The sequence below is a fragment of the Nyctibius grandis genome, chromosome 4 (genome assembly GCF_013368605.1).
Source record: "Nyctibius grandis isolate bNycGra1 chromosome 4, bNycGra1.pri, whole genome shotgun sequence".
In the NCBI taxonomy this organism is placed as follows: Eukaryota; Metazoa; Chordata; class Aves; order Nyctibiiformes; family Nyctibiidae; genus Nyctibius; species Nyctibius grandis.
In genome coordinates, this window is record NC_090661.1 from 61,097,219 (window position 1) to 61,208,501 (window position 111,283).

The 111,283-nt window shown below is 37.3% G+C and overlaps 1 protein-coding gene across 4 annotated transcripts; it reads left to right on the forward strand.

Moving 5' to 3' along the window:
* The first annotated feature begins 19,970 nt into the window (after positions 1 to 19,970).
* On the forward strand, positions 19,971 to 108,023 carry PPP2R5C (protein phosphatase 2 regulatory subunit B'gamma). 4 transcript variants are annotated; one of them, XM_068398566.1, is made up of 16 exons: positions 19,971 to 20,090; positions 21,782 to 21,847; positions 38,864 to 39,023; positions 75,709 to 75,908; positions 83,284 to 83,394; positions 84,011 to 84,103; positions 84,201 to 84,331; positions 86,833 to 86,892; positions 89,668 to 89,776; positions 91,935 to 91,988; positions 94,730 to 94,900; positions 95,473 to 95,600; positions 97,137 to 97,238; positions 99,403 to 99,475; positions 101,826 to 101,942; positions 105,105 to 108,023. In XM_068398566.1, the coding sequence occupies exons 1-16, from the start codon at positions 20,055 to 20,057 to the stop codon at positions 105,234 to 105,236; spliced, it is 1,743 nt and encodes a 580-aa protein (XP_068254667.1). In that variant the 5' UTR covers positions 19,971 to 20,054; the 3' UTR covers positions 105,237 to 108,023. The 4 variants fall into 4 exon arrangements, with proteins under 4 accessions (XP_068254667.1, XP_068254668.1, XP_068254669.1 ...); XM_068398567.1 differs by having other exon boundaries at positions 19,971 to 20,081; XM_068398568.1 differs by lacking the exons at positions 19,971 to 20,090; positions 21,782 to 21,847; positions 38,864 to 39,023 and adding an exon at positions 52,956 to 53,049.
* The last annotated feature ends 3,260 nt before the right edge of the window (positions 108,024 to 111,283 follow it).

Below are 111,283 nucleotides of genomic sequence, written 5' to 3' on the forward strand. Positions count from 1 at the left end.
AATGTTTTCAAATGTCTCAGAATAATTCTTAAATTCCTATATTTGTATTTAAGACAACATTCTGACAATTATGAACATGTGACACTGCAAATTATAATTAATATTTATTTTATTGTACTGCTTACTACATAAGCACAGTATTTTTCCGAAGAAAATTTAAAAAGGTTCCCTTTTCAAGGCAAAATATGTACAAAGAAAACATAACATATTCCAAAAAACACTGATAGAGTCATCAAGTGAGTATGCGTTTTTCAGTAACATAATATCAAATTAATTTGTTTTTAGTCAACGGGAACACTAAAACACATAATAACCCATATAACAGTAAACTCAATTTTCTTATGCACTTAAATTGTTAGTTCTAGATACACAGAATCTAGAAACAAAGATTTCAAGAGAATCAGGCAAGTGGAAGTAGAAACAGGAGACAGATTCACCTGGTGGTACTGACCTATTGAAGAGAACGTGGAGCTAAGATCAAAATTTTTTCACTCTTTCTACATCACAGGCTTATTTTAACATCGCTTAAGAGATAAAGAGCACTATTTTGATCACCTATGATGTAGGGCCTCTCCTCACACAACCAGTTTGCAGCCTGTCACTAACATACCATTCCTTTTCACAGATCCTCACAAGCATTTCCCTCAGGACATCTTGGTATTATTTTTCCCTGACATTATTTTTCATTTCTTTATTTATCTGCAGAACACACATAGCAGAGGCAGAAATTCTGAGCCTTCTTGTATTTCCCATTCTCTTTCAGAGAACAACTAGAGGGAAAAGGACAACTCAATCTTCATTCATTGGCCATTCAAACATTGGTAACAAACATTGCCAACAAAATTACCAGTTGATGTTTTCCATAGGTAGCCAATCTGCGATGTAAACTTCTAGCTATACTTTTGGGGGACTGGACACATACAGTTAATTCATGAAACACAGTGCTGTGATCTGCCATTATATAATATTTTGTCACTAGCAATGTGAACTGGAATTAGACTGATGAATCAGAAGCAAAAGGCTCCATAACCTACCACAAACCCCTGAATAACATCTTCCAAGTGTAACAATGTCCGAACTCTTCACATGACATTTTTAAAATAACACTGTTCATTGGACAGTTACATCTGACCCTTAGTAGGGCACTACTCATACTACTAATAGTTTTTATTGACACTTTAAAAATAGTTGTTGTCTCATTCAAGAGAATTATTTCTTGACTAATTATTGTTCTGTGCCTATAATTATGTTGTCGCAAATTTTATGTTTTCACACTGCAGTTTATCACTGCAGTTTATACCATTATAGCAAACACTGCTCGAGGGGACTGTGGAACAAAGATGACAAGACAATGACTTCTCTGCACACAAACTGTCCAGATCAAGTATCTCCTTTGGTCCAAGCGCAGACCTCAGAGAAAAAAAAATGTAATGCAAATATTTTTCAATATAAATTGAATGCTAGGAAAAAGAATACTGTATTTTTATGCTTTTACTTTGCTTTTTGTTTTCAAGGACAATTCACATGAAAATTAAGAAAATATTTACCTTGAATTCTTTGTACAGATATCAGAAAAACAACTTGGCACAATAGGAACACAAACACTTGTGAATTAAAGTCAGTTTATAAAGTACAAGTAACTTTTATGAACTCTATAATATGTATTGATGTCAGTATAACCTCTTTGGTATCCACTGGTTATATTTTATGGCGCACTAAGTGGTAACATTTAAAAGGTACAATCCCATCTCCTAAAACGCGTTTGCTAACAGTCTGGGTATGGAGAAGGGAAATGAAAGCACTGTTAAGCTAGCTACATGGTCCTCTAACTGGACCTGATACACAAGTGAGTTGGCTGTAGGTCAAATGGTCTTCAAAAGTAAAATTAGAACAATAAAAACATCAACATGTTCATTCCCATCTGTTCTGCTTGTCACTTGCAGAAATCACTCCATATGAAAAGCTAGAGACGTGTCTTTAACTGGGTCTTCTCTGTTTCCTGCTTCCACCTGGCTTTGGATTTATATGGGGCATGCATGAATGGGAAGCACCATAATTTCTTTATTCCCAAAATACATTATGAAATATTTAGATTAAATTTCTCCAAAATGTGTCAGAATATTTTAAAAAAACCCACAAACACCAAATAAAAAAACCTCCAAAAAAGATGAATCTCATAGGATTTTTTACATAGATAAATAAATTTCCAAACTTCCAGAGCAGGTACATGTTCAGAGGATGAGTGGGAAATCATTTAATTTTTTGTAACATCTATTTTCACAGTAAGCAAATACACCTTCAGTCTAGACCAGCCCTCTCAGTGGGTAAATTGAAATCCTGGAGTTTATTCCCTTACACAAAATTTTGCATTTCCTTATTTTCCCTTAAGCTATACACTGGATTTCTGAAATTTCAAACTGAAAAAAGAAATTAAGGATATTTTATGCGCTTGTGGATACCAGTGTCTAGAGACACTCTCACCATGAGAGTTCGATTTTAATGCCAGAGTTCAAGAGTAGACTAAAAACCAAATAGTGATTCTACCATGTTAAACGACATACCTATGAAAAAGCTACCATAGCAGAATACAGCTACATAAGTTTGATAGTCTGGAAAATCATATATATACTCTGTTTTACAGTCACAAAAAAAATATATGCAGTGCAGCTGATGATGGTGGTTGAAGCATACATTCTCATCCCATTGTATGCAGCATTTGGTTAATTATTCCTTGTCATGTTATGTAAAACAAACCTCTGAATTTATAAACTATAATGTGGCCAGCATACCGTCTTTTCAACACCGATAAACCAAGTCACACTCGTAGATTTAGACTTGTGTTAACACATAGTGCCACTAGAGGATAGTGTTGTCATATTACTATGCACCCACATTAAGTACCTTAAGTACATGAAATTACTGTAAAGTTCAAATTGCTTATTTTCTAAAGCCAGCAAAAAAAAAAAAAAAGAACATTTATATTTCAATTAAGGAATTTTTTTGCCTGACAAACCCTGAAGCCTTTTTTTAATAAAAATTAGAGAGAAAAATCACATGGCATAATTGCTTATTAGTTTGCATTTAGTAACAATATTTAATATGCTATTTGTTTTCAAGTAAGTGAAATTAATTTACCTCTGACTGAGTGTGCTACCTGGGAATCTCTTGGAAGGAGACAGCCCTTGTGCAGTGGTCTGACATAGGGCAGATAACTGAATTTTATTGTAGTAGTGCTGGAAATACATGATCTATTTCTGAGATGTCTGTGAAATGTGATGCAGATCATGGCAACCTAAGCTGGTCTAACTACTTGCTCCCACATCTCTGCTCTCTTGTCCTGCATTCTCCCTTGCTCTGTACTGATCCTTTCAGCACATGCTTTAGTAAGTTTTCTGCCATTTTAGCTCTCTAAACTGACTCACTATTATCAAGTGGGTAGTGCTCAGCACAGACAAAGTGCAGGAATACACTGCCCCAGCAATGTGTGGCACCAAAGCTGCTTCAAATTAAACTTAATTGTAATCAGAGTCTAGAAAAAGTGCTTCTGTAGCTAATATGGTAATCAAACAGAAATAATTCATTTTTTTATTGAGTTTAAAAATTAATTACAGAAATATTGACTCCAAAAGCAGATATAGATCCTTTTGACAGGTGTCATATACAATAAAAAAGTGCTCATGAAGAAGCCTACATCCCCAAAAGGTTCAACATACATCTGGATGAAAAGCCTGTGGGATTCTCTGCTATTCAAAGTGTCTTTGTTTTGATCATTTTAGAATGTTCCCACTTCATTGTAGTATTAAAATAATTTAATTTGCTTGATGAAAAGTGAGGCTAATGATGAGAGTTACAGGTATCAGACTTGAAAACTGACTGACACACTACTGAGGACTAGGAACCAGATCAGGCCAAGCTCAGGTATACTCACTTATGGCAATAACAGGGAATAAGCAACTTACTCCTGTAATACATTGCTTACACCTTCACTTGGGCAAAGCAGAGATAAATCAGCTGCAGACTTCAATTAAAACATGCGGACAGAACTTTGAAAAAAAAAACTTGCACCGGTTTGATGAGTGTGCTGTATCAAATAAAAAGCCATAGTAAATTGCTGTCACCAGGAATAAGAAAGGAAAGAAGGAGAAACTCCCAGTCATCCCCTGCAGCTCTACCTGATGCAGTACAGCTGTAAGTTTCTCCATGTTCAGAATAAGAACTCTAATTTCTGGAAAAAAAAACAAAACCTAAATTTAGTCTGGTGATGATGAGGACATTCTTCTTCAATAGAAGGCCAGAACACACTTTACACACTTGTTTTCAGCAACGGAAATCTACAGTGGAACACAGTCAACTCATTTAGACCTATGCTTGACACACTGGACATTATACTGTTCAGAACTAGAAAGTACTTTTCCTTAATGTCTATTATGTGTTCACAATATATATTTATGTTATTAACATGACAATACTTAAATTAATGTTTCTTCACTTGGTTATTTTGTAGTGCTTTAATTTAAAAAGTCAATAGGTTTAGCAATTATTAGTATTTATAGAAGAGCTCCATCCAGAGAAGAAAACTGACAGTGAAAGTGGCTTAGAAAACGAGACCTATGAGAGAGGTGAAGAACCTGAAAGAGTGCAGGACTTTTGATAATTCTCTTGATACATGAAAGGTAGTTATAAAAAGATGTTCATCTACTGCTTAATGTATCCACTAGAAGGAGGACTGGAAGAGCACAGGAAATATTAATTAAATCTTACATTGAGAAGAATTAGAACATATATTATGGTAATTCTGCAGTGCATGGGAAGCCAAGCAACAGATCCACTAAGGTGGCTGTAAAACCTTCTTTACCAGAGGTTTTTCAGTGAATTTAAATGTGCTTGTAATAGATTATTTAGGAAAAAAAAAACCTGACAAGAGCAATAGGTTATCCCAGGTTATCTGTTCATGTGTATTCCACCTTTCCTACATATTTATAACTCTTTTATGATCCTGAACTGTTGCGAGACAAAAGTCTCTGCTCATTCACAACCTTACTAAAATCAATACAAGCTGGGAAAATGGTATTGCACTAGACTGGCCCACTCATGTTATTAGTAATAGCAGTATGACATTTCTAGGAACAGGGATCTGAACTAGGTATATACAAAAGCTATTAATAATTAAGAAAAAAATATCTGTCACCTTTCTTGGATTTTTTTTTTAGTTATAAACACATACACTTAGCACACTTCCTCTGTGCTCTTTTGCAAAAATCACCATGTAAATGATTCTCTTATCTCTTCTTAGCTATCAGTTCATCAGCAACGTGAGGCAACACTGAATATTGCGAACTCTCCTACCAATTTCTGAAAGTTTGTGCACAGTACTGAAAGCAGTCACTAGAAAAAGTAACAAGTAGTTACCAAAAAAAAGAAAAACAAATTCTTCAGCTTTGCCATTCTACAACTGAAGCGTTATATGAGTCTTCCAAATAGAGTGATTTAAATTCAGTTAGGATTATAACTTTATTACATTTCATTAGGTCATCTTAATTTAAAATGAAGTGAATCTGAGTAATTTTGAATCCAGCAAACTCCATAACATTTTACAGTAATTTTTCCTTGTGAACTGCTTCTTCATGCCTGACGTTTGTAGAGACAAAATCACCTTACTGTAGTTGTTTTTGTCCATGTATTGTACTCCTATTTTAGTAATTTTTGTAGCAACGTATGTTAATAATCATGCATTACAGTTTACTGTTTGCAGATCATATTTAAGCAACAAAATTCTGTGTGATCTCCACACTCTAAAGAAATCCATAAAATCTATCAGATCTTCTATACTATGAAGTGCTTCTTTCAGATAAGTTTATTTTTCCTATAACCACTGAAACTGGTTTTAATTTGTAGTTCTCATTTTCTTACAAATGAATTGCATTTTCTCTGAAACCTTTAGATGCAATTAAATAGCTGTTGTAATGTCAGAACATGTGTCCTGGATTGCTCAATTAAGTCATTGTTATTATTATTACATAATATTATTATATCTGCACTAACAAGATACTTGGCTGAAGGCATAAGTGCCCAGCCACCTTCAGTTTTGTTTTTAAATGTACATTATTAAGCAACTGTGAATAGATAACTGCTGGCAGATGATCTTTACAGAAATGGCCAACAGCTTTCATAAAAAGAAGTCCAAATACATTGTCAAAAGAGGTATTAAACACTGACCTATGAAATATTTTTAACCAGCATTAAGTCTTTTTTTTTTTTTTGGCTTTTGTATGGGTAAGGAGACCTGAAACTGAATTTCAGGTGATGGAGCATGACCACTCACACATTAACCAGGGGCATGAGTTGAATTTTTCTTAAAATTTAATCAGCAAGTTGCAGAGGTATTAAGAAAAGCAAGAACCGGCATTATTTTCTCCTACATTTCACCTTTCAATCTCTTGGCTTTTGTGATACTGCTATGAAACATATACTCCAATTGCCAGCAACTATGGAGGACCTGGATTTTTAATGTCACGGTTGCAACTGGCTTTCCTAATTCAGACACTCTCTGCATAACCTAAAGAATAAAAACAAGAACATTTCATATCCCACCTTATTCTCCACCTCATCTTTAACATAGAGGCTATATCTGAGGTTGCGTTTGACTTCAGGATTTACTTACACCACTAAGTCGGTCAGGGTTGTGAAAAATACCTTTCTGAATGAGCCAGTTGTGTTGGAGAAAGTGCTACAGCAGACGTAACAATACTGATACTGGCAAAAATGAGACACAGTTTGTCTTACTTCAAGAATTACAATAAGTATGACTGCAAAAAAATCCCCTCCTAAACCAGTTTAAGATCCATCTGTATCTGTTTATCTATACAAACTCTTTAGAGTTTCTTACAGAAGGATGAATACTAGAACAGAAAAGGCCTTGATGCTGGTCCTGAAGGTCAAAAAAAAAAAAAAAAAAAAAAAAGAGCAGTCAGCCCAGCAGGGAGACCAGTCTGCAGCAAATCCTGAGAGACTCTGTAATTCATGATGTCAGTTACCTATCAGACATTGGTTGCCATAGCTATAGCTTCTCTGTCCCTGTGTACTGCAGTAATACAATCTTGAAGCCATAAAGGCATGAAAACTGCAGAGATCTGTATCAGAGATAAACAGCGAAGCCTTTGGGTGTTTTGGCCAGTGATACTACCTGATATTAAAAAAAGAAACAAACACACATAGATTAAAAAGAAATTTTATTTTGAAAATGTCTTGGATCAAGGACTAGACCTGCATGCCATTTTCTCCCAGGCACATAATTACTTTCCCAATGTATACAAACTGCTCTTTCTAAGGAAAAAAAAAGATCCATAATTCAAAGGAGCAAGATTTTCAGAGACATTAAGAACTTAACAGCTAATACCATCTTGTTTTGGCCACAGGCTTTAATTCTGACAACTTTTCAGATCCTATTGCTCAGCAATTTAAAAATAAAACAACTCTCCCAAATGATAAGACTATAAATTATGGGTTTGAATGGCTTAGGTTCTAATGCAATAATTTTATTGTGCCTGGTGGAACTGTTAATTGAAAATGTCAAAGCACTGTCCAAACCAAACAAAATTCTCTAGATATTTTTGGCCATTTTTCTGGCATTGACATTTCCACTGACTTTGATAGAGCTGCACCACTTTATATCAGCATTCATCTCCCTAAGTCCAAAACATTACCTTACTCATTTCATAGTACTGTGATTTATATTATCAAGTACTAGATTAGTGTAGTTGTGCTCGTTGTAATAAACTATAATACCAATTACTCTTTTTTGCTCAGACTTCCTCTTTTGCAAAAGTATTTTGAAGAAGTAATAAAACATATTAATGTAGTATAGAGTCTTATGCAAAAACCTCATACTCATGGATGAATTTTAATATCACATCATATGTTTTAATTCCTTTTATCCCCTAAACCAGCAAATACCAAGCAACTTGCCATGGCTACTAAGGAGATGTTAGAGCTCAGAAGCTAAATAATGCCGAGACAGCTTATGCTGGAAGAACTAATAGCAACATAAAAGCTAGAGCACAGTCCATGAATACATTATTAATGATGTTTTCTTCTCAAATCAGCAGATGGACACTGAACAGCTCAAGTGACTGGTAACAGGATACACAGCTTTTCATCTCAAAGTAACTGCTTCAGATCTGCCTCATGTTGATGGTAACTCAAAGTTACTATTTGACAGGTATTCAACAGCCAATATGTAATAATCGGTCTTAGTCTAGCTTTTCCTGTACTATCTGATTAACAAAGCTGGCATGCTGTTTTCAAACTCAGGGCTGAGTAGGCCAGAAGACTTGACTAGCCTTTTATGTCTAAAGGTTCAGCCCTTCAAAACAAGTTTGAAACCCAGGTGCAAGTGGGACAATGGACTTAGCACATATTACACTTGTTCAGTGGTCAGTTTCCATTAGTGTCTACCAGGTATTTTTTTCAATGACTAAATTACTTTTAAACAAAAAAATGAAGAGAAGAAAATCAACCTGAGATGAACAGAAAAAAATAATGTAATGAGACAGACTATCGCTTTCACAAAGCTCGGCATGGAAGACATGGTGTGTTCTTCTTTTGTATGCTCAAGGCACAAGAATTTTCAGTAGTGATATAAACATACGGTATGGATGCAAAATATCTACATTGTCAAAAAAGCATTAATAAATAGATAAAAATCAAGTGACTGTAACTCCCTTTTGCAGGAAGCCTAGAGAACACTGGCAGTTACTGTTCTCAATAAAACTTACCATGTTCAGTGGTCTCCATGAGCTTTTAATTCATTATAGGGTTTTTTTCATGTTTACTGAACAGAACCACACTTATGTTTTTATGGAACCCAACCGAAATTAGTAGGGTTTCAAACCAGACCCAAAGGCTGCCAATATCACCTGGAATCTGACAGGAAAATGGGTCATAACATAGAAGCACTTCTCCTTTGAAAAGAAAAATACTGTCAGGGTATATTTGGAGTAAGACTAACAATAGCCATGTGAGAAATAATTAATCACTCATTTTCAAACATAAGGTCAGTATCAAATGAAAGTGTTTTTAATGAGAATGTTTTCTGAAAATGTATCAGGTATGAAAGGGAATTATACGTGTTAAAGAGCTGCACACATTTAGCTGTAGGTCATAGAGCTGTTGAGTCAGAATTGTTACAAATACAACTATATTACCTCCTTGACATCCATGTACATTATCTTCAAGTCTAACTTCTCTCAGCTCAGTACAGAACATGAAGTCAGATGCTAAAGACAACCCTCTGACAAGATTCAACCCTTTCACTTAAAGATGTCTGAACACGTAACTTAAAACTGTATCACTGCATACCTATACAAACCCATTACAATCATACTTCAATAGAACGATTGAAACCTACTTTGTATTTAATATTATTTGTTATCACTGTTATTAGAATATCAGTCAAGACTGCCTCCCTCCTTATTCTAGGCACTGTACAGACAAGTTGCAGCAAAGATGGACAAGAGAGATAAAAGATGTGATAAAGAAACACAGAGATTAACTTGTCAAAATCACACTGCAAATCAATGGTCAAATTAAGAATAGAATCCAGATCTTCCAAACCCCAGTCCTTTGCTGAGCTCACCGAGTATTCCCCCAGGCTTTTTCTAAGACATTTTTGTTAGACATCAGTGTTTACCAGTAGCAATTAATGATAGACCATAAAAAGACCTCTAAAACACAAAGCAACTGAACTTACCACCTCTCAAAAAACCACTTCCTCTGTAACATTTACAGAATAATCAAAAAGTTGGCTAAGAGGCTCTTGAATATACCTGCTGTACCATATATATTCAAGGTTCACTCAAGCCTATAACAGCCTGTTAGGCCAGCTGGATACAGTATACTGGCTTCTGCAGCCAACAGCATGCACAGGAAAGCAATGGTCAACATCATAAATGATCAACTTTATCTCTTCAGACCAAATGGCAGAGGACCTATATACAGCTGAGCAGCCTGGAAATGCACAGTCAAAGCTTGAACACACTGATCTGAGTGACTACTGAGCCTTTGCACCTCATATGTAATGTATAGATAGTAAATTGTCTTTTTAGTTGTACAGCTTTTGATCATTTTCCTCTTATTCTGGCTTCAAGCCCACAACTTACGCATATAGCTAATTTAGCATTTAATTGAATACCATTTACGAAGCATACCATTAGGGAAGTACATAGCAAAACCACAGCTTTCTGTGAAAAGGACATTTCCTTACTAGCATTTCCTATACAGACCATGATACTTCAGTCTTGAGTTAAAACCTCTGGTTGGTTCCATAATATCAGCAAATTAAAAAAAAAACCTTAATAGATTAGCTATTAGTTCATCTAGTTTCTAACATTTTAGATAAATATTAAAATGCTTTAACATATTTAGCAGAACTAAAATTCCAATCCAGCTTAGTAAAGCAAGTTGCAAAAATCCAATTAACTTGGGGTGAGGAGTAGGATTACTACATAAATGTATGTAAAGGATCCTTTATTTATATATCTTACATATCTTATCTAATTTATTTATTTATTTATTACCATTATCCTCTTTACATATATGAAAGAAGCTTTAAATTTAAAGTGCCATGGGAATTATGGACAGGCAGTTACCAATCTGCTGCTTTTATATGCTAATAATGGGGATTTTCCATGTCAATTTATATCAAAAAGCAGTTAACCTTAGTTCAAATGCCTGCTAATTCTTTCTCTGAAACAAAAATAAAGGAGTCCATGAAGTAATCTGGGCATTTATTCTATAAATTAAATTAAAAAACACAAGATAGGCTAAGGGCTGCCCATAAAACTATCTTGGCAGCCCCTGTTAAAGTAAGGGAAAAACAGCTCTCACGATTGATTCCTGAATCAATGTTACACGTATACGGAACACTTCTTTAAACAGCCAAGAAACGTATGAACAAAGAGTCTTCTGATAAAGTTGGAAAGAAACATGTAGGTTAGCAATAAAAGCAAAAGCAGAGATATACAGCATGCTGGAGACATGAGCTGTTTTGTGGAAATTAAAATCTGTAAGAATGGCTGTGATTAATCATCTCTGCTCACACCAATAAATGCCATTTTCATGGACAGGAAAAAAACATGGACAGCAAAAAAAAGCATAAAGTTAAAACAAACCCTGAACCTCTTTGCAAAGGGAATGCATCAAGTATAAGGATTACGTGTCATGCTTCTGTGGAAGGCATGCAGGCAAAAAAATCTGTCAAAGGCCTTGTTCTTTGACTTCTTAGTAATTGTCTTCCCATGTTATTGTCTCTCAGTACTTTTCTTCACCTGCCTGGTGTTCAAAAGAAATCCTAACATGCCTAAGAAACGATGATATAAATGTAAATACAACTCATACCTATGCAGAATTTTTAAAATAAATACTGAACACAAGACGCAGACAAAGTTAACTTTGGGGCAAAGTCCGTATAGGCATACCAGACAGTCAGTACACAGCATGATATAAATACAGATGGAAGAGAAATCTGTAGTTAAGTTTGCCTAACACCTCCTATTATAAGGTACTAGTTTGAAATGCTTATAAACTTTGCCAATGTTTAATTGCTTAGTCTATATTCTTTCAGAGTATCTGACTTTTTTTAAACCTTCACTAAAAATGGAGCTGACACCTTCTAAAATGTGACTAAGCAAAAATATTCTGGTTTGCTGAAGTTGACAAATTCTTATGACTCTTATGCTGAAAAACTGAATCTAGAATGATGTACTCGGGAGTTTTGCCATCCAGTAGAATCTATAGCTGAATTACAGACCAAGGCTGTCAACATAACACATAAGGAGATTTTGAGTGCACCTATACTATCAGTTTGAACCATCACCTGTTTTGCTCCAAGTCCTCTTCGTTAGCATTCACTCTGTGCACATGCTTGATTATTCCTGGAATACCCTTTGAAGCAAAATAACAAGGCTTCCTCTCAGACAAAACCTAGAAGCCACTCAGTAGCTAGATAGCTCTAGGAAATGGTTTGTGTACAAAGTCTCCCTCCAGTTGGTCCAATACTCCATCATCATCCTTGCAAGCCTTTTGCCTGGCATGCCTTCTTAACATGCCTCTCTGGTAACATGCTATAGTAGCAGGTAAGTGGTATGCTGCAAGCATTTCTCTTTTTATCTTGGACAAACAAAAAAGGGTATTCATTATCAAAGAACCTTTCAAAATTGTTCAGATGTCTCATATGCAAAGATAGACTTCAAGGTGCCAAGAGGAAGTCAGTGGGGCAGAGGACTCTAGACTGTCACAGTTCCTGAAGAAAGGGGAACCTTGACTGCAGGAATCACCCTGACGACCAAGAGATGTAGTAGGCCAGCTTGATGCTGAGGGATTTCAGTGTAGCCCAGGCAACAATACTTAAAACCAAACTTTATCCATCTTAAAGTACACAGTATGAACCGGCATGATCACAGGTTGTGAGCGCAGCAGTCGAGTGATACTTGTGCTGTGTATATAAAAAGACTGTGGAAAGGCCTGCGGAAGACTCCAAGATCTCTCCAAGCACTGCACAGTGTAGATGCAGGCAGCCTGCCCTAGGGGGAGCAAGCTAAAAGCTGTGTTAATGGAAGCTACTCCTTACATTCTGACCAGGAAGCACGGATTGCTCCTGAAGCAGATCAGAAACCCAGCATATGCAACATCTAAGAAGGTGGACACTTCTTAGCATACTCAGAAGTAGACCCTCACGCATCTACAAACTTATGGTACTTGCAGGGTTAAGTCCTGAGTATGCCTTCTGAGTATGTCTTTCAACTCTTCCCACACTGAGATAAAAATACATAGCTATATTAGCTATGACAAATCCTAAAAAAGGCAGAAAAAAGTATGAAGTGTTGAAAGAGAAAATCTTGTATGGCAGGAGGTACAATTAATTGGATCTCTTCATTCATTCTATAAATACCAACCTAAATGTGATAAAAATGAAAATGTAGGAGTCTTAGCTGCAGTCACCTTTATGTTACTAGTCTCACTCATCTGATACAAAATTAATCTTTCCTTTTATATCATGTGGGAAGAGGGAATGGTAGGATGTGAATAGGAACATTGCACTTAACGCAGCAAAAACCTGGAATCAACAAAGACTGCTAAAAATTGCACCAAAACTCACCACAATAATACTCAATTTGGAGAAGAAAAAGAGATGAACTATCAAAAATAAACTTGTCCCTTATACCCTCTGAATGCTAGGCACATCCAATAAATTTAAAACAGATAATTATATCTTATTTTAAAGTATCTCTCAACTGATTATAAATACAAAAAATAAACCCCCTAAAAATAGTGGAAACATGAAAGCAGACATACCTAATTTCATCTATGTTACCAGGAGAGCTGCACCTCTTTGAGTTTATTTTCCAGAAAGATTCAGCTACATGACATGCAGCAAAGTCTTGCTATTATGATCTTTTTATTTGTTTCACTGAGGCAGAAGAACATCAAGTGATTTGTACAAACTGTTTTAATGTTACTATTTCGGTAATTCCCATCTCTATAGGATTTGGGTACCAGCACACAAGTGCAGGCACTTTTCACAGGAACTGGCATTCTGGATAAGACAAATGGTTCATTTGGCTTAGTAGCCTCTCTATTACTTTGACCATCATCCGAATTCTCCCACATGTAGGTCAGTTTAATACTTAATAACCACTGCGCAAACTGTGGCCACAAACAGATAAAAGGTTTTAACTATCGTTAGATATTATTAGATATTTTTGTTATATATTATTAGTCCAGAATATTATTGAATCTCAGTAATTATGCCTGTCATGGTTTAACCACAGTAGGCAGCTAAGCACCACACAGCTGCTCGCTCACTTACCCCCAGCGGGATGGGGGAGAGAATTGAAAGGGGTAAAGTGGGAAATTTCATAGGTTGAGATAAAGACAGTTTAATAATAAATAAAAATAAATTAAAAAAAACAACAGAGGAAAAAAAAAAGAAAAACAAGTGATGAAAAAAAACCCCAGACAATTGCTCACCACCAGCCAAGCGATGCCAAGCCAGTCCCCAAGCAATGGCAGCCCTGGCCGACCTTCCCACCCCTCCATCCAGTTTTATTTCTGAGCACGACGTCACACGGTCTGGGACATCCCTTTGATCAGTTGGGCTCAGCTGTCCCAGCTCTGTACCCTCCCGACTTCTTGCGCATCCCCGCCCTACTCACTGGTGGGGCAGTGTAAGGAGCAGAAAAGACACTGAGGTTGTGTAAGCACTGCTCAGCAGTAACAAAAACATCCTTATGTTATTAACACTGTTTTCATCACAAATCCAGAACATAGCTAGGCCCATCATGGTGGTTTAACCCCAGCTGGCAACTAAGCCCCACAAAGCTGCTCACTCACTCCCCCCGGCAGGATGGGAGAGAGAATCAGAAGACTAAAAGTGAGAAAACTCATGGGTTGAGATAAAGACAGTTTAATAGGTAAAGCAAAAGCAGCACACACAAGCAAAGCAAAAGAAGGAATTCATTCACTGCTTCCCATGGGCAGGCAGGTGTTCAGCCATCCCCAGGACAGCAGGGCTCCATCACACCTAACGGTTACTTGGGGAGACAAACACCATCACTCCAAACATCCCACCCTTCCTTCTTCTTCCCCCAGCTGTGTATGCTGAGCATGAAGTCATATGGTGTGGAACATCCCTTTGGTCAGTTGGGGTCAGCTGTCCCAGCTGTGTCCCCTCCCAGCTTCTTGTGCACCCCCAGCCTACTCGCTGGTACGGTGGTGTGAGAAGCAGAAAAGGCCTTGACTTTGTGTGAGCACTGCTCAGCAGTAACGAAAACATCTCTGCATTATCAACACTGTTTCCATCACAAATCCAAAATATTGCCCCATACCAGGTACTCTGAAGAAAATTAACTCTATCCCAGCCAAAACCAGTACGGTGCCTCGGTAACATTCTGCTTGAGTTCTGCCTGCTCCTTATTTATGTTTTTCACGTTCATTTTAAAATTAAGTTGGCCCAAACAGAAATCCAGAATCAATGTGTTAATAAGTATGGACAACAGCTACTGACAACATCTAATACCAGGCCAGTTACCAGCCACATGTGACAATCTTTCCAACTCATCCAGGAGCTCCATTTAAGCTCTGGCCTGGGCACACAAACCTGGCCTGCTTTCTCAGAGTTGTATCTGTATCCAGCCCTGTCTCCTTCCAGCATGACTTATTACTGAGCTTCCTAGATGGACCTCAGGCGTAGATTGTAGGTAGTCTTGTCTCTGGCCCCAGTCTCCTGGATGAACCTTAGACCTATGTTATAAGTAGTCCTCTCTCTGGGCTTGTCTCCTCTAAGCTTGGACTTTCATTATAGGTACTCTTGTCTCCATTCTGGTCTTTGGCCCCGTCTCCTGTTGTTCCTGAGTGGACTTCTTGGATGGACCTCTGACTTGTTACCTTGCCTTGTCTCAGACTGGTGACTTTCACCATCCTGACCCCACTGGGATGGTACCCTGGTCAGAGAGGTCCTGCCTTTGCTGTAGCCACGCTCTGCTCCGAGCTCTTTCTCTCTCGTGGAGCAGCCCCACGCTTGCTGCTCCCCGACAGAAGAGTCATAAGCAAGCTGACTTCTGGTGTTGCCAACAAGCCTCTGGGAGCTTAGTGAAAAGGGGGCTTCACATGAGCTTTCACTACTTACCTGAAGGAAAGAGAGTCCTGAATTTTTAATAAAAGCGAAAAAACTCCTAGCAAACATTTTCTGCAATGCTATAATTGCCTAAATAACTGATAATGTTATTCACTACATTCAAAATGAAATCTTACCATTTTTTTTAAACTTAAGAGGCAAGAAAGAGAATGAAAAGGTTTAAGAACAGACAAAACTCAAAAGAAATCTGTATTTCAATGCAATACTTCCACATAGCCACTGAAAAATCTTAAAGCTGAGATTTAGATAGTATAATTAATCATACATGAGCATTTTTTCATTTTTACCAGTCCAAATTTTACAAAAATATGGAGTAATATTACAGCTAGAAGGTATCCAACACTGACACTACTACACGTACATATAATTAATTATGGTTCTCAATGTGCACCTCTGGTTCTGTGTTAAGTGATGCCAATAATTGCCACTTGTAACTATGTGGTCACACAGATGGCTGAAATATCATATTGTTTACATGCATGAAGTTCTAAAATTTGTCCTGTTATTAATTACCTCAAAAGAGTCTGACTTTTATACAGCTTCGAATAAACTATTTTGTAACCTTTACAACACAGCAGACTGTGACAAAAGGGCACCCAACACTAATGGATATTAAAAGAATTAAGGAGAATTAAAGCCTTACAATTTAGACTGAGAACAGCCCAAGAATTATTTAATGTAATTCAAGGTAGGCAGAATAAATCCATGCTAATGGAGAAGGTTTCTGAAAGATGTTTAAGCTTTTTTGTGAAGTTGAATATACTGGCTTTGCAGCTTTTGATGATAGGTTGCGTAGAAGAAGAGTCTCTTGCAGGTGCTGATGAAGTAGTTTATTCCCCCAGTTAGTTCCTTCAGACATAACCTGGCAGTTTCACTACTCCTGACAGGAAAGTTACCTTAACTAGTAGTTTGGCCTGCACAAGCGTGGAAAAATCATTTAAATTTCAATCCATCTATTTCAGCCTCTTTACTGCCAGTGGTGCTTCATTTCTCTGTTCTTTCTTTACATCTAACACAGAGCACCAGAAAACAGAAGAGATGTGCTTCAGTCAGTAAAGAAGTGTTTTGAGAAACTGCCTGCCAATGTTTGACAATTACGTATAATGATGACTGCTCACTGCCTTCTCAAACCTTGTCCACAAGGGCAGTTGCATAGTTTCAGTTGAGCCAAATTAACAGCTTGCTAGCAAAAGGTCTCATTGTCTCCTGTCTTCCCTCAGTTAGTTTTCTCCCATTTTAGCAAGTTGAACTGGCATATCACCCAATTAAACTGGAGAGAGTGCATGGAAAGCAGTAAAATCAAACAACTGGGGATGGAAGATGTTATCCCTATCACTGTAACAGTGATCTGTTCAATAAGCTCAGGCCACAGCATGACTGCTCAACCACTGTAAAGGGACTAAAACAAACAAACAAACAAAAGAATATCCAATACAGTTGAAAAGGACTAACTGTGTAAATATTCCCCTTTCACTGGCACACTGGACACTTGGCCCAGTTTCAAGCTATTAAATATTATCCAGGTGTTTTAAACAAGACTTGAAATTATTTGGTGATTTAACTTTTGCAAGTTTAGACAATTTAATCAATACAGTAAAAAAATCCAAATGCTACATGCATTAGTTTTTGCTATTTTAATTACAGAGATAGCCTAATCAATCTGAATCTGTTCTGGTTTTTGAAAACATCTAGTTCGCATGAAACATGTTCAGAAGTTAAGGCAAACATTAATATAGTAATATTCACACTCATATTACACCATCTTATTTACACAGTTAATCCTACTCTGTAGCAGAATAATTAGGCCCACAGTGACGTACCACTGTAGTAAAAATAACATTTCATCTTAGCGCCACATGAAAATGTAAGTCGTTTGTCTTGTTCTCATATTTTATGAAGACACTAGAGCATACAGATGGAACTATTTTTCTTGTAAACCACCTCCACCCACTGATTATTTCATATAATACAGCAGGCCTTGAAAAACACAATTGCTTTCTGTTACTGGTGAATAAGACTTTTTCCCCAGCAAGTGAAGTGAGGGGGAGTCAAGTTTTCACAAGAGTTTCTACATCTGTGGTCACAAAGAAAACCTCCTAAATGTCAACTGAGTCAGTGTCATCTTTTGAACCTGTGTTCAGTCTGACATTGATTCAAGGTTTCCCAACTAACAGCAAAATAAGGACAGACAATTTTTGCTCCTGCTATTCAGAAGTAATTGGGTAACAACGATACTGACAGAGTTTTTTCCATTATTTGGAAAAACTATGAGCACTAGCGAGCACAAAGGAGGCCAAGAGCCAATGAGAAACTCATTAAGCTGCTTAAACTGATCTAAATCTAGGCTGTTGAGGTCACATCCCACCCCCGCCACATATTTCCACCCCCTTTCTTTCGCCAATGCTAGTGTTTACAGAAGCAGGTGGTGGTGTGCCAGGTCAAGGCAAAAAAAAACCCAAACAACACATCACTTTGGCGGGGGAGTTTTCAACCTGATCAATTCTATGAACTGGTTAGGAGCTGCACAGTACCAACAGCAGTGCAGAGGAGGGAGATAGGAACACAACAGCTGGGAATTAAGAGTAGTTTAAGCTTCCATGAAACTGAAACCTGACAAAGAACAGGAAGCTCTCGAGTTTATCCTCAGCTGTACAAACCCTTTTGTACACTGATGAAACTCCAAACTACAGATGGAGGTAGATTTCTTTCCCTTACTGTCTCTTAGTACATTTGAAATCCATGTTCTGTTGGTCAGAAGTCTCATTTATTAGTAGTAACTCATTCATGACTGGCTCTTAACAGAAGCACAGTAGTGATAACTGCACCTCATTTCTAAATCCTCAAACCAGAGAAGATTAGGGAAAGGATAAGAGGCAGACATAATTTGTTTTCTAACACTTAAGAAGCAGGAAAGGAAGGGGACTGAAGCAAGAGGAAGTAGCTCTCCATAGCCAGTAGACTTCTTTGCAGTGCCTGGAAAAGGGAAAGGTTCTCTGTCCTTTCACCACAGCAAAAGGAAAGTGTTCAAATATAATGGATGCAAGCTGGTGATAGATACAATCACATCAGACACAAGTGGTTATTAGAAATGCTAGTTCCTAAAAATGAGAGCACAGATGCTTGCTCATGCTGGCTTTGATACTCACAAGTTGGGTAAGGAAAGAGATCAATTTCACTTTTATACTGGTGTTTATTAGGCTGTAATTTTTCTATCCTTTAGTAGCACAGCACAATTAGAATTTAATAAGCACGTCCAAGCTACATTTTAAATGCTTTATGTCTTGGCATTATTATGAGTGTTAATATTCCCTGTGCTTTTTCCTCAGCTAACAGTAACTTGGGGCTTAATCTGGCCATGTGAGAAACAGAGTTTGTAAATTTTCCAGATGAAGGATATGCACCTTTCTTCTTTTATCTAAGAAGATTGTTCTGACTTTTGCATTCTTACTTTGAGAGATTAAAAAGCGATTTGTTCGAAAAAAATTATCTCTGGTACAGGTGGGACCATGAAAACAAACACATCTGCACCCAGGATTTTAAAAACAAACAAGGGATAAAGATACAAAATCAGGCTGCAACTATGCAAAGCTCACCTTTTCCTTATCCACATACTGCAAGCATATATTGAAGTCCTCAAACTGATGATGACCACACTGGATTTGCATGAGAGGGCCAGCATGCTTCAGATATGCCCTATATTGTTTTATTTTTTCCTTCCTTAAACATTGCCGCTCTCCAGCGCCAGGCTCCCGGACCCCGCACGGCGGTCCCACCTTTCCCTGCATCCACAGCGGCGGAGCCCATACCCCTCACTCAAGAACGGGCTCCGTTAGGTAACTCAGGATCGGGGGGCGGACGCAGGGACCTCCCACTTCCCACGGAGTGCCACCGGCTGAGGGAGATCCTGCCAGAGTCCCGGGGCGCTAAGGACACCTCAGCCCGCCCCGCTGCTTCCCCTCAGAGAGGCGGCGGGATAGGGGCGCGGAACAGCTCAGCCTACGGGGCCCACCCTAAGGCGTGGCTGAAGCCGCGGGGCCCGCCGCGCAGCCCGGGTGGAGCAGGGCGAGTCCCGGGCCCGGCCCCGCCGGCAGCCGCCGCCGCTCGGGAGCGTGACAGGAGGGGTGAAGGGCGGGAAGCCGCCGCCAGCCCCGCCTGCGGGTGACGCTCCGGGAGCCGCGGCTCACGTGACGCGGGCAGCCAATGGGGAGACAGCGGCCCGCTCACGGCGGGAGGGGGGCGGAGGAGGAAGGGGGTGGGGGAGCGCCGAGGCCGCCGCCGAGGACAGGGGGAGCGGCAGCGCGGGGCGGGCGCAGCGCGGAGCGGGGCCGCCGGGGGTTGCGCCTCTGCGGCGCGTGGGGCGGCCATGCCGAATAAAAACAAGAAGGAGAAAGTGAGTCAGGTGGGGTTGTGGGGGGGGGGCACCGGCCCCGCGGGGAGGCTGTGGGGGCGCAGGCCCCGTGGGGAGGAGGGGCCTGGGGCAGAGCGCGGCGGGGGGGCGGCAGCGGCGAGAGGAGCCCGGCGCCGAGGGGGCCGGCGGGGCGCCTTCCGCCGGTGGGGAGGGCCGGGCGTGGGGCAGCCCCCTCCCGTCAGCGCTGTGTGCCGGCCCTTTGCTTTCCCGCAGGAGCCGTGTACTGGGGAGGGGGCAGTCCCGGTGGGGCCTAGGCCGGGGGGTGCAGTGGTGACCGGGGGGGGGTCCTGGTATCATCCCGCCGGGCCCCGGGGGTCCGTCCCGCCGAAGCGGGGGTGCGGAGCCCGCGGTGGGCGGGCGCGGAGTTGGGGGCAGCCGGAGGGAGGGAGTGAGTCGGTGGAGGGAGGCTGTGGTTTGGCGTGCGGGGGAGTGCTGGAGGGAGGGGATGGGAAGCGTGTCCTCAGCCGTGCCTGGCGGAAGGGTGCGCGGGGAGGGGGTGTCTCTTACTTCGGGGCCGGCCCGGGTCTGTGGGGGGGGAGGAAGGGGTGTTTGTCATGGCGGCAGGGCTGGGGGTGGGCCCGTCCCCACAGCTGCTTGCCCGGTCCCCGTCCCGGGAAGTTTCACTGCTGCGTGGGTCTGGCTGCAGCTGAAGTTGTGCTGGGGGGAATCACCATAAGCACCCAAGTAGCACTGATCGCCACTCGAAATCTTTGCATCTCCTTTTCCTGACAATGGGAGAGGATCTGGCTTTGGCCTCGCTTTGCCTCAGTTTCCCCCGTCGCGCTCGGGAGTGATTAGTCTGGCAGCCATGAAAGGGGCTTACGCAAGTAATGGTCGCAGAAAACTTCTAAATCCAACAGAAAGTTAACTGGATTTCACTTTATTTTATGTGATAGGCAATTAGCCGTTTGAGTGGAAGTCAGAAACAGTGAAGTATACGGTCTGCCTCATCCAGCTGCTATCCCTCTAGATCTTTTCTGTTTCTCTGAGTTCTGCTTGTCTTTAAGTTTTTCGACCTTGTTTTAAAATCAGATGTATGGAGGTTGGGTGTTGTGGTTTGTGGGGGTTTGTTTGTTTTAACTTTTACTCAATATCCTTCCCGCCTTTAATATTAAATACATTCAAACTTTACTTTCCTGAGAATAACAAATCTTAAAAATATGCTGTGGGTGAAGGATGCAGGTACAAAGCTGGGAGGGAGAAATTTGAGCTGTGGGCCTGCTTCCAATGCTAGACTTTCTAGACCCTAGAAGAGACAAAATAACAAAATGAAAAATGTTTTCTGCACTGATGCTAATTTCAAAGTGAAACTAAATATAAATATTCCTGAAGGTAAAAACCAAACACAGCAAGGATAAGCTCTTAGACATGGTTCACATCCCTCGCATTCTTTGTCCCTGCCTGCTTACCTATATGAAAGCTTATCTTTACATACTTTATGGGTGAATTTTGAGGCATAAATAAAATTCCAAAAACTTTCTGCAGATGAAAAATGTTTAAAGTAGCTTTGTAGACACTTATAGTTCAGTATTAAGATCTTCCAATAAAACAGTATCGTTTTTGTCACGTCAGGTTTAATATTCTTAGTGAGTGTTTAAAAAAACCCTAATTTCTTGACTTGAAAATTTATCTAGATCTCCTTTTCAGAGTAACTGAGACTGCAAACTTTTTTTTTTTTTAAGGAACCTCCAAAATCAGTCAAGAGTGGAAAAAGTGGCAAAGAAGGGCAAGATAACCAAGAACATGAGGTAAATATTACTAAAATATGTAGATTTTTTTCCTGGCAAATTTGTCATGACTTCTGAAGACTGTTTTAAGTTTTCTAGATGGCTATAATTTTGACATGACAGGTGGCTGTGAGGAAAGTGGTTGTGGAGCTACTGCCCTGGTATTTGACAAAAAGTGTTTTTAAGACTTAAGATGCTTTTGAGGAAGTTAATTTTATTTGGCGTAAATAAATGCTTGCTTGCTACAGTCTTAAATATTAATCTCTTTCCTTTTTGGTTATGAGATTTACATCTATGTAATTTTCTAGTCTTATCATGAGGTTTTGCTCTTATCTTCCAGTTGGTCATTGCAGTTTTATCATTCTCTGTAATTCCCAGAGCTCTCTTCTCTCAAACTGTTGATGTTGGCATGTCAGTTAAGTGTCAGTAGCTTGTTACATTGTCAGGAGACCTTAGGCTTAATCAAAGGCTGCCAGTTGTTTTGTTGTGTGATTTCTTTTTATAGGTATATAATGGAGCGTTCCATTTTTGACTGATTATTCTGTTGTTGATGCTGATTTTTTTTTTTTTTTTTTTTCCCCCTTCTGCACTGCTCTCTGTTTTGCTCACTAGCAAGGTGCAGTGACTTGAAGGGGGTCAGTTAAACCATTACTCACTCCCTTTCTCACATTAATCCTGAAATTCAGAATTAATGTATTTGCTTCATTTGGAAATCCAGTGTTTCGGTGGATTCTGAAATTTCCTTTAAAATGTTCATACCAGCCTGAATGTAAAATGCTACACTGAAAAGCTTATGTATTTCAGCCTCTAAACTGCATGTATTGGTACTGAAAGTTAATATTTGAGAACAAAATACTTACCCAGCTTTACCATTTTTCCCTGCCTGAAATGACTGTTGGGGGTAGGTGGGTGGGAATATTTATTATACTCTTTCTGATGCACTTCAATGAGTTTGTTGTGCAGAAAGATGCATGCTACTGTCATAAGTTAATAAGATCGTTAAAACTTGTAAACTACTTGTAAAAGTAGTTTGGCAAATTCAGATAAAAGAGTGAGTTTTGGTGGAGGGAACCTAGCTGCTAGGAGGGATCTTAGCTACTAGGAAAGCTCATAGAATGAAATAAGAAATTGTCAGTGTAGATGTTTATAATAGTGTAAATAGACGTACACTATTGTGATATGTTCTGTCTCTACAGTATATTGCTGTGGCATTAAAAAGAGTATTACTTTTTGTTGGTAATTTTAGTTCCTATGCAATTGTAAGGCTTGTCATTATCAGCATCTTTGCTGTACGTTTGTTGACTGCTTATTTTCTCAAGCTTCTGAATGACAAGCTGCTGAGACCAAAACTAGTTTTCTTATTCCTTCTTGGTACTTCAGGACAGAGTGTAGAGCTCCCATAGTTAATTAGTGGAGAGCTTTAAATGTTAACTGAAAATGTCTACGCAGTTTTGTTTGGAATTTCTTTCAGATCTAGCTTGTTTTAAATTTATACTTAAAATGTGAGAGAGATGAATCTCAATAGGAGAATATGTTGTTGTGTCCATGCATTTTTCTTTTTCAGTTGTCCTTCCAGGTAGAGTTGCCATTGAAAAGTAGTTTACTTATGTTACATGAGATACTTATTCCTAGGTGAGTAGGGGCAGAATGGGAAAGGGACTGGGAATATGACTGGCACATACAGTATGATTGCCATTCCCACTGGGCATTATTTAGTCTCCATACAATTTTGAACACCTCAGTGCTTGACTCATTAACTTAATTAATAGAGTAATTGCACACAAATAGTAATGTAGACTTTGCATTCTAATGTGGCTGGGCTGTAATCATGATGTATGTTAACTGGTACTTATATGAGCAGAAAGGAGGCTCTTTGTTAACATAGTGAAGATTGGTAAATATAGAAATATTCTGGAACACACTGTTAATACATTTTTAGTTTGTTTTTTTTTTTTCTTTAAAGAAGGTTGTCTTCATGTTTCCTTGTACATGTGTGTTAACAGGGCTTTTTAAAAATCCTCTTCCATACTAGGAGTAGATTTGGAAATATGCTTGTTCATTTCACTTTTTTCTCAAAATACATTTAATGTATATGCATTTAATGCAAATGAATTTAATGCAAATGGCAGATTGTAAAGACTAGAAACTGTCTGCTATTCCAAGAACAGGGACAACACAAGCAGCAGCATCCCACAAGTACTTTATTTATAGACACTTTTATAGCACTTAACTAAATTCATGATGCCTTGGACTTCTATAGATAAAAAGGTAAAACAGAACTTAATGTTTACAAAAATGAACAAGTGTTTTTCCTGTCTTGTAGTCAGGGAAATGAGACTTCAGTTGAATGAACCTGTACAGCAAGTTTGAAAAGGGATTGAAATGATTCCCAGTATGCCAGGTCAGGATACCCATGCCGAAAGGGGATGAAAATGACTTAAGCTGATGTTTGTCTCGGTTTGAAAATTACAGCAGTAGCCCATTAGTATGTGCAGAAGTACCGAATAGTAGCTGCAGCACACAACTGACTTACTGAAGTAAATGCCTCTTCATTTAAATCTCAAAAAATGCCATTGTAGTTGTGTTTGAAAGCAAGGTCCATCTTGCCTATTTTCCTGTCTCCAGCATTCCCACCAAGCAGATGTTCAGGGGAAAGAATACAAGATGATTCTTCTTGCATTACCTGTGCCTTGGTTACTTGATGTAATACCAAAAGAGCCATGCTACATATGAAGCAACATGGACCTCTTTTCTTATTTGCTGTGTGGTCAGTAGCTGATACTCAAGAAGAGAGATTCAAAACAGAGTAGATGTATGGTCTTCCATCCTGGTATGCTTTTCTTTAAGCCAGTATGTGGCTTAGAAGGTTGCTTAGCTGAGGCGTTGTGTAAAATTGTCTTCATATCATTAATGATTTAATTGAATTTTTTTATATTATCATTGTTGGATTATTTTTTTATCCCAAGCCCTGCTTAATCTCCCCTAGGTGGGAGGACTTCCATTACTTTGTTTGTCCTTCTCTGTCTCCATGTTCTGTTCTCCTTTTTGTGACAGAGGTACCAGAAATGCACAGTATGTATGAGGTGAGGGCTCCTTGTTGTTCTGTACCCTAATGCAATTATTCCAGTTTTCAGTTGCACATATTGTTCACTTTATGAACACTTAAGAGCTAATATGATTAAGCTCCTATCTAACTTTAGTTTGTAACCTGTTACTAAACATTAATGAGTTAGACTAAATAGTTGCCAGAACAGTTTACTCTATTCCTTTAAGTATAACCTTTTGCTTCAGTAATTAGTCCAGGATATTAGTGTCTTCAGGTTGTGAACAAAGACTTAATCTGTTGTGTATTGTTTTTCATTTGTGTGGGAGTAGTGTCTCTGGTCTGGTAAAATATTTGAGGGGTTTGCTTACCAGTGCCCAAAACCTATACTCAGAACACAAATAACAACAACAAAAAATGCTCAGTTATGGGGCTTAGCTATGCCACCACTTGGTAGCTTGTGGACGTATTCCCTGTGACCTCACTGGCCTTGGCAGAATTTACTTGCCTCATGGATAAGGTTTGTTGTAGAGTTCTGTTTTGTCACAGGGATGTGGAGGTCTCCTTTTGAGTTAAGGCAGTAGTAACTTATGGTCAGTCTAATTTCTTCAGAAAGAGGTGGATTGGTAATAGTTAATGATTGTTGAGAAACATAACCTTTTTCTATCTCTAGCAAAAACCTAACACTTTTGAAAATTCAAGTGTTTCTTACTGTGCTTTAACGGTAGTTTTCAAATACAACCACAGGGGAAGGAAGTTAAAATTTTAACCCTTTAGACTCTTAGTTGTCTATTTTGCCTATGGGGATGCATATGCTAAAACTTACACTTTTCACCAATCATTGAAGTGGTCTAGGAGCACTTGGACAATTCACTGTTGTGGTTTACCTGGGGGATGGAAGGGTCAGAAGTAGCTGGTAACCTTTCATCCAAGGCAGGAGTAGATGACTGGGAGTGATAGCATCCTCTAGGTCTACCTGGACTGGTTTAAGAAGGTGTGAAACTTCTAAATTTGATATTGTATTCACTTTGAATCTAGGTGCTGAGTAGTCTGTAGAAGGAAAGGCTACTTTTGTTGTTTAAGAAAGTATTGAATTGGTGACTTTGAACAAACAAGAACAGAAATCATAACTCTTTTCTTCAAGTTCTGCCATGCAGAGCAGCAAGCAGAAGACTAATGTGGTTGAAGGAGTGTGTGTGTGTATTATCTCATTATTTCCATGTGCTGCAGTGGTTGGTTCTTTCTACTTTAAAGGTGCTTTTTTTTTTTTGAATACAGACAAATTAAAATGTAATAAAATACAAACTGCATTGGCCAGTTTTCTTGCCATGCAAGAAATTGCTTGATTTTTTGACAGCATGTGTTGCCATTGTCGGACTATAATCACTGTTGATACCAATTAAAAAAAAAAATTTAAAAGCTTTGTTAAGTACTGATCCATGCCTCTGTCCTGCCACTGTCTCACAGCCATCACTTTTCAGTAAGTTTATTAAATGCTGGTAATAGCTTCCAGTGCAGCAGTTTTGTCAGGCTTTGTTTTCAGAGGTTTTTCTTCTCAGGTTTGTGGAGCCTTTTTTATTTAAAAGTTAATTTCTTAAGCTGTTCAACATAGTGGTAATATCTTTTGGGAATGGTAATGAAATTACAGAAATCTCTCTTTAATGGGCCATCTTTAAAATACTCCAGCAAAAGTAAGGATTTTCATCTCTGAAAGAACCTTGAGAAGTGGCGATTCAGTTTTCTGTGGTCACCTTTCCTATATTAGCCAGCACACAGTGGGGAAAGACTGTCGGTATTCTCATTACTTCTTTTACTGATTCCTGATTACATGTGCACATATGATTGCCCATTTCCTTAAAATAAAAAAGGCATAGGTAGTAGAAGTGGCATTGATGGTTTTGTGTGGGTTTCTTAACAGAGAACATATGTAGCAATATCCTAATGTTAAAAGGAAAATTAGAAATAGACAAAAAGCAATAAATTCAGCATTTTTGTGTTAACAAGTTCATGTGATCAGTAGCAGCAAGCTATTAGAGAGTTGACTCCATATTTTCTATATACTGTTGCTTATTTTCCTCATGTTTCCTGTTTGTGATTTTCATTGCAATGCTATTTAAGGTACCATACCAGTTATTAGTAACCCTGAGAAACAAACATACCTGATCTGATTTTGAACATGGTACATGGAGACTTTCACACAGTGTCTAGCTTGTGACTAGATTTTTCTACTTCAGAATATCTACGGTTATACTTGAAAGTCTTAGCACAGCTAAGTACTTACTAGGCAACTCGGCAGGGACCACAGCAGAGGAGCTTGAGGTTTGGGGGTCAGGGAGGGGAGAATACCTTTCCAAAAGTTGTGGGGTTGTTTTCCACTCCTTGTTCACACATATTAGGACTAGGACTGCTCCTAAATAATTTCTGGAAATATCTTCTTGCCACAGAACATTCTTTTAATCAGCTGAGATTATCCTGTTTTAATTGTTTAGTATGCTAATTTGTATTTGCTTGTTATTCGGTGTATATATATTTATTGTTACTTGTATAAAGCAGCTGTCATTTAAGCTCTTTTTCTTTGCTGTTGTTAGATGGGCAATCTCTGTCACTCAGTGGCACAGCATTTTTGCATGCATTGAGTTCAGCATCTTTGAGGTATAAGATTCTTCTGTATTCGTTGTTCTTCATAGAAGCAGATATGTTTTACAAAGAGATATATTTAGCACAGATTGAATTTATCACTTTTAATTAATGCCTGAAGTTAAGTAATAATTTATTTATAACATAAACCGGTGTTTAAAGGGTTTTGGTAGTGCTCCCTACCATACTGTTAGTTTGATGCCAGTTATAGAGCCATCTAGATCAGGTATGGCTGGTAGCCGGTAATAAAGCATCCCCAAACCCCGAAGTTTTCAGTGGGCCAAACCAATAAGCTGTGTTTGTCTGGTGTACACGGCACGTAACAAACCTAGCTGTACCCTGGCTGTTCCTTCGGTATACATTCAGTACTATGTCCCTGCTGGACTGATAGGCAGAATAGCCAGTGTTTTCATGAGGCAGTTCCATGCAGTAGATAAAATTGATTTGGAAATTGGTCTCCTTTCATTTGGAAGAAGACAGATACTCATATTATGAAACAAATTTGAAATGTTGAACGACTAGTTCTCTCAAGTTTGAATTGCAGAATGACTATAAGTGGACAGTGCCAGACCTTCTGTTTTCTGAAGCTTTCTGGGGCTATTTGTTTGGGATTTTACTTCTAACATTAGCAAAACAGGACTTTAAACCAAAACTGCGTATAAAATCAGGATGGATTTTCTCTTGTATCAGCCATGTAAATAAAGTCTGTGGGCTTTGGGGTGGTTTTTTGTTTGATTTTAACCCGGTGTGCCAACTTCTTTAAAAAAAATAATTTGAAAACTAATTTTTGTTCATGGCTTGCAGTTCTGATTTTGTTTCCTAGACAGAATTTTTTAATGGATTGATCGGAAAAATACTTAAGTGTAGCAAGTGCATACACCCTTAGTACTAGATGAGGTGCTATTTGCTGACTAGAAAGATGCATTATGTGGTTACTCTTAAAGCAGCTATGAAATTTTTTTGTTTTTTAACTTTTGTAATTCCTATTTCCAGTTCTTATTGACATCTTGCCTTTTTGTTTTTGAGAACTGGAGTTTCCTTCTGCATCCAAAGCAAATATACCTTAATACTGAATAGTGAAAGAGGTTACTTTAACAGTGCTTGTTATGTAACTTTGATAGTATGCTTTTAAACCTAATTGAATTGATTAAAGATATGTGCTAAACACTACTGTATACATGTATTTTGTTACCTAAAATGAGATGCTTCTGAAAACAGGATCCTATGCCCTTCTACTTCTTGCACAAGACTGACGACTACTTGTGTAACATACGATGTGTGAGGTCTTTGGTTTGTGGTTTTAGTACTTGCTATCCTCTACTTCCTAATCATGCTTTTAAACTGCCTGAATCCTTCCTGAATGGAAACACAGCAATGAAGGCAAAGGCTATTCTCATCAAAAGGAGCAAAGTGGTCTTCAAAAATGGATATCAGCAATTTGTAAACTGAAAACATCCTTTTCACTCTTTGTTTCAAATCAGTTCTCTTAAGTTTTTTCAGAAGAGTGAAGGCCTACTTCTCCTTAAAGTTTGAGAGGACTCAGGTGTTCATTAATGTATATGTGTAATATGGAATTATTAATATAGTTATCCCATAGAGAATACAAGTAGTAAGGAAAACCAGGTAGATGTTGAATCCACCTGTATGTTCACAGACTTTAGTAACGTTAAATCCTATTTGAATATTTTTTTTCCCCCCCTCAATTTCATTTGAAGACAGAATAAATTTGTAATTCTACAAGTGGGATTGTAGGCTTTTGTTTTTTGTGTTATTCCCCCCTGCCCCTACAGGCTTTGGGGGTCAATTTAAAAAAGAAAAATATAGGAAAAAGTCCTGCCCCAATCCTGAATATACTTCTTAAAAGATCACTGCCAAATATTATCATTTGCTACACCTTTATAGTGACTATAATTTAATACATTTCCTCATCACTGCTCAGTTTAGCAGTCTCAAGTACTGAAAAGTAAACTTTTCTAGTGATATGTAAAATAAAAGCATGATGAGAGCCAAAGATGAAATGATTTTGTGTAACAGTTCTTTAGAAGGGTCAAGGTTATTATCATACTACTAAAATGCCCAGGAACTTTGTCATGGACTGTAACTCTTATATAGCATCTAATACAGATATCAAATTGGTGGGCAGAGCACGAAGCAAAAAAGATTTCAATGTGAGTATGTGAAGTGAGAAACTATTATGAATGGATCAGGGAGCACAATACAGACATCATTGGTAAAGCCACATATACAGTAGCCTTAGCTTATCAGTTGCTTTGTATAATTAAATTTTACAGTAGAGTATAGGAGTTGGGGCTTAAAGCAAATGAGATGAGTTTGTGTATGTTTCCCTTCAAATGTGGGAACCTTACATATATATGTGTGCGTATATGTGTGTGTGTGTGTATATATAAAGAAGCACAAAGATAGTTTTGTTGGTTTTTTTTGAAAATAAAGGGGTGGTTCAGGCTGATCAGAGAGAAATTACAAACAGAAATCAAGAACTAAAGTAATTTAAGCCAGGCGATCATTTATTCAGATTCTTCATCTTTGTATTTGTATAAATATTTTGAAATAGTATTTAGGACATTATCTGGTTTTAATCATATTTAATTAGCTAACTGATGGTTGCAGGTAACAAATTTTACTTTTCTGGGGACATTTGTTTCTTTGAAGTTTCGTTATAGAAGATGCATCAAGAAACAAATGATGCTTTGCTACCTGTGTTTGTGAAGTACCAGGTGCTCACTGCTGGTGGTGTTTCAGCAGACACACAACAGCATGAATCCGCTTACAGTCTGAGCCTGGGCACCCTGTCGGCTTTGCCGATACTCTACAACCTCAGGCTGCAGATCTGATCTCTGACTGAAAGGAATCAAATGTCAGTTTGTTCCTGGAGTAAACTAATTAAAACAAAATTAAGTTTACAAGGAGCAAATGGAAGCCAAGCCTTATGCTACTGATATTTAACTATGTATGTAAAATTACAGTGCAAGAATGTCAGGATGCAGTACACTGAGCTGAGACATCTTTGGCAATTGTCAGGGTTAGTTTGATGTGTTGCAAGTCAAGTGTGTTGCACAAAGCTGTGATGATACAAATCTTTAGAAGATAAAATTTGAGCCCTGTGTGTAAGCAGCTAACAGGAAATACAAGCAATGCTTTGTGTCGTGAAAAATAAACGCCAGCAAGAAAGGCGGAAGAGCTTCAGAAAGTTGTAGATCAGTCTTCTAAAACCGTCTGTGACTGTAAAACTTGCCCTAGGCACCCCTCCACAGTGAAGAAGGCCAGATGACCTTCACTGCTCCTAGGGAACTTCCCAGTCACTGATGCAGTTCAACAAACGCCATGTTGTCTCTGACAAAACACTAATGGAACTCCATAGTTCGATATAAAGAATAGCCAGCAGTAGCATTGCTTTATGTAAATGCAAAATCACAGTTGCTAAACAAGTACCACAACGTAAATCAGTGAGTGCTGATTACAGTGTGATAAAATATATAAACTTTGTCATCACCACCCTGTTGAAAAGTTAATCTTTTTGTTTATCATTATAATAACATGGATCCTCAAAGCTTTAGTATGCAGCTCTTGCTATCTTACCAAATAAAAGCATAGTAAGTTATGCTGAGACTACCACTGTACTATCCAGTGTGTCTCAATCACTGAGAGAATCTTTAATGACAGTAAACATACTTGCTAGAAAGGCAGCTGCAAAGATCATTCTAGCAGGCCGATACGGGTATCACTCTGGCAAATGATTTTGTTGAGATAAAACAATAGAAATCTAAATTTCAATCTGTGTGAAACCAACCAAAGCCTTCAGCACCATAAGCTGCATCTCCAGAGCTCCTCCATAAGTTGCCTGTCCAATCTTGTGGTGGTGAAACTACTGAACAATAATGGCATAGTAGCAAGAATCTTCAACAAAGTGAGAACCTCAGAACTGTTTGCCATCCAAAATGGTTCCCAACAAGCATGATGTTTCCCTGCTGTTTTTAATTGCATTGTTTATGGATCAATGCCCCTTTTTATGTGTCTAGATGATTAAGAACCCGTATCAAGCTTTGTATCGTCTATACTGAGCCTCTGTAGATTGAAAATACTGATGTTAAAGATAGTAGCTAGTTGCTCCATGACAAACTCCTTAGCAGTGATTGGGAAGTACTTGCATGAACTAGAATTACTGCAGACTCGCTGGATAGCTCTGTCAAGCCATATCTTTTATACCATAATAAGAGTTTATTCTAGAGGCAATGTAGGCCCACTGATGAATGAGGTGGGGGCCCTGGAGACAGAGGATAAAAAGAAGGCAGAGTTACTGAATGCCTTCTTTGCCTCTATCTATACTGCTGGAGGCTGTCCTGAGGAGCCCCGGACCCCTGAGGCCTCAGAAGAAGTCAGGATAGAGGAGGAATCTGTCTTGGTTGATGAGGGCTCGGTCAGGGACCAGTTAAGCAACCTGGATGTCCATAAATCCATGGGCCCTGATGGGATGCACCCGCGGGTGCTGAGGGAGCTGGCAGAAGTCATTGCTAGGCCACTCTCCATCATCTTTGCTAAGTCGTGGGCAACGGGAGAGGTGCCTGAGGACTGGAGGAAAGCGAATGTCACTCCAGTCTTCAAAAAGGGCAAGAAGGAGGACCCGGGTAACTATAGACCGGTCAGCCTCACCTCCATCCCCGGAAAGGTGATGGAACAACTTGTTCTTGGTGCTGTCTCTAGGCACATCAAGGATAGGGGGATCATTAGGGGCACTCAGCATGGCTCCACCAAGGGGAAGTCATGCTTAACCAACTTGATAGCCTTTTATGAGGACGTAACCCGGTGGATAGATGATGGTAAAGCTGTGGATGTGGTCTATCTCGATTTCAGTAAAGCGTTTGACACGGTCTCCCACAGCATCCTCGCAGCTAAACTGAGGAAGTGTGGTCTGGATGATCGGGTAGTGAGGTGGATTGTGAACTGGCTGAAGGAAAGAAGCCAGAGAGTGGTGGTCAATGGGACAGAGTCCAGTTGGAGGCCTGTGTCTAGCGGAGTCCCTCAAGGGTCGGTACTGGGACCAGTACTATTCAATATATTCATTAATGACTTGGATGAGGGAATAGAGTGCGCTGTCAGCAAGTTCGCTGATGACACAAAACTGGGAGGAGTGGCTGACACATGGGAAGGCTGCGCAGCCATTCAGAGGGACCTGGACAGGCTGGAGAGTTGGGCGGGGAGAAACTTAATGAAATATAACAAGGGCAAGTGTAGAGTCCTGCATCTGGGCAAGAACAACCCCATGTACCAGTACAAGTTGGGGACAGAGCTGTTGGAGACCAGCGTAGGGGAAAGGGACCTGGGGGTCCTAGTGGACAGCAGGATGACCATGAGCCAGCAGTGTGCCCTTGTGGCCAAGAAGGCCAATGGCATCCTGGGGTGTATTAGAAGGGGTGTGGTTAGCAGGTCGAGAGAGGTTCTCCTCCCCCTCTACTCTGCCCTGGTGAGGCCGCATCTGGAATATTGTGTCCAGTTCTGGGCCCCTCAGTTCAAGAAGGACAGGGAACTGCTAGAGAGAGTCCAGCGCAGAGCCACGAAGATGATTAAGGGAGTGGAACATCTCCCTTATGAGGAGAGGCTGAGGGAGCTGGGTCTCTTTAGCTTAGAGAAGAGGAGACTGAGGGGTGACCTCATTAATGTTTCTAAATATGTAAAGGGCAAGTGTCATGAGGATGGAGCCAGGCTCTTCTCAGTGACATCCCTTGACAGGACAAGGGGCAATGGGTGCAATCTGGAACACAGGAGGTTCCACATAAATATGAGGAAAAACTTCTTTACAGTGAGGGTGACCGAACACTGGAACAGGCTGCCCAGAGAGGTTGTGGAGTCTCCTTCTCTGGAGACATTCAAAACCCGCCTGGACACGTTCCTGTGTGATATGGTCTAGGCAATCCTGCCCCGGCAGGGGGATTGGACTAGATGGTCTTTCGAGGTCTCTTCCAATCCCTAACATTCTGTGACTCTGTGACTCTGTGACTCTGTGACTCTGTGACTCTGTGACTCTGTGACTCTGTGACTCTGTGACTCTGTGACTCTGTGACTCTGTGACTCTGATGTTCTGTTGGAAGGCATGTTGAACTGGTGGTGTTAACAACACAGCATTGAAATCAACTGACAAATACTGCTCTCACTGCTAGTGTGCTATCTTGAACAACTTGCCTTGGTCCCAACTGCTAGTCTTAACACCAGCAGCCCATCTCCTGTAGGTATGCTGTGGATATGTTCACTAGGTTGATGGCTACTGGGCCATATGCCAGATATGATCTGTTCCTGTTCCCACCCCCAAAACAGAGCAGTAAATAAAGATCTGCAAAGGTGAGAGCTCTGTGGCAGAGTTCAAGATTCCTGGAGTGTTCAGAGATTTTCACACTACTTTGAAGTTACTGCAGAGGGGAAAAACTGCATGAAAGGCTCTTAACTGCTCTCTACCCATTTTGACTCCTTGATCTTTAATTTAATTTTCTTCTCAAGACATTAAATTAAGTTCAACTTCTCAGCCTAGTTACATTGCTTATGTATTGGTCTTCAACCTCTTAGCCAAATTATTTTGATTACATACTGGCCCCTCATACAGTTTTGAAAATGAAGTTGTAAATGCCCCTTTCATGTTTTCTCATGTTCTTTGTTTAGTTTCAGTACATTGTATTTCAGTTTCATTGTAAGTATGTTTTAGATACAATCCAGAATGCTTTCATAGCCCCTTCTGAGGCTGCCTTGGCAAGAAATGAGCTCTTCTGGGTGCTATAGATCAGACCTCTGTTTATCTTCATGAAAAATAAATCCATGGAGGCTACTTACTATACCGAAAGGAAAAGAAGGAAGGGATTAATTCTGCATTAATATAAGCATTCTTCCTCTGTTCTCAGATTCAGACTAATGATTCTCAATAAAAAGTGTTCTGTGCTTTTCACTCTGTGTGCCTGCATTTCACAGGGAGTTTTAATTATCTGTTAATTGGTACAAAGTTCACCTATTCAGATCTTGTAGTCCAAAGTTTTTATCAAGGTTCTTGCTGGTATGTGGCTTGCTGCTGCTGTCCTGGGATGGTGTACACACTGATAGAAACTTGAATTCAGTGGTGATACTCACTGGAGGGAAGAAATTTGCAGATTAGTGTTAGACTGATCTGTGTCAGGAAACACCATATAGGAAACTGCCTAGCAACGTGTTTTCTTCAGGCAGAGACAGAGATAATCTCTCTTGCCTTGTGCTTAGGAGACGATCTGATTTTTGTTGCTAGTAAGCCATCCAGTTTTTTTTAACCTTGAATGACAGGTGCATCCAGGTGATTTTATTGTCGTCTTCAAATCCTTACCCTGCCCTGACCAGTTTATCTTAGAAAGCAGTATGAGAGCTTGCTGCATTGTTAGAGATTGGCCCTACTCTAGGCTTTGCTTGGAAGCCCTCTTGATTTTGTGGAGCAGAAAACTTTTCTGTGCTTTGGTCTAATTCAGTTATTAGTGAGTGTGCTTTGAAGGGTAAGGTCAGAGTTCTTCTGGTTGCCCATGTTTGTTGTCAAGGTAGCTTGAATACCAGTTTCTTGGGGGACTGTCAGAAAGGGAAGAGTAGGGTCTTCTTAAATACTTGCTGACATACGTGGGATGCACGAGTTGTAGGGATGAAGGATCCAGCTTTGCTCAAAACAGTGATGTTAAGACAAGGAATGTACCACATCCTGCTTGATGCAGGAGGGCTCAAGGGAAGAAGGGGTGAAAGGACTATACATCTTGAACTGTCATGACTGGCAAGAAACCTTCTCTCCTCCCTGCCTTTCACTCTCTTGAATTCATTTTAAGTTTATTCAAGGGAACTGAGGAACATAAACTCTGTTTTTTCAATTGTTAAAAGCTGAAGTTAAGTCAGAATCACACTGGTCCTGATTGTCTTAATGTTCATAAAAGTATGTAAAGCTCTAGCTTTTAAAAAATAAGTTGATCAATGTCCTGGTTTGGCCTAAACCAGGCTGATTTTCCTTTCAGTGATTTTTACTTTCAGCTAAGTCTCCTCTAAGTAACTACACTTTCTGAAACTAACTGCATGTAAAAATCACTGAAAGGAAAATCGGAGGAGATCCAGAGAGCATCTGCCGCAGGTTTAATAGCCGGCCCAGCTTTAAACCGTGACAATCAGAAAACCCAAGGATTGTGTTTTAATTATGGTCTGAAGAAACATTCTCAATCTGACAGTTTTCCAGACTAACTTATACACATTTTTAGGGGTTTATCAGCACTTTTGGAACTGAATGTGTTTATGAGTATATAAACATTTGGGTAGGAGGGAGCTGTTTGCCAGAACAAGGGGAAGAATAGGTATTTCCAATTCTAATGACAGGAAGAGAATTGATAAAAATATATCTGTAGTTTGACTGTTCTGGTGTCAAATAAGTTGCATTGTTCAGTGATGTAGCAGAATGTCCATTGGTTGTGGTTTGTGAAGTAGTTTGGTTTGTTACTGGGAGGAAGAAGCTGAGCTTGGTTGGCTTTTCAGTCTGAACTAATGAGTACTGTACCTTCATAAAAAGTTAACTATGTTACCTTGAAATTTTCAGCAAATGAATACACAGAATTGTTAGTCTGAATTTGTTGGTGGTGTTTTTTTTTTTTTTTTTGAGGGGTGGTTAAGATTGCTGGGCTGTGTGGCTTAAGTTGACTTAAGTCACTTTCTCCAGGTGCCCTTCTGTCCAAGGGTGGGTTATCTGCAAGCCCTGGAGGCCAGTTCTGTCATGGTAGCACCATAGTGCCACTTGCAGAGGTCACTAGGTACAGCTGTGTAGTATTCAAGTAATAATGAACTGGAAACTGTTTTGGCAGCTTTCTGGTATGTGCTGCCTGAATGACTGGAGCATGACTGAAAAGCAGGGGTGACTGAAAAGCAGGGGTGATCATGGCTGATGGTAGAAAGGAGGAGGAAGTCTGTTGGATAAATTGGCCAGTTATTCAGGGCTAGAATTAGGCTGGAGTCATCACTGCTAGATGGGAAGTTGCCATAGCAACAAAAAATGCTTGCTTTCAACATTTCTAATTAGAAATGTTACCCGTCCTCTTAAATCACCACTTTTGGCTAATTTTAAAATTTATCTGCAATTTAGAATACTTGGTTCCCTGAGGTGTGTGTTACCTTAGGATACCATAGTGTGCGCATGTGTGCCGGCACATGCGAGCACTTGTTAATTCGAAATTGAGAATTTGTTTGGGAATAGAGGAAACAGGAAAGCAGCTTTTCCTGTTCCAAGTAATGAACAAAAAACAGGTGGCAGTGGAAGATAGCCAGTTCAGAAAAACACCATTAGGCTCAAGCACAATATTGAAAGTATAGAATTCTGTGCAGTAATAGTGTTTATAATGCATCTTAATTAGGCTTTTATTGCTTAATAAAGTAAGTCATTGCTTCCTAATTTTTAGTGCTGTTTTTCTTTCTGCTTAGTCTATTCGTAATTTCATTTGGAATGCTTTTTTTTAAACTTGAATTAATGGATAGAATTTACCTTGCAGATCACTTGTATTTCAGCAAAAAGATTTTTAAGCATTTAGTGTTTGGAATTAAAAAGTGAAATAGTTTGAAAAATGCAATGTAACAGGCATTACTTGTGCATAAATGCTTTTAAGTTCCCAATGTATGCCATTGTGACTGAAACAAGTTCTAGAGTATTTTTGGTAACTCAAGACTTCTGGTGTTCAGTGTATTGTCTCCTCTTATTTGTTCTGTAAGGCTGTAAGGGATTTTTCTGTTATAATATTAAATTTGCAAAATGGTCATCTTAAATGTGTTCAATGAAAAGTAAATGTTGCTTTGAGTCATATCTTCGAGATATTAAGTACTGTGTGTATAATATAACACAATTGTTAATCTATTCTTGGAGGATATGCATTTCTCAGTTATGCTACTAGAACAAAATTTGAATAAAATTACTGTCTTAGAGACTCTAAAGGTAGATAAATTTCCGTATGGTAGCATTTCCATGTGTGCTGCATGTGTACGTTCCCAGAGCATATGGAAATGGCTGATGAATGAGCTATTCTGGAGATCCTTTTTAGAACATGAAGAAAAGTGGTTTCTGTTGTTTTAGCCATATCCCTGTGAAAATGCCATTGATGTTATTTCATGCAGGGGTGAAACACTGCTTCATATCTACTATACTTAACAAAACTCTAATTAAATCCATTCAAACTGACAAAGTAGCAGCATTACAACTTGATTTGCATCCTGAATCGCATTCCCATCTTATTTTTTTCCTATTTCTTATCGCATGGGCACTTCCGGAAAAGGAGAATATGGTCTTTCTTGTAAGAGAAAAGTGCAAGGTATATTTTCAGATGTGTGTGCTTCAGTGTAAAATAGTTTGCAAATTTGAAAGGCTTCTACAGCAAGTTAAGACCCTGTAAAATGAAGTACAATGCTTGCAGTAAGATGTCCTGCTCAACTGTTTCTATATTCTTAGTGTAGGTCACTCCTAGGTATTTTATCATTCTTGTAAAGAACATCATGAAATTATTCATCTGTAAAAAGTTAACTATTACCTACTTTAAACCTGCTTTTCCTACTTCAAAAAAGGAATGAGAAAGGCATCATCACAAGTTCTGACAGGCTTTTGTTAATGACGCATTTTATTCAGCTTGGGAGAGAACACTGTCAAGTGTAGTCTGGGAAGTAACAGCAAACTGGAAACCTCTACGTGGGAAACGTTTTTCTAGTTTTATGTTATTTACTTCATGTAGAGGTACAGTGACAATGTGATAAGGATTATTACAATAAAAACGATTTGCTCTGAGTAGGCAGTAAACTGCTACAAATCTTCATGTGTGTTTTAGAAGCTGCTGAACCTACTACAATAAGAAGACTCGCTTCTTTAACTTTATATCAAAGCCTGAACATCCAAAGCCAAGCTTAGGACTCTAGCAACGAGGCACAGTACAAATAGGCAGTGAAAGGTTCACCTGTTGTAGATAGACAAGGTCCTGTGATCCCTTTGAAACTGAAGTTAGACAGCCAAATACCTTGGAGACCTGGACTTCTCAGAGAAAAGGTGAGAGTAGCTGAAGAACTACACCGTTTGAAAATTTATTTTCAATTTGTTGATAACTTCAAATAAATGGGCTGGTGCATGTAACATATATCATTCCATCTATATGAGGGCTGTGATACAGAAATGAACACTGAAAAGAGGGAATGGAAGAATAAATAGCTATACATTCAGAGGATGATGAATAAAGCAATTTGATTAAAAGCTTATTTTGCTTAATTTATTTCTGTAACAAAAATAGTTTTTTAGAAGATTTTCTAAGTTCAGCTGCAATTAATTGCTTTCCTTTCTTTTTGAACAGGTGTCAAACAAAAAATCAAACAGCACTCCTCCCCCAGCACAACTATCTAAAATCAAAGTACCAGCACCACAGACAGTACTGAAGAAGGAAAAGCGACAGAGTTCTTCAAGGTTTAATGTTAGCAATAACAGGGAGCTTCAAAAACTGCCAGCTTTGAAAGGTATGTCTTTCTAAATTAGAATGACTCTTGTGAGGGATCTTGGGCATGAGAGAGAGAAGCATCTCAGCTATCATACTTCTTATATCTGGACAGCATACATTATAGATCAAGTATACACATGTGCAAACTTGCACTTACTTGCATGCTCAAACACACCTTTTTTTTTTTTCCTTCATTCCTTATATGAGAACTTCCAGCGTGTTGTATAGGAAATACCTAAGTTTTTTCAACCCAGAAGTGTCTATGTGAAAGTATATTCACTTATCTCACATAAAAGCAGAATATTTTGGCTCTCTATGCAAAATACCAGTCATCTGTCCTCAGTGCAGCATGCTCAAACCCTGCTTTTTTTGTGCTGAAATATCTCTTGGCATTGTGAGAAGACCTGGTCTATCGCTATTTATTGGCGTGGTTTTCCTGAGCATGGGTCAAGCGTAGTGGTATCTTTTTAATGAGTACAGTTTTTCCTTTGTCAATTTTAAAGCTTTTGTGATCTTTGAGAATTATATTTACATCCATCTGTAATGAAAAGACGATGACAATTGATGTGTCTTCTCTTACTAACATGGCTTTTATCATCTTTGTTTTAGCTGCTGTCTGTTGTGTAGATACGTGTTTGCGTAGTGTGCTTATGGTAGCTTGTAGTAGTGTTAGGATAGAATTTTCCAGATGTGGTCAGATGTACTGATCTGTTGTTTATGAGCAACTGATTTGCTCTGAAGGTTTATTTAAAAAAACAAATAAGCTGTTCTGAAGTGTGATGTGTACTGCTTTCCAGTGTTCAAAGTTGGCAGTGAAAGCCTAATAGATTGCTGAGATGTTGAGTAGTACTGTTGTAGGCAATGTGAAAATGTCAAGGGATAAGACTTGGCAATGCCAAAGGTTGCTTTGCTTGGCAATGCCAAGCCTTTTCAAGGCTCGTTGACTGGCATAACTTTTTGTTCAAAGACTCAGCTGCAAAGAAAAACCTTTGTTAACTTGGTCTAGAACCTCCATTTTGTCCTATTTTCAGTAGTATGTTTCTGGTAGTGCCTGGGACTGTCAGCTCAGGAAGACTAGAACTGAGCATTCAATTAGAAGCAGAGTGGACAGTGAGCTGGAAATGAGAAAAATCAGTGCAGATGGGAGAGGAGGAAAGTAATCACAGAATCAACCAGGTTGGAAGAGACCTCAGGGATCATCGAGTCCAACCGCTGCCCCTACACCACCCTGTCAACTAGACAGTGAGTGGGGTGAAGTTTTAGATCTGTTTCCACCTTGGATCTATTGCAGTTTAAACTAGTACGCCAATGAAGGGCAGAAGAGTGCCTGCTTGGACTTGAGGGGGGAGAAAGTAAGTCTTAGAAACTGTATACAGTGTGTTCTGAGTGTTCTACTGTTTTTGACGCAACGTACCTAGATGTGAAGAAATGGTAGAAGTGTTGTTGTGCATATGCATTATATTTGCCTTTCAGTCTGCAATTACTCCCTCCAATCTCAAGTGAAAAGAAAGAAAAGATCTTGAGCTTCTCTCTGGTGGGTGTCTGATGCTGTATGTGTGTCCCCAGGCTGTTGAGGATCAAACTTTGTTAGTGAACACTGGTGCAATTGCTGAACTAGTGATGGGTAGTAATTACTACCTTTACTAATAAAGCTATGTCCAGTCTCATAGATCACAGCAGGTGCCTGTATATTTGCTGTGCTCACTACACGTGCTCAATGATGACTTAATTCCCACCTATTAGGGTTGCTGAGAATGCTGTTGGCTGGTCACCCTGTTCTTGTAATGTATACATAGATACATGACTTGCTGTGTGTTCAGTGGGTCAAATGAAGCTGGGAAACTCTCTTTGGACAGCTGTGTGTTGTTTAATGTCTGTGTCTGGAGAGGAGTTAAAGCAAACTGGCAGGCTGTAATTTAAAGGACTGAGATGATTAAGGTGGGTTTGACTTTTATGAAGTGCTGGGAAGAATGTGCCATTCCTTCAGGTTAGCTGCGTTTACCCAGCTTCTAGCTTTCAAACTCCAGTTACCCATAATGGGTGGCTGTATTTCTATGGCTATAATATCTGGGAAACCTTTCTTCTATGTGTAGTAGACCAAAAGATGTGTATTTTCTTCATAAATGTTGGGTTGACTACTGTGCGGTGTGATGTACTTTACATGAGATTGTATTTTAAACACAGCATATATAATGGGTTGCCTTTGCATGCTTGAAGATCTGTATTAGATCCATGAAAGCTCCTAACTGGTAAGCTCTAAATGGCCTATGGTATTGCTGAGATAACCACCTTGCTTCTGTGCCATAGGGCTGGAGTTGAGGTCAGCAGATCACTTGAAATAGTGGGAAGGAAAGGCGGAGCTGCCAAAGTGGATTTTCATCAAGGTTTCTTATTTAGGAAATACTTTGCCTTTTAATGTGAAATATTCTCAATTTTTGCTCTTCAGGCATGCTGCGAACTTTCTCTTGGGTATTGCACAAAAGTGCTGATGATAGGCTTCCGGAAATACCAGCCTATTTGCCCTGGTGACTGGTATTAGTGTGGTATGATTTATGTTCATTGGAGCAGCTTATGATTAATGTTGTACACCCTCAGTTTATTCAGGAAATGGAGGAGCAGGATAGCTCAGATAATGCAAAATGAAAAGGAAATAAATTATGACTTAAGAGGCTCTAAGAATAGAGATGAACATAGAAAAGAGAAGTCTGTGACGTAATTGGTTTGTGGAGCACTGAGATCCGTGTATTAGCAAAGCTACAAGCCCGCGAAGCTCCCTGCAGCACAGTGCAGTGGAACCTGATTTAGTCTGGGTAGAATAGATGGCTTGTCTGCCCACAGATAACCCAGAAGTATGTCTGGAGAAGTGCCTTCAGAACCGTGTCAAATGTCTTGAAAAGATCTTACCTATTTTCACAAAAAAAAAAAGAAAAATTCTGTGCCAAAAACCGTGTTATGTTAATTTCTGCTTGTCTGGTTCTCCTTGTTAGCTAACATTTGTAGTACAGGTACTTCAGTTACAGAAAATTGGCTTTTGTTTTCAGTTGTTTATTGGGAAAAAATTACTTATTGGCCTTAAAGGCATGTTCTGTTTTATTATGATTTGAGAACTTGCAGATCAATGCTTTGGTTATATCAAATATAAATGGCAAAGGGTGTTTCAGCCTTCAGAAACTTACCGGTTTCTTTATTTTTGCTTTCTTAAGAAAACAGTTTGTAACTTAGGATATATTGAAATTACTTACAAATTTAAGAATGCGTTCTGTATGAGATAAACAGCGTAAGTGTTCAATATGCATATTTAATAAATATATTTAAGAAGTACCATATCCAAGCTTGTATGTACCTGACCAGTGATGCACTGAAGTAGTTTGTTTTCTTTGCTAGTTCTCACTTCAACTTTATGCAAGAAGCTTGAATTCACTGTTACGTTATGGATAATTTTTTCATGGTTAATTAGCAAATAATTCCACAGTGTCTGTGATGTAGTTTGTTGTGTGCTGGCATTCGTTTCTGGTGATGTTGATGGGTCATCTTCACTTTAGTTCTTCATTCTAGGTTACCTCTGTGAACTTCTGACAATTAAATACATTGTATACTGGAAAAAGCTCTAGAGCGTGAATATGTTATGTATATGTGCTCTCATTTAGCTGTGTTTGTTCAGTTTTGAGAGGAAACTTTTGAGAGTGTCTTGATATGTTAGGAATTGTGTGCTTGTTGCTTGAGCGCTTGACAGCTGCAATAATACATTTTCACTTCCAATCTCAGGGAGTTAGTATCCAAAGACCATCACACAGATCAAATGTCTAAAATGTTAAACAAAAAAATGACCTGGGTTTAATGCTGAGGGAAAGGAAGGATATCTTTTCTTTTTTTTTCTTCTTTTTTTAATGAGGTAATTGCATTTACTTTTGTATCTAGCTGCCTTTTTTTTTTTCCACTTCTCATAAATGCATATTCAGAAAACTTTACCAAACATTTGTAGATTCTATAAGCTTAGTTTGCTATCTAAACCACTAGGAGATCAGACTTAATGTTTTCTGAATTTTCTCTGGAATGTTTTTTGCAACCGTTTGGGTTTTTGTTTTGGTTTGGGTTTTAAATTTTTTTAAAAAATTCTATTTTTCCTCTGATTTTACTGAGAATATAGTTGTCCCTTACCAAATGAGAGTAGTGTGTGAGTGTCAGCATCTGCAGGACTGAGGTTGCTGCTGTGATGGACTCACTGAGTAATTGACCAAGATCAAAAGAAACAAACAAAAACAAAAAACACACACAACAAAACAAAACAGAACAGCCAGCAGTGTGGCATTTCATAACTGGTTAACTGGCAACCTAAATGTTAATGTGTTTCACGTATATTCAACACTTAATACAGAAAAGTAAAATTTAAGTTTAACGGTTCAAAATGTGCGTGTTATTAAAAATGAGAACTTATATTGTAAGAATTTATCATTTTAGTAATACTTCCATTACAAGTTGACAGGATTTTCCCCATGGTACAGTCTTGCTAATTATGTATTTCTAAGACGCTCCCTTTCCCATTATGTACATTTAGCTTATATGCTACAGTGGGTGTTTAACAGCAAAAACAGGTGAGTGTACTTGTATTTGCATACATTATTTTGCAAGGATGTGCTGATTTTAGTAAACTGTGTAAATATGCAGTGTTTAGAGAGAACTGTTGTACAAAGGGGTGAGATTTTTAAGGGTGTGGTCTGAATCCCTACAGTCCATAAGAGAATATTGCAGTGAGAATTCTTAAATATGATATTAAGATGCCCTGACTGGGATAAAAGGTTTTATACATTGTCAAATACAATCGTGTCACAAATCTAGCTTTAACCTGCAAGTAATATTCATTAAAAGATTATGTTCTCTGTCAGTCCTAGAATAACAAATTTGAAAAAATAAAAAAAAGTCAGTGCTCCTCAATATTCTGAAGTGTTGCAATGAACATGTGTTAGTCATGCATATGTAAATTTAGGCATGATTCAAAAATATGCTTTTTTGTAGCATTTCTGTATATGTTTTTTAAAGCTGAATAGAAATCCTTTTATAGCCTTATAGAGGACTCCTGTGATGCTAGTGTCATGGGTTTGTTCATGGGTTTGGGCTTGGGTTTTTTATTTTCTTTTTTAGATAGAAGTGAACACTGTTTTATGTAATCTTAAAGACTGCAATTGCAATTCAGCTTTTATTTTCAAATACAGTTCCTAATTTAAGTACAGAATTACTGTTTGTCTCTTGGAGTTGGATTTTTGATCTCGAAAATGTGGATACAATATTCTTATAAAGGCATATATCGAGGTAGGAAGAAATGAGCTACATGGACAGATGTGGACATCTAGACTAACTTCTAGTGCTGAGAAGTGTAGAATGTGGAATACTGTGCTGTTTGCTTAATGTAGGATAACTGCATGTCATACGATTAAACAGATTCTGGTATTTTGTTATTGAAGATCTTGCTGTTCGTGTTGATCAGCCCTGGTTTTGACTTTCTGGTGGAGATGTCTGTTTCTGACTTAGTACTTTTAATGTTGAAATCATGCTGTTGAAATCATGTTTGGAAAAAAAAAAAAAAAAGAAATAATGAACATGACAGGTCATAAGGGTGCCATTTTTCTGAGCACATTTCATGCAGAGTGCATGGTTTCTTTTTTTTTTTCAAGCAGAGACTTTAGAGCTATGCCAAATTCTGAGTCTGTTCTGTGCAAGAGGAGAACGTCAGGGTGGTGTCTCAACTTGTCTGCCTGTGATACAGGACTCTGATAGGGAGGCAAGCGTTATTAAAGCTTTCCTAATGTTTTTAAATCATAAATGGCTGTCTAGGAGGTAGCTCTGTTTTCATCGTCTGTACAATATTAAAGTGTGATGAATCATGATTGCAGAAGCAGCAACTCCAGTTTAAGATTCTGATACTTAAAAAAAACAATTGGACCAAATTTTCATTGACAAAACTGTTGTAACCATGAGGAGGGAGGAAAAAAGCGAGAATTTCTCAAGAGGCCAGAGATGGAAGGTTGTGTGTTTCTTTCAACTGTAGAGTACAGATAAGTAAGCAAAACTGATATCAAGATAAATTAAAATACAAATAAAGTATTGTTCTCTGTGCTGCAGAGGAATTCAACCATATATGTTGGTAATTTCCACAAACTCATATCAGGGTAAGTTCAGACTCAAGCAGAGTGTGTTACCTGTTCATTTAAAACTACCGTCTATTTTCGTGATACAAAAGAGACTGACTGGATATATGCGATATAATTGAATTTATGGGAATTGTAGCAATAGTGGACTGTTTTGGGGTTTTGAGGAGCACTTTTCTATAAGCTGTTGAGACTGGAGATCTCAATGTTTAATGTCACTTTCATCACAGAATCCTTCTCCTACCAGTTGTAAATCGGTGGAGTACTTTGGCCTTTCCAGTTTAATCACGCTTCTTGTGTGCGTGGCAATTAAGGAATTTAGTCCAGCTGCAAACTGGTAGCATCACTGTTTAGCTAAAAGTATTTTATGCAAAATAAGGTGGTAGGTTAAACAAGATAATGCTGCTATAAAAGATAATTTGCCCTAAGATGTAATGCATTTAAAAGGCAAAACACTGAGGCAAACCAAATTAATTCTCATGCAAAACATCAACACATACAATTTTGTGAAACAGATTATACTCTTCTCCCTCATACATGAACTACATTGGACTAGTTCAGTATGCTAAGTGCTATCCTGCTGGTGCTGGCCGCATTCGTGCTTTTATAGCATTTCTGGCAGCCCAACGTTGTATTGAATTTATTGAAACAAAAAGTCCGTATCGGAAAATACTGCAGAAGCTTGCTCTTTCCCACATCAGTATGGTTAGGTGTCAGTGAGTGTATGTATTGTATCATGTGAAAGAACTGTGGAGACTTTCTTTGCCATGTTGATTTAGTAACTTTGTTTCTGAACTTTGATCTTTACAACATTATCATAGTGTTGCATAAACAGACTTTCCTGTGTTTAATTTTCTTCCAGCTGTTTAGAAGAATGATTAAAACGTGTGTGGTAAGCATATACATTTCTTAAAGCAAAACCTGGCAATTGTTTCATGTTCATACAGGAAAATATGATCGATCAAATGAGTAAATATTTTAATATTTAATGATGATCAAATCATTAATAGTAATGTTTAGCAATTATCCAGTCTGAATTACTTTGTAACATTTTAAAGATTAAGGAACATGAAAGTTAGTGAGTGAATAACTACCAAAAAGGTTACAGAGAAAAATACTTTGCTTGAGTGTGTGAATTTTTTTTCTTTAGCTGGCTTTACATGAAATCATAGGCTTGGATTAATGAGCTGTTTTTCATTTCAACTGCCCTATCAAACACCTACTCATTAGTCAGCAGCTGAAAGTGTTAGAAGAATGCTCTACATCTGTCACTGGCAGCGTTTCCTACCAAACTTGTTTCCACTGAGGCTTGGATAGAATCCATGAAAATAGGATTTTAAATGTGGTATTGTCTTATTTTCTAGATTCTAACCTGTCTCTTCAGAGTTTAGATATTTCTTAAAATGTCTTTTATTATGCCTTTATTGACAAAAAAACCACCATTTTGTTCCATTGCACAGGTCTTCATTATAATCAGACGTAAACATTTTTGCTGCTACAGTAAACTTCTCCCTTCATAAGACCTCTACTGATCAAACATTGAATGCAGTATTTACTCATGTAAATATAAGTTAGTGTTTGCTGGATAACTAGCATGCTCTCAAGTTTTTACTCTTAAATGTAATTTTTTATGCTTCATTTCTTGAAAATGACATGTGTGACCTATGTAATAAGGCCCCAGACAGGAGTGAGTTTGGTGGTATATATGTTAGCTTTTATACTGGGCTTGGTTAAATAGTGTGCCAATACTTGAAACGAGCTTCTGCAATCTCCTCTGGGCAATGTATTTTAAGAATAGCATCTGATACAAAAACATATTTCTTTTAAGGTAACTAATGGGTTTTTTGTGTTGTACAGCTTTCTGAGCTCAACAGATATCTACTGATTTCTCCCCCCACCCCCCACTTACAAAACCTTTTGAGTATACAATATTGGCAGAAGGAAAACTTGGCACTGTTGAGTCTGTGTGCTACAGTGACCATGCAAATATTAGGAAATCCGGATAGAGACAAATCCAGTCACAGGCAGATGTTTGCCAATTCCACTTTTAATCAGTTTCTCCTGTACTAGAAGGAGTAAATATTACCAGTTTCTCAATGTGGAAGGTAGAGTACTGTCTTTTGCCATGCTTCAGTCTTAGGAATTCTTTAAGGAAGCCAAATGATAGTCCATATCTGTTTCATTTATCCAGGTAAGGCTTTTTTTCTTATCTGAGCATTTCTTTTGATAGCTAGGTATTAACATGGTGTTTACCACCTCTGTTTCCCTGAAGAATTTCCTCTTGGCTGTCCTTTGGAATTGAGTCAGAACCTTGTAGGAAAAGTCCGGTATCCTTCCTATTGCTGTGGTTTCTCCTCCAAAACGTGTAGTATGCAGTGCTTTTCTTCCCCTAAAACGAAGTTATTGTCCTTGAGTAACTCATTGTTCAGGGCTGTGAAGAGACACTTATTTTCTATAGCCTGACATCCTTTGTGAGAATGGTAGGTTTTGCTTAAGCTATAATTGGAGGGGAAAAAAGTAAATTACATTGGTCTTACCAGTATGTTTGCCGATGGTACCAAACTGAGTGGGGAAGTGGATACTTCCGAAGGGAGAGCCACTCTGCAGGAAGACCTGGATAGGCTGGAAGAGTGGGCTAATAAGAACCTTATGAAGTTCAGCAAGGACAAATGTAAGGTCTTGCGCCTGGGAAAACATAATCCAGGAGTGCAGCACAGGCTGGGATCTACCTGGCTGGGGAGCAGCTCTTTGGAAAGGGACCTGGGGGTCCTGGTGGACAAGCAGCTCAATACGAGTGAACAGTGTGTTGCAGCGGCAAAGAAAGCCAACAGGATGCTGGGTTGCATCTACAAGGGTATTACCAGCAGAGACAAAGAAGTCATTGTCCCACTTACTCAGCACTTGCCAGGCCACACCTGGAATACTGTGTTCGGTTTTGGTCCCCACTATACAAAAAAGATGTGGACAGGCTGGAGAGGGTCCAGAGAAGGGCCACAAAGATGATCAAAGGAGTGGGAAGCCTCCATATGAGGAAAGGCTGAGAGAACTCGGTTTGTTCAGCCTTAAGGAAAGAAGGCTTAGGGGAGACCTTATCACCATGTTCCGGTATTTAAAGGGTGGCTACAAAGAAGATGAGACTCCCTTTTTACTAGGAGTCACATGGAAAAGATAAGGGGTAATGGGTACGAGTTACTGCTGGGATGATTCCAATTAGACACAAGAGGAAAATCTTTCACAATGAGAACGATCAGCCATTGGGAAGCGGTGGATTCCCCAGCATTGGACACTTAAGATTTGGCTGGACAGATTGCTGGGCCATCTTGTCTCGACTGTGCCTTTGCCAAGAAAGGTTGGACCAGATGATCCCTGAGGTCCCTTCCAACCTGGAATTCTATGATTCAGTAAAAGCAAGTCATGTTTATTCCCATCCCTTTTTCTGCATGGCTGGCTGGTGAACCAGATAATGGAATCAACATGGCTCAAACTAACCCTTTTCTTTCTCATTTTAACTCTACTCAATTTGCTAATCTGGTTCAACCATGCAGCTGCACAAGCTCTTGTACAGTGACTTCAGATGGTTGCACACATGTGCCTCAAAAGAGGTGGGATTGCAGCAGTAGCTCATATAGACTTAGCTCAGCTTAGGCTGCCTTGGAACACAGTCTAAGTTAACAGAAAAACAACCTAACAATAAAGTAAGTGGCTTTCTGTTGGATTAGTGGACTAAACCAACTCAGCTGTGGGTCTGATGACCACTGAAGCAGATGAGAGCAAAATAAAGCAGAGGGGAATGGAGGAAGGGGACTGAAGCAGCCTGCAACCAGGCTGGCGTAGGGGGCTGAGGAATAGCAACTATAGCAGTTGTGGACTTAGGCCTTTAGTTCAAACTAAACAACCCCCTCCTCCCCCAATCCAAAAATGAAAACTCATATAGTCTGAGAGGTAACCAACTTTATCCAAGGTGTCTTCATGTAAACAGAAGTTCATCCAATTTTAATTATCTTATATGTTGTTGATTCTGTCACTATCAGTTAGAAGGGTAGCTAGTTCAGAATGGAAATAGAGGCAACCTTTGGGCAGATGAATTTGTTGTTGGGCAGGGGCGCAGGGTTGGTTGTTTTTTAAATCACAATGCAAATGGAGCATTTGTTTTGAAAGAAATACTACATAGCCTCGCAGTGTAAAGAGAATTCACCAGCTATAGTGCTGGATCGTAAATGTAACACATTTAATTATATCCTGAGAACTTTATAGGCTTTTCCTTCATTCCCATCATCAGGAAGTTAGAAGTGATGAGCAGGGTTCAGAGGAAACCTGTAATAGCTACAGTTTTGCTATAGTGTCATTATGTTTTTTCATTCATTTAATTCTAAAAATGGGTAGCTGAAGTTAATAAGGTTTTTGATTCTCTTGCAACAGAAGTGTCTTCATATATTTGTTCAAGTAACCTCTTCCTCCTCTCATTGATACTCATTAGCTCCATTCCACTTGCACTAATATTCTTTCCCTTCCCATTAGTAAATCAATTCCTAACTCAATTTTCTTTGCAATTTTTTCCCAAATGAAGTTGCTCAAAATAATTCAACTTCAGTAAATATTTTCCTTTGATAGCAAATCAAATATTTTAAAGCCAAAACAAAGGGCCTTAAACCTTCTAGGCAGAATGTACCTCTCAGTTGTGTATGACTGGTGAGAAGACACCAGATTTTGTTAATGAGCAAAAGGTCTTGTAGAGATTGAAGTTTAATTCCACTAGTGTCCTGTCAGAAGCACACTAGAAATGTACTGAATTATGGCTGTTACCAGTTTCATGGTAGTTTACTAAGTACTGGCCTCAGATGTAACAGTCCTGCAAAGAGGAGGAAGAAATGTGAACAGGGTATGCGTGTCTTGCAAGATAAAACTTACATCTTAGTGTTCTGCCAATACTACTGCTAGCGCTGCAAATGTCACATTTACTCTCTTTGGTGAAGAACAATGTAGGAGGGCTGGCTCTTAAACCATTACCTGAAATTTGCTAATGAACCTCCACTATTCAAGCCATGCTTATGTATAAAATAGGAAATGGTGCTGTAACTAAAGTAACATTCCCTCTTTGCTCTGTTGTGTTCCAGTACAGCAGTTGTGTGCCGTTGTACCAGCAGTATTCATATCCATTTTAGTCTTTGCAGGGAGTTTCGAAGAGACTGAAGCAGCAGTTGACCATTAAAGCAAAGACACGAGTAGAGAGGAGGAGAGATAGAGCAGCTGCCTCTGAAAGATGTGGTTACCAGATGAACTGGAATTTTAAACCTAAATTTTGCTGCTTCATACTGTGGCTTATCACTATAGAACAGTCTAATTGTACTTTAGATGGGGAAAAGAAACAGAATTTGGTTACAAAATTCTGAATACGAAAGTATTGCAAAAAACGGAGTTTTTCTTCAGTTTTCTTCTTCATCCATCAAGATCTTGTAGAAAACTTTGTTTGAGGTCAGTCCTGTTTTTGTTTTCAAATCCAGTTTTGTTAAATGCATATCTCTATGGTAGCTTTTTGTTTTGTAAGACTAAAACTCCACATCTAAAGTATACCCAAGGGATATACGGATATAAAACCTGCCATTTTTGACAATACACCTTCCCTGGTTTTGCCTAGACTGGAAGGACAAATGATTTTAATCTCTGTAGTCATAGGGAAAAGGTTTAAAAAGGCACAGAAGTTCATGTAGTTTGTTTTGATGTTCCCAAAAGCAGGACCAACTACATTTCTATCACTAATTATGTTTGGCCATTTTTTAAATTATTAGGAAGTTTGCAGTTTCTTGTTTCACTATGCTTTTTGCAAGAGGATTCCATTTAATATATAACCTAACCTTCTTTGATGTGGGAGTAATTTACTATTCGTAGTGAATGTAGAAAAACTAATTTCCTCTATCTCCATAATTACTTTTTGAAATACTTAGATATTCTCAGTCTAGTCCTTTCTATCAAAAAAAAAAACCCCAAAACAAATGAAAAAAACCCACCAACCAACCCAACCAAACTGACAAACAAAAAAACTCCAACAACCCACACCACACCAAAGAGATCAGCTTTATTTCTTTTAGCTAAGTAATATTTTCTAGATTGGTCATCTTTGGGCTTTCTCATCAGGTTTACATCCTTCTACAACTGTGACATCCAAGAGGTACTATTTCAAATCGGGCCTTGTCAGCAATCAGTAAATGCAATTGATTTCTTCATATGTCTTATGGCTAATATTCCTTTTTTTTATATCCCAGTTAGTCTTTTCATCTGATTAAATAGTATTCAGTACAGCTCTAACTCACCTTTGACAGTGTATTATTGTAGTGTGATATAATTTTTCTAACCAGATATGCAGATGTCCTATAATTTGGTTTTGTTGCAAATTTTCATCAGAAAATTACCTAATTGAAAAGTCTCTTCCTCTTTTTTGATGTACTCCTTTTTTGAGCAGACATAAGTCAGGACAGTGTCATAGATCAAGTAATCTAAATATTTAAAGGTGACGTACTGGTACAAATAGTATTTGGGGAGAAGCACAGATTTGGAGATGGTACAAGTATAACATTGCCTGTTACTCTGACCATCACTCCCAGAGGTGCGGTACCTAGGAAACAAAATGGTCCTTCAAATAGCTCATTGCAAAAATAAATGTGCAAGTCTCATATGATGAAGAAAAGATTGCTTACAGTTTTGTTCCAAATACCTTAAGTAATTTGACTAAAAAGTTTAGAAATTGTTAGCTGTGCTTTTTTTTGTATTTCTGGGATTATGCAGCAGAACTGTTTCCATGTGCCTGTATATTGGATCTTAGTGCTGCAGGACTTTAGTTTTTAATACTAATTTTAAAAGTTACTTATAATTACTGAACTTTCTAGAAGGGAAAACCTGAATTTTGCAATATCCAAGTTTACCAGCATTATGTTAAACTTAAGATAGACCCCATTTCTAGATTGAAAGAAATATTCAGATGAGCATGAAACATCAGGTTTTCATCTCCTGAATGTTATATGTATATATATTTATTCATAACATGCATACTAGCAACCAATCATAAAATACTATATGGGAATGCTTATAAGGTTTTATATTGGGTTTTATACTAGTGATTTATATCACTAGTAATTATAATTCTTACTGTGAATCACTTTTTAATGTGGCTCTTGAAAGCTAAAGTTGTAGATGTTTCTCTTAATGGTGTGTTTTCCCGTGGTTAAGTTGAACTGCAGCTGGGTAATTCTTGGCGACCTTATTGAAGGAAAGATGAAGCTTTTGGCTTTTTCAGGAAAGGGGGGGAAAATGCATAAAAAATGCATTAAAAATGCATTTTTAAAAAAGTGCTCTTTCTAGCAGGTGCATAGTGAATGTTATCTGGGGGGGAAATAAGCAGTAAGATCATCCTGCTTTTAAAAAGAAACAAACGCAAAAGACCGTCACCTCCTCGGGCCAAGCTCCGCTTCTGCTGGGGCCGCGGCCCCGGACAGGACCCCGGAGCCGGGGCTGTTCCCCGGGCTGGTCCCCGGGGGACCCGGGGTCCCTGGCCGGAACCGCGGCCCCGGTGGCTGCCGCAGCGACACCCCCCGCTCATTCACATCCTCCTCGGTGTCGTTTTGAGTCGCTGCCGTTGGCCAATGGGGCTCCTCCCGCCCGCTGACATCATTAACTAGCCAGTTCCCTCCAGCTGCAGAGCGCTTCAGTTTCTAGTCTCTCTCTTTTTTTTTTTTTTTTAAGAAAAAATAAAAAACTAAAATGGAGGCTGGTCTCTTGCCTTAAGGAATACATCGCCCTTGCCTGCTGCAGCCTAGATGTTGACATGTAACAGAGCTGGCAGCAGGATGGTGGTTGACGCAGCCAGTTCCAATGGGCCGTTCCAGCCCGTGGTCCTTTTGCATATTCGAGGTGAGTTATTGTGCGTGGGAGAGGGAATCGCGACCCTCTGCCGAGCTCATAAATGGCTATTGTGGTGCTGAGAGAAGGGGAGCGGGAAGCCCTTTGTAGCCCTGTCCCTTTCGGTTTGTTACAGCCGCAATAAAAACCGGGGGGAGATCGAAACCCGTGTTCAATTAAACGTGTTTTGGGAAGATGTAAGAATTCGCAGAGGCATTGCACACATGGTTAAAAGCAGGTTTTACTGCTTTCTGCCGTAACTCTCCCATCCCCCTTTCAAGCTGTGCTGATGTCAAAGGATGTGAAGTCACTACCCCAGAAAGGTACTGAGTGGGGGGAGGGAAGAGCCAAGTTATCGCTATACAGTTTCTATAGAATAAGGGCAAACGTTTGGTGTGCTTCAAAGCCTTTTTTGTGTGACTCGTTCGGATAGAGCTCCTTTAAAACCCACTGCAGCTTTTAAAAGAATTGGGAGTGTTGTTGGGGAGAAAGGGGGGGAAGAGATGTGACATTTATTATGAAAATATCCTTTATGTATTCAGAAAGCATTTCCTCGAAGAGATGCGGTTCAGCTTTAACAAGCAAGCTCTTATGTGCCTATTGCTTTGTGCAGCTTTAAATGTTCAGTTTCTTCACAGAATTTTCTCCTTTGGGTTTATAGAATTAGTGCATTGCAAATCTATATTTCATATAATTCGTTGGGAAAATACATGTTGGTATGACGCTTTTTGCATAATACTGGCTGTGTATCTCTTGTTATGTATTTTTCCAGTTATTAAAATTTTGCATTGCTATGGAGGGTTTTTCTGTCTATTTTTAGCTGGCTGTTAACAAACCAAAGCTTTTTTTTTTTTTTAAAAATGTCTTCCTTAAGGTGGTTTTGGTTTAGAACTTTTTATGAAAGCAGAACATGTATTAGCTGGGATCAGCGCATCTTGAACAATGGCATTTATATGCAAGAAAGACAGCTGATACCGTTCTCAATTACCTTTGCTTCTCCGCTTTCAATGGTGTAGGCTAGATGTTAGTACTGAAAAGAGTGTTTTTTACATTAATATTCCATACACTGAAATAAATCTGCTTTGAAAGTTTAAAAAAACCCCAACTGCTCAGAAGCCTCCTCCTTTAAGCAGTAGCACTGGTCTTCATGTATTAAGAAATCATGATTCCTCTTTACCTTTTAAAAGAGCCAATCCTTCTCTGTCTGAAGTGGGACTGGATGTGTTCTAGAAGACTAATTTTGGTCTGTGACTGGGGGAGAGATGCAATAAAATTCCCTTGAGTTAGAATACAGACAGTGCTTGTTGTCAACGGAATATAAACGCAACTACCTGACCTGTAGACAAGCCTTCGCTTTTCACTCTCTGCAAATCACCTTAATTCTGTGATAGATGCTTCCTTTTGGAAGGGGGGAAGCACCATCTTTTAAAGGTGCAAGTCAGGAAAACAAACCAAGGTTGGAATCAGAATGATAAAATGTTATAATGATGAACCTTAATAATCCTTTGTCTCAATACGATAACAAGGGTCTTGTTAGTTGAATTTATTATCCCTGTTGTTCCTCCAATCAAATACATAATTGTGGAAACAACAGATTTTAAGAAACTGTTCTGAAATTTACTTTGCTAAGACCTAAATTTTTGATGCACTAGATGATACAATAGTAAAGTAGCATTTAAGGGGTTTTGTGGTTTGGGGTTTTTCTAGTTTGTTGGTTGGGTTTTTTTTTGTTGGTGGTTTTTTTTTTTTTTTAGTGGGTGATGAGAGTGGAGTTTCTTGTAAGTAGTTAAGGAATGACTGGGAGATTGTTTTGCATTTTTCAGGTGGTAGGACATTAGATGGGTCTCTGGTATTATAGCCCACAGGAGTTTCTTGATGCTGGGAGGGGAAAAGCATCTCTTGCATACATACATGTATGCAGAAGTTGCTTTGTTGTTTTTGTGGGTTTTTGGTGGTTTTTTTTTTTGTGTCCCCCATCTCATTAGCTGCTCTGATGTTACCAGTACTGATCTGCCTCCAAAATGAAGCCTATCAGAACAATACATGCAAAATTAATAGCAGTATAAATAAACTGGTAACTCTGAAGCCTAATGACAAGTGTTTACTGTTTGTCCCAAGCCATGCTACTTTTACAGTTGTCTTTTTAAGTCATGCGTATAGGATGTATAGGATTACATTTCTAGTAGAATTATTCCTCTTTGCAACTGTAAGAGCTAAAACTTCAATGTCAAGGGGGAGGGGAGCACAAGCTCCTCAGTGGTTTCTAGTAGATTGAATTTCTTGTAATAGAGAAGATAGTGCTTTATCACCAATTTAATAAAATCTTTAAACTAAAATTTTGAGATGGTGTATTGTATTTTATTTTACACTTATATTGTAGCTACCATATTTGGCCTTAATCTTATTTTTAAATAAAAATCTGTGAAGCCTTGTGGACTATGCTGTCAGGACTTACTTGAAAATAAAAATTGCAGTCTTGCTTTTAAAGTTCATTCTAAAGCACTTTCTGTACCTGGATCACATAGAGTATGTAATGGTTGCAGAATAAAAAGGAAATCTTCTGATCCGGCATGGAATGGGAGCTTGCTCTCCTTCCTCCTCCCCCTCCTGAACTGCAGGCAGCTTTATCGTTGGGCTGCTTACAGCTTTGCCAAAACAGCACAGTTGGAAAAAAGGATGCAGGTGTTTTTTAAAAATGATATTACAAGTCTTGTGAATGGGAAATAAGGGTGTCAAAATTTTGACTGCTGTTACTGGTATCTGCACCATCACCAATAAGGAGGAGCAGTAGGTATTGTAGGATAGGAGATGTCACGGCCCCCAATACCCCATCCTCCAGCAGTTCATTTAGCTGCCAGTGCTCAAAGTCATCTTGGATATGGTGCAGCCATGTAACCTTGAGTCAGACTGCTGTGGAAAGAGCTGTGAGAACGCTTGCTGGGGTTCCCCTTTCACTCAGGAGTTGTCTTTAAGCTCAGGTCCTTGGCCTTCATGGCCTCGGCTAGGTTGCAGCTATGTGGTTGTCCAGCCATGTACCTTGCTGATCTGGATCCTGACGTGTTGACTACTTGGCTTGGTGTGCCCCTTCGCTGTGGACTTCTTCAGCAACCACTGGACTGTTGGCTGACCCTGATCGCTGTCAGTACACCTACTCTCCTTTCCTCATTCAGGTACTATGAGACTATGCCCTTTGTCACAACCATAGACTGTTGGCCGTTGTTCAAGACCAATGTGTAGAAGCCAGGTCTGCAGAAGATGACTTTGGACCTGCTGTTGGAAAATACCAAGCACCAAAAGAGCCTAATCCACACTGAACGTGAGTGGCGTGGAGCCATTACTGTATGCTCTTTGCTTGTGCTGAAAGCACTGGCTCACTGAGAGTGTTTGGCCTGCTGGGGTAGTGAGCCCTTGGTCATTCCACCCGCAACAGGCTTTCCAGGAGATCCGACTTATGCTACTGCTGCATTGATCTTTCTAGAGTACAAAGTGTGTAATGTTCAACTGAGCTGCTTGTCACTGGTTATCATGGTAAACTGGAAACTGAACTTGTATTGGAACGATCCAGAGCTTCCAAGAAAATTACAATTTGAGTTTGAGCAGCCATTATAACCATGGAATAACTACTGTGGTTTGTGATCCTGAGTAGAGACGTGAGCTTGTAGCTGGCTGTGAAACAAATGGTGTAGCCAAAGCAACTGGTCGTGGAGTATCTGCATGGAGAGCTCCTTTAGGATCTTTGTGCACAGACAGGTCACTAGCTATGAAGATGACATTAAGGACAGCACAGAGAAGAGGGTTATTAGGTATTACGAATTTAAGATTTTTACGGCAAGGGGGGGAAAGCAGAGTGCTGAATGGTATTTTCAAGATGTGTCTTTCTCCTTATGGAGCCCTTCTGGCAGCTAAACCCCTAGGGTGATGGAAGTGCACTCAAGGCCCTGACAGGAGGATCCACATAAATGAGATGGGGCCTGGGGGAAGGAATTCAGGACCTTTTGATTTCCATCTCAGCACTTCAAGCGAAGAAAGCAGCTGTAAAAGCATCATGGATTAGAACAAACAGTAAACATGTCACTAGACTTTGGAGTTACTAGTTCATATTTACTGTTGTGAGTTGTCTTGCTGGAAACTGTAGCTGTAGTACAGAGTGCAGTTGCAGGTAGAAAATAATTGTAATTCATTCTGTAGGCAGACTATAAATGTTTATTCTTTGGAGGGGAGCATACATTTTTCATTAGGAATACAGTGCAGTGCTGTTAAGAAAAATCTCTTAGTACCGTTTTGTCAGTAACGTTGAAGTAGCCCAAATGCCAGTGTTCTTATGAACTCAAGACACAGATATTTGAACAAAATATAGGTAAAACTCTGCGCTGATCTGGAATGGCAGAATTAGCAGAATATACTTTAATGGCTTAGTTGCTGACTGGCTGGGACTGGTAATGTCTGTTCATGCTTTTCAAAAATTATTTTCAAGGTATTTTGCAAGACACACAGAAAGTTGCGTGGGAGGGAGGGTGAAAACACCCTGATACTGTGTCAACTCAAACTGATGCTTCCTGTAGGCCATAATCTGTTTGAAATATCTCATTGTCCATCCTTCTCCTCTGCCTTCCAGAGCAGCAGGTTTTTTTTGACAGATTCGACTTTGTCATTATTTAAGTTACTTTAGATTTTGTGAAAGATGATTTGACTTTTTTCAAAGAAGATGTAAGTGATGTTTACTTCGCCTATTCTTCCTATGTGCTTCTCGTATGTATTAGTTTTGAGTAAGGGATCATGGAAGGTAGTTCATACTTCATTTGCACATAGTGCTTTTCTACAGGGTATGGCTAAAAATGGCAGTGGTAATGTTTTTGTGATGTAGATATCTGAGTATTTAGATAGAAATTTGCATGCTTGTCAAAGCGTGGTGAAAGATCATTGTTCTGTTGGGTTAGGTACTAACACAGCATCAAGCACCTGTCTGTGGTGTTTTTCCTGAGCTTGGGCCACCTTTGATTGGGAGCTGAAAGGTTGCCTGATCACCATGAACTACTGTCAGGTTCTTAAAGCAACCAAGTGCTACATAGCTATTGCAAGGTGCATTTCCACTTACTCTATATTTTCATACTTGGCTATGAAAGATCAAGTCCCTTTTGACAATGTGTAAACATAGGAAACAACCTCTAAGTGAGCTGCATATTGCATTTAAACCTGAACTATGCAATTTATTTCTTAAAGGAGAAAAGCTTGGCACTTTCATTTTAGAAAGAACGCAGCATGTGTTTCTTTTTCTTGAAAAATAATTGACCTGAAGATACTTTTGTCTAACCATACTTGCTAAAAATCATGAAGGCTCTTGCTTTGCAGGAATATTTCTGAGCTAAAAAAAAAAAAAAAAAATCCATTTTGTAATTGAATGCAAAGTAGAGGCCAAAGCTCACACTTCAGAAGTAATACAGACCAAATTCAGCATGCAGAACAGTAGCCATTCATCTCATGATATACAAAAGGAGGCTGAAAGAACTGGGTTTGTTTGGCCTGAGGAAGGGAAGGCTAAGGGGAGATCTTGTCTTCAACTAAGTGATGGGAGGGTATAAAGGATGGAGCCAGGCTCTTCTCAGAGGTCCACAGGGATTGAGTGAGAAGTAACCAATATGAGCTGCAACACAGGAGGTTGCAATTATATACAAGCAGAAAAAATTTTCACTGTAAAAATGGTTAAACACTGGAACAAGATTTCAAAAGGGGCTGTGAAATCTCTGTGCTTGGAGATACTGAAAACTTGACTGGGCAATGCCGTGAGCAGCCGGGTTTATCTAGCTCACCCTGCTTTGAGTGGGGGATTAGGCTAGCAGAAATGAGATGGTCCCTTCTGGTGAAAGTTCTTCTATGAGTCTGTCATTCTTTGTTGCATGTGAGACCAAAAAATAACTGGTCTTACTGTCACTTAAAAATACTACAATATCAATTTTAATGTACTTTTTAAAATTCCAGGAGGAATATTCTTATTGTAAACTATCTTTTTTTTTTCTTATTTTCCCTTCAGTTACTAAGGCAGACTTTTTAATACGTTTGGTGCCTGCATGCCTTTTAGTAGTACTTTTGCCTCTGTGTTAACTCTCAATCTGTGGTATTACGGTGTTTTAAATGTATCTTATCATGTTTTTGCATACTGTTAAAGATGGGTGACTGGAACCACATGCAGAATTAAAAATATTGGCACACTAAAAGGATGTTTTGTTCATTTCTTAATATTCTCTTAGCTGGTCAGCAGATTTTTAAAAAAAAAATGTGGCAGGTATGTATTTTTTACAGAACATCCATAACTCTAAAAGTATCTTCTGAATAAGCTAGAACTCATAAATGTACACAGTCAGCTATTTCATCCACATTTCTTTACATTTATTAGCTTTTGGAAAGATCTAAGAGGTTGAATTCATTTGCTCTGTATCGTGATATTTTTCTTGTAGCTCTTTTTAACAAGCTTTAAACTGACAATACTGCATTAACAAACTGTGTGACCTTGCTATTCATCTCCTGTGGTGTTTCTGAAAGTGTTGAACAGTGCAATTTCAACCACGGATCTTTACATGTTTCTGGTAATCTTCCTGCATTATAAAAACATTATGTTAAAAGTCTAAAAATCCAGGGGTAATTGTAATTTACTGACTTTCTAATATGTTCCAAGAACTTGATAAATTTCAAGCATAATTTCCTTTACATGTGCTCAGTTTGGCTTTTTTTGGGTATTAATGTTTTATTATAGTCTGAAACTTGGCCTATGCTGATTATGAAAGCATACCTAAAAATCTCAAAGTCACCTTTCATGCTACTGTTTTTTTTTTTTTTTGCTGTTAGTGTATACGGCAGTAGAAAATTAAATCTGTTTTATTCCTTCTGTACTTTCTGTGTAATGATAATCTTCACCTTCACACACATCTTCCATTTTCCACATAAGTAGGTATTTTTAAGGATGATTAATTTAACTGGTCTGAGCATGTATGTTTATTTAAATACTAATTTCCTTTAATCTTTCAACACATTTAAATTTAGTAAACATTTAAGGTACAGTGACTTTGTTGTGAGAAGTGAGTAAAATCTTCCTGGGAAGAAAGGTACATAGAGTAGACAACTTAATTTTCTTCAGAGATGCTTCCATCACAGTGATGAATCGTGCTGATTCTCCTTCAGTGAATTTAAATTTTAAAATTACAGCTACTTGTAAAATTGCAAGTTTGTTTTTACTTTTGTGGAAATATTCCAGTGCAGAAGACCTTCAAAACTTTTCACCCCTGCTGATCCAGTAAATGGGTTTTCCTGTGGCCAGCACACATCATCTGTCCTGCTTATGGGTCATAGTTGTTGGTTTTGGATCAAATGGATAAACCTCAGCTGAGATTTAAAGGCGATAGAAATGCTTGTTCTTCCCTTTTCTTCCATAGGAGCCAATTATAATTTGATAATCTGAAGGGTTGAGAACCAGTGCTGTGTTTGGGCTGATACCTGTGTCTTCCTACCAAGCCACCTGGGCTCCGTTGAAACTCAGTTTGACTGCTGGCGTTCATAGTCATCTTGCCAAAAGTGTTTTATATCCTCATAGCAGGTTCTCAGCCACTGCTGCTCTTTAACATTGCTTAACTATGTTAGCTTTGAAACTCATCCACTGTTCCTTTCTAAAAGTGTTGCTTCAAAAGGACAAACAAGACCATCTTCCTCGAGAACAAGCAGCAGTTCTGTTCTTACTGAACCTGGGCTTCTTGTATTTGTAGGACTGTGAAATGTTTACTTAAGAGTTTCATCAATTAGTATTAGATAATCATCTGAACGGTCAAAGGACTGATATTGGTACAAATGACTGTGTTACTGTATTGCCTCTTGTACAGTTTTGCTAAATTTTTTCGAAGGACATCCCAGACCTAGCCGCAGTACACAGCCAGACATAGACTGATGGTTTTCTAATGGTATATACTGAAGCAACTCATGGGGTGTGTTTTTAATACTTGACCAAGAGCAGATTTATAGGAGGTTGCTTCCTTGTCAGTCCTACTGCATTTAACATGGTGACATTAACTCTTCACTTACTGTGCATCACTTTGTATCAGAGGATGTATTTTACCTTGTTACTGCTTTCACTCTGTGTGCTCTGTCATTCCTCTTACTTTGGGTTATTTTTGCCTTTGTATAGATACTTTGCGCATATAAAGAGTGGATGTGTAAGTTCTGCTGCTGGAAGCAATGAGGATGTTAAGTCTTCACACTGCACTTAAAATCTCTAAGCGTATGACTGTAAAATGTCTCTGGTGAGGACTTTTTGTTGAGCTGAAAATTCCATTAAATTATAGGAGGGTAGTTAGCTGGAATTTTTAAGTTACATTTACTGACTCATGGTGTAATTTGCACACCCTTTGAAGGAAGCAAAATTATATCAGCATAAATGCATATTTTCCTCAATTTCTACTGGTACATCAAAAAACTCCTGTTTTGTGATTGTTGCTATGAAATACATTTTAATCTTAAAATTGTGTCATCTGTTTCTGAGGAAAATTTTTATTCCCATTTCTGTTTAAAGCTTTTAATAATTAATTTCAGCTTCCGTAGAGTCAGCTAATTCTCTCCATGTGCTATCAAATACTGTTACTACTGAAACTGCATTGTAAACCACACAGATTAAGTGAGCACCAGCAGTATTTAATAGATACAGGAATATTTAAATCATGTGCAGACAAGATGTTCCTCTGGTGGCAGTGGCTTTTATGTTCTAACCTTTCTGCCCAAGATAAACACCCTGTACCAGTGACAGTACGGTCTTGTCAGCCTAACAGAGCTGGTGCTTGGCTTCTGCCCACATGCTTGTGTCTCAAATGACAAAATGGAATTAAATGATACTCTGAGTGAGTGATATTTTGAAGCCACGTCTGCACCTCTCTTAATCAATTCTATTTAATGCACATACAGATCATGTAACACCGTTTCTGTTATAATTTGCCAATTAAGTTTTCTTTTCCAAATGCAGTTAAAATTAGGGGTGGGATCTGACTCTGGATTGTTATCAGTAGTGGAAGTGACAGTTTTATGTCAATTTTCATAATTGCTCTGAATTTTATTAAGTAAATATTTTCTTTATAAGTTACATAAAGAAAAAATTATATATGAAATGTAAAAGATGTAAAAACAGAGTAAAAAAATGTTCATTTGGGACTTCTCTAGTTATTTGTAGCAGTCTACTAAGTTGAAGGTGAGGGCCAGTTTTCCACTTTTTTCATTTTGAGGAGTTTTATGAAAGGTTTTTAATTTGCATTTTTGGATTAACGCTACCAGCTGTGTGTCTTCACACAGCCTCTGGAACCGAATTCTCATATTGCTTTTGTACTTGAAGTGAAAGCGTAACAATGTCAGTGGTGTTTCAGAGGTGTCCTATGTTCATTCAAGCCATGTTGGAAACTCTTTGCTGGGTAGAAAACTGACTGGATGGCCGGGCCCAAAGAGATGTGGTGAATGGAGTCAAATCCAGTTGGTGGCCAGTCACAAGTGGCGTTCCCCAGGGCTCAGTATTGGGGTCAGTTCTCTTTAGTATCTTTATCAATGATCTGGATGAGGGGATCGAGTGCGCCCTTAGTAAGTTCCCAGACAACACCAAGTTGGGTGGGAGTGTTGATCTGCTGGAGGGTAGGAAGGCTCTGCAGAGAGATCTTGACAGTCTGGATCAATGAGACGAGGCCAACTTTATGAGGTTCAACAAGGCTAAGTGTCGGGTCCTGCACTTGGGGCACAACAACCCCATGCACCGCTACAGGCTTGGGGAAGAGTGGCTGGAAAGCTGCCTGGTGGAAAAGGACCTGGGGGTGTTGATCGATGGCCAGCTAATATGAGCCATCAGTGTGCCCAGGTGGCCAAGAAGGCCAACAGCATCCTGGCTTGTATCAGAAATAGTGTGACCAGCAGGACTAGGGAAGTGATTGTCCCTCTGTACTCAGCACTGGTGAGGCAGCACCTTGAATACTGTGTTCGGTTTTGGGCCGCTTTCTACAAGAAAGATACTGAGGTGCTGGAGAGAGTCCAGAGAAGGGCAACAAAGCTGGTGAAGGGTCTGGAGAACAAGTCTTATGAGGAGTGGCTGAGGGAACTGAGGTTGTTTAGCCGGAGAAAAGGAGGCTGAGGGGAGACCTTATCGCTCTCTACAACTACCTGAAAGGAGGTTGTAGTGAGGCGGGTGTTGGTCTCTTCTCCCAGGTAACAAATGACAGGACGAGAGAAAACAGCCTCAAGTTGCATCAGGGGAGGTTGAGATTGTATATTAGGAAAAATTTCTTTACCGAAAGGGTTGTCAAGCCGTGGAACAGGCTGCCCAGGGAAATGGTGGAGTCACCATCCCTGAAGGTATTTAAAAGACGTGTAGATGTGCTTAGGGCGTGGTTTAGTGGTGGACTTGGCAGAGCTAGGTTGATGGTTGGACTTGTTAATCTTAAAGGTCTTTTCCAACCTAAACGATTCAATGATTCTGTGAAAACTTGAACAAAATTGATCAAAGCTTGAAATCCCATGAATAACTTAAGGAAAAAAGTGTCTGGTCTGTACTTTGGGTGTAATAAGTTTTTCTTCAAAAATATTTTCCAAACAAACAGTAGCTGGTCTTAACACTAGAATCTTTCTTCTAACCTATTCCCAGAATATTTTTGTATCTTCTGCTCCTGTTACATCTAATCTTCTACATAAAGTATCTTAAAATCCAAAAATGGATTCACAGGGGTTTTTTTTGAGGACTGTCTGTTAAAGTTATTTGTGTGCTGTAAAAACTTATGTGTTGTTCTTGTCCCAGTAGGAAATTAAGATCACATTAACCTTTGAAGCAGAATAAACACATACTCTCTAAAGTAAAATTTTGAGCATATACTTTGTTGCATAACTTTTCTCACTCCCTCCTATTGGAAACTCATTAATGTAGCTTAAGGGATAAAGAATCCTAAGGCTTATTTTTAAATGGAAGAAAATAAAATAAATTGCTTTATTGCACGTCTAAATCTTCTGTTGAAAAGAAAATTGTAAATAAAATAATTAATACTTTGGGAAATGTGCAGGGAGTGAGATGTCTAAACATATCCAGGGCTTCTGGACATGCAATAGTGGGACAGTCTTAATAAAGCCAAGCAACTTGTTCGTGCCCTGTAAATTTACAGATTTGTTGGAAGCTCCAAATTATATGTATTACGTAATGAAATTCTGCACTCTTTCTGCTGTGTGAGCAGGGAGAAAATTTGGTGCAAATTGTCCCCAGAATGTCAGCTTTTCTGGCACCTGAGCAGGGACACTGTTGCTAATAGGTACAGTTTCTGTTCTTGCTAGAATTCCTGTGTGAGAAAGACTAGTTTGACCAGAGGCTGAAGACATCAGTTTGAAGGAAATGTACATGTTTTTGGACAGATATGATATGAGGAAAGTAATGTTGGCTGGTACAGGAATTGTTTTTTAGTTAAATGGAAAATTCTTAAGCACTTTATTCCTGACAATAACATGCAGGGATATTATAACTTTAATCTTCTTAAAATATTGTTATATTGGAAGCACGTATTCCAGTACATTTTGAAATGGGCATAATTGGCTTTCTACTATATTTGCGTCAAAACTTTCCTCGCTGAAATGTAATTTTTATTTCCTAGCAGGGAACTGCTGGTAATTGCTGTTAGCATTTGAAGTAATTGTTAGTATTTGATGTGGCTGGCATTGGCTGCTAAGCAAGTTACTGACCTAGCTCTAAAATTATTTCTTTTACTTCTTCCCAAAACATTGGTGCTATCGTGCTTAAGCATTTCTTCTACCTGTGTCACATCACATGAGGTGCCTAAATTTCACAGGCATATGGGACTAAGGAGGTGTTGCTTATGCCAAAAAAATGAGGAAAAATATGCACTGAATTGGAAAGTAGGATTTTTCTGGGAATACAAAAAAAACCCCCACCCAAACACGCCCCCCCCCCCCCCCCCCCCCCCAAAAGCCCCACAAATAAACAAGAACCCACACACAGGGGATGGGACTTAGTATCTATTAGAATTTATTAAGAAATTGCTCTCAAGAAAACCACAAAAATGTCCTGGTGGTATTTGGTGATAGTTTTGCATATCTTGTAATAACTGCTGGGATTTTTAATGCTGTATGGCAATTTGGGATGATTTTAGTTGTCAATCAACCATTCAGGACTTCAGTTTGCATCTCAGCTAAGAGTTACCTGCGCTCTTCAGCCCTGCCTATGAATAGACTTCTCAAAAAGACTTACCATATTCCCCGTCCTACGTCTGGTTTTGAAGACAATGGAGAATTTAGAAAGGTGATTTAGTGTTGTCATCAAGGAAAGGTTATGAAGTGTTTGATAATTTAAAAGTAAATGTTAGCTTCAGGCAAACTGGAATGTGCATGCAGTTGTGCTTATAAGGGTTCTTGCATGGGGGCTGTGCATTTGGTTTAGGTTGTGTTAGGGTGTGAAACACTTGAGGTTGTAGAAAACCATGGAAGGCATTTTTTTCATGCTTTCTAATGTAGTATGTCGTCTCTTTCTAAGCCAATACATGACCCAGCATTCTTCGATGAATTCTTGTGATATCTGTTAATAATTATTCTAAATGTCGGCATGAAATTCACCTATTTTGTCATTCAGAAGCATCCAATTGAAAGCAAGAAGTAGCCCCCAGGTTTTAGCATGTGTACGGGGAGTGAGGGGAGGAAGCAGGCTGATACGCTCTGGGGAAGTAACCAAGTTGTTTTATATTTCGGCAGTTGGTTGTTCCTTGAATTATATTTATCATGGATGTGTGACAGGTAACACTGATTGGCAAGTTACTCACTCATGAGCAGTATCTGACTAGAATTAGAGGTTGGTGTGTAGAGTTTGGTTGTGTTTCAGGAAACAGCAGTTCTGCTTACAACAGATGGTTAGGCTTGATTATCTGATTCTTGCTTCAACCAAGTGTCCACAGTGGCAGCATTTAGTCAGTGGTTCATGGGTTTATTCAATTTACTTAATATAAATTTTCCTCTGAATTACAATGTGCACTTGAATTATGTTCTGTAATGTAACTGAAGTCTGGCCTCACCACAGTAGTGCTTCATTTTCTCAGAGAGATTGTTGTACTTATTTACAAACAATTTTAAAGTTTTCAAATGCAGTTGAAGATGTTGCGTAAGTTTGTTTTTATGCCGTGAGAATGGATTCAAATACACTGTAACAGCTAGGAAAATAAGGTTTTTTTGCTTAGGGTCTAGTAAGTGCTTTGTGTTTAAAAATGGGTTTTGCTGTCATATTAACTCTATGTATGCCAAAAAGCTCTACTGACAGTTCTTTATCTGTTTGGTTTCTCTCTTCCCTTGTTAAGACAGTTTTTTCTTCCGTTGTCTATTTGATTATCCTCCCTGTCATTTTTCTCCCTAATTTTCAGGTGAAATTTTTATTTCGTTAGCTCAAGCCTATTTCAGCTTGTTTCACTTGTCATTTCCTGTATAAGCATTCCTGTTTTCCTCTTTATGGTACATTGCCTTTAAAGTATTAATACAGTTACCACTTCTACTCTTCATTTTCTGTTTTTAAACATTTTCATATAGTCTAAAAATCCTTATTTCTCTTAAATATTGCTACAAATATATTTTCAAGGATTTTTAAAATTTCATATGGCTTCTAAGAAAAATAGTTGACTGATAAAACTCTGTGAATCAGGAGCTTAGGTGCAGGGTGATGTTGGTCCACTTTTGAAAAATCATTAGATAATTAGGTCACAGATTATTCACTGTTGATCTACTTTTATCATCATTAGACTTATGATGTACACCTGGAAAAGATTTTATTGGAAGTCATTTTAGTGCCTTAGGTTGTTTATTATGTAAAAATTATGCCAAATAGTGTAAAATAACAGCAGGCTTTTTTTCTGCTTCATTACCAGTTAGTCCTTAAAATCTCCCATCTTAAATTTTTGACAGTTAAATGTCATTACTTAGTTTCTCTATCCTCAAAACCACAATGTAATCTTGTAGTTAGGAGATAGCAGCCACCAGCAATAGCCTTCAGCGCTGGATTCCCCAATGACTGCAGCTTTCAGAGGGGATTAGTGGTGTGAAGCACCTGTTTTGAGCTTCACTCCAGGACTGACAACCATGTGCTTCTCATTCCTTTCAGGCTTTCTTAAGCTGTGGGGTTTTTTTTGGGTGGTGGCTTTTTTTTTTTCTTTTCCCTGTTGCTGTTTAATTAGTCTGATAATGGTTCATTTGATTCTAACAGCCCTTAATTTTTTTTCCCTATTAAATGGAAGAATATATTGCTTTAAAAGACTCATAATCCAATGAAAAGCCACTCATTTGAATGAAAATTGAGCCAAGAGATTTCTTTATGTAGAAACCCAAAATTTTAAATGTTGTGTACTTTTCTACTTAATGAATTTCCAGCATCTTACTCCTACCTCCCCCTTCCCCCTTTCTGTATCATGATTAAGACGAGTTTCATACACAAGCTGTCATAGGTGAAATAACTTTTTTATCTTAAGTGGAGTTATGGCTAGATCCAGACTTCAGGTCAGCATAGAAGCAGTATCAGTGCTATTGCTTTATTGAAAACAGAAAGCTTGAATGTTCGCTGCTAACGAGGACTTCTTTGCTGGAAAGAAAACTTACTTAAATAAACCCACTGGAGTATCTGAATGTCCAAAAATTTGAACTACTTGAAAATAAAGTAAAATGTGGCTTGCTTTTGAATTTTAGGTAGAAAGTGTGCCACATAAGTATGATTTTAAGCATTGTTTTTAAACCTTATTTTCTGTCAGTAGATGGGGGAGTAGTTCTCATATTTTGGGTGCCAGTTTTTTTTCAGGTGCATTACAGAATGTGAAGCAGCAGCAGTTAGGAACATTGCAGTTTTTCCAAATGTGGGGAAGTCAAAATTTCCAATTTGTAATTTCCAGTTACAAATTTCTGTTATCTGAAGAATGGCCAAAAGGTATTTCTGGCAGCAGCTCAGTTCCTTGAAAGCGAAGGAGTGAACATAGCCAGTAATTACAGCTGGTTCTCATTTCCACCGCTCTCCTGAATGCCTGGACTGCTACTGAGCGTCATGGTGCTGCATAATAGCACCTGATGCAGACCAGGGCCATGCTTTGGAAGTTTCAGTCCACTGTACAAGTACTGCTTGAAATTAGGAACTTCCCTTGTGCATCCACCTGCCATTCTCAGCTCACCTTCTAACTGGCTTTGAACAGAACAGTTTTGCTATGATAATAGCTGGTTGGTATAGTGAGTGTTTTCTTGTAATCCTTACAGAAGCTCTGAGTACCTGAAAAAATTTTTAATTACTGATCAGGAGTTGCTTGGGAATTGTGGTCTTTGTTATTGTAGATCAGGCTGAAAGTCCATCTAATCTTCAGTGTGCTGTTTCTGACAGGAAATGTGTTAAGTGTTTAAAAAAAAAAAGTTGTTGAGAACTACTCTGTAGGAATGTTTACAGGTGTGGTCCTTCTTTAATTACCATGTATTATAAATTTACAGCTCAGTTCTTCTGGACTAAGCTTGCATTCTTTTATGACACTCCACATCACTTACCTGTGCATCCCTTTATCTTCATTAGTGAGATAAAGAGCAGAAGTTTGTTCTTCTATGCCACTTAAAATGTTTATATATCTTGCTCTCTTGAGTCTGATACAAGTACTCTTTTTCTGTGAGTGTTTCTCTGGCTTTGATTGCTGGATCAATAATGCTCCAAATAAAACAATATAAACAGCAGTATGTTTTATGTACTTTCTAGTCCAATGTATGCATACAACAGTATCTTGCCTGCTTTATCTGCAGCCAAACTCCCACTCCCAGGGTTGCTAGTTATAGTATAAAATATATTGCATATTGTATATAATTATAGTACTTTCTTGTATTCCTTGAGTTTATTTTTAAGTGCTACTAGAAGTAATAGCTTTAATTAAACTTTTCCATGCATGAGTTGGAAGATTTCTTTCCTGCACCACCCCCTTATTTCCAATATCATGTATTAGGATAGAATATTATTAACTGTGAGAGTGTCATCTCAAAGTAGTGTTAATTATTGTTGGCATGATTTCAATAAAATCAGTGAAAACTGTAATAAGTCTGTCAAATAATAGAAATGCAATAAAAATTAAGTTTTGTAACCCAGAAAAGTACTCCTTGTTTGGGATTAGGATAGTAATTTAACTGTTTCAAAATAAGATAAATATTTTAAATTGTATTTTACCAAATGTTAGACAAGCTTTTGTAATCTTCTTTCTAGTTTTCCGTGATTGTCTTAAGTTCTTCTCTCTTTAAGGACTTGATCACTAGTTCTGGAAAAAGTGCAAATTCTGGTAAATCCATGTTTCGACAAGACTATGTCCTTTTCCCCATGCTTTGCAGTCCCTCTGCCTTCATGTCTGGCAATTTCCATTTCTCTTACTCAAGATACTGAATTCTGCTTATTTTCTGAAAAAATGCTGCCATGGTGCAATCAACTGAAATGTATAAGAAAACAGTGCAAGATCTTGGGCTCCTCGTGTTGAAGTACAACTACACAGTGCAAATTACAAAGCCTCACTAAAGCCTTAATCCTGCTTGCTTTTCCAATGGACATCAACTTTGAAATATGCTAATACTTGCTTTTGACCAGCAGAAGAGACTACGTTATCAATATACTTTATGATACGTTCTGGGTAGCACCCTAGTTCACAGTTAAATGTTATTGTTCCATATATTTGAAAACCCTAGCCCTTCAGTAGGTTTGCAGACACGTTTCATAAGGTGTATTGTCTACTTGCAAGCAGGAGTCACCTTACACGCTCAAACTTTTGCTTTACACCAGTGTCTTAAGGAAGCAGTTACTTTTAGGGTGTGATTTTTAGACTTTTTTTCTATGTCCTTGTTTTTGCACATGCTCGTTCTCTGTATTTTGACTTAAACCTCTGTTTGTATTTCTGTATGAAAAAATCTAGCTGCCCATTTAAATTGAGAGGAACTTTTTTACTGATATGTATGTACATAGACTGGTAGCTATGGGTATCTGACAGTTTTAAAGAAAAAAAGAGCTGTTTTTCTTTTAATGAAATGGGGACCTGTAAGCCGAGCAAAACTGGTACCTCTGCTAAGACTTTATATGTGAGTAAGAAAGTGCGCACACAACTGAGATGAATTTTATCTTCTCTATGTATTTTCTGCAAATTATCAACAGTGTCTCGTGTTTTCTGCTTTCAAAATGATGTAACGTAGTGAGTTTTACTGACCACAAATTGTGTTTTGTGGTAGAAATTGTATCAACTGTTCTTCCTGTCAGGACACGACCTAAAAAGTTTAAACTTCTAGCTTTATTTCAGTTCCAGTCTGTACTAGAAAACAGCTGTTTTGTGTGATATCTCTGGGTCACCTACTTACCCTGCAACGCCTTTTGTCCTCCATTCAGCAACAATTAAATTACACCGTTGTCATAGAAAAATGGGCTTCTGTGAAAAAGATAAGGGATGGATCAATCATCAATGCCCAGTGATGCCACAATTACAATACATAACTAAAAATGTAATTTCTATGTTTGAAGGAGCATAAACAATGTTATCCAGAGAACAGTAAGTTCTCTACAGTCCTACCATACAAAAATATTCATGTATCATGCAATATTGAACATATGTTCAGGCACTTAAAAACTGAACTTCAGTGTTCTCCGATTGACTTTTACTTTTTCTATTTCTGATTTTCTTAAACGAGGCAGAATTTGTTTTAATATGAAGACAGGAAATATCTTGTTTTGTTAGAATATAACTATGTTTTGATTCTTTAGATATGCTGTACCTTAAACAGTGGTTTCTCAGGGTGCTGTAGTCTGTCCTGGGTGCAGAATGATGCCTGGCTGAGTAGCAAGCAAGGACGACAGGAGGACAGTTACCACTGAACAGTTCGTTTACAGTGAGCTCATTTACCTTTAACTCACAGTAATAATGGCTGAAGACATACCTGAAGCTTCTGAGGAATCGGTTTTCATACAGAGTTGACTGTTTAAATTTTAGCTTTTACAACCAATCATCTGTGTTCTGCTAAGGCAGTTGGTGGTAGCTGAGTACCTGGTCCTTCCCTGGCTGTTTCAAACTGAGATATCGACTGAAAGTGCTGCCTTTCACAGAGTGAGATACTGGTATAGTTAGTCTGATAATAAAAGCACAGCTGCTATCAATTATACGCTGGAAAGAAACGTATTTTATATTCATCAGCAAGTTTATGTGGCAAGGCCACAGTCTAAGATGATGTTGAAGATTTTAAAATTAATAGTTACTTCTGTATCAATACTGCTAAAATAGAAGGGGTACAGCTTGCGTCTCTGGGTTGTTTGTGTAAGTTGATCTAACAGTTATCCTGGGATTGGAAGGAAAGAAATTCTGAAAAACCTGAACAAAACAAAAAGCTCGTGCCTCAGGCCTAGAGACTTACCTTGCCATCATCGTACCTACCTTCTTTTGATATTTCTTCTAGTGTATTTTTCTGTCTCAAAAAAGACAGTAGGATAAATAATGCATATATTTAGGCATGAAATATGCCATTACAGTATTTGTGTAAGTCTGTGTCAGGAATTGCTGGACATCAATCCAAACGTAAGATTGAAATTCTTTGTGATTCTGGAAAACTCTGCTGCTGTTCCAGTAGAAGACCAGAAGAAGTACTCATTTAAAGTAGGGTTGCTGATAGGGATAAGTGTTTGGGTTGAATAAAGAGTCTTAAGATTATACTAGTGCTATTGTTTAGAAACAAATTTTGTGAAAATAATGTAAATAGTGGCTAGCAAATGGAGGGGGTTTCGGTGTGTGTGTATGGTTTGGTTTTGTTTTGGTTTTTTTTTGAGGGGGATTTGTTTGGTTTGGGTTTTTGTTGTTTTGTGTGTGGCTTTTTTTTAAAAAAAAAAAAAAAAAACCAGCAAAAAAAAACCCCAATAAAACCTGAAAAACATTGCTCAGTGAATAGCTCCAAACGTCAGTTTTGGAATAACTGTGAGGAGTAGCTTCTGAATAACTGTGGCCTTCCTATGGTCATTGGGGAATGGAGCACCAGAGTTGCTCAGTTATGAAAACTTTTACCTAATGACACTGTCTTCAAATATGTCAGTTAACTTCAGCAATTGAAAGTTGGGGATTATTGCTTAGTTGAAGTGGAAGGTGATGTAGAAATTGCCATGCAGTTGATTGAAAATGTAGCCAGATAGTCCCTGGCATGTGGATGAGGATCAGTGACTTCTTGGGGTGACTTAGAGTTGCTCTGAAGGTGTGCATACATTCTCTGCACAAAATTGCAGTCTACGCAAGTCACCTTCTTAGCCACCTTCTATTTTCTGTCATGCTGAAATCATTCTTCTACACCTTAAATGTAGGGATCATCTTGATTTGATGGCAAGTACTCCAGACAAGCAGTACAAGAGATTTGAGGTCCGGACACTTGAAAGCTGTTGATGAACACTCTTAAAGGGGGGGAAAAACCCCAAACAAACGGAACACAGTTCCTTAGAAATACATGAGGTTCTCAGTCTGGCTAAAGAACATCTCTCTCCTCTAGAATAACAAGGGTAACTGAGGTACTTAAAATAGTTAAGCCACTTCAGAATAAATGAGGAGGGAGGTGGCTTGCCTTGTGAGGTTGTTTCTTGACCCTCTTAGTTGTCAGTCTTTAAGTTCCGAGATTAGTAGTAATTACAGCTTTAATGCTTCCTCTCCTTTCAGGTTAGTGTACTGTAAATCACTGTAATTGTATGTCCATTACATGTATGATTATAGTCTCTATTTAGGCGTTGGATTTTGTGGAGTTACACATTAATAGCACAGTATCCCTAAGTAAAATTGTGTTGTTAGGGTTCATGTTGAACCACGTTCCATTTTACAGTTAGTTGGGAGAAGGTAACCACTCCAACCGCTTTGTACATCAGAGACTTCTTACATTCAGGTCATAAATTTGGCTGCCTTTCAGTATGCAGACTACTTGATTAAATACTCTTTTTTCCAGGAGAATTATTAATTGCTGTAGTTTTTAATCCAAATAGACAAAAGTGTGCATATTCAGATACAAAATCTGTGTGGCTTAAAGTACCCTCAACTTGTTCACAACACTGGACAGGAATTTTGGTTTATTTGCCAGAAAGTTGTTGCTCTGTTTAGGAACACCAGTCATTTAGCACCTTCTTTCTAGTTCTTGAACTCTTCACTATCCCAGGTGACACTGGTGTCTGTAACTGGTTATGGTTTCTTTCATGTATGCTGTGTTTTATTCTGTATATTCTTCAGGGCTATTACTTTACATTTCTTTTTCCTGGAATTAATCTTCAGAGCAATTCAGTGTACATAACTTTAAAAAAAATTGCCAGCTGTTTTAAACCAAGTATGTTTCCAGGTTTATTATAACCAAAGTACTTTGAAAGCAACTTCTCTTGAGGAGGGAGGAACTACCCCAGCTTTTGTTATCTTAAGGAGAATTTTGTCAAGCACTTAAAGGAGAGCAATTCATTGTATTTAACTAATCAACTGGACTATAGATATCTGTCAGACATTCAGTTTATTAGATTGTATGTGCGTGTGTGAGGTTGTGTGTGCTTGTATTCACTAGTACCACTTGAAATCCTTTGGTAGCTCTTGCTGCTTCTGTTTAAGAAAATTTTAGCATTTTATGGTACTCCAAGGAAAAAGAAAAGTCATCAACTGGAAGAAGTGGGAGTAAACTGCAGAAATATTTACAAAGGCAATCTAGTCTAACTCTGTTTTTTAACATGCTATTAATGTCTTAGCAGTTCATATCTAACAATAAAAAAGTCATTATGCAGAAACATAAAAAGTGTTATGGTGTTAATTTACGCAGACTTTCTGTGGTGTGTTGTTCACATTTCTTCTCTTAACATTAGTGCTGTAGTTATGTTGCCATTTTAATTGCACAGGAATTTTTGCTGCTGTCAAAATATGGTACTACTTTCTTCACCTCTGGCCAGTTTCTTTAGTATTTCCTAAGTATTGAAAGAGAATATCCTGATCCTGAAAGTTTTTGCTGTGTATAATGATCTGTAATTTCACATGCATTAATTAGTAATCTTAACTGCTCATGGGATTACTTAAGTGAAAAATAAACACATGCAGAATTTTTTGGCATTGAGGCTAAAGCTCTGTAGAATTTAAAAGGCATAACTTCTGTTCTATAACTGTTCTATAACCTCTATAGGAGGTATTTTAATTTGTGGGCATATGAATGTTTATAAACAGCAGTCTAGTGTTAGTTCTTTCTTAACTGTAACATAAACTTCTATGCCTATATTTGGATTCTATGATTTTAGGCTTACTTTAGTTTCAAATTATAATTGGTGGTTTTATGTCAATGCTGAGTATATTTTTAATTTTTTGAAGGTTCATTATTTTGGAAAATACTGATGGCAAAAGCAGTGCTGGCTTGCTTATTGATTCTGTGTATGAAGTTTGAACTGTGCAATCTAATTTCACTTTACATGCAAGCGCTAAATAATGAATTACAGAGCATGAGCAGGGAGGATTAAGGAGTAAAGCACAGGAAGTGAAAATTGGGAGGTAAAAACTTGAAAATTTTTTTATAACCTAGGTATCCTTGTCAAACAATAAAAATACCCTGCACAAAGACTGTATAAGGCAAGGCAACCTTTGTCTCAAAAGGTTATGTGTCCGTATAACAACGATACAGACAATGAATTTTATAGAGTGTTACCCAAAGAGTACAAATTTTTTTTTTTTTTTTTTTTTTAATTTGTTATTGAAGATAAGGGAGTCTGGTCTCAGGACATGTGAAGCCTGTGAAATATTTTTAACATGTATCACAGAAGAGAGAAATCAAAATAGTTTCTTATCAGGTGTATCTGAGTGATAATTAAACAATGAGTACATATCAAGTGAGGTATTTACTCAATTTGTTTTAAAATTTACTGGGTTTTTTTTATATATATCTTATATTGATCTTGGTGATTAAGTATGGTCTTTTCTAGAAGGCCAGTGTTGTTTAATTTTGCAGTGCTGGCTGGTTAACTGGACAGATACCTGCAAGTGCTTAAATTGATAATGCAAGTCTAACTCTTGTACATGTGAAACAAACTTCCAAAGTAGTGTTACAAATTGACCAAATAGTTGAAGATCGTAAGTGTCCTTAAATATTTCTTGTGTTAATGAAATTTAAAAAGTCTTGAATAGTTGTTCTGTGCCTACATGTGGTTACTGCAACCTGTTGTGTCTTAGGAGGCACTTGATATAAAAATGGATTTTGTGAGGTGGCAGCTCCCATGCTTAAAAGTGCCTCTGGATTAAATCTAATATTGAAACTGAAAATCCACCCATTTATTTCTAATAAAACGGAGTATTTCTGCAAATGTGGCATAATATTCTTTATACAAACTGAGTTGTCTGGGGAATTCCTTTAGGCATTTTTTAAAGTATGTATTTTTTCCATGCCGTATCTATTTCTGGCAAAGGCAAGTATGTGTCACTGTTGCAATTTTGTTAAATCATCCTGTCATATACAGTGTATTTTACTGGGTTTCATACTCTGGTCCATTATATTCCTGAAAGTTATTTGAAGATTCAGAAAGCTTGTTTGTAGTCTTAAACATTGCTATGCCTGTGTCTCAGGAAGTAAAAAGGGGGGGAAGAGTAAAGTCCACTGCAACATAACTTATAATGAATTATTTTCACTTTTCAGATGTTCCTCCTGCTGATCAAGAAAAGCTTTTTATCCAGAAGTTACGACAATGTTGTGTACTTTTTGACTTTGTTTCTGATCCACTAAGTGACCTAAAGTGGAAGGAAGTAAAAAGAGCAGCTTTAAGTGAAATGGTAGAATATATCACACACAATCGCAATGTGATTACAGAACCTATTTACCCTGAAGTAGTACATATGGTAAGTGATTTAACAATTAAAATTATTTTGATTTTTTTTTTAATTCACAGTTGCTTCTTCAGCTGTATCAATTTATCTTAAGAAATCTTAACTGAAATCTTATAAAAAGATCAGCTATGTTTGCACATCTGCAAAATGGCAATATAAAAGTGCTTTAAAACCCATTGCCAGTGTTGATTCCTCTTCTTGTAAGATAGAAACTAGACACATGTATGAAGCAGAAGTAAATTATAGTTTAAATTGGTAAAAATTAAATTTTGTATTTAAAAAATAAAAAGGGAGTTGCTTTTTTTTTCCCACAAATCTTTTTTTGGAATAGGTGACTATAAAAATGGAGAACAAAGTTAAAAACATGTAGATTGCAAAACTGAAAATTTGAAAAAAAAATCTAGAAAATTAGAATTAAGATCACTTGTGCAAGGTTGACAATCTTAAGTAATTCCATTTAGTACCAGCGATTGATTTTATTCTGTACTCGGAGATGAGAATGAGGGTCAGACCTTATTTAGTACACAGGATGGCAGATGACGGTTCTACTGGAACAAGCTGTGTGAACCGTTCAGACCTGCGTTGTTTCTCCCTGCTCACTATCCAACTTCTAGCCAACTAGACCTGGTTCATTTTCCTGTCATGCCTAAGTCCACTCCAGAGCAGGAGGCCGTGAAACTACAAGAGAATCTCTCAGCTCTCATTGTGGTGACTAGACACTAGTTGCCTGGGGTAGCAGTTGGGCTGAGGTCGGTAGCTGTTGTCTGCAATACCCTGAGAACAGCAACCATCTTTTGGAATAGCTGACTAGTAAGCTTACAAGAAACTCTTGACTGTCTGTGACACGGTCATTTTTGCTGAGACTTTATAGCTTGGGGTGAATTTTCACGGGTATAAGAAAACAGAGCATCTTTAACATAAGTATGAATTCAGTCAGATTTTGAGGTCCTCCTGCGAATCAGAGAATTTGAAACTTCTTCGAAGATTCTGAGGATTTATAGTATGAAAGATGTTGCTTATTCTGAAGATTGCTTGTTATCTAAATCAGCCATAAGTGTTCACTGATACAGAAGTTATTTTCATGAGGACTTCTGAGGAGTATATAAGGATTACGTATAACTCTAGATGTCAAACACTTACACAAAGCATTGAAGATGGTTAATGAGGAGATGTGGGATCATGGCTTTTCCCATGTCTTGATAGCTTATTTATATCTCTGTTTTTTGCTAATGGATTGCTTGTTTTGGAGTACTTGACACTGATGAAAAGGGAGTTACGAAAGAGAATAAGCTTGCTGAGACTTAATTTAGGTAAAGTGTGGTTCATGATGAGTTCTTGAATATCCATGTCAGACATTAGTGTTTGCCTAAGAAGTCTTAACTGCCCATAATTTCACAACTTTTGCCTTATGTGCCTGTGTTATCTTTCTCCGTCAGTTATGGCCAGAATACGTTTGGCTGCGGAGAATATATACTTTCTTAGCTTTCAGATGCAACTAATGGTAATAAAGTCTGCACTTCGGTCAGTTTAATAAATCTTGGTGCAGAATTTGGCTATCTTAATCACCAGTGTTTTGCTGGGAGCACGCAACATCTGTTTGACAATTCTTTCAGTGAATTTAAACTGCTTTTTATGTGCAAGGCTCTAAAGGGTGTGGGGTGTCCTTGCATAGGACTTACACAGCACCGTGATAGACACTGTCAGTGAAGGCACCTGGACTAGTATTTTGAGTTTAAATTCAGATAGCAGTATTTTTAGGCTGCTTTTATGAAACAGTTTTCTTTTGGTCATCTGTTCTGAAACAACTGTATTCTTCCTACAGTAGTATTATCAGCTTCTTTCTTTCAGGCATGTACGTGTAGATTGAGATGTACTTTTGCTAAGTTCTAGCAGTAGACTTGAGTTGACTTTGTGGATTTTTTTAATAATTCTAGTGCTTGTCATGTCTATCGACCCCACCTTCGCCCTTCTTTTTTGCTTCAAGTGTCGTGGGCTAATTTCTAGTAAGATCTTCTCTTTGAGCTATATATTCATCTAGTGGCTTCGTTCAATTATTTAATGTTAATCATAAGTCTCCTTTTCAAAAGATATGAGATAAATTAATTTCTAAAATGGATTTAATGTTATTCTTCAGAGTGGATCCAAGAGTTTCTTCCTCAAAGAGCCAGCTGATATGTCCTTTAAATTCCTTCTACATTTGTAAGGAAAGACGTGATGGGAGAGGAAATGTTTTTATTAAACACTTGTATAACAAGTTCCATTTCTCAGGTACAATATAGTAAGGTTGGATTGATTAGCCTCAGAGCAGGAACTTACCTCTTCTCAAAACTGTAAGATGTGTAGTCAAATGTCTGAATAAATCTTGTAAATGTAAATGATAAATGTAGGTTTTTTTGATCAAAAGCATCTGTTAGATTCTTATTTAGAAAAGAATATATGGGTTTTTTTTAGCTTGGCTTTTGAAGAAAACAGGGCTTTATGAGAATGTTCTGTTGTGCACTAGTTAGTCAGAAGCACGGACACTTAGGCTATTAGTTTTGTAGAACTTTGTGGGAACCGCTAGCTATGTAGAATACAGGCCCGAATTAATGTTGCTTTCCATCTCAGGAAAAGATGAGCAATATCTGGATTGTATCTGTTTTAAGTGGGACTATGAAAGTGAGCATCAATATGAATACTCACTTCCCCAGCTAGCCAGTCAGAGGGTATTGGAGGGAGCTGAGGGGAGGCTAGGGCAGTACTGGATGTGGAGGTGCAGGGTTGTAGTGTTCTGAGAAAGAAGTAGATCAAAAGCTTGTATAAATATGGTTTACTTATTTCTGTAGCACTTAGAATAATTTCCTTAATGATGATGATGAAATACTTGTGGATGGTAAATTAACATTTTTGTGAAGCATATAGGCTAATATTACTTTTAAAATTGATAATATATATAGGAACAGATCTGATTTTGTAATTAGGTATTTTCAGCAACTGAAGCAGTTTTCACTATAACTTTTCATGCGTTTATGCAAATGAAATTACATACTCAGTTATACATATGAGGAAGTGTGGTTTTTTTTTTTTACTCTGATCTTTGGTCTAGAGTAAGAGATGTTACTGTGAATAGAAGTGTGCTACTTGTGGCTCTATTTAGCTATTAGGATAGCTTTATTCACATGAATATAGAAGGTGCAGACTTTCCGATTATATAGCTTGTCATTCAGAGCTGTTCATGGCAGGCTTCATTCAGACTGCTCAGCGGAAGGGGGGAGAAAACGTGTAATGATATCTCTGATGCTTATTTGCTTGAAAATATTCTCCAGTGTTATACGAAATGGGCCACCAGAAAGACAGGGTGCATAACTACCATTACAGCAATTACGTATTTGTGAAGCTATAAAAATGCAGGTTGTTTGCTTTTCCTTTTTTTGTTCTCCCATCCTTGTAAGTTATGTTCTTTGGAGCCAAGTATTGTCAGTGCTAACAGCGCAGAGAGAATTTTGGCACACTAGCCCAGAGTCAAATTTCATAAATTGGAGAGGGGATGCAGTTGAGGGGGTAGCTGGGGAGGGGATGTGTTTAAGTTATGCTGTGTTTACTTAGTGCTTCTGTGGGAATTTGGCCTTACAGGAAATTAGGTTTGCAGCTTGTGTCTTGTCTGTTTGGACAGAAGACTGACGTTAGGAAAAAGATCAGCAATTTGACAGAAGGGTAAAGGTCTCACCAATACTAATTCATTGTAAAATTTCCTAAATTTCAATGGCTTAATAGACAAGAGAGTTTCAAGTTTGTGCCTTCACCGAGAGATGCTGCACGTTGATGTAAGCAGTTTTGTGTTCTGTTGGTTCAAGGATGTAAAACACAGATCAAATCAGGCTTCATTGGTTTCATTGCCCATGTAACAAATTATTCTGGTTTTGAGTTTTAATTCTTTCCATTTGATATTCTCAAAAAAAAAACCCAAAACAAAACAACACATTGAACCTAACACCTTACAAGACCTGGGTTTTCTTCTTTCTAGCGAGAGCCTGAGACTTTCTCATCTAGAAAAGGCTGATTATTCTTCCATTTGCTTAACAACCTTAGCAAATTTTAACTTCCAAGTCTAGTCTTCTTAGGTTTGTTTTCTTGAGAGACCATTGATCATTGTAAATTTTCACCATATGTTTTTAAACAAAGGTTGGAGGTTGTTATTTGCTTGATGTCCATGCTTTTAAAAAGGGGAACATAAAGACTTTTAGCTTTACTTGTAATTCTCTGAAATAGTAATTACTCTGATATGCCAGTCTCTGTATCAGACTTACATCTCAGTTGCTGAAATGAAGGAATATTCTGAAGAAAAACAGATCATGAGCATGACTTGTCCTTCATGGGAATATGATGTAATTCTTGCAGATTTAGCTGATGCAGTTTGATACTGCCTCCCACTGTCTGTTCTGCCATCTGTCAGGTGTGAGATGGCAGGACAGCACATACATATGCTCCTTAGCCCTGCCAGTTAATAGGTAATTCACAGCATTATTTTAAACTGTGAATGGAGGTGTTAACGCGAAGATGTCAGAACGCGGAGAGGAAAACATGACACTGTTGCACTTCCCAGAATCCCACCAAGATGGGTAGAATGCATTCCTCTGCAAAGTAGCATCTTTAAACTGCGACAGCTTAATCTTTCAGAGCTTTCGAGTCGTCTTCATATTATCAGCAAGAAAGCTTTGGTGCTATTTAAAAAAAAAAAAAAAAAAGACGTAAAAACCCAAGCCAACCAAACATACAAAAAAAATGAAAAAAAACTTTAGTAAAACCTGAGAAAATAATAAAAATGTGTGTATGGCACATGATTATTGTCTGTGGTGGAATTTGAACATAACAAAGACTGAAATTGTGGCATAAAGAATAGATTTTAAATGTGATATTGGAGTAGACTTTGCATTGTGAATAGCTACGTTATAAGTAACTTGTAGGGTTTAGGGGTTTTTCCTTAAATTGAGCTGTGTTATACACTTGTTGAAAGCATAGGAACCTTTCAGCTGCTGAAGTAAATAAAATGTTCTTTTGCATCCTCAAATAAGACATTCCGTTCAGTGCAAGTTCCAATGGAGTACTCTTTCTTTTTTTTTCCTTAGCTGTTCCTGGAGATGCCCTGTACTGGCATGTTTGCTGAGCCAAGTATTGATTTTCTTGAAAAGGCTCTGTAAATGTTTCTGCTGCTCCTGGTGATGTAGCCTTTCGCAGAGAATTTTCTTTTTCCTGGCAAATCAGCTTCTCTGCCCTGTTGTCTCTCACTTTGCCAGACTCAGGAAATGTATTCTCAGATTTTCCCCTAAATACTTGCAAAAAGACACCTCCAATCTGTTACAGCAATAGAATATCAATAACAATGTATAGGTTAACTCTTAACAGTACTTGTGGTACATATTTAGAACAGAGTATGTGTATGCCTTGTGCTGAAGCTCCATGCAGCCAGCTGTGGCTGATTTGATAAATCAGTTTTGTGCAGGATGTAGATCTCCATTCAGCATAGCCACCATTCTCGTTGTGAGCAAATGTCTACCAAAATTTACTTTAAAATATCTTAGTGTTTTTATAAAGCACAAAATGATGTGTGTGTTTGAAAGCAGAATTTACTTCAGTGTTGTAAGCAGGAGTAGACTTGAAGAGAATTTCTTTATGGAGCCTAATATACTCAAACGTCGTGAAGGGTTAGGACAGTACACCACTATGTTTTTATTTTGGCAGTCTTCTCATCGTTTCTGCAGTGTGTTCAAGCTGCTGAGAGACTGAGGCATTTGTCTCAAAGGATCATTTTGAAGTAATGGAGGTGGTTTGGGACGATATACTAATTTGAATTGATCTTTATTTTTTTTATTCTGTACAAAAATAAGTTCAGACGGCTTGGTACTGGCTTGATAATGAGTAAGCAACAAAATAGAACAAGAAAGTCTCCATTGGGTGCACTTACGTGGCTAAACAGGTTATGTTTTTCTACTTGCTCAGCAATTTGGTTGTCTCCTACCAACGTCTGCCCTACATAATACTCTAGATTACAAGTGGAATTGAGGACTCTTTTCAGTACTGACAGCCATAGCTGTCTTGCATATACAGATAAAGGCTTTTTTGGCTTTTCTTACTGGCACACACAGAAACCTGTTCCCGCCAACTTGCTCAGTAAAGTTTTTATCATTAACTCCTCAGGGTGTGAGAACGACCATTTGAATCACTAGCTAGTTGTTCCTTTCTTGTCCACAGAGACGCCAGCTGGTTTTGCTATGTATCATTTCAGGTGGAGAATTTAGGATACTGCAGACCTTTTAAATCTTTGCGCCACTCTAGGTGAGGTTACTCTTGAGAATGTGTGCTAAATTTATCCCAAAAATCATGTGGGTTTTTTTCAGCCAACAGGTGTGTTTTACTTTGCATTTGTGATTATATGCATTGTATAAATTGATAGAAATGTGTTTATTTCTGATTATATATTTTTTATTTTAAAAAAACTCAAGCTACATGCATTTAGTTATGTGGCTGTTTTGCCTAGAACAGGACCTCATAAAAAAGCTTTCTGTCCACATGATAGGGAATGGGTTTTTTGTCTTTATTTGGGACTTTGAAACTCTCTTCATGTTAAAGGGGTTTGTGAAGAGTACCTCTTTGGTTCATACAGAGTATGAATATGTGTCTAGACAAGCATTTGGAAACACAAAAATCATTTATCTGTGTATATATCAACAACTTGAAAAGCAGTTAATCTTTGTAGTCTGCTCTGCTTCCATAAGGATGCCAAACGGTTTCCAGGGGGTTGAGAATTCAGATGAAGTGAAAGATTAAAGGATTAGGATATACATTTCTCGTCCCTCAATGCCCCCATGATGTCAGGTAGATGGACGTGGTTTAAGAGAAATACCACTAAGAGGAGGAGGGAGGAATTTGATTTTGAAGTGTTTCCTCATGTGTATACCCGTGGTGTGAAACTGATAATATTTTATAGAGAAGAACAGTTGCAGGTAATCTTTGTTTTGCGTCTCTGCTTCCGACTTCCACTTTTGCAGGTTGTTGCAAGGCCTTGTAAAGTGTATATATAACAAATGTTTGTGTAAACTTTTCGTATACATTTGTTTGGGCTTTTAAAGTGTGTGTAAGTAAAGAGATAAGAGCAATATCCTCATAAAACCTGTCCTGACAGTAGGTTTGTGCTTTAAAGACTACTGTGTGGAAAAGTGTTCTCCCAGTTAGAAATCTTTAAAGAACAATGAATGTACCTCATTATTGTTTAAACTTATGTAGCTTGTATTTTTGCAAATAGTAATTAAAATAGTTCATGTAAAGAATTGTCAGTCAAAACCATCTTTGGAGTCTTTTTTTTTTAATCATTCACTTGTTTCAAAATTCTTAAAGGCACATATGATTTCAGTTTGCAGTTAATATGTTTCGAACATTACCACCATCTTCCAATCCAACGGGAGCAGAATTTGATCCAGAGGAAGATGAACCAACCTTAGAAGCTGCATGGCCTCATCTACAGGTATTTAAGGAAGACTGGGAAATCATAGTCTTAACAAAATTTTGACATTAAAGTAATTGTTTATTGACTCAAAATTGTTAGTTTATGTGTTTATCGCAAGTCAATTACATTTCTTTGCAATATTTAAAATATTTCTTGAATTTAAACTGATAATCTTTGAAAAAAAATCAGTATATTAGAGGTTAAAGGCTTGTTTCTTGCGGTACAGATGTAACTGCTTTGATTTTAGATGAGCTTCAGTTTGTCACTATGAATGCTTTGATCTGACTCTGGCACAGCTCTAGCTTTCAGAAGTACTGTGAAAAAAGAGGAGAACAGAGAATTTTCAAAACACGTACTTCTGGGCATGATGAATATTAGATTACTGTATGTGATGTGGGTAAAATCTAGTGGTGGAGCTCAGCAGAATTTCAGTGCAGTTTAGAGAAACTGAAGATCTTGTACTTTGTCAGGAGAGCAAGAGCAAAGCTTTTACTGTGTGGTATATAAATAAATATAAATAAAAACATAGTGCAGTTCTGAACAACTAATTAGTAATTTTGGTAATGTGCTGCTTATAAAATGGTTCCTTGTTTAAAAGACTAACACTATTTTTTGTTGGGGTTTTTTTTTTCAGCTCGTTTATGAGTTTTTCTTAAGGTTTTTAGAATCTCCAGATTTCCAACCTAATATAGCTAAGAAATATATTGATCAGAAGTTTGTATTACAGGTAAGGTAAAAAAAAGAATTTTTAACTTCAAGCTTTAACTTATTTTACAATGCATTAGATTCAAGTAAAGTGCATCTCTTCTTTTCCCTCTTTGCAGCTTTTAGAGCTCTTTGACAGTGAAGATCCTCGTGAAAGAGATTTTCTTAAAACAACTCTTCACAGAATATATGGGAAATTCTTAGGCCTAAGAGCTTACATCCGGAAACAAATTAATAATATATTTTATAGGTATGTCAGTCTTTGTATTATGGTGCATGTGATCAGGTATACAACTAAAAATACTCCCAGGACACTGCTAGCATTTTTTTTTTAGTTCTTAGTAAGTTTATACCCAATATTGCTACATCTAACAATAATTAATACTACCCTGGGAGATTTAAATTGGAGTAGTCTTGCACACAGCATAAATTTGGCAGTTGAAATTTGAGTTTGTATGTGATTTAGTAAGTGGTTTGGTATCTTCATCTGTGAGGCTTTTTTTTCTTACTGGTTAGTAGTATTTGTATTACAGTAGTGCCTTAATAAAATGTAGTTCTTCATAATGCAGAAGTTAGATCTTTCAGTCATTCGACTCGAGCCTGAAATTTGCTTGAAGGATCATATTTACTGCCTGTCTTTCCTCAGAACTCAGATGTACCATTTAGGGCTAGTGAAATATCTTTTAATTGCCATAGAATAAACTGGAGTTTAAAAAATAGTACAATCTACTGTATTACCAAAGGTCTTCAGAAGTGTGTGTTTACTGCCATTATGTCAAGTGTGAATGCAAGATTATGGTGCCTTTTTTTAGTCTTTTAGTTTTGGTATGCCTCTGTCTTCTACAAATAATTATGTGTTTTACACTCCTTCCATCCTGCTTCCCTTTTCTCTGCCACTGTTATTTTCATCCCAAAATGAATGTATGATGCTACCTCTTTAAGAAAATAGCAAAAAGCTGCCACATACTCTGTGCCATCTCATGAATGGCACCGAGCAGTACCAGCTGTAGAGGGAGCTTATCTTCCCTGTCTATGGTAACAAGTAAGCCTTTAGAAGAGATACAGAGGGGCTACTTTAAAATAATAAGTAAGCCTTCACTGTCTTGCAGACAACTGGTCTTGGATGTGTCAAGACCCAGTATGTCCTGAGGAAAAAGTACAGGTGTGTCTTTCAAAGAAAGATGTAAACTTTTTTCCCTACACATAGATTTTATTAAATTAAATCCAAAATGCATAATTTTGTAAAATATCTGAACCAGATGGTACAACAGCATCACAGCATGTTATAATGCACTTCTGAACACTGTTTTTATTTGCTACTTCTTGCCCTTTACTTTCAGGGATAATGAAAGCAAAGTCTTCAAACACAGATAGTTCTGGTGCAAGGCTTTTGAAAGACTAAGAAATGTTCTAGTCATTAGGTCAACTTTGTAACAGTTTGTATAAAAATGTGTTTTCAATCAGAAACGTATATGAGAGATTACATAATTTGCACTGTAGCAACTACCTTTCTCTCCAAAGTTGTAGGGGAAAAAAATTAAACAGAAACCCTCACTTAGTTGTATAATATTTGGGAGCCAGAAGTTGAAACATTTTGCATCCAAATGTAAACTAGTGTTCCTGAGTATGAGCACCAGGGAGGAAAGTTGTTTCAGCTTCTGTCTTGAATTAGTGGATTGTACATGATAAGCTCTTAAGGTATGTGTAGGATTCTTCAAAATATTTCCTTTTCTTATACTTTTACCTGCAAGTTGTCAGCTTGTTACTGTGCTTACTGAAAAAATGTGTGGTCTTTATTTGTCTTTTAGTCACTGACTAGAATTTCATGAATTCTGTCTTGGTAGTGCATTAATCTTATTTTTTTTAACATATGTATTTTCAAAAAAAATATTAAACCTTTATGTTCCTGTTAATTCAGTCCAAAGCTTTTCATATCTTTGTCTTCAGTTTTGCTTGGAATTGTTGTCCTGAATTATAAGGAAAGGGTCTTTAAGGAGAAAAAACAGTCACATTAAATATTCTGGATTAAAATTAGCTGTTAATATGTCAGTCTATGACAAATTTTCAAATAAAAAAAAAAAACATTTTCTAATGAGTGGAGTTATTTTCTCATAAGTGTAAATTTTTATAACTATTTGCGAAATACCTGAAGTTGTACATAGTACTTTCTCAATAAATTTACACTCAGGTGATTCGGAAGAAGGGTGTAAAGGTGATTACCTAGTAAATCACAGTGCTCTATCAGAAGAAAATTCAGGAACATTTGACTTCCTCTGTTTATTACAGAGCCTTTTGTATGCACAGAAGTCTCTAACGCCAAAGAGCTTCCTAGATACATAAGTAGTAACTATTTGAATACCTTGTGCTTGCAGGCACTGTAGAAGGTTGAGTTGTGGCATCTGATTATGCCAGATGCTCTTGTGTTATTTTAATTTTTAAAGCATTGTTTGCTGTGTTCAGTTTTGCATTATTAAAATGGCATAGAATATGAGTATTGGAAAAAGCTCAAGTGCATGCTGCTTGTTAAATGTGGGAGAAAAGAGCAAGCAAGTGTGAAGGCTGAAAGCAGCTTGATGTGCTGTTGATTTGTGTTTCCACCAAGTTTTTTTTCCACTATGTATTTCTGTTTTCTTTTTACTGAGTGACTAAAACCTGGGAGGTCAAGGCTACCTGTAATGTTAGAAGGGGGTCTTGGTGTTAGATTGGTATCTCTCTTCAGCAGTAACTGAGTAAAACTTTTCATTTATTTAGGTTTATTTATGAAACAGAACATCACAATGGCATAGCAGAATTACTGGAAATACTGGGAAGGTAAGTTGTAGGTTTTGTTTAATTAAACTTGCTTGCTTTTCAGAGTAGACTCTAAAAATCAAGTTGGGGATTGCAGATTGCTTTGAGACAAGATTAAAATAGCTTCATATTATGTGTCAAAGCTGTAACGAAGAGAAAAAGTTTTCTGTAAGATTTCAGAAACACAGCAGAAACTTGAACCTTGTGGCAATGTTTTGGGATGTGATAGTTTTTAAAATCTTCTTTTTTTAAGTCTTACTTTCTACCTTAGGATGCTTGTAATTAGTATTAGTTGTAAAGCAACTACAAATAACATGTAATGAGTTCAGTTTATTCAAAAATTCTTCTAACATCACTAAATGTATAGCAGGTAAGTAAAGGAAGCACAGGTTATGAAAATTCAGAAGCCGCCTTTTGTTAATCCCATTATTTTGCAAACTTCAGTGAGGCATCTGAAAGCCCCTGAAACTAAAATTTTACAACTTAAAGCTGATAGCCTCGTCAAAACTAGTGTGGTTTTTATCAACTGATTTCTCTAATCCATGTGCAAGCTTTTGTTTTTTTATACATTAATACGCTTTAAAAGCTTAGTTAGGTTTACTTTATGGTGTTTCCATATCTTTGTACATAAAAATAACAGGTCATCGAGAGCAGGTTGCTCAGGGTTGTGTCTGGCTGGACTTTAGGTATCTTCAGGGGTGGAGACACCACAGCCTCTCTGGGCAGCAATTTCCCATGTTTGACTGTGCTCACAATAAAAAGGTTTTTTTCTTATGTTTGAATGAAATTTCCTGTGTTTCAATTTGTGCCCATTGCCTCTTGCCCTTTCACTGGGCAATGCTGAGAAGCAACTGATTCTGTCTTCTTCACGCCATCTCTCCAGGTATTCATACACATGGGTAAGATCCCCCTGAGCCTTCTCTTCTTCAGGCTAAACAGCTTTCTCAGCCTTTCTTTGTAAGTCAGATGCTCCAGCCCCTTCATTATCTTCGTGGCACTTTACTGGACTACCTCAAGTATGTCCACATCCTTCTTGTCTTGGGGAGCCCAGAACTGGACCCAGCACTCCAGATGTGTCTCACCAGGGCTGACCAGAGGTGAAGGATCACCTCCCTCAACCTGCTGGCAGTGCTGTTCCTAATGCAGCCCGAATGCTGTTGAAATTGGAAAGATGTTTTAAAATTTTCTAGGTCTATGTGTCTGCCCAGAGTAGCTTTTTAATTTTCAGTGGAATGTTCAATGATTAAAGGAAGTTACATATCCATCATTACTTCAACATACTATAACCAAGTAATACTTATCAAGATATACTGAAGATTCTGTTAAAGCTTAAGTACTAGAATATGGAGCTAAATCTTCAGAACTGTTACTTAAGTCACCAGCGTTTTCATTCTTGGTTTTGTTAGGTTAGCTTTAAGTGTTACAAATATAAAATTGAAGTTTTGGGTTTTTTTCTTCTCAGGCTTCCAAATCAAAATTTCTAGTAGCTAAACAAAGCTTCTGAGCTGTAACTGTTCTGTGTTGGTTATTCTTCCAGTCCATTAAGGAGTTTCACACAGCCTGTTGTTGACATAGAGCTTCTTATGAGTAACAGTTTTTAGTTGGATTCCTGGGTTTTGACTTGTCAGAAGTAAAGAGGAATTGAATTCCATGCTGAAGTACTGGATTTCATTCTTTTCCTTTGCTAAGTGCCATAAAATACTGGACAAATGAACACTTCCAGTAGGAACTGCTAATGTGATTATGTTTTTTCTGACAATCATCTCTTGACAGGATTGCAGAATTTCTTCACACCCAAAACAAGGCCAAGCTTGCCCTACAATTCTGCTCCTCTTTGTGGTTAACAACCATTAAAACAACTTGGAGAAACTTTTTTTTTTTTTAAATGAAGTTAATGTATGTTTGTTGAGTATGTGGAAGTTGTGGCAAGAACACTATAGAAATGTTAATGTAGAAATGGGGTTTTGATATTATGCACTGAGAGACTTCAGGAGGAATAACCTCATATCCTCAAAATAGTTGTGCAGCCATTACTAGTGAAAATTATTTTAAGCATGCGCAGCAAGGGTGAGCAAGTGTTATTTAGTAAGCTTTAATTCTGGGACATCATCTGATTTCTGAGATCTGAAAGATATGTAACTTTGAATTTTTTAGTGTATTTTTTTTTAAGATAAGTTTGGCAGATCCCTTTTGCCTGAATGCCTTCTGTCCTTCTTAGTGAAGAGAAAAACTTTAGAATGAATAAAGTAGGATTTAAAATAGTAAATGGGCAATAGGATTCTGAATGTTTTAACTGGTGTTAATGCTAGCAAAGTGAGTGAACACAAAACACTGTTCTAGTACCGTGTTTTTAGGTAAAGATGACATTAACTCAGTATTGAGCCACATCTGCACTCACCTGTAACTGGGATGTCATGTGTTGAGATGCTGTTTGGTTATCTGCTAGGGTCTTGCAGAAATAGTAATATTTTAGTAGAAGTCATGTTTTGACCTGTCTGCTGTTCTGAATTGATCTCTTCTACATCCAGTCTCTGGTTCATTCTTAAATTCCATGAAGAAGCTGAGAGAAATATGTATTCATTTGACTATTCTATTAATTTGTAATCTTTGGAGAAATGGAGCAAAAATTAAATATTCTCTAGTGCATGCTTAATTTGTAAATTTTTCTGTTGAATCATGTTCTCTAGGAGATCGCAAAAAAAATTGCACTGAAAACAAGGATTTTGGTATATCCTGTACAGTAGTGCAGATTTGTATGATTACTGATTTTTATTTTTAAATTTCTTTCCCTGGCAGCATAATTAACGGATTTGCCTTACCATTAAAAGAAGAGCACAAAATATTCCTATTGAAGGTTTTGTTACCATTGCACAAAGTGAAATCACTCAGTGTCTACCATCCACAGGTAAGTTTTCTTTGGCCCTTTTCATACTAGTGTTAAAGTAAGTTTGCCTAGAGAGATCAGGGGGATTCTAGTTGTTCTGATGTGGATTCTGTTCTAAGCTCCAACACTTCCCTGCTAACTGGCCTTGGGGAAATTATTTAATATATGTACCTATAATGCTTCACTTGCCAAGGGGGAAAAAAAAAAAAAACAAACTGAAAAAAAAAGTGTGTATATAAATAAATACCTTTTTTAAAAGCACTGTAGTGTTTATAGATGAAACACATGCAGTAGCTGGTTAATGGGAGTGTTCTTGGTATTTATCCACATGCAGAATTTTTTTTATCTTGTTCTTGTCTGTACTGTTTAGCCACACAAAAATGGTGGCAAAGTATGGTTTTAATGAATGTCATCTATAAACAGTTTTTTCTAAACTACATGGAGAATTTCAGCTGAATTCAGTTTCTTACAACTGTTGATGTTTTGAAAGGAACTGGGCATTTACTAGGACATCATTATTTAATTCCATAGATCTTTTTTAGAAGTACACAGAAAAAAAGGGGGCATCTGAGTTGTATCATGCTTTTAAACCAGCTGTATCTTTTCTGTGCCGAGTTTAGTTCCATTCAGAATTCCTAGAGGAGTGGGAAATCATACAATGTTAGAGAAAACATAGTATTATTGTGATATGCTGAAATTTTCTCTGTGAGAGGTGGTTACACAGATTTGTTTTTTTAATTTGAAAGTTCAACATTTTCTATGTAAGTTCAAGTACTCCAAGTTTTAAGTACCATTTCTTCAAATAAAATTACTAATAACTTGTATTTTTAAGAACACCATTTGTATAATTACAATTCTCTAGCAATTAGAGATGCGTATAAGCATTGGCTTTGGATCTTGCCTACTGGGGCTTACATCAGTTCCTGTTGAAGTGGTAGGCTAGAGTGGCTCCCATTTCAAAATATTTTTTTCTTTTTTTCTAATACTGTGACCATAATGGTTGGACTCGATCTTAAAGGTCCTTTCCAACCAAAATGATTCTATGATTCTATAACCTGTTGGGGTTATAATCTCAACTAGTGCACGTATCTGTGATTGCCACCTTTTCTTCTCCCTGCCTGAGGAGGATTGGCCTCTATTCCCCTTAATTCACAAATTAACTCTTCAAAATGTTCAGGTGATTTGCATTCCTCATTACAGTAAAAAAGAAGATGGTGACATAGGGTTGCCTCTCTTACTGAATAAGATGGGAAGGCATGTCAAGTGAGCTTAGTGTGTGAAACCCCAGAGTAAAACCAAAAAAATTTCACATTGAAACAGTGGCAGGTATTCAGAAGGATTTGCTGCCAAATCCAGATAAACGTGAAGAAAGTTGATCTCTATATTCAATTCAAATTTACTTTAGAATAGTGGAGAACACTAAATGTAATAATCTTTGTACATTTCTCACATTACTTAGGGACATTCTTGGTAGCAATCATCAAAAACAGGAAAGGAGTTGGGCTCATCTTCCATAAATGAGGAGACATTAGAAAACAGTCATGAGGTGTGCAGTGATCCTCCCATTTACTTTGGGACTATTGTCCTGTCAAGTGAAAGGGATGTAATAGTTTGCCATTTAGTCACATATAGACAGTCCCATTCTCAGAATTGAAGTTGGTAAATAATGTAATTCAGCCTCAGCTTACATTAGCTTTACATTGATATGCTTAGGTATCATGAGTTCTCATATATAGAAAATCCTAAGATTTACAACTGTTCAATGCATTTTTAACTAACTTAGGTTATGAAGTAGAAAATACTTATTAAATCAGCATGGGACACCGAAATGTTAGTGAGTGGAAAGCACTTTAGAGGACAAGATTGTGATTTTAAAATCCTGTGTTTGAAAAGATGAAGTGTGCTGAACTAGGTCTAAAAAGAAAACATCTAATTCTGTGTTTGTCTATACCGTAACCCAGAGGAAGGTGAGGACAGACTTGGGAAGGTTGGGAAAAATTGGTAAAGCATGTTTACCCTTTTGTTGTTTAAATTGTCTGCCAAATAATTTTTGTAAAATTACAGAAAAACTGTTGTGTTTTTATTTGAATTCAGTAGAGTTCTCTACTTATGCTAGTGATTTCGAAATGTGTTTGGTTTCACAGTGAGTATTAATAAAAATCTTTTTCTTTTACTGTAGCTGGCATACTGTGTAGTTCAATTTTTAGAAAAGGACAGCACGCTCACAGAACCAGTAAGTTTATCTTGCTATTATTTTATATTTTGGAGTATTAATATCACTTTCATCTGTAGAATGTTTAAGGAGGTCTTGGGAACGAAGTATTGGTATGTAATTGTTTTTATTAGGAACGGGCAAATATTTAACCATTTTGAGCTCTCAAATTCAATTTTTCCAACAGTTGTTTGGAAAGCCCAAAATGAATTAAAACAACATTAAGAGCATACCTCTTACAAACAGACCAGAGTTTATTCTGCTTATTTTGTTCTGGTTGATTGGATGTGAGACAGTTGATCCAGAAGCAGTTTGGTCAGATACTAGCTTGGCTGAACTGTGCTCTGTGCTCTGTTGAGACACTGATGTTAGGATGGAACACAGATTTCTGGCACACCGAGCTACCTACTGATGCAAGGCTTTTAAGTCAGATCCTGCTCATGTCTACCAAGTATGGACCATAGCCGAAACCAGACTTTGATCTGGCTGCACATAATTGCATAGATGAATACTTTTAATTGTCCTTGGTAATGTATATAGTGTTTTGCCCCATTACACCCAATATTAAGTAGGTAAGAATTAATATGTTTAATCACTAAGTAGCAATCAGTAAAATGATTGCTACTAACAAAAGTGCACATTATTAGATTATAATCATTTCAATTGTAAAATGGAAACTGGGATTCTTGAAAAAAATGAACTATGCAGCTGAGCAAGAAGTCTCTTTGACTTGAAGCTTTTAATATTTGTTAAGATATCAAATCTCAGACATTCTGTCATTCATGCTATGTGAGATCTTGAAATCTTAGCTTTCTTCCAGACATCGGCTAGGATGTTACATACTTTCTAGTACAAATCTGAACTAATACGCATCCAAGTCTGTTTCCCTTTTTGATCCCAAATTAGTACATGATTACAGCATTCTTTAAAAACTTAGCACATGCATCACCGAAGTACAAAGTTCCTCTTCAAAAGTTCTGGTCATTGCAAAATAAAATGCTTTGTTTCCCCTTAAAATTGTCATATGTGACTTTTTGACATCTTATGAAAAAAATCTGCATAAATTTCCCAAGGCTTTATTGAGGACATAGTGTCTGCTTTCATGATTAAATAATACATACATGAAAGATGCACTGATTTCTTACTGAGTTGTCTTCTCAGTGATAATATTAAATATTGGTTATAGTTTTTAAATATAAAAAGCTGGACTTCTATAAAAATGTCCTCCATTTCAGAAAACAAAAAGAGAGACTCCTCTTTTTTTTTCCTAAATGAGAGAAATAAATTGGTGTCTGGGAGAAAGGCTAATAGATTGTTGCAACTTTTAAACTATATAAAAACACAAATATGAACTTTATTTTTAAAAGAGTTTTTTTCAAGAAGTCTGTACTGGTTTGGTTTGGTTTTTTGTCTCCAGTTCTACGTGTAGGACTAGACAGACACACTCATTTTTGTTCTATATGTGGCTTTTTAATCTTTGACCACAAAACGAAAGCATTTATAAATGTATACATTCAAGGTTCTATTAATTTTCCATCAAAAATATCTAAATTCAAGATTGAGTGCTATGCCAGTCATTTTTAAGTATTTAACATGGTTTAAATACCCTTTGAAGGAAAATGTCTTCCTGTTGGAATATTGTTTGACACCAAATTGCCACAGATGGAAAACAGCTTTTATAGTTTTAAAAAAAAAAAAAATCTTACACTTTAGTTTGAAAACTGATGTCTTTGGTGAAAAAAATCATCATCCTTTCATAACAAAAACATTTCTGTCTACTTGCATTTTCCTTAAATCAGAAATTGCTAACAGCACAAGAGTCGCAATTCCTTCAATATAACTGTGTATTTTTGATGATTCTTGAATAAATTATTATGTAATTGATAACTCCACTAATAAATAAAATTACTAAATATATTTAGCTGCTAAATTAGTATCACTTTTCAGACTTAAATTCTTCTACTTATATATTCAATAGATGAGAGAGTTTGTTTTTCAATGAGACTTCACTTTCCCACAGATGTATAGACTCTTTCTGAAGAGTTGTGAGCCAGCTGGCAGATGACTTCCTTTTGTGTCACATATTAATGGATCCCTTAGTTGTTTTCCCCTTCCTCTCTCCCCATCCCCCTCTTTCTCCCACCTATCTTTTGAGTGTTCATGGTTTGCTAGGCAAAAACTGCTTCAGCAAGCTGGGTAAATAATTTAATAATCATGAAGAAAGTTAGGATTGTAGTATATTACTACATTATAGCAATATAGTCAATTAAATAAGACTCAACATTTAAGAGCAATGTGCGTAGAGCAGTCGATCACCTGTCAATTGGGGTATTTTTAGTAAATTTTTTCTTAAAATACAATGATAGAACTTAATTTCTTGAGCTTTAGAGTACACCTCCAAGAAATAGGAGATTGAAAGCTGCTGTCACATAAGTGGCAGATAATTTTCCCCATAGTATAGTAGCAAATTTGCACTTTGATTTGATGATCATGTTAAGGTAGATGTCAGGTTACTTTCTCTAGTCTTTTGATTATTATTTTTGAACATAACCTTTTAAGTGTTTAACAGTGTTTTCTGAAGTGTTTTAGACCTATTAACAGTTATTTCTGTGACATTAACCATAGGTGATCACTGCTGTCACACGGGACAAGAAATCTGAGTTTTGTGTTTTGTTGAAAATATTAGGCTTCTTAATGAAATATAATTTATTGCAAGGTAAAGTCAGATTATTGTGAAGATTGTGTTCACTTTGTCTCTACAGGTTGTAATGGCATTGCTGAAATACTGGCCAAAGACTCACAGTCCAAAAGAAGTCATGTTTTTAAATGAACTAGAAGAAATTTTAGATGTTATTGAACCATCTGAATTTGTAAAAGTTATGGAGCCTCTTTTCAGACAGCTAGCCAAATGTGTGTCCAGTCCACACTTCCAGGTCTGTACTTGCTGAATGTACCATGATATGAGGATCTTTATAAAGCAGACTTGTTAATAGTATTAGCTGCTGTTATTCACCATAATGAATTTTATTTGTTGCAAAGAAAGTCTTTAATTCTGTGTCGAATTTTAGGGATCCAAATGTTAGCTTTATTGTTTCTTTTCAAGAGTGCAGTATGTGCATTCATATTGGGTGATTTACTTCAGTGTTACGCTTCACATAAAAGCTTAAAAGCTCACTGTTTTCAGAAGTACCTGAAGTCTTTGAGTACATAGTGTTTGCATTTTACTGCTTGTAATAAAAGTCTACTAATACTCTTTCTTTGGGAAAACATATCTGTGCTTGAACTTCAGAGTTCATAGGTTGTAGTTTGAATCATGTCTCTATAAAGGAAAAAGTAATTTTTTCCATCTCTCTTTCCCTCAGCTCCATGACTCCCATTTGCACTAGAAAAATCCAAATCTAAGTTGGAACTTTTGTTACCTTTCCCTTATATTTGCCAAATGTTTCAATTATTTGCTCTTTAAGAGATTGTCTAAAGAACTGTTCCTTTTTTCGTGTCTTCCTAGGTTGCGGAGCGAGCATTATACTACTGGAATAATGAATATATTATGAGTTTAATTAGTGATAATGCAGCAAAGATTTTACCCATCATGTTTCCATCCTTGTACCGGAATTCAAAGACGCATTGGAACAAGTAAGAAACACTTGTACAAATAAAATTCTGCTACTTCACTTATGTCTAGTTTTAGGCTTAAACATGGTTCAGATCTTTGAGTTGCTACTTTTAACAATGTGTAGAATTGTTTATTCTATGACATTAAAGTTGCTGGATAAGGAGGAGACTATTGTTGTCAAAAATTTTAGGAAATATTAAGAATTGAGGAAAATTGTTTTTCCTTTTTTCATTAAACAAGAAACTGTTTTAGTGCATCTAATCCATGACGTATTTTTATTAGTATGAAGCAAATTTGGCATTAAGTCTGTAGTTCACATACTTCTAAAGACTAACTTTGATTTCTGATATCTAACCGCTTTGCTGATTTGCATTTCTTGTGCATTCTAGTGGAGTATGTTGTAGATCAGGTCATTTTTTCCTTTCCTTTTTTTTTTTCTCCCCTTTTTGTTTATTGTTTTCTCTTCTTTCTTCATTGACTATTTTAACTTTTTTCCCCACGATAACATAGTACTTACACATGAAAACGGTCCTGGTCAGCTCCTTTCTGCAGCTGTTCCATTGTAAAGTGCCTCTTTGTTTGAGCTATTGTGCAACTGCTGGGATGGTGAAAGTACCACAGTCTAGCGCTGGCCATGAATTGAGGACTGCTGATGGGTTGGCCAAGAATGCATAATCAATCTGCCACTAAACACGGGAAAAGAAATGGAAGATAAAGTGATGTTAAAGTGATTTATTACTGTTACTGGATGTAAGCAGTAACAAGTAATGTACTCATTAAAAAAATCCTGATTCAGTGATGCAATTGGACATAGTTAACGTGGATTGTTGTTGGTTGTTTTTCTGGCTTTCAAGGCCATGCATTCATTTTATTCTGAGCAGAAGTTGTGCTACCCAGTACAGCTGCACTCTTACTTGTAAGTCACATGTATGATACAAAGTAATCATTTAACTGATTACTTTTTGGATTTAATGATCAGCAATAGGTTACAGATTGGAACCGTAAATTACTCTGTAAAAGTGCTTCATAAAGCAGATTATTTTTGTTCAATTTTTCTGATGTTTTCCGCTTCACTTAAAGAGTCCTGGCATAATTGTGTTGAAGTGAATGTTGTTGCTGTGTGGCAGTTTTCAAAATGAATGGTGTCTTTTCTGGGCTCCTTTTAATCACTAACTTTTCTTTTCTGGAATTTGTCATTTGCCAGTAAGTTACTTATATCAAGATCTTTAATGTCATCTTGCATTTTCTCTGATAACGCTAGTTTTATTAGTGTCAGCTACTAAATTTCAAAACTAGTCCTGCATTGATACATGTAGTATTAAAAATGAAGTTCAAACATCAAAAGTGTAAGAAAACTGCATTCAAAGTTGGTAGTTTTAGTGCTTGTATTAGCCCTTTTGAGGGTAAACTGAAACTTCCACTAACTAGTTTTGTTTCCACTTATTCTGAAATGATGTAATTTTCCAGTTGTGTAGGCTATTGGCTACTGTTGACCAGAAAAAATAGATTTCAAAGTTTAAAGTACTCTGAGTTTCAACCAGAAGTTTTACTTATAGGACAATACATGGCTTGATATACAATGCTCTGAAACTCTTCATGGAGATGAACCAAAAACTGTTCGATGACTGCACACAGCAATTTAAAGCAGAAAAACTGAAGTAAGTTTTCATGTCAGTCTGTCTGTCTGTTCTTGAATAATTTGGTCAGAGTGCTTTAGCTCTGAAAAACTGCCGTGTCTTTAGTGGGAAGTTGCCCATTTGATTACAGTACAGCAGTCTCAAAATCGACTTCTTGTGAAACTTCTTGTTATATATGAACTGTAAAATCTTCTTAATAGGATGTTTCATGTAGTCTTTGACCTAATACTGCTGGGGGTCACCATCTTCCTAAAAATTAGTTTTTTGAGAGGGACACTGCTAATCATGGACCCCAGTGTAAAAGATCTGTTAAACAGTTTAGTTTACATCCTGTGTTTATTTTAGCATCCTTTATTTACCCAGTGTTATTTTCTTTCATTTTGTCACGCGATTCTTCCCAAAACACTTTCCCAGTATTTTTTCCGCATTGCATTGTGGGTGAGCACATGTGCATGTTGTTCTAAAAATTATATGAGATAATGTTGTCACTCTGTCGTAATACGGGACATTCATACGTTATTTGCCGGAAAAATCTTGATGAGTTTAGTATAGTCTTGCATAGGCCAGTGAACAGAGCAGGGAATTGGAAACTAGAATTTTTCTGTTTTATGCCCAAAAATGCAGCTAACTCTTATGATCATAAAGTCACTTATCTTCTGTTCCTCTATTTCCAGTTCATTGTGACATAATTTTCTTAATATTCAGTATATTATAAAGCCTACTAACATGAGATCAAGAAGTCAAAAAATATTAATGGTTTGGCTCTCACTTTAGAGGCTGGGGAGCGTAGTTAGAAAGTGGGTACTGAAAATACCTGGATTTTAATTTCATTTTTAATTGCAAAGTAAACAGGGGTTCCTTCAAGTAGTGGTTCAAATTACGTGCCTATTTGAAACCAGTATACTGGAAGTAATATAATTCTTAATGTACATTGATTTATCCAAGTTTTCAAGTTCCTTATTACAATTTAAGTAAAAATGAGCTTGCAGTGTAACAGTCTTTTAAGATATATATATATATGTGTGTGTGTATATAGATAACAAAATGTGAACATCTGCTTTTTTAAGAAAGGCTGTGTATGTCTCTCTTCATAGCAAATAAGTAGAATCCCTTTTAAACGAGAAAGCAAGCTTTTCTTCTCTGTTATTTTTTTGGTGTTGGTTGGTTGTGGGGATTTTTGTGGCATTTTGAGCGTGAACTAATGCAGGCAAGTGCCAAGTGACATAATAACAAAACAGCCTCCCTGCCCCCCCCCCCTTCCCCCACAAGAACTTAAAAGGGGGTGGTTAAAGAGTTCTTCCACCCTGGTCCAAACTTACTTAATGGAGAGTTGCAGGTAAATTGTGCATGTGTTATACTATAACTGCTGGGTTTTTTTTAAGTTTGGGTTGTCTGCTCTATGCATTGAAGCCTGAGAGCACTCTTAAGCTAAAAGCCCTTTTAAACTCTACCACCTTTCAAAGACAGGTCTTCATTCTAGTGTCTGCAATAAATTGCTTATCTATAAGAAAGAAAGGAAAAAACCCACTAGATAATATAATTTTTAATTACATTGGGCATAAAGAGACAAACCTTTTCTTACTTTAATTTTTTTTTTTTTAATAATTGAAGAGGTCATCTCTCTTAGCTTGTGACTCCCTTGAATGAGTGTGTTTTTGTCAGGTACTTCCCTGTTAGTGTTCAAATCAAAATGTCTCCGGGCCTTTTACTTTAAACTATTATCTGAAGCCATTGAGCTGACAGTAATAATCTCTGCCCTTTTTTATGGTCATATATTAATTTCTTAAGTTTCAATATAAAATTAAAATATTATAAAGTTAAAACACAAACACATTTCAACATAGCTCAAGATTTTTTTCTGTTTTAATTGTAACCCTTTTAACAATGTACAGGTATGAAATATTAACTGGTATCAGCCAGTTTGTTGTTTTCATGAGAAAATCTAATTTCCCCCCCCTTTTAATGTTGCTTTGAAATCATGGGGTTTTGATGAGATGCAAATTGTCCTGTCAACAGTAAGTGATATTTTGCGCAATAAGGTGAAACAGGCATAGCTAAATAATTTATTCTGTTGAATTTTTCTAGTCAATTTCTTCATGTTTGAGAAAGTATATGTATACAAGTTGTGATGCAAGATTCACCAAGCTTCTTTTGCCATTTTTGCTTTTAAACTTTTTTTTTTCAGAGAGAAGCTAAAATTGAAGGAGCGGGAAGAAGCATGGGTTAAAATAGAAAATCTAGCCAAATCAAATCCCCAGGTATTTAGAAAAGATTAACATGTTCATGTTTAAGTACTTTAGTTTTGTTAAATATCAGTGGGGAAACAGGTCTGACATCATGGAAATAAAGCAATTTCACTAATTGTATTATGAAAGATATGCAATAAAAGTACTTTTAAAATTTTTAACCTTTCTCTTGTGCAAGTAATTTTTTTTAAAGAGGTTTCTGGAAAGTATGATATGAAGTACTTTTTCCTTTTCTTATGATAGGAGATATACTGTATAGCGGTTTGAAAACTTATTGTGCAAAATTATGGAAAATAGAGATGCCATAATTGGTTTCTCTTGAAAGCTGTTTTACAAACAATATATTACAAAAGAGATCTTTCTGCAAACTGTGAGTTATGACTGGTCAGTTTTCCTCTGTGTCAAATGGATTAAAGTAATATTGTATGTTCATGTCTGCTGCATTTTTTCTTATACTTGCATTGGGCTGGTCTTCTGGTGAACCTGCACCTCAGGTTCTTACTAAAAGGAAAACATCCTGTCAGGCATTGCTTGATGTAACTGACATTTTGATAAAGAAACAAAAGCTCCTTTAGACTATTCATTATATTTTGAAGTTATGGGAGAAGGGGATGGTTTGGCTTGGGTGTTTTTTTTTTTTTTCCTCCCCCTACTTACTTTGCTCGGAGAATGCTTCCAGTTTTCCTTTATCTCAATCATATTGATTGCTGCTATGGGCAAAAAAAACCCCAAACATTTCAGTTACTTTGCAGCTGGAATTTTACTGTACTGCAGCAGGAAACTTGCTGTACTGTGTCTTTCCAACATCATCTAGCTGAGTTTAAAGTGGTGGAGGATGAAGTAACGGTACTCTACAGACAGAAGTGGGGTACTTTATGATCTCAATGCTATTTTTAAAACAGAAAGTATGGGGTCATCTTTTTTCCTAAGAAGAAGGAATTTCATAAATGGTTTTTTCCTCTTGTGGCATTTCTCGGGGAACAATTACTAAACTGCTCAAATAAAATTTGTTAAAAGTAAACAATATGTCAGTTGACAACAAATCAGTTAAATTAATCAAAAAAGAACTGTTCATATGAAAGCAGCAATTGACTTGCAGTGGCAAAACATTCCTTTAATCGGATAAGCCATACAAAAGCCTTACGTGAAGAGTACTTGATACACGTGGTCATTTGTTATCAGATATGATGAACTATTGCATGTCTGGCTAAATAAGGGGATTGACTTGTAGTAGTAAAATTTAGAGTTCTACAGTGTAAATTTCCTTTTCTTCCCAAGTAATTTTTTGTAACCGTGTACATTTTCTGAAACTGGTTGACACAACCTGTATACAGTATGTTCTGCATAGTATGCTTGAAGAGAGCTAATAATTGGAAGCAATTTAAAATAAAAGTTACTGATTTTAATGCTGAGTGCTCCACTGAATTAACGTAAGGATATAAACGCTTTTAGCAGTCTATATAATGGATTTTTAAGTTGTTTTTTTTTTCCTGGAATTTCTATTAACTTTTTAATTTGTCTAATTACTGCTAATTCTTGTTGTGCAAAGCTATTCCTGACTCTGCATGACACAAGAATACATTTGAAGACTTTAGATCATAATAATTATATTTGTTAAATCATTGCTGTCAGGTTTTTTTCTATTTTGTCTCATCTGCATTAAGTTTTTGGTACGCTCAGATACTAAAATACTTATGAGGAAAAATGGATGAAAAAGAGTGTGTGTGTTTGTAAATGAGTTTTGATTTCAAGACCACATACACCTCATCTGAATTAAAATAGAATTTAAAACATTGAGATTGCAGTACAGTAAGCTTTAGATACTATACAAGATACTATTACAAGTGGGGTTTTTTTATTCTCAAAAGACTTTTGTGGCTGTTTTATTTTCTCAAGACAGAAACGTTGTAATATTTTGTTTTAAAATTGTTTTAAATGTATATTAACAATATTTGGCCTTTTAAACAGTGTATTTTCTCTTGCAACATAAAATTGCACCAGAAAGTAAAATCATTGTGTTTGGGTTGCTACACTGTTCACAAATCACTAGATAATGTATTAATAAGGTTTCAGATAAATGATTGCCAAAGTGGACATTCCATACTGGCAAAATCTGAGTATTTTAAAATTCAGTCTCAGATAATCAAAGTATATTTCCTGTGTTCTGACTGTATTTTTCAACAGGACATTTCTGCCAAGTGAAAATATTGGTGTCCCACTTTAAAATTTATTACATGGTGCCTGGAAGCATATTGAAGCTTATCTCAGATAACTAATCATATCATTCAAATGCTCAAATACACTCTTAGTATTTAAGAATTCTTAGTAGTAATACCTATTTTAACACTTTGCGTTTTATTAGTACCCAACATATAGTGACACGAGTTTGCTGAACAGTCCTGTTGCAATGGAAACAGATGGGCCTTTAATTGAAGATTTGCAGATGCTGAAAAAGACAGTGAAAGAAGAGGCTTGTCAGGTAAAGCCTTGTGAAGATAAAGTACTCTAAATTATTACTTTTTTTTTTTTTCAGCCCTGTAACCATTTATCCTGAAATAATAAACTTCATCAGAGCTGCTACTTATAAGTGATACTGTGGCAGCCATGAATAGAGTGTTATATTTCTAATGCTTGTGAATCTGCTGTGTGACCTCTTGGCATTTCTTTTTACAGAAACTTTCATTTTCTTTTCCCTTAAAAACAGCTTTTTGCATCATGATGGGAGCAATGATTATGCTTTTAGGATAGTTAAAAATATGGCTAAAATCTACCAGATCATATTCTGTTCTCTTTTCTAGATAACATTTTTGGGTTTTGTAATGAAAACTTGTATAAAATACAGTCAGATTCTGGTGATGACATTTTTGTTATTCGGAGCCACCTTGGTGGCTAAAGCTACTGTGTTTTCAAAAAATGTGTGAAGCGTGCATTTGTCTTGCCCACTCATGGGTCTTCTTCCTCAGTCCACCATCTGTCATGGTCTGTTACCTGCTACAGGGCAAGGACTCTGAAGGTCATTCCAGTCTTTCAGCTTTAGCTAATGCTTAGTGATCTTCAGGTGTTTTTACTTTAACTTCAGTTAAGTGGAACTAGAATCCTGACATTCAAACCAGAGATTTAAACTTCAAGCTGATGGAAAATGGAGAGGTGCCAGGGAGCATTGCAGTATCAGTAAGATGTCTGGTAGGAATATCAGTAATATGAATATCTCTAAATCCAGCAAAGTTTAAGACCAGAGAAATGATCTGGAGCTGAAAAACTGGTTGAGATCGGAGATAAAATCTGTTAAGTTGAACCAATGCATCAAACAAGAAATTTAATAAAAATGAGCATATGATCAACCTAACTTCCTACATTATGTTCTTAAAATTCCAGTGTCATTAGCCTGAAAGATGATGTGGTTTTTTTATTTTCACTGTCACATTTTGGATGAAGGTCAAAATCAAAAGAAATGCTGGAATGCTTCCAAGACATGCTCAGTGATTGCTGGTTTTTAAACACCTATCTCTGGAATGGAACCCTATGTATTACATGTGAATCTTGGTGGCTGAATTACATGCCTATCCAAGGCAATGAATGAGAATGCTGGTTAGAGCCAGTCAGTGAGGAACACTGGGCTTATTAAAGTTTCTAAACCTCTACCTTTCTTCAGACCTTGGATAGTGGATAGCTTAGCCAGGCCTGTGTGATAGGGGGAGGGCCCTCCTTTCACTAGCTCCAGAGCCTAGGACCAGTTCTAGTGGAGAAAGGTACACATAAGATTATTGGAAAAAAAACCAAGCGCTGCTTAGTCTTAGAACTGTGTTGATGGTAGTGTCCATCTTTTACTATGCTATTTCCTAGCACAACCATTTTCTCAAGATTTATAAGACCTTGGTTCACTTTCCATCCTGACCAGAGGGAATTAAAACTCATGCCTAACTCTGAGTGCTCTAACATTAGTTCTAGAAGAAAAGCAGCCGATGTATGAGTATATACTAGTAGTTGGAAAAAGCAGTTAAGAACAAAGCTCACGGTCCCAGCTGCTGGAAGTGTTTGGGGATTTGAGCCAGTACTACACAGTATAAAATGTGCAAATAGTAATGGCAGCCCAAACTGAAACCAAGGACTCTACCTAGGTCTTACCTTGTTTCCTACAAAGAATTCAACTTCAAGAGCTATAATGTTGGGGCTATATACAGCTTCATTGATAGTGTTCCAGCTGGAAAATGAGTGCATCACATTCCTGTGGATGAGCTTGATTTCCCCCTCTCCTCCCCTGTCACGATTGGTAGAAGGGGTGGGGATTAAAAAAGTGACACTAATGGAAGAGAAACAAATTGTAAACTAAATAAAATTCTGAAACTTGGGTGGAACTGTTCAAGCATTCTTTAGCCATCTCTCCAAGTGCATGCTTTCCTGCTTTTCCTTGCTCAGAAAGTATGCAAGAAGTAAATGAGATGATTAGAAGGTTATAAGCGTCTTTTTCAAATATAAAGAAGCTGTCCTAGCAGAGCTAATAGAATGGTTTGAAACAGGTATTCTTATTATTAGAAGAACTTATAGAAATCTGTGAGAAGTATAAAGCTTGCAAGAGGATTGATAAGTCTGGGTCACCAGGCAGGAAAAGGATTGAGTTAAGGATTAGGGTATTGCAGAAAGAAAGCTAGGTAGCGTTCTTGCATCAGTCTTTGAGAGGATACTGGAAAGACAGTTATGTATCCCTTGCTAAGTACCATCAGAAGTTGATGCTAAAACAAGAGATATTACAGTTATCAGTTAAAAAAAAAAGGCAAGTCAAAAGAACAGCTTAGTTAATTTTTAAAATAAAACTTCAGAAGTGAGGAACTACGTAAAGATCTGTACAGTTTCAGAGAAAATAAGGTTTATTCCAGAAGTTAGCAATGTAGCAAAATGTCTGTACTGAAAAGGTGACGGAATGACTGAGGAAAGTGGACCAGGAGGTTTTTTTCTGTACCAGACTATGTGAGCTTTTTTAGTGAATACTCTTTGCTATAATAAAATTTGACTGCCATGACTGACTGACTTTAGTAAATCAATGGCTAAGTAAAAGCCAATCAGTTTTTATAAGGACTTTTTTATAGAAGAACATGAATAAGCATCATTGATCTAACAGGCAAATTACGGTAGGTGAGACAGACGTGGGAACTATATAAAGACACCGTTACATAGTTTAAAGATACTTTGATAGGAATATTGTGTGGTTTTGATAGAGCATCAGTGAAATAATACAGCAGAACCTTAAATTTTCAGATATGTGAATAGTGCAAGTAATTTGAAGCATTGAAAAAACTTAAAATCATGTCTTAAATGTAGAGACATACAAAATGAAAAATAAGTGAGAAGATAGATGATATTTTTATTTTTTAAAATGTTATCAAGTTATAATCATGGTAGTAATGTCATGATTGCTAATAGCTTAGAATTTGTTAGTAGTTTCTAATTTTTCCTCTTAGCAAAAAAATGGTTTTCAGACTTGAAACTGGGTAGCTGGGGGTAAAGAGGAGAAAGTATAAACCTTTTCCCATGTGTTTTTTGTTTATTTTCCTGTAAGTGAACATACTGACGTGCGAGAAATATTTTTAAGTAATCATTTAGTAATTTAATATTTTTGGCCAACTTTGTTCTATTTTTATTTCAGGCACAGAAAGATCAGAAAAAAGATCGTCCTCTTGTGCGACGCAAGTCAGAACTGCCTCAGGATATCTATACCATGAAAGCCTTGGAATCACATTGCAGAGCTGATGAATTAATATCACATGATGGGCATTAAGCTATTACAGTGAAATATTATTTTGGAGGAAAACTTTTCTTTTCTGGACTCAGTTCTACAGTAGAACTTACTTTTTTGTGCCATACCAATCAGTTACACACAAAGTTAAAGCTTTCTTCAACCCAGTTCTGTAGGCAATAACTTAATAGAGTACGCAGCTCAAGATTAGTGGTTCAAACAATGGTAAATTACCCAATTCCATATGCAGAATATGGAGTTGACTACAATCAAGTGGACGCAATTTCCTGGAGGTGTTATCATAGTACCAGCTAGCTGATAACGTGCAGTTTTTATAGTCATATTTGAGAAAAGCATTCTATACTTTTTCCGTCTAAATAAGTGAATGACCAATGGTTGGTACTAATGATAAATGTGTGTTTTCAAAAGTAAAATTATTTCACATTTAAGTATTCAACTTTTTCTAGGATTTATCAACTTTAAAGTTGTTTCCACATTATTGCTGTCTTGTAATATACCTGCAGTTTTGAAAATACACAGTTATTCTTTCGTACTATAAAACGTGGCTTACAAACTGGTAACTTTCATGACAATCCTCAATCATCATTCCTTTCTAAGAATTCTGTAAATTTTTTTCTCCTTTACTTAGGATAAAGATATATATCTATATATACCATGTCCTAATACTTTATGTATATTTAAAGCCATATTTTCCAGTCTTTAGTGTATAATATGGCACCAGTATGCCAGATATGAACTGGTAGAAGAATTTTTTCCTAAAATGAATATTTGTTTACTATGACTGGGAATAGACTGAATATAAAATTTAATTTTAAGTTTTTTCAAGTCAATGAAATACTCTTTCACTGTTTTCTCCCTTATCTGAGCTTTTAATACTCAGCATTTTTCTTGGGCTCTAGGAGTTCAATATTCTGTGGCAGATACTACGTGTGATTTCAGTTGCATCAGTTTCTATCTCAAAGATGAACATAACCTTTCAGGAAACACAACATCACAAGCTTATTAAAATAAGAAAAAGAACAGACCCTTGAATTCCATTCTGCTTCTTTTCAAATGAGTCTAAGAGCTGAGGAGAGAGTGACCATAATTTACAGTGAAAATATTTTTTGTTGCTGTTGTAAAGAGCACATGTGCTGCAAATACACCTCAAAGTGAACTGAAAAAGCATCTGAGTTGCTGATGATCTTCAAATGCTGCTATATATTCCACAAGATTACTTGCATGTAATGAGCTTTTTGTTGTAGATGGAAAAGCACGGGAGGAAAATCTCTTTAAAAATATAGTGCTTTGTCTTCAATATTTGATTTCTCTCAGGGTGGCCAGTATTTTGACTTACTTATCCTGCTTACAAGCTGTTTGAAATGTGTTCTGCTGTTCTAAATGGGTGATTAGTTTATTTTGTCTCTGGCAGTAACATGATGTAACTTAATGTTTAATGTCTTGATGCATAAAGAGATAAAAACGTGGCTTCTTTAAAAATAGTTTTGTTTTACTTTTTAAGGAAGTATAATGTCTCCTGCATCCGTTAAAAAAAAAATTGCGCAAAGCAGACATTCATAGTAACCGTGTGCAGATGTGGTGCCTGCTGTTTGTTGGTTGCATTTAACATTCAGTTTCCAGTATTTGTTACATTGTCTATTGGAAGAAAATTGTAGGTGGTAAATATTGGCTTACAACAACTAAATTTAAAGACCAACCCAACCTTTAAGTGGAATGTCCACTGCGTCTGAAAACATTTCCTGTAAAACTTGAAAAAGAATATGCTTTACCATTAGGATAAACTATATTAAAACAGTTTAAAGATGCCTTCTCCTTTTGAGGGAAAAAGGGTGCTTTTTTAATTGTGTAAAGCAATGTCTATGTATTTTGATATACCATTGTTTGAACTGCCATCTTTAGCTGGTTGATTATCAGTTACCTTTGATTTTGGGTGTTCAGTATGTTTGTGCAAGAGGTTGCTGAAAGGAATTATTCTTATGTTACCCAAGGAAAAAAAAAAACCTGTATATCAACGTTTGATTGTGTGATACTCAACGTATAAGAACATCTTTCACTGTCTAGATTTTATTTCTGTTCTTTATTTGAAGATAAACACTCACCAAAAAGGGAAATATTATGGTATTTTGAAGGCTGAAAGTTAACCATAAATTCATATTTGAAGTTTTGGGCCACTGAACGTTTGCTTAGGCAATCTTCCAAAATCTGTCACCACTAATGGTTTAGCATGTTTATTATCAATATTTATATACTTCTTATAATCCTGTACTAAACCATTCTAAAACTAGTACATCCAAAATAAAAACAAAAATTAAAGTAGAATTTTGGTGACTGTTCTTCTTCATAAAGTTCTGTGTCTGACACCTTTCCCCATTTTCCAAAATTACACCTATACATCAGGAATGTCATAAGTAATATTACAAGTGTCTTTTTAGTGTGGCTTTAGTATGGCTTCATTTTAATATTGTACATACATTGTACTTTGTTTTATGGTAATAAGTAATAAAAATGTAGACTTCATATTTTGTACAGAATTGTCCTATGTACAGAATAAAAAGTTCCTAGAAACAGCAAAAATAGGTAAGTGGCACAATTATTTTTCATTAGACAATATCTGTAACATTATGCGTTAGTGGAATGTTAAGTTCAAATGTACCGACATATTTTTTAACATTTTGTAATTGAATTTTTTGTTCTGGCATTGTTTCTGAAGAACTTCATACACCTGCCATTTAATATGCTTTTATCTAATTTTAAAACATGAAAAAAAATGGTGTATTATATGGACAAATAAAGAACATGTGAATTTTACTTGCTCATGAAACTAAATTTAGCACAGGGTGTTTGGGGGTGTGTTCAGATTATCATTGTTTGCAGAATCAGCTGTATAAATTAAAATTTCATAAATTTCACAAAAGCAAAAAAAAAAATTATGGAAAGGCCATTAGTAAAAAAATGGGAATAATGGATATTCAGTAGAAAAAGCAGACTTAACTTTTAGAACAACTATCAGTACTGAAAGGGGTTTGATATCTCCAATGTACAAATACAAAAGACACACCTTTCATACCATAATATTTTCCCCTGTAACACTTCTGTATTGACAGGCTTCAAGCAAAGTAACGATGAAAGCGGGGATTATAGTGTGGTAGGTGATATGTGGTCAGGTGGAAAGGATGTAGGAAAAAACTTAAGTCTGCAGTAGGAATTGTCTTCCCTGTGGAATCCATAAAGTCTTCAAAAGAACTAAGGAAATTACTTGTATAAAGCTGATGTTCAGTAAGTGGTGGGTTTCGGGAGGGGAGCTGGAGGGACGTTTGTAAGCCTGAGATCAATGTCTGACTACTGACTTGAGTTATAAATAAAGCCTTTGCCTACTGAAAGAAATAGAGTTTTCTGCATGAGGTCATAAGTAAACTCATGACGTGCATTCCCAAGCTTAATCATGAATCAAAAACTAGATATTGAAATAGCTGAGGATTCAGTCATTCAGTCATTCAGTTTACAAAATTAGGGTCGAATACCTCTCAAAATATAACGTTGTAATACAGTAGTGACTTTTTCTGTATGAATACCTTATTGAGTGGCAAGCACATTCAGGAAGTGAACTTGAATCCTTTCTCTGAGGGAATTAAGCTCAGGGGCTTTGACCAACAACCTTTTTTGGCATTGCCTGCTTGGTTTGGCTTTTTAGAAGTAGAAAGGAAGGTGCTAGTGTAGCCCAAGTATGCTTGTGTTTGGAGGTTTGTTGGTTTGCTTTATGGAAACTATTTTGGTACCTCACAAATGTACTTACAGGAGATAGCTACGATTCCACATTATCCCAAGTATTGTTCTAGATCCCATTATGGACCATCCACCTAAAAGTGGAGCATTTCTCCTCCTTGGATCTTGTCCTTACTGTATGTAATGATAGTGGAGATTCTGGCTGTATTATAGCTAATTAAGAAGTGCTGTTCTAATTACCATATCACTGTCTCCCTGGATTATAGTTCCTTTTATATGATGAGACTTGGCTTGAGCTGTCTTTACCTTATGAAATAAAACTTTGATGTAGTTAAAAATTTTGTATGAAAAATTACCCAAGGAAGAATTTACTGTGGAGCTAAAGAAGATAATACATTATTCCTTCCTCACATAATGGAAGAGCAGCATGACTGCAGCTGGCTTTCTCTGAACCCAGTCATAGTAGGACTGCATTTGCTCCTGCACAAGGCGGAGGACTGCACACAGAAAACACGAAGTCTCATAAGCATCAGCCCTATGGTGTTGAGGGGAAAGGGCTTCCCCTGTTTTGCTACAAGAGGGAGAGGGTATTCACATAACCTGCCTCAAGCTATTTTAGGCATTTTTGTGATCCAGAAGACCACGCTTGAGAGGGTTCATGCTAGCATGAAGGCCTTGCCAGAGTAATTTTTCTAGTAGTTTGGCTGTAGAATCAGACATGCAAGAGGATTAGAGATGCTCTGATTGTTACTTGTTTGGGTTTTTTGCTTTGTTTATTAAATATAGGAAAAAAGACATCTTTTTCTTTTTTTTTTTTGCTAAAGTTGTTTCTTTTATAACTTATGCAAAAAGGTTTCTTTCCACATGTGTTATACGGCATTCGCAAGGAGCAAATCTTGTCTTGACACGTCCTAGCTTTGATTCTCTGAAATACTTATTTTTAATTAAATTATACGGGAAATGTAACCAGCATTATATTACAAATGATACCAGCAGTCTTGCCTTTTGGGTGGCTGATTCCAGTGGATTCCTGTGAGAAGGGCCAGGTCCTTTGTGTATCCAAGAAAAGGATATTCAGGATTAACTAGATCAAGGCAAACTATTTTTCACCCTGACCGAGCAAGCTCAGGCCTTTACATAGGCTTTAACTGAACATGAGAACTTGTGCAAAAAGCTACTTTATCTTGTCTTTGCTTCAATTTCCTTTAACTTAATTTACAACATCTTCCTCCTGCCCCCTTTGGCACAGTAGGTAAGGCTGAAGTGATTAAAGGGATACAAAGTGTCTTACCTACACTGGCCTTTAGTTGCATGTAGCCTAGCATTTAAATATCAGGATCCTAGACTTGATCTTTGTACCATAAAGTCTTGTTGCACATGGAGTATTTCTGTTTTTAAAACCTACGGTAAGATGAGACTTATTGGGGTTTTTTGACCCTGCTTTCTCTGCAGTTCAGCACCAATGTATATAAATAATTACTTGAATTCTTATTTCCTGTGTCCTGCTTTCTTCTCTTTACTTCCTTGCTTCACTTTCCTTATTTTTTCCTGGCTGCAATTTTACAGTAATGGAATATTGTGTCTTGACTTGTAAGCTACAAAAATTTTGTGACATTTTGGTGCAGCAGATGATGGCTGTGTTAGAAGAATGAGCATGCTAGCACTTTGAAATGTAGCTTGAGCTAACCTCCTAAGAGATGCCAAGTTACACTTGAGACATATCTAGGTTGCTTAAGAGTATTACCAACACCCTTTTAACAAACATCCTGAAGGGCAGGATGTTAATTTAACCTGTGGTTTTTTGGATGCTTGGTCTGTACTGACACTATGTGGATGTCAGAAGTAGATAATTCTCTCCCCATTGGAAAGCAGGCAGGCAGGACCAGATATGGGGTAGCCTTGGTGGAATTCAGACAGCCTAGCAAAGATAGGTCTTTTTTTCATATTAAATGTAGTCCTAAGATCTAACCTGCATGTAGAAGAATGGTAGAGTGTGAGCAAACTAGAATGGAAAATGGAAATAGGTGAGTGTTGTGTTAAACACTATTTCAGTAACTATATTCTGTAAATAGAATATTCAAATGAGTATCTACCACTATTTTTCTTCATCAAAAATAAAATTGACCTTTCTAATGAAGGTTTGGGGGGAGTGTGAAAATTAAATGGTTTTGATCGGTTTTCAGTTAATCACCTCTATCAGTTCTGGTGCTTGTGATTGAAACTTGGTTGCTGAAGAGATCATTTTCCTTCCAGACAAGAAGGTTTGAGATTTCTATTACTTAAGAAATCAGTGTTTTTTCAAAGTTCAGCTGGACTCCTAAACCCCTTAGAAGTCTGCTTGAGCA

Bases quoted from the DNA above. Each gene is read 5' to 3' on its own strand.
- PPP2R5C (XM_068398566.1), top strand. From the start codon at position 20,055: ATGCCGAATAAAAACAAGAAGGAGAAAGTGAGTCAG. The intron at 21,848-38,863 runs GTAAATATTACT...CTTTTTGAACAG, and splicing joins AAGATAACCAAGAACATGAG to GTGTCAAACAAAAAATCAAA. The intron at 94,901-95,472 runs GTCTGTACTTGC...GTGTCTTCCTAG, and splicing joins TGTCCAGTCCACACTTCCAG to GTTGCGGAGCGAGCATTATA.